General features: G+C 40.2%; 4 protein-coding genes across 4 annotated transcripts; 1 reads left to right on the top strand and 3 right to left on the bottom strand.

Annotated features, from left to right (window-relative positions):
• The first annotated feature begins 4,393 nt into the window (after positions 1-4,393).
• On the top strand, positions 4,394-62,941 carry HSPA12A (heat shock protein family A (Hsp70) member 12A). Its single transcript, XM_075155139.1, has 12 exons — positions 4,394-4,670; positions 19,099-19,184; positions 21,467-21,594; positions 28,103-28,289; positions 29,212-29,316; positions 31,954-32,070; positions 49,419-49,590; positions 52,376-52,462; positions 53,023-53,127; positions 54,218-54,476; positions 56,176-56,279; positions 57,748-62,941. The coding sequence occupies exons 1-12, from the start codon at positions 4,643-4,645 to the stop codon at positions 58,380-58,382; spliced, it is 2,013 nt and encodes a 670-aa protein (XP_075011240.1). The 5' UTR covers positions 4,394-4,642; the 3' UTR covers positions 58,383-62,941.
• A 13,239-nt stretch (positions 62,942-76,180) lies between these two features.
• Positions 76,181-92,014, bottom strand: LOC142084632 (inactive pancreatic lipase-related protein 1-like). The gene is made up of 12 exons (XM_075155480.1): positions 91,966-92,014; positions 91,046-91,200; positions 90,407-90,532; positions 88,089-88,223; positions 86,897-87,005; positions 83,806-83,925; positions 83,457-83,576; positions 81,889-82,007; positions 80,624-80,753; positions 79,371-79,482; positions 77,452-77,619; positions 76,181-76,244 (listed from the first exon to the last, which is right to left on the bottom strand). Exons 1-12 carry the CDS (start codon positions 92,012-92,014, stop codon positions 76,181-76,183), a joined length of 1,407 nt encoding a protein of 468 aa, XP_075011581.1.
• Positions 92,015-95,196: 3,182 nt separating this feature from the next.
• LOC142084424 (pancreatic lipase-related protein 2-like) lies at positions 95,197-114,943 on the bottom strand. The gene is made up of 14 exons (XM_075155137.1): positions 114,849-114,943; positions 110,326-110,422; positions 107,800-107,848; positions 106,848-107,002; positions 104,510-104,635; positions 102,805-102,939; positions 100,888-100,996; positions 100,152-100,268; positions 99,949-100,071; positions 98,958-99,076; positions 98,041-98,170; positions 97,655-97,766; positions 96,460-96,627; positions 95,197-95,365 (listed from the first exon to the last, which is right to left on the bottom strand). Exons 2-14 carry the CDS (start codon positions 110,326-110,328, stop codon positions 95,302-95,304), a joined length of 1,410 nt encoding a protein of 469 aa, XP_075011238.1. The 5' UTR covers positions 110,329-110,422; positions 114,849-114,943; the 3' UTR covers positions 95,197-95,301.
• An 8,530-nt stretch (positions 114,944-123,473) lies between these two features.
• LOC142084425 (pancreatic lipase-related protein 2-like) lies at positions 123,474-140,719 on the bottom strand. The gene is made up of 13 exons (XM_075155138.1): positions 140,662-140,719; positions 140,430-140,480; positions 138,839-138,993; positions 136,635-136,760; positions 135,543-135,677; positions 134,474-134,582; positions 133,202-133,321; positions 132,990-133,112; positions 130,581-130,696; positions 128,907-129,036; positions 127,404-127,515; positions 124,887-125,049; positions 123,474-123,986 (listed from the first exon to the last, which is right to left on the bottom strand). The coding sequence occupies exons 1-13, from the start codon at positions 140,717-140,719 to the stop codon at positions 123,849-123,851; spliced, it is 1,536 nt and encodes a 511-aa protein (XP_075011239.1). The 3' UTR covers positions 123,474-123,848.
• Between the last annotated feature and the right edge of the window lie 3,460 nt (positions 140,720-144,179).

Here is a 144,179-nt window from a genome sequence, read left to right as displayed (position 1 = left end):
TTGGGTTTTTTTGGTTTGGTTTTGGTTTTAATACATCCAGGGTAGAGAAAGGACAATGAATTTAAGGAAAAAAGGCATTCAGGACATACAGTACGAGTGGAAACTTTTTGGGACTGAATCCATCTTGTAGTTTGTGCACACAGCAGCTAGCACAGTCCATTGGGATCCACAAGAAGACTACTGAACATTACTATGATGGGACCGCTGGACACACTGTTCAGTGTTCAATGTATCTACATAGTATAGTTTGTAAAAAAAGTGAAAAAAACCAAATGGTGTAAGCAGTGGTGAGGGCTGCCATATCTGCATTTGAAAGGACTCTCCAAATGAGTAAGTGTGTTGCCAGAGTTTTGTGAGCACCAGAACCACGCTTTCAGTGTCTACAGCTTAGCAGATTTGCTGAAAAATCATAGTGCTGTGAAATGCTGGAGAATTCTATGCAGGCTCTGTTCCCAGAGTGATGCACTTCCAACAGATGCCAGGATACCGGGAATGAGAAATATATAAAAGACAGGTGAAAACTATATAATCTGTTCCTTTTGAAGAAGCCCTTCATATTCCTATGTGCTCAATAAGCTTCTTTATTGAAAGGCTGTGACAGCAATGAATAGTTTTTTGTTCTTCTTGTATTTACAGAGATTTCTTGAGTATTAATATAAAAGGCTGTTTCTAGGAAAGGGGAAGATAAAAACTGCATCTAGGGAAACGGATTGCCAGTTGACTCTGTAATAAAAATAACTTCTATGGTTTTAGTACATGAACCAATAAGCAGAAAAACTATACAGCTGGAATGAAGGAGGAGACTGCAATAAGTTATGCAGGTGACAAATAAAAATCAGGTATTTTATGTTTAATGATGCTCCGGAAAGTACGTAAGAGGAAACTTTGAAGTATGAAACCATTACCCTAGGAATTTTAATTGAGCAGATGGACATAGTACTTGAATCAGTTTGGTTCCTGAGCTGCCAAGATACAAGGCATGCTTACCTGCTTTCTCTTCCTTTGTTTTAGATGTGGTGTGGTTTCTAAAGAAACAACCCTCCCTAGTACCAGTATCGGGCTGGGTGTTGGGCTTCAGTGGTACACTGATCTCCGTGTCTGTAATAATGTCTGTACATCTTGCTGTCAGGTGCGTTGAAAGCAATATTCAAATGCCTGTATTCCTTCCAGGTCTCTGTGCCTAGAGTTTACACTGATTCTCAGGGGTACCCCATCAGTGCCTCACTTACACCCTTATAATCATGTGTGAGAAGCACATAGCTCTTTTCACTGACTAGCCACAGTTTTGTGTAGCTCTCACAACACGTGAATATGGCCCTGAAAGGGCAAAATTTTCTCATGAAATTTTGATTGATGCTAATGGGTAACATATATGCGGTAGCTCTGCTAAAATCACAGCTAGGTTAGACAGCCATTATTCTTGTACTGTCAGTTTACGCCAGTGTATCTGAACCCTTTGTGTGATGAATTGGTTTGAGGCTGCAGCTTTCTGGGGATCACCTAGGATAAGAAGTGCCCTGCAGATGCAAAATACAGTATATAAAATCACTGTTCTTGATTGTGCTTGAGAGGTGTTCAGTCCCAAGTAGATGCTTGAGAGGGAACTTAAGGCAGACATCTGCCCCAAGCTACTGCAGAAATCATGCTTCTCCCCTTAGTCAGAGTAATACCAAAACAACTACTGGGTTTGATGTTTGAATTTAGCACTGATGGGTGCCTTGGTTGTCTGACGGGATAACACTTTGATGTTTCAGGGTCAAAAAAAAGGTTCTTCCTTTCTGCTACTACTCCCCGGCAGTGTACTAAGCCAGCTGATGTCAGTTCACTGAGAAGGAAAAAAATCCTTTCCAGACCCACACTAAAACTGAACCTTGTGTAAGGGACAAGCTAATTAGCTCACCTAGGTGTTCGTAAGAACAGGTATTCAGAGAATGTAGATGACTTTACTTGCGCCATCCTTTTCCAGATCTATCCATCTACGGTATTTTTCCATTTTAATCATTATATTTAGACTCATTTCCTGTTATGTTTATAAAATAACAAACCATTAAAACCACAGATTCCAACAACCTGTCAAAATGACCATAAAAATGACAAACTTTCTATGGAATAAGTAACAAAAATGAAGTCTCTTCAGCCCCAGAGCAGGCTTATTTGATACGGTGACCTTTTCAAAAAGTTTTTTCTTTCATATGAAATGTACTTTTTTATTTGTGTCCAAGGGAGAGAGGCGGCAAGGGAAAAATAACACATTATTTTATTTTTCTATAATTTATTTTTATCTATATAATTAATTTCAATCTATATGAAACAGAACAAAATTTGAGGGACCTCAGTTTTTCATTTTTTATTTCAGATTGAGAATCTAATTTTACTTCAAATACATTTTTTTTTACTTGGTTCCTCTCATTAGATTTTAAAAGGAGATACTAAGCTCTCTGGGAAAGGGTCGTATTTCTGAAACTAGCAGTCACATGCGTTCAAATATTCTCTTCTGCATTATTCAAAACACCTACAACTGAGTGTGTAACTTAGGCAACCTGGCTTGATATTGAATAATGTAGTCACTGCCTTGACATTCGGAAAGATGTCTGTACCCAGCGAATGCTATTTTTATGTGTGTTGTCTTGTTGCTTGAGGGATCATGGAAAATTAGCCTGCATACAATATTTTTTCCTGCAAGTATACGATTTGGATATGTGTTTATGTGTTCCTTGATTGTTTCTTTTCTTTTCCCTCTGCCTTTGTAATTATCTCAATACATTTTTAAAGCCTACGATTAATTGCTATTGAAGTGCCTTTTATTTGAAGCAAAAGTTTCTGCTATTTAAGTCTCTTGTCAGGAAACCAAGTATTAGAGTTGTTTGGTTTCTTGTTTCCGAGGCTGTTTAATGACAGCATAAATATTCAGCCTGACTCTAAATAGGTAATTAAAGCCGACTATTGGCCAGATGTTCCCCTTTGTTGCCTGGCGTGGAGCGGAGGGAAGAACAGGAAGCGGCAATCCCAATGCACGATGTCCCAAGGCACGCAGTCCTCGGGTTTTGGCAGATTGTGTGAGTGATCCCCGTGTTACTCAGTGTCCGCAAGAATATAAGCTTACAGCCGATGTGAATGGTGGAGCGAGCTGCTCTTCCACTGTCCCTGCGTGCTCCTTCCCTCTCTTCTCCTCAACAGTTTAGAAAATCCCTTTGTGCAAATGGTTTTGGGAGGTGGAGAACCGAGTTCAGCTTTTTCCCTGGACAAGACAGTGGATTTCAGGAAGAGGTCGTCTTTTTTGTGTGTACAGGATTGGTGAAGGCCTTTGAGACGAGTCAGGTGTGTAGATGTGAAGCAGTTTACTGCTTTAATTTTAACTTTCGTGCCACACCTTCTGTCCTCAGAGGCAATAAAACTTACAGGGAACAGAGCTAATGCCGTGAGAGGAGGAAATCAGGCAGCAGTCAGAGTGAGGTGCTGAGTAAGCACCTGCAGCGTCTAGGGTTTTGCTTCAAAATTCCCTAGTCCTCGGAGGTTTCACAGGGATCCTGCCTTGTGTGAGCAACAGCTTTGGTGGGAGGACTCAGGAGAAAATTTGGGTGGATTTGTGATGAATGTTAGTGACCTCCTGAGCCTAGGAGTCAGCGAAGAACTGAGGCTTGGAGTTAATGTCCTTATTTATTCCATGTGAACTGCTGGCAGTGCTTTCAAAATGTGAATGGCTGCTAAGGCCGGAAAGTAAAGGAGAATTTTACCATGAAGCATGGCAGGAAAACAGGAAAACATTTTCTCTGGCTCCAGGATTGTTCATGGGAGGATACCAGCCTTATTTTTATTCTCGAATTTGTAATGGCTTCTTACTTAGTTTGGAAAACTCTTAAAACTTAATCATGGATCAAGTGACAATAGGGGTGTTTCTCTCCCAGGTCTTGGAGACAATTTAATTAGCTAAAAATCACTGGAAAAAAGAGATTCTGGCCCTGATGGCACTGCAGAACCACATGGGAGAGTTCACTCTGAAGGCTGTAAAAGTTACCCCGTAATTCATGATTTTGGGGGACCTGTTAATGATTTCTGACTGTTCAGGTTAGCTGTACCTACACACTCCTGACAACCTGATGGCAAAGAGCCAACATAACCTTTGCAAACACCATCATCGCTCTGTCCCCAGCAGGACTCCAGAACCCTCTTCCTAGCACACACGGATGAGGCAGGGTGTCACTGTCGGCCACGGAGGGGGTGCTCTTTTTATAGCTATCACCGTGAGGGTTTTTCTGCTTCAGTAGCCGTGAAATCCGCATCTGGGGCTGGGCTGGGCCGGGCCGGGCTGCCCCTCGGAGCTCGCCCCCCCGCCGAGCGCCCCACCGCCTCCGAGCCGCAGCCGCAGCCCTGGGTCCCTTGTGCGGCTGCGGGGAGCGGGCGGGGAGGGGCTGCGCAGCCCCGCAGCCTGCGCGGGAAGCCTGTCAGCGCCGGGTCAAGCGCGGAGGCTTCCCTTTGGCTCTCTGCACCGTCTGCAGGAAGGCGCAGCGGGGTGGGGACGAGAGGAAGGAGCGGAGCCTCCCCCGGGGTGGGCAGCGCAGCTCCACCGCCGGCCCATGCCTCGGCGGGCGCAGTGAGCGCGGCGCGGGCAGAGAGCCGCGGGGCGGCGGCGGTCGGTCGGGCCATGTCGGAGACGGAGAGCGGTGCTGCAGGTAAGGGGGAGCGGCTGTGCTCCGCGGCCGAGCGCGGCCCCGCTCCCGCCGGGCCCCCGCCGCAATGCAGGAGCGCTGCCTGCGGCGGGCGCGGCGCAGCCCAGGCGCTCCTCCGGCACGGCCCGGCGGAGCGGCCCCGGCTTATCGGGGGAAATGATCTGGAGCCGGAGCCCCGTCCGGAGGAGGGGGAGGCGGCGGACCATGTCGCGGCGGCTGTGCCGGCCCCGCCGCCCCGGCGGTGGCCGCGGCCGCGGCGTGGAGCAGGGCCGCCAGCCCCCTCTCTTCCCCGGCGGGGTGCGGCGCGGCGTGGGGGGGTGTCCCCGCGGGCAGGGACGGCTGCGGCAGCAGGGGGCGGCGGCTGGCTGCGGAGCTCAGCGCCGCGGACCCCCCGCCCGCTGCGGAGCTGCCGCGGCTCATCACGTGCCGTCCCCGGGGGGAGCCGATGCAGCAGAGCGGGAGGGGATCCAGGTGAAAAAACAATGCGGCGGCATCGCCGGGCCGGGGCGGGGGCGGGCGCCCTGCCCGGGCGCCGGTGCTCTGCGGCGGGCGCGGCCCGGCGGGGCGGTGCAGCATCCCTCCCGGCGGGGGAGCCTTTGTGCCTCCGTCCTCCCCGCCGGTCGGGGTCTCAGCAGCGGCCCGAGAGAGAAGGGGGGAGGGCTTGGGCTGGTAAATCAGGGGCTGCTGCTGAAATAAAGGAAGGCACCGTTTTTAGCGAGTAGCCTGATGCGCTGAAAAAGAAAGACCTGGCAGCTCGGTGGGAGTGACGGCGCTGTCTGGGTTGAGAGGCTAGCCTTAGCATCCTGGCGCAGCCTCGGGGACCAGAGAGCTCCCAACGAGGCGTAGGGATGGGATAAAACCCGAGCGGTTCCGTTTTACCACGTTAACGGCTCCGCGGGTCTCTGACTTGGCAAACTTGACATATGAGCTGAGGCGATCTGAATCTTGTTTTGCCTGAAACAAGGATTCTGTGGTTTTGGTCCGTTTGCGATCACACTGCGCCTGATAAAAAAAAAAAAAACACAGCCTTTGCAGGACAAGGGTGGTCTCTCCTTGTGTGGGAAGGGAACTGGGGGAGGGAAGAGGGTTCCTAGGATACAAATGATATGGGTGAATAACCCTAAGGGAAATGCAGACTCAGCCTGATTTCATGTGATGTCTCCATCCCTTCTTCCTCACTGAATGCTGCAAAGATTTGAGGAAACTGTAATGTTGAGCCTAAGGTGCTGCCAGTAATTTATGGGGAAACTTAAAAGGTTGAGTTTATACAGATCATAATGGGATTTGGGGAATATTTTGAATAAAATAGCTTAATTGCAGTGCAAGTGGAGTAAAAGAGTCATAAAGTATCCTTTGTAAAAAACCCAGAAAACAATACTTAGAAACTAGTTGAATCTTCAAGATGACCTGCTCTACTGGATTCCCTGCCTGCCCCCCGCCCCATCTAAGTGTTCTCTCAGCGCTTCCTAAATGAAGTCTGTAATGTCTGTTTGGTTTGAAGTAACCTGTAACAGTTTTCTAGCATGCAGCTGACAAAGGGAAGAACAGACTGACAGATTCATTTGTCTTTTAGAAGACAGGGTATCATGTGTTTTGTTTTCTGCAAAGTTGCAAGGTTAGTGCGATGCAATGCTGAAATTAAGTAACTTGTGACATAGGGAGAATCTATGCAGGAGGCATTTTGTTAGGAGACAGAAGACCATGTAGTAAAGCAATGATTTGTTATGCCAGAAATCTTTATGTTCTTTCCACGCAGTGGAATGCTGAAGCTGTCAGAGGAAAAAAGGCTTCAGGGATAAAATGTGATTTAGTGAGTGGTGTTGTATTGACAGTATTGAAGCTGCAGTCACTTATTGCAGCATAGTACAATGCGTAAAAGAAATGTCTATATGTAAAATAGCCAAGTGTTGTATGCAGTGCCTGCCAATCATTTTTATAGCTTCAGTTAGCACAGCATTGCGGTATCTGCAGCTTGGTTAGTATGAGCCTGGATGAAATTGTTCATACCCAGGAGCTGTTGCATGTAAAGCTTCTAATTTTACTGACTTTTGGCGTTTTTAAACCCATTGGCTCATAACTGGGTGATGCTGATTCAGCTGACAAGTTTTCCTTTATGGTACTGTCACCCTATAAGCTTTCAGTCTGAATGTTTAGTTCATTCCCACTGGGACAGCGGTTGGTGTTCAACAGAGCGGCCCTGCTCTGTACCTGCAAAGTTTCCCCAAAGCTGCAGTCAGCTGTAGTGAGGTCCCAAGAGGTCTGTTCTGTCCAGAGGCTGATTTAGCTGATGCATGTGTGGTGTAAGGGGGCTTTATCCCAGTCTAGAGGGTGTGAGTGGGATGTCTCTCAAACACAACTGTCACCAGGAGCCAGAACAGGCTGCTGCGGCCTCGGATGTCGGCTCAAGTCAGAGCAGCCTTTGGGAGGCCAGTTCTGTGCAGAAAGACCAGAATGCTGCCTCAGCTACAAAAGACCTGATCCCTGCATGTAAATGTCAAGATTTAGGATCTGTTTTGCTTGCTGACAGTGTCACTGGTGGTTGGGGTTATATGCGAGTTGACTGGTGTCTTATCTTGTGCTCTTTTCTGCCAAATGCTTTTTTTTTTCATTGAGTTGATGTGACCTGCTGTGGCCAACTTCTCCCGCTTTCATGGGAACGCTGTTGAAATTTTTGAGTCCCCTTCTGGACACGATATCTGCTGTTGCAATTAAGTCTGGATTTTTTTTCTTTTTTTTTTCTTTTAAAGCTACAGGTCTGGTCAAATATTTTAAAATTTCCAGTTGCTTATTCTTCTAAGCTGTTCTGGGTGATTAGTTCCCTTTTTGCTATCCTCTACTATGATTTCGCTTATTCTATCTATAATTGCACCAACCATCCCTTTCAGAAAAAAAAAATCTTAAAAATATACTTTTTATTTTAAAACAATAACATCCAAAGGATGCCATCACCTCCATTTTCTGTCCCTGAATTGGTTCTGCCTTTTGACGATGTGTCAGATGGGATTTCACAAGTGTTTGACTTCAAAGAGCATGCCATTTATGGTTTTAGAAACTTCTCTCTGTGGCTGTGAAGGAGCAACCTGGCTTTTTTGGGTATTTAAAAAAGCTACACTGGCTTTCAGTAAATGGTAAGGGAAAATGTGAAAGGAATAAAAATGTACTCAAACGATGCTACTTCCAAGTAGAAGAACAAGAACAGTCATGACCTTAATTAGATATGAGGCAACATGACCTTTTGGGGGAGTTTGGTTATATTCCTTTTATTTAGTGTTTTAAGTAAAGTAGATGTTGACATTTTCCATATGCAGCTTAGTGAAATCTTTAGATTAGTTGCTTACTTGTTCAGCTTCTGTATGGCGCTTGTCACTTTTCTATTAAACAGCTTTGCTAGCTGAAAAAAGAAATGAGTGAAACTCTAGGTTGCATCGCTATCACACAGGCATGTTTGACTGTATTTCCCCAATGGGAAAAAGAGAGAGACCAGGAGGACTTGGAATCTGTTTCGGGAATGAGCTCTGAAGTCCGTTGGTCGTGATTGTAAATGGTACACTCACTTCACAGATGTTTTACTGAAGAGTGTGCAGCTGTTTGGTGATGTAAGGTCACAGATGTTGGTGTTGCGCTGAGGGAATTGCTGCTGCCAAGTATGAACTTCAGTGATCTGAAGTGCCTGTGACATACCTACAGACTTCTTCTTCTTCACCTTGACAAATGTCATGGCTCCTGGGTCATTAAACTGAAACTGCCTCCTCTCAGTGACCAGGCACATTTTTGGTCTTAAAAGAACATTCCATAGCTCTCATTACTCAAAATATGTCAACTATGGCCCATGTGCTGTGCTGTTAAGAAACATAGTGATACGCATTTAAAATAAACAAATGCGAGTTTTAAATTTTGCTGTAACTACTACTAAAGCAGTGACTTTGCAGTGTTTTAAAATTGGGATGGCAGTGATGAACTGTGTAAGTAATGGGTATTAAAACAGGAAATTCCTTCAAAGTCTGTCTCGGAGGATTTGAGAAAGGTTTTCATGTAAATGAAAAGGAAAATGCAGTCAGTTCTAATAAAGTAAGCAAATAAATAAACTAAAATAGTCAGAATATGGAGGCCAGCATTCAGGCTAGAAAGCCTTTGTTCTTTACTAAGGACTTGAATAAATGCCCTTACTCAGGACTGCACCAGGGTGTGTCAAGAACATCAGAGAGCGGCTTTATGAACTGCACTGGCGTGCCCCATCATCTGCACGCTGCTGTGCGAGAGTCGCTTGGTGCTCGCTGGCCCAAATCAGTAGCTCTATTGTGATTGATTTGCAGGGCTCTGGGCACACGGATCAGTTCTAAAGGCGTCTTAATTTACAAGAACAGGAGACTTGGAGAGGGTTTTTCTTACATCTGTTGTTTCTTCTGTCAGTAATTCCTCAGTGCCTGAGTCACACTCTCAGACTGTGCTCTGCAGATGCAGTTTCCAAGGAATATTGAGAAATATTTCTAGTAATACTTATCATTTGGAGTCCAGAAAGAAGTGTGTAGGTGAATGGATTTTCACAGTAGCAATCTCATGTTATCTGAGGGAGTTTATTCACTTACTCTTTCTGAAGAAAAACTCTATTGCAGGAGCCTACCGAGCCTGCACTGGTTTCCTTGGGGAAGGAGGCAGAGGTAAATTATTCTCCATATGCTACTTCCTTCTCCCATAGGGAATAATCTGGGAACACTGCTTCGATTTGTCCGTTTCTGGATACATCTTATGTTCTTAGTGCTTTTCAGGACCACTCTCCGGGGTTGAAGCAGTTCTCTCGAAGGGTTTTACAGTGCCGAGTGCTCCGTGTCCACCTGTCCCACGCAGCATTTCCTCGCGAGGCTCTGTGCGTTTTTATTCACACTTTCTTTTTTCCTGTTCCCTGTGAGGTCTGAAGAGTGGGTATTACAGTGATTGGGCTATTTTTCTCTATTAAGAGACGATAACAACATCAAAATCACAGTTTCTTTAGTACGTCCTTGCCACCTCCTAGTCATTGCTTGGGAAATGCATTCCTTTGACAATTTGGTTTTGTGGATTTCATCATCGTCTGAGGACTCTTGATGCTTTCTCCACGCTTAAAGATCAAAATACCTGTGGTTATACTAGGCTGACTGGAAACTAGCCCCATCCCCTGGTGCCAAACAGATCCAACAAATTTAACATCTCTTTCTCAAGTTTCCATGGATACCTTAGTAGAGCACACACTGTAATCAGAACGGCAGGGCATGCCGTTTACAAAAGCTTTCAGTATTGTCATTATAGAACTGCTGCATTCAAAAATCAACCTTTTGTAGTAGCTCTCTTGCTTACTCAGCTATGCTCCTGTTACGGTTTTAGCCATAGGAACTCCTTTGCAGGCCATACCATCTGCTTGTCACCATGACTGTGTAACTTCCCAGCTGGTTATCTGGCTGGTCAGTGTTGGTCTCCGTGTGATGTGTATGCGTAGTCATGGCATTTGAATGTAAGCCTGATGGGTGCTAGTGTAGAAACCTCGGGAAATAGATTTTGGTCGGTGATTGCATGATTTTGTGATCTGCTTTACAAATCCTAAACATGTACTTTCTTCTGTTCACGGTTTTTTTCCTCATAAGGTATTTTCCTTTAAGCCTGATAGATGATCTGTTTTCAAGATTATAAAATAAAAAGTATAAAGAAATACAAACCTACTTTTGATTTACCTATAAAGTGTCACTCAGAAGCTAAATCAATAGCTATAGACTATGGATTCACAGATGACTTCGCTAATGAATTGTCGAATGTGATACAAAATCGGGTTTAATAGCCTTGAAGAATATCAAGGGATTTATATATATAGCGTCACTCATGCTGATTACTATGAGAAGTAATAGTTATTCTAATTTGGCTATTCTTTTTACCCTGTCTCCCTCTTTCTTTTTTTTTTTGGGGGGGTGGGAGGGAGAGAGGTTTGTTTTATCTTGTCAAGACTCTACAAATGCGTGAATCATGTTTGGCATTCCTGAAGTTTGTCAAAATGAAGAAGACAAACATTTTCAAATATTTTTCTCAATTCATGTTTTAAGAAAAAGGAGTCACTGCATTCATCCAGCTTGAGGCATTGCAAGATACTTCGTGAATCTAGGCATGCTTGATAACTAAATAACCTTTTTGCCTTGTAAGTAAACAAGTACCTCCAGAAGTGTTCTTATTCCTGGGTGCTGGACCCATGGTCTGAAAAAGCTGAACAGTAATTCTTGTTCAGTCTTTGAATAATATTCCTTTGAATATCTTGATTTAGAAAGGTAAATCTAGGATTGTGGTGTTTTCAGGATACAATTGTGTCCTGAGGCAGTTCTTAAATAGAAATGTGCAGTAAAATAGGGATTTTTACAACTCTGTTATATGTTGGTCTTGCTTTTTAAAAAGCAAAAACAACCAACCAGCCCAAAGAAAGTGATTAGCATCAAAATGTTCTGTTTTATGAGTGTGGTCCTGGGAATAAGAGCATAATTTTATTAGTGCCATTCCTGACAACCTTGCAGTGAACCAAGTAGATGAGGTAGATAATGACAGACATGATGATGAAGGAGAAGCAGCAGGAAACCTTTTCTAGGAAGGTATCTTCTCACAGAACCTAGGTTCTGTACATCTGTGTTTTGTTTTCTGTTCCTTACGTCTTTCTGTTTGGAAGCAAGGAGGGAAGAGGTGAGAGGTACAGGAAAATAGTGCTTGCACAAAGGCAAACAGTGCAAGGAAGCAAGTTCATAGAAGAGCTTGTTGTAGGAAGAGAAGGTTAGTTAGTATGTATTAAAGATGTCTATTACAGAAGTGTATCCATGGAATATTTAGAAAAATCCTGGAGAGTTGTCTTCTACGATTTTGAGCTGCAAAATCTGTTGTTAATCCATCTTTATGACAAGGTACCCTCTCTGATATGTAAACCAGGATCAGTTTTGTCTCTCCTGGCAGTAGTGCATGGGTGTGGAAGAGCTGGAATCTAGGAAGCGAGCGATCACCGCAGGGCGCCGCTGGTGAGTTCCCCAAACCCCAGGCTCTGAGCAAGTGGGAACCACTTGCCTGGGGGAGAAGAGGAAGCTGACTGATCGCAGAAGCTGGAAAGCTCTCAGGTCATTCAAGATGGAGCTAGATTTAAGACCTCACAGTGTAGGTGGTGAATGGGTTTGAATTTAAGGCAGCTTTAAGGTCAGACTTAGCTATTGGTATGGCCTTGGCTGAGGCTTTACAGACCCAGTTGTGAAGTGTGCACGGGAGTGTGACAGTACTGTTTTAGTCCAGCTAACCAAGCATTAGTGAGGTCAGATCAAATCTAGGTAAAATAGTTTAGCCTATGTTCTGTCAAAAAGAGAAGTGAACATAACCCATGTGGCATTTTCAGAAGGTTATTGCAAGTTCTTGCGTGTTTCTTTCATCTTAAATTAAGTTCACAGAAAATAGATGGTGTCTTTTGGTTTCCTTTTGCTGGTGAGGTGCAGGAAAATGAATATTATCCACAAAGTGAGTGATGGGATGAACCTGGGGTTGTTTTTTGATGGTCTTAACAGTAACATTAAAAACTTAAATTATCTTAGAAAGTAGAAAAGTAATTCCTCCAGTCAAACTGTAACCATGATGGGAGGCAATGTAAAAGCATAAATGAAAAAGATCAAAGTTGTAATGAGGAACATGTCTTATTTTTAGAATTTTATCCAAAGAATTGGAAGATTTTTGACTTAGGAAATCACTGTGCTCTAATTAGTATCAATGCGATGAATACCAGCTCTTTGGGTGACCAATTATTATGAAAGGGTATCAGGAAACTTGGATATGTATCAGAGATTAGCTATGGCTGTATTCATGGAAGGGAAGTGTATTGCAGTCTTCAACAAACCAGCTGGATGCCTACTGGCATTTTAAAACAAAGAAGTCTGATTCCATTGATGGTAATAGCAGTGGTGTCATTGATTTCAGTAGAAACAGAAGGTTCTTAATTCTGATATGAAACATGGGATCTTTTCATTGTACATAAGAATATTTTAAGTGGGTTTTTTTGTATTTGCTTCTCTCTGTCTCTTTTTTTTTGGTTGTTGTTCTATAATTATTTTCAAAGGCCATCTTTGTATTTGCAGTAAAATGCTCTAGGTTGTCATGTTCCATTTGGAAGCTGTGACATTTTGTGCTTAATGCAAAGCAAAATCTTAGCAATAGGAAGAGCTGAATAAGGTTTTCTTCATCAGTGCAGCGGTTGTCAGCTAATAGCAATACGGTAAATCCTTCCTTTCCTGTTGTGCAAACATCATTAGCAAGCTTTGCTTGCAGCAAAATTATTATTGATGCTCAAAATGATATACAATATTTTGAATAAAAAACAATGTTTTTAATTCCATTCTTTTATTGCCTGATGGCTACCTTATACCCATATTTCACTCAGTATGTCCTTTTTTTTTTTTTTAAATCCAGAGATATTGCCTGAACGGAAAATGAAGAATTTGTCCAAGATTTTGGTATGACCAGCAACCTGACTGAGATCATAGCTACATATAGCAATCACTCTTACCAGCTTCTGGAAATTCCAGAAAAATGGGCATCAGATATGTGCAAGTGTTTGATCTGTGAAAATGATCAGTATGCGGTAAATTCAGTTAACTTGGATTTATTGGACCCATAAAGACTGCAATAGTGACATTTTTAGTGGGTCTAACGCATCCTGACTTACCCTGTGCATCTGGTTCATCAGCCTACAAATAATCGAGAGGCTGAACGGATTTGGCATATGGAACAGTGGATATGCATTTTATAAATCAAAAAGCGTTATAGTAGCTTTGCTTTTGAGGCAGGATGGTGTACTGCAGGCGTTCTTGGTTGGGAGTTTGGGAGAGCCTGGAAAAGGGTGTGGTATCTAGGTCTTTCCAGTGGATCCTCATGCTCAGCCAGAGGCTCAAATCTGCGCAATCAATGGAATTCATTGCATTGTACATTATGGATTGAAAAAAATGACTTAGTATTGTGAAAGCACTTCTTAAAATGCTAGAAGTATGATCTGAAATGGGGAATAGTATTGATCCTGTTGTTGATTCAGAAAATCATGGGAAGGGTTTAATTAGCAAGTGTTGGGTTTGTGGCCACTCTGGCAGGATAGAAATAGAAATGAACTTAAGATACGTTGATTGGGATATAACATACACACTAGTGGTCAGGCATGTTCCTACAGAGAGACGGTATCATAGTGATGCTGCCTATTTTCGGGTTTGCAAAACAGCTATAGGAGATCCAGACCATGATGAGTCCCTTTCACCATCACTTGGCACTGAGGTCTGCGAAGGTTTGGAAAGTGCCCTTCTCTCCTGGCCAAGCCTTCTCTTTTGTAGGCATGACTCTAAAGTACTGCAGAATGTGCCTGAAAAGGTCCATGTTGGGGTTTCTGATGGCAGACTTGAGGCTTGATACCTTATTTCTTATTCTTCTTTTTTTTTTAAGTTGTTTCTTTTCCATATGCTAAACTGGTGACATGAGACATATTCAGAAATTTCCTCCCTTCCCTGATCTGACTGCATTTCTGTGCTTTATGCTGTTGAGCAGCATATCCTGCTTCCTGAATTCTTGCTTTTACTTGTTCTGTTAAATTCTTACTTAGAGACAATGCATGCTTGCAAACATGTTAGCTTACCTATTGCCTGTGTTACTTGGGTTGTAGGGAACCTTCTGTTAGCAGAGAATCCACTGCTATGGCACACCGCTTCGCTGTTGAAATGAACCATTTCCCTAGTATGTGAAGCAGGAAATTTTGCTGATGCCTGGTGGAGCTGAATTATATAAAGTTAAATATTTAGTAAAAGCTGAATTTAATAGAAAAGAGAAGATTTTGTGTAGCTGCTGAAATAAATTTTTCTTTTATGAAATCTTTTCTTAATGACTTGTGACTATGAGGTTTAGCAGTCATCTTTCCTAAAGCAGATTTAAGCTTGCTGTCTTAAAACTGATTATCTGGGACCGTAGTGGTCCGTGTTTGACACTTTCAGTGGTTCCCTAAAACTCATTTATCCAGTCCTGAATAACAATACATGGCAGGGGCTCCCGAATGTTCAGAACAGACTGATAGTCTTCCAGAGGAGATCAGCTTCCATTAGCTGACCTTTGTAATTATGTAATGAGCTTGGTCCTTCTCTCTAGATCTATTAGAAAATCAGATTCAGCTGAACATGATATCAGTGAAATGTTCACACTACGTCAGCTAAGTTTTTATAAATGCCGTGGACTTTGCTTTTACTCTGTATTCTGTGACACTTAAAGGTTAATCCTTCATTGCATTTTGCCGTCAGCTAAGTTGGAAATCTAGAATCTGGCTGATCATTTACTGAAAAACAGAAAAAGCTAAACTGATTAGCTATTGCAGGAAACCACAGAAAATACACTCTTGCATGTGTTTAGATGAAAAGAAGAAATAATTTAAATTAAATCTGCTAGACCAGCAATTGTAGCTAATACGATAATGAACATGATTCATTATTAATACAGTATTTGCTGATCTCATAACTTTGCCAGTTTTGTAGTTGTTTGGGGATTTGCAAATCAGATAGGACCCTTTGAATGTTAAAAAAAATGCTGAAAAAGAGAGTCTATTTTCCCTTCCTCTTCTGGTCACCTTGAAAATGCACAAGGTGTTCTTTGGCAATTGATTAGATCAGGACTAAAGTCAGAAAGTATAATGATGTGGTCAAATTCATTCTATACACATTTAGTTAAATTATCCAAACCCCTAATATAGACAGTCATATATCAGGTTAATGTTAATATTAAAGAACTTCTATTCAAGCAGTTTGCATCATGTTTAGAAAAAGATTATTTTAAATATTGGTGTAAGTTTTTGAAGACTTAGTTTAATTTGGATTCTAAATCAGATTCCTCCATTTATTTTGGTGTGCAAATTGTCTAGAATTAAGTGTTTATTTAACACATGCTGTTTAGCTATATGTTTTTTCGTGGTGTGTAGTTTGACACAGATCGAGATCCTTGGTAAACATGGGAGATAAAGCTGGAACTTGAGCTATGTGGGACACTACTTGATTGTTGTTTTCTGTTACAGAAGCCTTAATAAGTCATCCTACTTTTAAGAACTGTTCCAAATACCATGATGCTATCCAGGACATCTTTTAAAATTGTTAAGAAGAGGAATTTACTCACAAAGGCTGGGCATCCTTTCTTTTTGTTGCATAATTGCAAGTTAGGTTCCTTGCAACCCTTTAGCCATTCTTTGACTTGAAACATGTTTTTTTTCTTTTCAGATCAGTCCTTTAGAAATAAGAGATTTTTAAATATCCTGGAATATCCATGCATTTACTGCTCTTTGGCACACAGTTGTAAAAATTGTGACACATGCACGTTTTTTCCCCAAGCAAACACTAACTCAACATAATATTAAAGCTCCCACATGGACAAGTATATTTTAACACCTTTCAGTTTAGATAGGGTAGATAGTATAATGTTACAAATTTCCTAATTTCGTTTGCTTGTAACAACTATTTCACTATTTGTTAGAAGAACTCTTGGCATTGAATCCAGCGTGACTGGCTTGCAGGCCATTTTCTGTAAATGCCAACCACTCTGAAAAATGACTTTTTAACTTCCCAGTATTCTGAACTGCACTCATTCGTTTATTAGCTCTGCAAACTCTCTGGTAATGTCAGGGCCTCTTTTAACAGCTGAGTTTCAAAGTAACAATTATGGCTGCCCCAATTATTGCACATGATAAGTTAGTAGTCTCATGAAATGAGTTGCAATATAATGCAACTGCTGCTTGTGCCAACATGGTAGCAACTCTACAGAATCACTGTAACAGACCGTGTTGGTTAAAATTTTAGTTTGCTACTTTAGAGGTTGTAGCATTGCCTTCCGTGATTTTCCTTTCTTGATCCAAAAAACTAGGCTGGTGGCATGTAGGACTCATTGTTGAATTATTTTGTTTAGCTGGGTATTTGCAGGAGCAGCAGTGAATACAGTGCAGAATGGTCATGGGTTTGGAAGGATTTTTTTCCTCTGGTCAAAAAATACTGATAAATCACCAAGAGCTTAACCTTCCAGCAGAGTTGAGCAGTTGATGAGAATTAGAAAAAGTTAGGCCTTCCACAAATCCAGCTTTTATGCCTAAGTTTCCAAGAGCATTCTGAAACTGAAATGGACAATTTATTTTAAAGATTTTGGATGAAAATATCTGAGTCTGTTTTCTGTTTTAAGTGGTATTTTCTATGGGTAGCTGAGACAGACCTCTGATCTCTGTTTAACATTTTTTATTTGTTAGCAAATATTTTTATACTTGTGGATACAGTGAGTGTCCTTGTATACATTTTGTATCTCTGGATTATCACACGTTAATTGGGTTGAATAAATTCTTGATAGAACACCACCCAAGTTAGCACAGTTTCATTGGATGAATATGAATGTTGCACTGGTTGTATAATCACTGCTCTCTGAGAGGCAAAAAAATGTGTATACTGTCACACAGGATTTTCTGAGTTGCATATAGAGCTATAAATAACTTCTCAAGGTACACCCAGGCTGATAACTGAAGACAAGCTGGAAATAGATTGCTGAAACATGAGTGCTGAAACAGGTAATGAAAAGAATTAGTAACAAAGAGAAACACTGAAAACACATAGACAGTGATTTGACGTCTACATTTTTGTGCTCCAAAGCCAGCGTCCTAAGTGGGGGAAATGTACCAGTTTCCAAAGATGTTGAGTTGGTATTGCGATGTCCTGGTCTGCTCAGGAAGTATTGATTCTGGTCCAGTCAGGTACGACAGCAGGGTGCAAGGAACCTGTTTTGTTACTAATTCCTTTTTTTGCCTGTGCTGAAATATTGTTCTTCAATTCTACGAAAAATGCCATGTTGATGGTGCAAAAATTAATCTGTTTTGAAAAGCGGAAGAAATAGCACAAGGGAGGCTGATAACAGCATCTGAGGCAGATAACAGCATCTGATCCAAATATATCTTAATGAACCGAGCAGACTCTGTGCTTGTCACATTTGGCCTGTGGCTTTTTGTACTTTACCACAAGAGGAGTAACATAATATATTCTTGAAGAACTTGTATAGGAAATGTGAATATTTTCCTTCTGGAAATGCTTCTGAAGATCAGGCTGAACATGCATATTATAACTTGAGCAGAAAGAAATGTTGTTATAAGAGCAATATTAAGATTTGGAGGAAGATTTTTTTCCTGTGGGCAGATTATCCCATAGTTGCCTACTGCAGAGTTTTTGCATCTTCCCTCGGAAACAACACATACTTGTTGACCAGGAACAACAGGATTCTTCATTAAGTAGTTCTAAGGTCTTTTCTTGGAGAGCAGCTCCTGTGTCATCTTAGAATAATGCTCTGACTTGTCAGTCATGTCTAGGAATTACATGCCATACATAAATATGCATTTTATTGTGTGATACATCCAAGTAGGTGACAAAAATATGTTTAAATGTATTATCCAATATTTATTATGGTTATTAATTTTTAGAGACTTATTGAATAATTCTGCTTTACATCTAATTAGCTTGTATTCTACAGAACAGAATTCAGTAAACTCGAGGCTTAAATTTGGGGGCAGACGAGTATGAGCACGGACAGGGTGGTGGCACCTTTTCTACATTCCATTTTGATAAACTATTGCAGTTTTCATAAGAAAATATATTCTATATAAATCCATCTGAGTCATCAATGCTTAATTATTTTAATAAGCCATTTCTTCTTCTATCATCAACAGGGTAAATATAAGAAGGAAAAATACAAATAGTGCATTACAGTATTGCAAAGCATTTGGTATGTTCCTTTAAATGAAATTTCAGTATTGTATGCAGGGTAGAAATATTTCTTTGATGATTTGTTAATAATACTTTCCTTTTTCCCAGCTGGATTCTGTCCTGCAGTAATATTAACAGCTGCAAGATGTTTCAGTGCAGAGTGTATTGAAGAATAAAAACAGAGACAGTATTGGGAAAGTTTCAGAATAAAGGTCCATGATGGAATAATTGCAGCTTATTCTTACTGCGTTGTCAAATTGATATCAACTCCTCTTTTTCTGTCTTTTTTGATCTCACAATTTGTGTTTAGTTTCTGCATTTACACATTTAAATCTTAGGCCATTAATGTGAGTGTATAGTGTTCAAGCTGCTTCTATCAGCTATGACTTCTGAATATATTTAGGATGACTTTTAAAATTATACATGGTAATGTAATAGGCAAAAGAATGAAAGCTAGTCAAACATTTTAAAACCAAAACTGCAGTTGTTGTGTCTTAGCATGTTGTAAGGGCAAAAAATATATTTTATGTGGCGGCTGTGGAATTTGCTTTCTTTTTTAGCAGATTTGTTACGACAGGAAAATAGTGTAGCAGTATGCAGAGCAACTGTCCTATCCTACTCATTCTGCTTACTGACACTGAAGAATTTTTGTTTCCTTTCAGATGCAGTTTCCACATCTGCTTACTCATCACCAGCCAAAAGTTTGGGAGACCCTGGAATAACTCCACTGTCTCCATCACATATTGTGGTAAGAAATGTACTCTTAACATACTGTATGTTGACATTACTTTCTCCTGCCTGTTTGGTGGGATGTAATTTCTTTAGAAAGTTGTCATTTCCTCACATACTGATCCCTTTTTACGCTATCCATAGTCTCAAGTGAAATTTTGGTGGCACTTGGAGTTGGTGACAGAGCTCTCACTCATTTCATTGGGGTCCCGGTTTTGCTTTTTTTTTGTCTACTTGCTGAGCTGATAGATTTTCTCCTGTATATTTTTATATCGAACACAGGGGCTTCTTGATCCTCAGGGTTCCCAAGTTCTGTCCTTGTCTTTATCACTGATTTGTTTAGGCAGCCCCTGAAAAGTCTCATTCTGTTCAGAAAAAAAGGAGGATATATATGACATTCAACAGTAAAATCTGAGTTCTCAGAGAAAAGAATCTCAGAGAGAGAGAGAGAGAAAAGCTCAAAATAGAACGGTTTTAGTTTCTTAAGGAAAATAGACACCGCTGTAAGATTTTAGAAGCAAGCAAATGTCTCATAAAGGTAGTGTGTTTTAATCTCTTATACATCATGTTCATTTTGTTGACAAACTCCCATTAAAACTGTCCCATCTGTTTTTAAGGTCATCTGCATCATTTGTAACACAGCATATGTACAGTGTATTTCTTGATATTCCAAGGGATCATGTTTAGAACACGTTGCTATGCTTGTCAGATTTCTTCCTTAGCTTTCTGAATCAAGTTCAGAGTTGTATGACATCCCTCTTCAGGATTTCCAGAGTTCTCTGTCATGAATTTTTGCTTTTATTCCCTTCTTTCTCTGTATAATCTAGAACTTCCCCCTTTTATTTCTGTCATGCTGATGAATTTATATCCTTTTTCAGTTAGATGTACTCCTGAAACTCTTTGAGGAAGACATATTGCTAACATACTGCTCTAGTTGAAAAGATTTATTAGGAAAATCCAAACAAGTCTTTTATTATTTGAGAACAAACTTTATTACTCTCATTTCTCCATTTTAAGTTGCACACCTATGGGATGATCTTGGAAAATGTAGGGGTACAATAGAAGAGTGCAGGAAGTAGCAGGCATGGAGATAACAGAGATATGTGAGGAATATGGTGGAAGACTGCTCATAGAGTGAGGACATTTGGCAGTTCCTCTGTAAAAGATAATAACAATTCTTTCAAGATGTTATTGAGGGTACAGGCTGAGCAGCAGTGGTGGTGAATTCAGACATGACCTGTATAGTAATAGCTCAACAGGTCTGTTCCATGGTGATTTTGCCAAAATGACATGTGTGCAGATGGGTGTGTTACCCTCCTTCACTGTCTACCTGCCCGTAGCACATAGCCCTGTCACCAGTGTTTCCAGCTTGTTCTCCTCCTGTCTTGCTCAGCTGTTAGCGCTTTAGCCACCATCAGCATGTGAACAGTAGTTCCTTGCTGTTCATTACTTATTGCTCCTTTATATAGGATTTATGATGGGCGACAGCATACTGGGGAGTGGTACAATACCTTGCTTATTCATGTCGTGCTTTATATCACGTCATTATGATTTGGGCCATAACCCTTCCACCTCTTCTAGTTAACATTCCCACGTTGCCCTTGACTGTGCTTTTCAGGGATTGGAGAATTACAGGTAAAAGTCAGGGAGAAGGATTCAAATTCACTATAAGCAGCCGAACAGTTTTCTACATTCTAGCACAGGCAGGAGGAAAGAATGCATATAGTGCTTACAAAGTAAGTGTTATGTGAATTCTTCATACATAAATAATTATCATGGGATATAAAGCTTATTGCTGTATTTTGGGTTGTTCTGTCTCCACTAGTTTTGAATGGTAGTAGTACCTCCTGTTCAAGGTTATGACATAGGTAACTCCTAAAACCACCAAACAGGTCCCAAATATACCACATTGATGGATATAAACATACTCTTCAGTTGATCAGTTTAAGGAAAAAAAAAAAAACAACAGCCCCAAAACCAATAACCTAGTGTTTAGCCATAAGTTTTAATGATAGAGGATAATAGCTATTCCAAGACATGAGTATGAAGAAAACTCTTGATTCAGAAGCTTAGGTATAAAAGGTTCCAGCAAATATATTGAGTTGTATATTGAATTTCCACTTCCATTGGAATGTGCAGTTTTCTGGTATCAACTTTGGTCAGAAATGCAGCTTTAGGGAAGTCCTTATTTCCACTGAAGAGATATGCATGTCTCAGAGAGCAGAAATACTGAAGGGTAAGACAGGTTACAGTTACTCTAATCAGTGACTCAGTGTCTATTTTGCTTCTGCTGTTTAACAGAAGGACTCTGATGCAGATGATGCTGTAGAACAGTTATTTCTTGTTGTTGTGGCTATTGATTTTGGCACAACATCCAGTGGCTACGCCTACAGCTTCACCAAGGAACCCGAATGTATTCATGTAATGAGGTAAGGGCTGCAATGCAGCATTTAGTTTTTGATCGTGATAAGATGGATTGTCTGCAGTAGCTATAGATATTTTCTACAGGAGCCTGCAGTGTCTAGATTTGTCTAGTGTTACCAGAGTGTACACCTTTGTCATGGTTATAGTTTTTTGTTGCATCTTACTGTATTCTAATTTGCTTTAATAATCAATGTGAACATGTCCCCTCTCTGTTATTTTGCTGAGTTTACAAAACGACGTGAGTAAAAGAAGGGATCAGTGAGTATTTAGAATTGTTCAGGGAGCAGTGATAATTATTAAGTCAAGATGCCCTTATCTCAGAGATTGAGAGAAACTACACATTTATTAAAGGTCATGGCATTTCCCAGGAGCTGCCCATCCCCTGGAATCATGCTGGTGTACAGTTGCGTGTACAACGCTTAGTTACTTGCACCTAGAAATTTGGCAGATTTAAGCTTTTTAACAGTAAATGTGAGTCAAATCCCTGATAGTGAACCAGTGATACTGGGAAATAAAGCAATCAAAAGGCATGAATGTGAAAATTGAGGTTTGATGTGAAATCTGTTCTGTGTTATATGTATATGAGGGACAGATTTTAGATGCTGTCATGTAGGACTTTTTTTTGTTTGTTTCTTGATAAATTCAACACAATATAAATTTATGCATATAAAGGTAATGCAATCACAAATGCAAAAGCTATTATGGTAGGTATCTGAAAGGATTGCCCTACAAACCATTTTTATAATGTTTTTGATTTTTTTTTTTTAAAGATTTTTTTAATAACTAAAAGCTTATACAATTCTTATTAAAATATCTTTAAAGTGACTAGATTGTAACAAGACCAAGATAATTTCAGACATAAGCAAGGCAGTGATGAAAAACTTAGCCATAGAAGTTCTTCTAAACAAAGCTGCTATTACAGCGGTAGGTAATCCACTGTTTTAGCACTGTAATACTGAGAAGAAAAGGGCGAAAAGACTAACTTGCTGTAGTCCAGTGTGATATACTGTAATTTTTCTAAGCAAAGATGCTAGCTGAATGCATCTCTCTAAATCTCAGCAGACAGTATTGATTGTGCAATCAGCCTGCATAGTTGGTTTGTATACGGTTGCAATGTATTTCAGAGATCTGACACAACTGGGTGATGTGAAATACTGTCTAAAGGGAGGTAAATTTTGGAATGGTATTAGGCCATCCAGTTACAAAGATACCTACCTTTTTGAGTAAGGACAAGTAATGCTTCATGGCCTTTTCCGCATCCCATCCACCTGTTGTTCTGCAAACAGCACAGGAAGCTGCATCAAAGGACAGGCCGTGTGTGGCTATCTCAGCCAGGTTACAGGGTTGTGGAGTCAGAATCCGTGTATATCAATTCCTATTCTCTATTGACAGCAGATAATTAATCAAATTTCTTGAAGAAGTTGGCTGAAGTGAGGGAAGACATCTCTGAAGCTGTACCTGAGCAAGCCTGAATCCTATATACTGTGTTCTTCCTATAATCTTTGTGGAGATTTTACTATGTGAATTCCCTAGGGATGTCCTTTAAGCCCTTTGGACTCAAAATTTTACCTTAGGACCTGATTTTGCCATTGGGTTCACACTATACTGCAGTAAATTACAGACTAGATTCTCCTTCCAGGGTACCAGGCTTCCTGCTGTCTATCACTGGGACATTGAAATCTAGGTGCTGTGTGGCCAGCGGAGAGTATATTCCAAATCTTAATTGACATTTCACCATTTATGGTTCAAAACACCATATTTTGTTCCTTATGCAATAATGGTAGCATGATTGTGATTTCAGACCTATGTAGATATTATATGAGATACTGATGTAAAAAGAAATGAAATAAATTAATTCATGTATTTCCAATCAGAAGGTAGGAACATATTTTCAGGGGGGAAGTGTATTCAGATTTCCAACAGGCATTTCAAACAATGGAAAATATTTTAATACCAAGAATGATGTTTTAATTTTTTAAAAATAAATATTGCTGACAGGGAAGGATTTTGAGGAAGATATGGCTGAAACTGACTTATGAAATAATGTATATAGTATTTTTATATATATATGTATGTATATATAAATACACATGAAATAATGAAATTCAATGAAAAGAATGGTATATGTATCAAAATAAGGCTTCAGTAGTTCAGAAGGTGTTAAAAGGTTCGAACTCTGTATACAATGAGGCTTACATGTAGGATAATTTACAAATATTTCAGCAGAGTAAATGTAACTTCCCGCCCACACTCGAGAATGTTTACATTAAAATAAAGCATACCAATGATACATGGTCCTCGTTGCTTCCTAACATTTTTTCCACCTTTCCTCCTTAGTGTTGATCCTTTCCAGACATATAGATTTCTGACTGCCTTTTAACAAAGCTCCTTTTCTGTAAATGTCTCAATGAAGGGTAAGATGGGTTTACCTACTTTGGAAAAGAGTGAACACATAAGGCTTTAGTACCAAGTTTGGCTGTAGTGTCAGCAAAGTCATGATTCTAGTTGTGTAACTAGTAGACAAAGTCATGTTTTTGACTGTGTGTGTTTATTTGCTATGATGCCCAGTACTGAAAAAAATGAATTTATAAGCATTGACGTAACAAAGTTGTTTAAGCGTATGCTTAGCTTTAAATGTATGAGTAGCTTCACTGACTTCAGTAGACCGAAGCATGTGTTTGGAGTTGGGAGTGTGTTTTCTATATGATCGATGAATGACTTTACCTTGATCGCATAACATTAGTTACTGTTTTATCATTTTTAGGTAATAACTTCACACCTGTCAACTCTTACTAGTTCCCCATGGCTTCTGTAAAGATAGTTGTGGTTCCCTTCAGGCTCTTGTTCCAGAGTAGAAGTATAAGTTACAAAGAGTGCTATTTTCTGCATACCTTGAGACTGTGAGTAAATGCATATGAACAGCCTTGCCATGAGTTCAGCAAAGCACTTCAGCGGGCAGGGCCAGAGCCGTAATGAAAGACAGTTTGGTGCTGTAGAACGAGTTAATAACGTCTCCTTTGAAGGGAATGCACGAGGTCTTACACAGTTTAGAAAAACTCCTATTGATTGATGTGCACTTACGTGAAGTTATAAATATTTTGGCTGCTGGTGAAATAACAACAAACTGAATGTAACTATTTCACAAATGGAGAAAAAATAAATGGAAAAAAGCATGTGATTATGAAACAAATTGCAGCCTGTCTTTGGAAGGAGGGAAAATGTTGTCTTTTTTCTGTGTAACTTTACTTCAACCTTCAGGTTTTTCCTTTTCCTTCTCTTCCCTGTTTGATTGTAATTTTTGGCAGACACGTGCTTGCCTTTCTTCTGCATACACACTCCTCGCAGCGTTCGGCTACGTTTTGATGACCCCACTGCTTCGTTTCCTTGACTGTTATGCTGCAGCTCTGGATCAAATTCTCATCACTCTGCATGGATCACTCTCCTTGTCTGTTAGCCAGATTCATGTGTAAGGAAGGGCATTTCTCTAACCTTAGTATAACCTTGTGATCCTTTCCACACTAACCTTCGTCTTGTCTCTGTTTTCACTTTTGATATACAGTCACATCTTCTGTGGCTATAAATGGGTCTATGCTGCTCTGTTGAGCTACTCCACTTTATATCAGCCTAGGAACTGGTCTCATATGTCTGATTTTAGGCAGAAATCTACCTCGGGTTCTGCTTGAATAGCTTTTTAACTCTGACCCTGCTTTGAGAAAATATCCACCACATGCATTTAGAATTATTCAGGCTGGAAAAGACCCTTAAGATCATTGAGTCCCACCATTAACCTAACACTACCAGTACCATTTAGAGAGTATTGCTGGCTTGTATTAGACCATGCTCTTAATAGGCATTCCCATTTTTTTTCTCCCTAAGAAGAGCATTATTGCCATCATTTTGCCTGAATTGGGACCATGAAAGAAAATTGCAAACGAAGGTGTTGAAATCCTAGCCCCGCTGACTAAAGGCCTCCACTAACTGGAGTGAGGCTAGGGCTCCCCCTGAGAAAGTGGTCCCAGTCAGGAGTTACCATGCACATACCTTTGTCTGCAGCTGCTTCTCTCTAGAAAAGATGTCACACAGACATATTTTTAAAGTTCTGATTGCAAATAGTAAAGTCAGACTTCCCCCTCTGTTTCCTTATTGCTCTTTCTGTGACTGAACAGTAATACACGCTGAGAACTTTAGAATTTGCTGATCAATTACCATGTCTAGTTTCCATCAGAAACTCATCAGGAAGTGAACATCCAATTCTCTAGGTGGCTTTGAAAATTTCAGCCCATACCACTGAGCATCAATTTGTCTTCATTTAAACTGTACCTTAAGTGTACTTATTCCGGAAAGAGAAAATGTGCCTAGCCGTAATGAAAAATAAAGAAGTATTGTTATTAGCCATATCCTATTTATGGAATTTCCCACCGGTGACTCAGAATGAATCATTAATGATTCCAAGTGAAAACGATACCAGTCTGTCTCCTCTCTGCTTGCAGCGGGTGCGTGGGATTTAACGTTCTGGTGAAATGGGCAGTGTTTTCTGTTCATGGGCTGTGGGATCCCAACTTCTTCACATTGGAACCATATGTTTGCTGTAACACCTACTCAAAGAGTTTGGAGTTGACAAAGTACATGTCTAGCAGCAGGTTAGAAGAAATGACCTGGAGCAGAGCCCTTGCCAGCTGATAATAGCTTAGGGACTGAGCAGGGTGACTAGGGAGATTTAGGAAAGTTTTTTCCGAGTGGATGAAGGTGGAAATCATTCCACTTCTTACCATACTGTTTCTGCTTTCAGAGTAGTGGAATTGCCCTGTATACTGAAGTAAATTCAAACACATGTGGTGATTCCCTGCTATTGCTGTTGCTGGTGCAAAAAGGGGCAGATTTTGCTCCCTTTGATTTAGTTGAATGGTCTGAAGGGTTCCCAACACTTTAGAAGATCCTGTTCCTCGTTACTTTGCCAAGTATTAACCCCTTAGATTGAAACTCTCCATCTCAGTTGTCTGCCTTGGTCTGGAGGTCAATTAATTTTCAGTTGGTTCAACTGTTTCTGCATGTGAAATGGAAAAGAAGATTTTTTTCTACATAATCTTCCTATGTCGCATAAACAAGTACCACAGAACAAGGCAATCTTTTTGTGCTTCAGAACAAGGACTTTGGCAGTCATATATTATGGAAGTGTGTTTTGCTATCTTTAGAAAAATACAATCAACATGTGTTTTAATAATGAATGCAGTTGCCTGTGTGTTCTTAACTTGGCTCCTGTTTGAGCTGCATTATGATTATGGCTGATAGCATAAAGCAGATTTTCCACAGATGCTTTTTTAAGAAAATGTTGTCTCGTAAGTGTTTGTTTTCCATGCTGAAAGTACGTGTATATGGGGCGAGGGGGAACAGTGATGCAAGTTTCTTTTCTTCCATTCTGCTTTTTTTTTGAGAAGTGAGGAAAAGACAAGAATGCTCACAGCTGTCTTTGTGGTACAACTTTCTACTGTCTGACCCTGTTGCCCCCCCTCTTCCCCCCCCCAGCGCCCCAATTCCTGCTGCATTTAATGGTTGTTCCCATATTCTTACTTATTTCCTTATCCATTCTGTGAAAGAAGCCTTGTGTTGCTTTTGCCTCAATACCTTTGTGCTTCTTGGGTCTTCCTGAAGATACCTTCACAATCTTGATAATAGGATAGTTTTATTGACTGTTTCAATGGATGGTGGTGAGGGAAATGTTTTGGTGCCTATAAGATACTTGGGGGTTGGGGGAGTCTGCTTTATTTTTGACAGACTAAAATTTTTACAGCATTTTGGGCATTTAAAACACAAAATCCATCAACCTCAGGTGAGTAGAGAGTGCAGTGCAGAGCATGTCTTCAGAGTTTCAGGTGTTCAGGAAATTAGGCACATGAAGAGGTGTTGGTTGAACTGGCTTGTCTTGCTCCAGAGAGCATTCTGTGACAGAAACAGGGATTTAATCAACTTCTCCGCAGTGGCATTCAGCTGACTTAAGCAGGTCCCTATGTCAAAATGGGGAAAAATATCCCATACAAGTAAGCTTGCGTGAAGTCTGATTGGCAATTAGGTAGGCCATTTTGAGGATTTGGGTTTTCATTTATAGAGTTCTTGCATAATTACTTGATTTTTTTTTTTTTCCCCTTGCAATATTTATTACATATGTATGTTTAGTTTGAAAATGTAAGCGTAATACTAGTTTCCTTGTTAATTGTGTGTGGCTTACTTTAAGGAACCTGTATTCTTATCAAAGACAGAGTATAATTATGTCCTTAAAAATTATACAACTAACTGCAAAATTTATTGAATTGTCTGAAATTAAAATTACAGTCCTCTTTTCTTGGATGTGAATAAAAACACTTGACTTTGGTATTGTAAGGATTGAAGTTCGTATCTTTGGAGGGGAGAGCAGTCTGTGCAATCTGCCACCAGGTTGTTTTTCTTAGGATATACTATTTTTTGTTGCTGCTCTAAACATTAGTATAACTTACTGAAGCTGTTTCATTTGTTGGATAGACGATGGGAAGGTGGAGATCCAGGCGTATCCAATCAGAAGACACCAACTACTATCCTCCTAACCCCAGAGAGAAAGTTTCATAGCTTTGGGTATGCAGCAAGAGATTTCTACCATGACTTGGATCCCACTGAATCAAAGCACTGGTTGTATTTTGAAAAGTTTAAAATGAAGCTACATACCACCGGTGTAAGTAATAACTAACTCTCTTGGATAGTTGTGCATTTGCTACTCAAATCTTCTCCCCGTGGACAGTGCTAGATTTTGGCTAAAGATTGTGAACTAGATGTGAAGCAGCTTTATTTCTAAGTTCAGAGAGTAAATAAAGTAAAGTAAACTTTTCAGTTGGCATTATGATTCACTTTGCTTCTCACTCCATTTGGCAAGCGTATTTTGCCAGCCTTCTAACTAGATCTTAGAAGTTCAATATCTGCTTTACTTAGATCTTCATGTCCTCATTTTCCTGGGTGAAGTTCATAGCTGTCTAGGGAGTCTCCATGAGGTTGGTTTGTTCTATAAATTTACCCAGAACGCAGAAGTAGAATATAAGAGCTGTGCTGAACTCTAGTGCAGAGAAGCAAATTTCCTCAGAGTTCATTGTCAAAACTGCAAGTGCAGTGCAAGTGCAAATCATGCTGTTCATTTGACCTTATTCCTACTGATTATATTTTTGTCATTAAACTAAGTCATTCTAGAGTTTTGGGACTTGGCCAGTACTTTCTGTATTGAGGTGTTTTCTGGTTTCATGTGTTGGTGGGAAGCCGAAAATCTATGCTTTTAACTCTTAACTTGGATTAAATATCTTGCATGTGCAGCTTTGTTGCAATTAATTACAAATACATTTGTTGTAATTATTTAATATTTAGTTCATATTTCTCTCTTTGCCTGTCGTTATTTGTAGACATGATAGGTGTTTAAAAAACAAGTCTAAAATAAGCAGCAAATGTCATGCTCCAGGAAATTCAAGTGATGAGTTAGATCCTCTTCAGAACAATTTTGTCACTTTTTCCTAGCCAGGTGGATAAAGAATTCCCTTTCCTCAAGCAGTGGGAATTAATTTCATGTTTACCTTTTCCTTTTTAATAACTTCCAGTTATTTTCTTTCATGTAGAATCTTACCATGGAGACAGACCTGACAGCTGCAAATGGCAAAAAAGTCAAAGCACTTGAGATATTTGCTTACGCTCTGCAATTCTTTAAGGAACAGGCATTAAAGGTAGGGTAATGCGTCCTTATCTAGATTTTCAGTATTCATAACTGATATAAATGTGAGCTTAACACTGCTAACCTTGCCAAGCTTCGACCTCAGTAGTATTTGATGTAAACAAAGCAAGGCAGCTATAGAAACTCTAGGCAGGCTGTGGACTCTGGGAGCTCACAATAGCCTGAAGTGATTTCCCCTTGCCCAGGATTCAACAATAGTAAGTGTATCACTGCGATGCAGAGTTCTGAATATCTTCTTACTGGCTTAAATATTTTCTACTTCTTTTTTTCATGAAAAAACATTGATTTGAAAAGAAAATTTAAAAGTGCAGGAGCTGAAGCTCAGCAATTAAATTTGAGACTGGGTCTTGTCCTTGTCCCCTACACTTCTGCTGCTGGGATGATGGATTGTTCTGTGTTCACGCAAGGTTCTCTCTTATGTTAAAGAGTTGGCACTGTGAAACGCAATAGGATGAGCACCTGCTGATGCCTCCTGCCTCAGCCTGACTTTGTCTTCACTGATTAAGCAAAGGGAAGTTGGATGAGCTGGATTTATTTTGTAATAGAAAGATTATTAAAAGCTCATTTATAATTTGGTGACTTGAATTTCACTGTAAGTCTGTACAAAGATGACCTGCTGAGGTGTACAAGCTGACTAACCTGGTGGAAATAGTGTAATTTTGCCAGTGCAATGATCTGTAAAGGCCACTTGATTGCACTGAGAATGCGGAATTCTGCACCAGCTATATATAGATATAGCACAGATATATAGCCTCCATTACCCAAACCACAGCACTCCTTTGCACAGCACTCCTTTATTCTGTTTTACACAGTTAAACTGTAGTATGTGTGCCAAAGAGCCACAATTAGGCTATGGTATTTTGGCCCTGTGCTGACCCTTTGCAGGGGTGAATTTCATGTTGTTGTGCTGTGAGATGTTATTTGGTTGCCCTTATCCTGAATGCACGTTTATGCAGAAAATCTAACAAGCATTAGGGAGAACCAAAAAGTAAGACAGGAATCTGTTAGGGGTTTAATTTGTAAATTCATACTGTGTTCTGATGGACAGTCTCCATTTATGTTGCTTTTTTTTTTTTTCTTTTTCTTTTTTCCCTACTGTGGCTGGTGTTGGTAGGGAAAATGCATTTTATTTTCCATTTCCCATTTGAAATGTTGCAATACTAATTTCTTGTAATATTCTTCTTGGGTCACAAGATTGTTTTTAGTATTCTCCTGTGAAATATATGTCCCCAGTAAACAGTTTTTGAGATTTAAAATCTCATGTAAACAGTCAACTGTGAGTTAAGTACACATTGGCTTCAAATGTGCCATTATAATGTCAGCGTATGCATAGTAGTTGCTGGGTCAAATCAGAATATTCATCCGAGCAAGCATTGTTTAAAATAGCCTTGTTGTTAAAAACTAACCTACTTTCTTGAATGGGTTTAATTTATTCTCTGTGAGATCTCAGTCTATTCTTTATGGTTACAGAGAAGCAATCCTACAATTACAACTCAAATTCCTCATCTTGTCAAAGTCTTATGTAACTACTTTGGGGTTGATTTTGGAGTCAGACTTGAACCTGTGCATAGTCTGGGGGAATTCTTAGTGAATATGAATGCTATATGAATCCCATCTATTTGCTGTGCTGCCTGTTCAGGGCTACATCCTTCCTGATGTTAATAAATAAATCCCTGTGGTTTGTGAGTGCATGCTGAAACTAATTAGACAAGCAATGTAAATGAACTGTTACTTTGGACTATAATCTGTTCGTTCCTAGTGCCCTGTGCAGTATAAAGGTACTACTTTTCTAACGTGGATTTTTGAACTGCAGCATAGGTAAACAAACACAACACCTTGGCACAGCATATGCAGAAACATTTTTTTGCATTCTAAAGGCCCGTTGTTCACCTTTCTGAACCTTTCCCTGTTTGGATGGAGATTTAGATAGGACATATGGTAATGACATTTTACTTGGAACCTTTCCCAAAACATGTCATTATATCACCTAATTGGCAAATGCAATACAGACTTTCCTCTTTTTAAGGCAAAAAAAAAAAAAGAAAAATAAAAGAACTAAACTAGTCTTGAACGTTTGCTTAAAGCAAAATTTTCAAGGAGCAATCAGTCTTTTTTTTTTAAAGGATTTAACTGTAACTTCCCCTTGTTAACTGAGTTGTAAAAATTTGATTTAAAGGTAAGTGGTGTATAAAGAAGTCATTGAAAAATCCAGATGGTAAAACATAATGTTCATCAGTGATAACCTCAAATATTTTTCTGTGTATTAATCAAGATGCAAGTGTGAATTCTTCAAACTAACAACAAATCCCACACTGTGACTAAGAATGTACATAAATGTTCTGTAATATTCAGCAGTGCATGAGTTGCTTTTGGAAAAACTAACTTTTCTACTTCATGTTAAGCAGTAAACTTTTCTATAGGCCTCCTTGAGGAGGCATCAACCCTGATCTCTAATGGCACAGTAGAGCATTCTTGACAAGTTGGCAATAATTCTGATTTGTAGCATAGATGTAACAGGAAAAAAATTGAAAAGAGAAAGTTACTGTTACTGGAGCCAGCAGAAAATAATGTTTTCTTATAAAGTTGACACCCATCATTTTGCATTCACCTCTATTTTCCTTTTATTTAGGAGCTCAGTGACCAAGGAGGCTCGGACTTTGAAAACACTGAAGTAAGATGGGTCATTACAGTGCCTGCTATTTGGAAGCAGCCTGCAAAGCAGTTTATGAGACAAGCTGCCTACAAGGTAAGATTACAGGCCGAACACAGAAATGCCCCTGTAAAGCCCTAGTTGATAGGCTAAATGATAAACTGTATTTGGGACGATTAGCTCTATTATAAACTGTATAAAAATGGTCTAGAAAAGAGTCAAACTAGAAACATTGAAAGAGAAGTTAACTCTACAAAGCAGTACCTTTAAGTCATACGTATTAACCTCTCAAATGCCTTTTTCTTTCTATTTACTTTTATATATTGCTGTCCCTCACTGCAGACTGATGTTTTAGTCATGTTGTACACTGTATTCCTGCTGAATTCAGTGCAGATGGAACAGATGCAGTTTTGAGGCCCAAGGGAAAGCTGATTTTAAAATACTGGACAGAGTTTTGTTTTTTTATTTTCTTTAGGTCATCACAGACTTTTAAAGTAAAAAAAAAAAAAAAATAAAAAAAAAAAGGGAAGAGGAGGGAAAGCAAAGAGCCTCCTTGGTGGGACTTTTTTTCCAGTTCCCATTTTCCCACAGTAGGAATGAAAGGACTGTGAACCGGATAGTCTGGATATAAAATTAAATTCAAATGTTATTTTCACCAGTAAGAGGTTTATCTGCATTTAACCCTTTCCCCTCAGCCCCCCCCAAATATGTGCACTTTCCATATGCGTGTCCTTTATTTCAAATTCAGTTTGCGTCTTTGATACACGGGATGTACACAATCTTCTTTTCATCAGGATATTCATTTTCTGTTTTGTTTTATTTATTTTTGGTCAGAGACTTGCGTAACCCATTGGCAGCAGCTATGCGATGCACAGTTTGTAAAATATCTAGTAGTTCATGAGTAATTTGCAGAGTGCTCCTGGGAAGCACCCAGATTTTTCTAACTCTGTTTCTAACTATCTCTAATGTTGAGCAACATTTTTCTTAACAGTCTTTATTGTGGGATTGCTAATGCTAGTGCCAGAAGCAAAACACTCTTAAAGTTCTGATGGAAGGACACGGTTGTAGGTAAATCTGAAACACTAGAGACCCATTCATTATCTTTGTATATTGTTGTCTGCCTGCTGTCTGTGTGCATGTGTGCTTGTGAACCGGGAGCTGTGTAAGGAGCAGGGCAGGGTAAGGTAGATCTCTTGGCATTTCTCATTTGTGGCACAATGGAATGTTGTTAATTAGTGTCTGTGTCTGTGGTTGTGTCTGTGATTGTGTACTTTTATCGGCAAGCTTGATAAATAGCAAGGACTGACAAAGCTTTTAACTTGGGGTGTGTGATCAGCTGCAGGAAAACATAAGGGTTTAGGGAAATAATTGATGTTTACTTGATACACACAGTTGATTTTTTTTTAAAGTAATGGGGATGAAGAAAGAAGTGCAGAAAACTGAGAGTTCTGCATTGCCATTCAGTCTTTCAGATTCTATTGCTGGATCCAACGTGTTCCTCAAACCAATATGTACAGATGGATCAGAAGTTGCAGCCCTTGTTGCTAGCTATTGGAACATCCAACCATCATGACAATGAGAGCTTGTTGTCGTAAGAGCAATCGGGGCATCGAGTAGAGAAAAGTGTGAAAAGGCAGTGGTAGAAACTTTGTTACTGGAAACACACTGAGGTACAACCACTAGTCTAAACTGAGAGTTAACTAGTGGGAAATGTTTATGAGCTGTGGAAATCTGCTTGAGTAATCTGTGGCAAAATATTAATGGCTTCAGTCATTGGATCACAACGTAAAGCCCAGCCTTTCTGGAATGGTTAAGTGGTTGTCTAGGCAAAGCTAAATATTGCATGGAATTTCTAAAATCGAGTAAAAAGTGTTGTAGATTTGCATCTGCACTTAACATCCATCAGCTTTTGTACAGCCTGCAATCTTAATGCCTCTCTGAGATTTCCTCATCTCTGTTTTGCCTTAAAAAAACCATTGCTAACCTGGAAATCTTAATCTGCCCAAGGGCTCCCGCGACTCCCCCTTCCAGCTGCTGTGCTGCTTTCTCATTTGAATGAGTAATCTGGGTGTTCCCTTCATCTCACAGTTCTTCCTCTCTCTTTCAAAATCCTGCTAATTCTGTCTGCATGACAGCTTTTCCTGTCTGTACATACTGCTGAGCTTTCATCAAAGCTGTCACTGATTTTGCATCTCGGTTACTGCAACATCATTTCCTTGGCTTTGGCAACTGTAATCTGACCTGTTTTGTATCCTTTCAGAATACGCCGCTAAAGGGTTTTGTAGCCTTGCATTTGACAGGGAATCAACCTACATTTGACTCCTTCATCTGTGTCATCTCAGACATAAGCTGCATGTCCTGGACATGAACATCTGTAATGCTAACTCATTTTCCTCCTCTGAAACCCTCTCTGTTTTTGTCATGCCTACAAAAACTTGACCATGATTGACCTACTGATACGTGAAAACTGCTCTTCACTGCTTCTTGCTGTTACCCTGCCTGCCCCATTTGTATTGATCTATTGTACTTTTTGTATTCTTAACTCTTTTTATATTTGAGTTGTTAGCTCTTTGAAGCAGGTATTTGTTTATTCTCATTTGCCTTGCTCTCTGGGGCCTCCTGAAGGACTAAGTCTGGTAGACCGTAGAGAGCTGCATGTCCTTATAACCTCACTTTGCTGAACCAAAATTACTTTCTTCTTGAATAACAGTCCACAGATCCTTCTTCCTGTTCCTCATGCTTAATTCCTATCTATCCAGAGAGAGTTTGAAAGCTGTGTGACACCTGTTGAGGTCTGGTCACATTTGGAGAGAGCTCTGTGGCAAGAGCAGAGTGTCATCTCTGTAGGACCCACTTTGACTTAAGTTTCCTTTCCCAAAGCGTATCTGCTGGGATTAGTGTGCATTGCATCTGTGTTCGTTACACAGATGAATAATGACTCTTAGGATGCATCACTCAGGTTTCCCATTGTCCCCTCCAGTGAAATATAAGGCATCATAAATAGCGTTAACTTCTCTTGTTTCTGTGTCTTAGTTGTTCCGCTTAAAATTCTTTGCTTTGGTGTAGTTCTGTCAGAAGTACTGTATTTACCAGTATTAGAAGGAATCCCATTCTCATGAAGAACTCGCATCGTGAGTAATAAATTCAAACTGCTGATATGTTTTCTTATTTTGGAGACTTTGGCAACATGGTCTGGTTGGACAGCATGTGGGAGGACTCCATCCCGCTCATGTGGGTGGGACCTGCCCGTATTCTTGTCCTTGCAGAAGCAGACGAATGCAACTACCTGCACTGAGCCTGAGTTTTAGCCCCCAACATGAAAAGATGGCTTAGGTGTGGAGGCAAGCCACTTCCTGCGCGTGAACATGACCTGGAATTTACAGCCTCGTCAGAAAGGCATGTGAACATGGACACAAAACCAGGATCCCACTCTGTGTCATCTGAGTTTGTACTGACAGAAGAAAACTCAGTGTTTTGTTAGTCTTGTATTACTGATGAAAAAAAAAAAATCGCGTGTCCACTGATGGAAAGGTGAAACTAAAAGTATTCAAAACTATTTGTGTAGAAATCCATTGAATCTAGGTAGGTGTGAATAGTTGCTTCAGTCTTAACAGCACTTTGCTCTTAATATATTACTATGAGCAGCACTTTTTATCCCTTATCCAAATGAAATTCAGGCACTGTAGATTGATTATTAGAGGAAAACAAGATCCAGTATTCTTGGCAGAGTGTTTCTTTTTAGTAAAGGCATTCTTCCAGCTCATCTTCCAATACAAATTCTTTGGGCACAGTAAGAGCAGAGCAGAATCTGCAGGCTGGAATTCCTTGAACATGCCAATAAGAATAAGGTTTTAAGGAAGAAATTGGACTGTGACAGGAGTATGTGAATGCAGAAGCTATAAAATAAGAATGTAAACCATGGCATACCAAATGCACTAAGGGCAGAGCAAAGGAAAGGGAAGGATAGTGCGTTTTCATAAACTTGCTCGAAATATTTTGTAATCTTACAAACATCAGTTAGCTGGTCTACTTAGGGATATTGAGGTTTCTTTTAATGTGAACTGATTTTGAAATGGAGTTCTAGAACTCTGAAGTAGATTTATATTCCAATTACAAGTAGCAAATAAAATTGTTTGCATGGTAAGCTCCTATAAATAAACAGAGGCAATCTAGGTTATAGGATTAAGCATGTGAGCCTGGAATTCCGGAGGCTTTCTTTAACCAGCTCTTAGGCTGAATATTTATTAATGTTTTCACATCAGTTTCATCATGGAATGCGCATGATGAGAATTATTTTAACACATTGTGTTCCAGGGTCACGTTACATTACATTGATCAGTACTACCCTGCTCTGTAGAAACCTTCAGAGAAAAGTAAACAAATTTGGCAAAAGAGTAATGTGATGGCACATAAAATCCCTTGCTAATGAACACGTGACGTGACATATGTTTGATTTTAAAAAGATGACTGGAGAGACTTAACCAGATTGATAGCTGTGAAGCTGAGGTACGTAAGTTGTAAGTATTTTCTTTGGGACGTCAGCCACATGCAATTGAAATTTATTTGTCAAGGCACAGTGTAACAAGACTTCTGCTATTAACTACATAAAAAGGCAATGATGTTCAGGCATAAGCAGCACTGGGAAGCTGGTGATTTGTTTGAAACTTGTTAGTGGAGGCAGACGAGGCAGAAGTGTGTTAATGCATCAACGATCCTGATTATTTGTAGCTTCTGGGGTTCTCTTGAGTCCATGCTTTCACTTTTGTGATATTAAGATCTTTTTAATCATAAGGATTAAAATGTTTATTAAGTGGTATGTTAGGGAGGATTCTACATTTTGTAGCTATGTTTAATTAGGAAAGGATGACTAATTGAGGAGTGAAGATTACAGAGTGGGAACTCAGAACAGTGGGAAATGTGTACTAATTGATCTTGGTTTACACACTTTAATTACCCAGGCAGGTTCACATGAAAGCAGAGGCAGTTGACAAAGCCATCTGCTAATCCAATTCTGTACATTTCTGTTCGTCCGCTTCTGTGGCACAAGTTGGAATATTTGGAGGTTTTCTTTTTATTTTGCTAAGCAAGTAAAACAGGAGGTTTTCGTAGCATTCTAGGTAAGAGTAGGTAGAGGGATCTGTGCCCGTCTTATAAAGCTGTGGAACATGTTTCTCATGGTCTTAGAAATTGCCTGAAAGGGCACTGGAACCAACAGAAATAGCCAAAAATTAGAATCTTCCCTCTGCCTGGAGGAAAGACTGTGCTAGATGGGGTTTTCCAGCCAAAAGAAGAAAATGACAGTCTGAAAGGCTTAAACTACAATCAGGAGGAGTGGGGGAAGTGATTGAAGTCCACAAGCAAATATAAACCAGTGTGCACAAGTTCTAAAAACTAGTGGGTAGGATTGTTTGTAGTAAGTTCATAGAAAGGACAATGGAGGAGGATAATAGATCGCTCTAAAAGATGTCTTAGATGCCAGTATTCAGCTACAAAGACAGAAAAAAAATACAAGCTGAAACTGGAACTATAGTGAAAAATGTTAAGGCAAAATCAGAAAGCCCAAGGTACAAAATAAGATGCAACTGACAGAAAGTAGCAAGCGTATAGTTTTCTTGGCGAAACTGATCTCAGTCGGGGCCACTTGTATCTCTTTAATAAAATCAGCTTGAGTCATAAGGACCTACAATTAGGATATTTTGAAACAAAGGGAAGGGGAGAGCCTGAGACACTAGGAGGGATACTTAAATAGGAAGAGAGTCAGGCATTGCTGTTGTGGTAGCTGGTACGTGCTCATGGTACAAAAAGCATTTCTAAGTAATGTAACATGAAAAATTGAAAAGCTTATGAGAATTTAATGGCTTTGTTTTTCTAATGCACGCTAGTCATAAAACTTGCAACTAATGTCCTCCTGCACCTTGGGGGATAAAATGTAATGCAGCAAAAAATTCTTGGTAATGCTTCAGACTCCCTCTGACTGTGAGAGGAGAGTGACATTTTGGAAGGCTTGACAGAGAGGAGCCCTTTTAGTCAGCATTGGTGTTTTCTGCAAGAAGCCGCGTTTACCTTAGCATTTGGAATAGAAGTATAGTCTTAATCCTTGTAACTTTATATAGTGAATAGTGTATTCTTTCAATATTGTGCAATTGTTAGTGTCTCATATAGGGATTCGGCAATATTTCCTGTTCTCTGTCCTCTCATTGCTCCTACTGCCCAGGAGAGCTTCATGGTTCCCCGAGTAATACTTCATAGAGCTCAGGAGCCCTTGAGATTATCTGCTTCTCTTCCGTCTCTGGGTTTGATTATGCATTTTAGGAGTTTGAAAGGTTTGTATTATATCCTATGTTTAGTAAATTTTATTGTTTTATAAATTAAAAAAGGGAAATTATAATACAAAATCGAGAAGACCTGATGAGTATGGGTTTTAATAATAGAATCAAACAGTGCTTACAGTCCCAAAGAATTCCAAGGTTGAAAATACAAAGAATAGATTATAAAAATAATGTATAAAATATAAAGTATAAAAATGCACAGGTAAAGCAATCTGTACTCTTAGCTGGGTAACAGCAAGCCCAGGAAAAATAAATTGAGGCAGTCTGACCGTGCTTAGCAAAGGCATTTATCTCAATAAGACAGCCTAGCCATCTATAACAAATCGGTTCTTCAAATCAGTGACCACACAAATGCAGCAGTTCTGACTGTATCCAATGCTACTCCTCAAAATTAATTATTCAGAGTGTGCTGAAAGTAAAAGTCACGCTTCATTACAGTTCCAGGTGCCACATTTATCTTCTTGCTTTTCAGAGTGGGATAATGCCATAGTTTCTAAACAACCATTAAGAGGGAGCAATGTTACAGGCTGTACTTTATTTCTTATCATAGGAGTAGCTTTCTTGTTAAGTTAGTAAACAGAAATGAAATATCAATGAAATATCAAATGGGTTCTGCTTTGGTCCGAAACAGCTTGCTAAGTAGCACGATCAGGTATGTGTATGACGGATAGCCAGCTTGAGTATTCAGAGTCCAAGCACCCCCCATTCCAACAAACTTCAGCAATAGCTCCGTTGTAAACCTTGGTATTGAGTTGGATGCTGAGAAATTGATGCATTTGCTTCAGTGGATTGTTTCACAAAGTTTGGTCTTAAGTGACTTGCCAAATGTTATATGGGAAGCTTGTAGCAGAGGTGAACGCAAAAGAATTGAGCTTCAAGTCCAGGTCTGCTATTTGTATTCTCATGCTTTTAAGTACAAGACTATTTTTCTCCCAACACCAAATACAGGGAAGTGAATTAATTGGGAATTGAATTTCCCTCTCTGACAAAACTGAGGCAGATTTTTTTTGGTGCAGATTGTGTTAGTGTTGTAAACTCAACTTGTGCATCCTTGATGCATTAAACTAATTGCTTTCCCTATATTGAATCACTTTTTAAAGTGACTGATGGCTGATGTTTAAGGCTAAAGGACTGCTTAGGACTGTTGTATCTTTGTATTTTCAGATTTCAAGCTTTCAGATTAAAAAAAAAATGTACTGTGACAAATGTTTCCTTTTGATCCCAAGACACTCAAATAAAAGTTCTAATTGCAAAGATGACTGAACTCCATATGGAAGCCTGTGAGGCCCTGAATAACTGCAGGCTTGTTACAGTGAGTCTGGTACTGCTGTCACACTGTCAGACACGATGGGCTCCCTTTCGCTGATACAGGCAAGGATTTGACACGGCATTCACAAAGACAAGGAATGAGAAAGTGTGCAGGTCTTTGACGTTTGGGAAAGATTCCTACCAGCAGTTCTGGTTTTTCTCAGTGTATAATACCTGCACCATTTTAGAATCGTGGAAGCATTCATTGGAAGCGTTTATTGGAGATCATCTAGTCTGACCTTCCGTTTGAAGCAGGGTTATTGCCAACACCAGCTCAGCAGTGGCTTTGTTTAGTCAAGTTTTAAAAATCTCCAAAGACAGAGATGCCTCTCTGGGCAGCTGTTCCAGTGCTGCATCACCTTCGTAGTAAAAAGGTTTTTTTGTAATATCCAATTTGAACTCTACAAGCTACAACAGGTGGCTGTTGCCCCTTGTTATATCTCCTGGCAAGACTGAGAAAAGTTTTGTTCTGCTGTCTTTGTAATTGCCCTTCAGATAGCTGCCCTAGACTGCTATTAGATTGCTCCTTGGCCACCTCTTTACCAGGCTAAACAAAGCCAGCTCCCTCAGTCTCTCCTTACAGAACGTGTTCTCTAGCAGCCCTCCTTCAAACCTCTCCACTTTCTCCATAGCTGTCTTGAACTGAGGGGTGCAAAAGTATTCAGTTGATAACCTTTACAGAGCTCATTCTGTAGCCACTACTCATGGAAATTAGCAGTCATGAATACTTATACTGAGAAATAACAAGGAAGTAAGTGCTGAAGTAGAGGGCTGTAAGTGATTCTGGTGGTTTCTTCGAAATTAACAATAATAATAGTAGTTTATACGATGATTACGTATTTTCATCCCAGCTTTTTGAAGTTGGTATCCAAGAATTTCTTCCACCATAAAACTAAGTCTAATTATAAACAAAATGCTAATCTAAACCTCTTGCCCCTTCAACATATACGTTCATGCACAAACTCTTAAATGAGGAGTAGTGTTGCTATTAACTGGAATTAATTTATATCTTGTCTGGTGAAGTTCACCAAACCAGCTATATGGGTGCAAGTGTGAGGTACCTTATTATAATCTATCCTGATTTCCTGCAGGTTAGAGGATTTCACCTAAAAACTCCCTTCACAGGAGTTCTACCTTTGAAGTGTGAGCAGCAATAAGTTCAGCCTATATGAAGGCAGTAGGAAGGCTTGTGAATTCTTTGTGGGTTAGGTACTTTGTATGAGCTTCTGGTTTGGGCAAGCCCTGGGAATTCAAAAAGCACTGCAAATCCTACGCTCTGGTATTTTAAAAGCAAGGAAAAATTATATAAATATATAGTAACCGTGGCAGAAGGGAAGATATCTGGGGTCTCAAAGAGAGGTCTCAGATAATCCCAAAATCCTAAGGACAATTTAAAGACCGATTTTTACATTGGGGTTCACCCTTCTACGTCTTTCATGTTACTTAATCACTTAGTGCAAAGTGAATAAATGAAAACTATTACAGGGGTCTCTTAACTTCCAGTTTTATGCCCCCTCCATTAAATTGATGTCTTTTCCACTTTTCATCTTTTATAATTTATATTTCCCTTGATGGCAAAATGAAGTAACTACTATTTTACCATAGCCTGAGATTTTGTTTATGCTCTCTCAAGCAGTTTTCTCACAGAGAGATGAGTGTCTTTGTCCTGTCACTTAACTGTACAGATGGGGAAGCGGCCACTGAAGGAATTCTGCAGCTGTGATAATTTTCCACTGTGTTCTTACTTGTGAAATGCAAAATATCAGTGGCACCTGATCAGAACAGTATAAAGGACAGCCTGTGCCACAAACCTAATTTTAGCTCAACAGGTAACAATAGTGTGAAAATGTATGCATTTATGTATATCTATTTTGTATATGCATCTATATATAGCAAATGTTGTTTAAGAGGAAGCACAAAGCTCTTGGTTCTCTAAAGCAAAAAGTGCCTTTACGACATTGTAGATGTCAAATCTTTACAGGGTCAACCACCACCCAAACATTGTGTTGACTGCATTTAAAAAAAAAAAAAAAGAGGACGTTAATTCTCAGTTTTCATCTAGGCTCTTAAATCCTGAGTATGAATTTTTGAAAGGAGGGGAGCACCGAGCAGCTCTTCCTCCTGCCTTTGGCAAACACAGCCTCTTTGCTGTGGTCACTGAGAGGAATTTGGGTGCCTTTGAAAATCCAGTTTGTTTTGTGGCTGTTGAGCAATTTTAAGAATCTGTCTTTGAACAGATAAGTGGACTGAGCTAAATGGGCTGTCTGACCTCACTCTGTTGTATTTATTCACAATACTGCGGTACTCTTCATCACTCTGAAGACTAACAGCAAAGCATTGGTGTATGTGACGGCGTAGTGATTTTCAAACATTTTTTGTGAAGGCTTCGTAAGTCTCAAGGCTGAAGATCTAGCCAAACTGCATGTGCTGTGCTTTTCATGCAGCTTTGTGATATCCACTAGCCCCACTCCTGCCAACCCAGCTCCCCTTTACGTGCCTCTTTGTGATAATGCTGAGAGTCTTTTCCCATGTTGCTCATCTTCTTTCCTGGCATGCTCTGCCTCTGTAATTAGATCTCAGTCGTTTATTTGTGACATCCCGGTTTGATGCCATAGAACTGGAGAAAGTACTAGCTAGTGAAAAAGGAGGAGGATTAGAGAAGAGCTCACTTACCAAGGCACTAAGTGGATGGTGTTATCATGAATCCGTTAACACAATGAACTGATTAGTTTAAACAGTGTAAATTTCACAAGGCACTTAATTTCCAACTGCTGTTTTGTGTTGCCTTGATTCAGTCACACAATACTTTCTTCATGCGGGCTGCGCGGTGCTTGACTTGCAATCATGGCTTTCCTATTGTTACTAATTATAATAAATATCTTGGAAAATAGAAAAATGTTGTTGTTAATTCACAGCTTCTGTTTTTTTTGGCTGAATGATGTTGTCCTGCAGAGCTTCATTTCCTAATGAATCACATTATCTTTACGGAGCTATTTCATGGAATCCAACTTTTAAATTTTATCTCTGGTGCCTACTACTGTGGCTTTAGTGGTAAAACAATTTTAAAAGGTGCTTCCTGCCACCCAGAAGAAGGGATCATTACACTCATCTGGTCTGCAGCATTGCTTCAGAAGTGATTAAAGTAATGCAGTTGGTGGAGGGAGCAAACTGTGAAAGCCGAACGGGGACCCAAGGTTGTGATGGAGCTGTCCCTCCAGCTTCTGTATGTGCTACGTGTCACATGCAGACGTAGAAGCTTGCTGTTTGGTGTAGAGTAGCATTTGGCTGGGACACTGAACTGGAGTTCCGGGGTTGTGGAGCGAATTCGCACCTTATCGTGGGTTCCTGCACAACATTAGCCAAGGCTTTTAGTCTCTGCGCCTTATTTTTCCAACTGCCTAATGAGGGTGGTTCTTCTGTTGCACATGTTTACCCGCTTAGCCTATTTATGCCACATTTTTGTATCTGCAAGTGTTTTATTAATTGTGAATGCAGTGCCTACGGCACTGATGCAGTACTGAATCAGGTCTTAGATGACTACAAAATTTATCAAAGCGGTAAATTAGAATTCATCCAATCAGACCTTATTCTTAGTTTGTTTCTCTTTCTGAAAGATTGAATTTAACTACCATGGAAGTAATATAGTATATTACTCTATACTTAGTTTACAAAATGTTTTCCTTCAGTGGCTTTCAGTGCATAAAGGACAAAGGCACTAGTATACATATTTTACAGATAGGTAATCTGAGCTAGTAAGGACTACAGAGTCTGCCAGGATCATCTCAATGGTTAGTAGCACAACAGAAAGTAAAATTCACTTCTCCTGAGTATAAGCACAGTTCTCATCCAGAGAAAATGCACTTTTTAAAATTTATGAGTATATGTTGGAATAATTTCAAGACCGGGGTCAAGACCGGATTGCCTGCACAGATCTGATTATCCTAAATCTGTGTAGTGCTCCTTTGTACCTCCATTATTTCCAATATGTACTGACTCTTAACCAGAGAGTTTTCTCTTTTACTTTTTGGATCTTTTTCAGAGGCTATGTTAAGATTAATACATATTTTCACCATATTTTTGCCATAAGGAAGATGCTGATTTTACAATAATAAGTACAGCTGCATCTTGACAGGTTGAGGCCTTTCTGCCTATGTTAACATAACACTGAGGTGCAGGAACCATCTGGATTTAATCCTACATAAGTGTGGGGTGAAATGCACCTCGTCCTTTATTTTATTTATTTAATGTTTTCATCTCCCCAACCCCCCATGCTGCAGAACATCATTAAAGCAGATCCCTCTGCTACCGCTCTTCTCAGAGTTTGCCTCCATGGGGCCAGTTTGGTCCCGTGAGCTGCTGCTTTCCCTCCTAGCTTGGCAGGGTAGCACGGCTAGCCTGTGGAGCAGCCGAGGGGCTGGCCCACCGCATCAGTTGGGTTTGTCAGCCGTGCTATAGACTGTTCTTCCTCCACACAACCTCAGGGACATAAAAGTCTAATTATTGTACATACAAACTTAATGCAAATACTTTACTTTTAGACGGAGAAAAGTTCTTGGGAAGTCTGCACAAGACAGGGCAGTGTTTTGCTGTTGTGCTCTGGTGTAGTTTCATTCTGCAGGTTTGGCCCTTTTTAATGGTCTGGTTCCAAAAGTAAGCTAGACCTATGCAGTGATCTTGTGAAAGTGTGTGTGCCTGCCTGTGTTATCACCCAGTGTTGATGGAAGGGCAGAAACTTCAGAAATGATTGAAAATAGGCAGCTGTGTGCAGGAAAGCACAGTTACGTGTTCCCTGACAATGGCAAAAGCTGCAGTGTGAGCTGAGAGCCTCCCAACACTCTCAGCAGCCAGCCGTGAGATTGCAGAAGTTTTAGTATTCAGAAAACAAGTTTGACTTTAAAGTTTTTTGAGTGAAGAGGAAATGTGTGTTCATGAAAGAGAGAGAGAAAGAGAGGATTTCCAGGCAGGTGAAGCTCAAGGAAATAAAGATGAATACAAAATGCATGGGTCTGACTCCAGTTAACATACGATTCTAATAATAAATCAGCGTCTTAAATTCAACAGATGGAGTACTATTTTCTGTGCGTGGGGTTTTTTTTTGCACTATTTAAGACCTTAGTATCAGTTCTTTTAATCAGTTTTATAGCTCAAAGAAATGGGTGCACTCCACGTAAGGCCTGTTCCTTGTGTTACGAGTCAGTAGTGGGGCTTTTTTTTTGTTTGCCTGTAAAAAGATGCCTGATGTATCTCTCTGAAAAAGCAAAAAAGGAGATCTAACTTTTGCTTTCAATAGTTTGAAAGGATAGTAATAGGAAACGTGTACCTTGTCAGTGATGGCGTATTTCCTAATATGCTATTCCTTCCGAGGTCTCTTTTAATCTATAGTAATGATGATTCTGCATATGAAATGAGTGAATATCGTTTAGTTCTCTGGAAGTGCTCAGACTGCTATACTGAGCTTCAGTCCAGACCTCAGTATTTGCTAATGATGAATTAGTCTAACACTTGGCAGCTGATGCTGTTCAGGGAATCAAGAATGTATTTGTGGTCAGCTGTGGCTCTCGTCTGGTGACACGTCTCTGGGTTAGTGTGCCAGGTTGAGAATTCACCTGCCTGTGGATGGTAAAGTTATTTGTGCTCCAGTACGTGAGGCTTTGAAGCACTTTGAGGTTTGCTGTCGATGATGCATCTTGGCGAATGAACAGCAATGCACTGGCACCAGCTCACAGACCTGTTTTACTGGAGTGAGTGAAAATCTGGGAGTTCTCTTGTCAGAGCATGAAATCTTAGTCCTCAGGCATATAAGCAAAGTGAGTTTGGGGGAGTCTTTTAAAGTAGTTCTTTCCATGGTGTTCTTTGCTTCTTCCAGGTGTATAAACGCAGCAATGTCTTGCAAATAAATTAATTTTTAAGAACTTTCTGATGCTCAAAGGATTTTTGTAATTCCATGATGGGTTTTCCACGTTTGCGTTTTTGGGAAAACTGCTGTCTGCTTCCTTCGTGTTTCATAAGTGATGACTGGGTTTATACTGCTAGTGAGTATAATGGGAGAAAGAAAATCTCCTTAGCAGAGTACAGTCAAGACATGACTCTGTTACAAAGTCTGCTATAAGCTGCCCCAGGCAAGAGCAACATGATGCATCTGTCCCACTGCCAGAATGATCTATATAATGTTGAATACCGAGACATTGTTTAGATCTGTTCCGTTCAAGCCTGTTAACTTGTGAATCTCTGTTCTTAGTTACAGCAGTACTTCGGCAGCAGTGGGCGAGGGCATGGAGTGAGGCAGATAGAAAGGAACAAATGTAAAATATAGCAAATTCCCAAACTTCTACAGTTAATATTTTTAACGAATGCATCACTGTTTCTTTGTGTTGACCGCCTGCTGTTTTCACTCCTCTTTCTCTGCATGCTCGATAATTTTCTCCCATCTGTCCCTTTCTCCTCGGCTGTAATGGTGGGACAGAGGTACCGCCTCCTAAGTCTTCATCTTCTCAGAGCTTGTATTAAAGCGACCTCATTGCTCCATTCCTTCCCAGCAATATGTATGTGTTCGTGTTTCTTTCCCATCTCCCCTTCCCCCATTCTCTCTGTGCTGTCTGTAGATACATATATGTACAGTAATGTGCTATCTCTGGTGATCTAAGTAGAAATACTGCGTACACAAGGTATGAAATAGAGTCAATATTGATCCATACATATATATGTACATAGATATGTATATGTACAGATAAAAATATATATATGTGGGATGCCTAGTACCTTTCATTGTACAAGATGCCTGTATGGTCTTTTTATGGTGTGAAATAACACATTGTTCATTGTAATTGGCCCTTCAAACTCTGCAAGGAAAGCTTTTTAACAGAAAACCCCAACATTTTCTTCATGAAATTCTGTTAGGATCAGCTGTGCTTTGAACTGTTATAAACTGTCATTTCTGTTGAATGTTTTGCTCAGGGCCTATTTTAAGTATGTTAAAATAATATCTAGAGAGAAAAAGTAGCAAGAATAGCATCTGCTATACTTGGAGGGTCTGAGAACATGGATCTGAGTCCATCCGCTGCAGGTCACTGCCTTCCTCTTCTGATATGCAGGCTGCAATGTGAAAAGTACAGACTGCTGCTGGAGGAGGGGAGGAAGCAAGTGTTATTGTTAATGGTTTACTATTTTCTTTTTGCAGAACCAGACTTGGAAATTTGTACTAAAATCCCCCCTGGAACAGATGACTTTGCAATTAATACAATCTTTTTTTTTCCCCCTTTCAAGTTAGGAAATAGCAGTGCATTGCCTGTGTGTGCAACTCAGTTCTTGTCACCTCTGCAAATACTTTATGATGTAGCCTTTGGATTTTAATATCCTTAGCAACAAACTGTTTTTTCCCTAAAATACAATTTTCTCTTTAGTGTGTAGGTTAGACACAAGACTAAGAATTGCTTTGTCTGTGCTTCTAACGTACGCCCAGTACGTGGAGTAGACTAAGCACGCCAAGTTCATCCACATTGCTGGATATTAAAAAAAAGGCTTGCTGCTCAGATTCAGAGCTCTCATAGGACATGATAACGGACTGAATATATGTGAAAACTGCAGCAGGGTGGTAGGGAGCTATTTGTTCTGTGCCCTTACTGGATAGGGCAAGAAGTGCTGGCCTTGAAGTTGCAGCAAGGAAGATTCAGATTAGGCTTTTAGCAAAACTTTCCAAAGGCAAAGACGGGAAAGGGCTGAGAGAGTTTGTGTGCAGAGACCGTACATTTTTGGAATTCTTTAGCAGATTAGATAAATATCTGTGAGGGACCAAGTATTGATTCATATCTTTTGCCCTTTCCAATGCAACAAATTAGAGCTTTGTGTGTAGAAGAGCTCAGCTGGAGATAAGTGATGTTGAAGTAGCTGGTGTGAAGCCAGCCCTGCCTGTGCCTAGTACATCCAGACCGGTTGGAGGAAGGATTGGGTTTATACTAAGGCACAATGTAAGAACTTCATCTTCATCCCCAGTACCGCTCCAGAGCTTTACCTAAGCCTGCACCTGCCAACATGCTTGCATGCAAGTGGTATGATGGCAGGAGAGTCTGGCTTGGACCTGTGCTTGATTTATACCTTTTAGGGTTACTCTGGCTGCTGTAAATCTGTGTTTTCCAAATTTTGAAAGTTTGGTTGCAAACATTCTTTTCAGTACAATATTTTTTCAATACGTGTTGCCACGTAGCTGGGAAGGTTTGATATTCTGTGACATTTGCACAGTATTCTCCTTCCCGGACAGTTCCATTAATTTCAGATCATGCTGTTGAGTCCAGTGGATGTAACCGAAGCACAAGGTTTTGCCCAACAACAATAAAGGATGTAAAGTGGCCATAATCCCAATCATGAGGTGTGCTTTTAAAATAATGAGCAACCATGATTAGTTTAACCCTTACTTTCTTATTTTGGAATTTATTTGTTGTTGTTTTTCCTTTTTTGTTATCAACAATGAGGAAGATGCTTTCTATAAAAATCTATGTACCTTATTTATTAAGATGGAGAGGATAAAATGAGTCAGTAAATGTGAAGGACAATTTTATGTCTCCAAGTTTTACCCCAGTATTGCTTTTTGAACAAGCTTTACTTTGAGTTTCTAGCTGCAGGTGTAAACTAGCCAGCAATTCCCACAGCCCACAGCGTGGCTATATGAAGGAAGCCAAATTCCAGTCCAGGTCCACAGTCTTTCCATGTGAGTCTGCCTTCTTTTGGGGATGCTCTGGAGCCACCACATGTGTATGAGTTGAAGTGAAGGTTTGCTGGAAGACTGACCGTGGAAGCAGTCAGTCAATTTGTTTGCTAGCATGTTTAGTACTCAGGCACTTAACTGAAAAACAACAGCAAGTAAACCAAAAGTTGAGCAGAAAGAATTGAAAGATGTTTTTATCTGTTTTAACAGAAAATCGTACAGTAGGGAGAAGTACAGGAGAAAAGAAATGAAAACACAATTTTGTCAACTGCTCTTTGATATTATTCTCTAAGCCCAGCTCTGAGAGTGATGCAGTTACATGAGAACTTGTGACTTCTTGAAAATCTGTGTGTCTGGAGGCTGAAAATCCAGAGAGAAAATAGAAAGAATGGCAAATGTTGATTTTTTAATGTGGGGTTATTTTTAGGCTTGTTCCCATTACATTTTTGGGAACTTGCCCTATTGTATTTTGAGTCCTTGAACAAACTGAGCATTTTGAAGATGTTATAAAAGTGAATGTGCTTAAAAGCAGTGGATTTTGAAATGGAAAATACTGGTTTTAAGTCAAAAGATGCATTACTGGCAAAGTGTATTGTATATTCCTAGTAAGCTACACAGTGCGGAGAGGGTCCATTTCAGCAAGGACTAAATATACCTGGGATATAAAGAAAGAGATACTTAAAATATCATTGTGGGGAGGAGAGGCCAAAGGTATTCCTTCATTTTTTAAAGCAGACTGGGGCCCCTCTTAGCATGCAGATTCACAGGTTAATTAGGAGTTCAGGTTTTAGGCCATTCATCACAGGTTTCAAAACGACTTTCCTCCTTTCTCCACCTGTCATGTACACAGCTGCTTGGTTAGACACTTAGCATGGTAAGTGCATGCGTACTTCCCTGTTACAGCCTGTGAAGTTGTGCCATACATTGTGGGCAGGACGATTCCCAGATCAAGACCTTTAGCCGATGGCAGCAGCTCCTTCGCGCGTTGAACTCGGAGGGCTGACCTGTCTGAAACGGCGAGCTGGGGAAAAGCTTGTTCAATTGCTGAAAAGGGTCTGATAGGTTGCGGTATTTCCCACCCCACTTCTCTGATCGATTCTCTCTCGCAGGCAGGAATGGCATCTCCTGAAAATCCCGAGCAGTTGATCATTGCCCTGGAACCCGAGGCTGCCTCTATCTACTGCCGAAAGCTCCGCCTGCACCAGATGATAGACCTGAGTAGTAGGGCGCCTGTCAATGGTTATAGCCCAAGTGACACTATTGGAACTGGATTTACACAGGGTACTACTTCTATTAACTCACTTCTTTAGATTCTTATGCCCAAGTTTGCTTTGTCCATGAGGGCTGTTTTCTTACCAATTCTTGTTGTCTTTGCTCTCGTGAAACGTTTCAGGCTAGCATCAGTTTGCTTTTATAAACTGTTTCGCTGTTTACTGTAATTAGGCTAGTTTAGGCATTGATCCAGCAGGCATGTTTGCACACACTTGAATTTTAGAACACAGGTAGCTTCATTGCCTTGCCTTTATTGGGATATTGTGGGAGTCTTTTAGTATTTTCACAACAGGTTTTTTTTTGCCTTAATTAAAATCAATACTTCATGTTGGATCATTTTTTAAATTTAATTTCTTGGAAACAATTATGTGTTCGATTAGCTGCATTATTGAAGCAGTGTTAAATAACTGGATCTGCAATGAGACATTTAGTCTGAGGTGTTCCAGAGTTTTGGCAGGTGCTTTTTGATGTCATCTTTATGAAATACCATTAATTACTGTCAACACTCAGGGGAACACACAGTATTGGAATATAGCAATGAATTTATCTGCTCGTAGAAGAGCAACTAGATACGGCACTTCTGATTTATTGACCTGAGATCTGTTGCTAATATCCATGTTTGAAGACTGACTTACAATGAGGGACAGAGATTGGACCACAGTGTAAGTCACTTGCCAAAAGATCCTTCCTCACCAAAGATTTTTGAGCTTGGGTATCTTACCTGAGATTGGAGGAAAATAGGAGAGAAAAAACAAAAGGAAAACGAAGCAGCAGTAAGATGTGATTGCTGCATAATGTACAGATTTCCTGTCTGTGTGAACTGTAACTGTTGCACTGATATTGGTGGTAGTGTGCCAATCTATCCCAGACGGAATTTTTCAGAAGAATTTGTATTTTATCACATTTACTAGGTCAAAACAGTACAGGCAAATGGAAGATTAAGCTAGTAAAGCTATTCCTGTACTTACCGGAGGGTATTTTTTTTTTTAGTTAGGTGGAGTCACTACATCATTCTCTCATATCCGTGCCTCTCCTAGCCAGCACTTGTCAGATGTGTTCAGTGTTACGAAGGCTCACACAGAGCACAGGACACAATCCCTTTTCAGGACACAGTCCCTTCAGGGGCCCCTCGCCTTCTGTCCCCCTCGTTTGTGTCCTGAACCATTCCAGTTCCATGCGATTTTACATGAACTCTCTTTCAGGCTACACAGGGATTTGCCTCTGGGAAAATAATAAAAGAAAAGCGTTTCTCTGGTTAAGGTTTTAAAGCTAGGCAGGATCTGGCAGATCATGGATTTCTGCTAATGGGCTTTTTTTTGGATAGGGGGTACCATTCTCGTTCTTGACCTTGTATGGTAAAAGCTGTTGGGGATGAGAAAGGTTTCATGTCAAAATTAATGAAAACAAAGTTTGGAGTGAATTAATTTGGGGTTAGAATTAAAATTTCATAAAGGCATGGCAGGCACCCAAGACAAGCTGAGAACAGATTAAGGAGAAAAATCCTTTAAATATAAACAGAGAAAAGCACTCCAAGGACCATATTATTGCTGTGAAGTCAAAACAAAAATTTCACTGTTCATAGTAGCCAGGATAACCTTACTTCAGTTATAGTTAAGACTGGCTCTTGCGTTCACTTCTAGCCCACAGGAGTGAATGAAAGGACTCCCATTGACTTGTGTGGGCCCTGTGTCAGGCCCTTGCTTGGACCTAGTGCTTGTTCTGTCATTGAATGCTTCGTCGTTGAAGCTCTCACTGTGTGCTGCGAAGTCAGCACAGCGAGGCTGACATGGCTTGTCTGCATCATAGGGTCTTTATGGGGAGAGTACGGGTGCAAGTGGAGCCGCTGGTCTTTTTCTGATGATAGGCACTGTAGAAACAAGAAGCAAAAGGCATTCAGTGATTTGCATGCTGACGTTTTCAGAAAGAATGATATTTTCATGCATGACAGGATGCCTCTCTTCTTCTGTAGCGTTTCATGGAAGTGCCTTTGAAGGTGAGTGAAGGTTACACAGGGAATGATTTTTTGATCATGCAGTTGTAGGGGTTGATTAAGAAGCATAATAGCAAAGGCTTTCACTACTCTGCTCTCTCTTCAGACTGTTCTGCATCTTTTAAATGTCTAAATAGCAATTAAGTCTTTAAGTTAACTTATTGTTACAATATTGCTAGATTATGCTTAATTTTTAATTGGTGTATATTTAAAATATTATGAGGGTCAGACTTGGTGATCACTGTGGCCTTAAGAAGTTATAAATCTGAGAAGCAGTGCTTTTGGCTGCTTGTTTTGAGACAGACCGACATCCTGAAAGGCTCAGGAGGCGTCTTTGCCTGAGCACCCAAAATGAGCAGTGGCTTTTGGAAATGTGGGGATTGTCTCCCCGGCCCCGGGCGTGCAGGTGGGTCTGGCAGCGGGCCGGGGCTGCCGCCTGGCGGCAGGGGCTGCACCGAGCACAGTTGGCTGCAAGCCCGCCTGGTTCCAGGTAGTGCTTTAAAAACCAGAATATAAAAAAAAAAAAAACAAACCAGACCTGTTTATAGCTTTTATGTTAGGCTATTGGTTTTAATCCAGTTAGTATCAAGGAAGATCAGTGTGGCTGAAAAACATTTTTCCTTCTTTCTAGGAACAACGTTATAATATTCCTGATTCTAATGCAATAATTTTTGTTCATTTGTTCTGTTAAGAAGTGATACAGACAGATCTGTCAGCCTGCTTGCACTTGTTTCCTGCAGCTTATGATATCAACTTCTTCATGCTTTCTCATACTCAGTAATTTTTTTCTCTGTCAATGACTAGCTAAGGAACACATCCGTCGTAATCGACAGAGTCGTACCTTTTTGGTGGAAAATGTCATAGGAGAGATCTGGTCCGAACTGGAGGAAGGTAATGTCCTTTCTTGAATAAACTTTGCTCTCACTGGTTTTATACTGCAGGCAAACATTTTGATTCCCACAAATGTGCTGTGCACTGCATTGTTCTCACAGTGATTATAAATAGGAAAATAAAAAAATACAAGTTCATGTGCTGCTCTTAGTTACTAAGGCTGAACTGCTATTCTATACGCTCTCGCAAAATACAGTTTATTAAGGAGATGGTAGAAAGGAATCCAGGTGTTAAAATACAAACAGAATATTTTCCTTAGAATAGGCCTTGTAAATATGCCATAGTATTAATTTGATAACCTGCTAGAATGTACACTAGCAGCACGAGCAAGTCTACTAAACCAATTTTCATCTATGCTAAATCAATAGCTATTGACATCTGATTTTCATATTTATTGTCTATCATTGCATTATAATTACCAAAAAAGATCAAGTCTTCAGCATAGACATTCATGACTTTCTGTATGTCATTAACTCTCACGGTGATATGCCCCTGAGAAGTTTTCATTGCAGTACACTGTTGTGATAATGTTAATGTAAATATCATTTGCATATTCTTAGGTGACCGTTACATCGTTGTTGACAGTGGAGGAGGCACAGTGGATATGACTGTCCATCAGATAAGGCTCCCTGAAGGACATCTTAAGGAGCTATACAAAGCAACAGGTAATGTCACTTCCACTGCTTGCTTTATTTATGTAGTATTTTTACTTGTCAGTGAAGGAAATGTATGCCTTTATTATTCACTACATTTCACTAACAGTTCTTCCGGAAATAAGACCAGCATTCAAAATTAGTGTAACGTAGCTGCTGGTCAGCAGACAAAGGTAAATCACTTAATGCTTCTGACGCTTTGGGATAGTAAACCTTACGTTGGAAGGGTAAGCAACTGCCATCTCCTGTGTTATTCACTCCTGTTCAGGCCATGACCTCCTGCTGTGGTCCTGGTCTGACTTCTGCTAGTAGAGTCGTCATTTTCCTGTCCTTTGAGAGGTCACCTGTGTATTGCTGCTCTGTCCAGGTATTTAGAGATGTACTGTGGAGATATGTATAGCTGAGTGTCATAACAAGATCCTTGTAAAGTGGCTGTTGGCAGAACAGAATTTTCCCTAGATTTAAGGGGAAGCATATATATGTTCCAGTAATTTTACACACAGTGTAACAAGGAGGGTCTACAATCCCCTGGTAAAAATGCACAATGACTGGTCTGCATCAAAGATATAAAGTGCAATTCCTTGAATGGTATTCCCTTCCTGAACTCCAGATGCCCTTTGAGTTTGTCCCGTGACTAAGCTGTTACCCACATGAGACAGCCTATTATTTGTTCCTGTGTCTCCATACTGAGTTAGTCTTCATCTGTATGGTTCATCACTGAGCATTCTCAGTCTTGGTGGCTGTAAGACTAGCTCAGGAAACAACCTAGTAAGAGCAAAAGGGACACTGTACATCAAGTCTATCTACTCCTGAATACGAGTCCAGCTCACACCTTCTCATGTGTGGGTAAGGAGGCAGTTTCCTTTGCTTCTAATAAAAATGTGTCTGTTTTATAGTGGTAGTGTTACAGTGGCTATGATGGTATAGGAGTAAAAGTGAAGCAAAGATGAGATTATGTTCTGTATTAGACCAACTGTTATATTTAGAAAAGATACCTCTTTCTGTAGACCTTCTCCTATGGCAGTCCTAGTAGTGTCAATCTGATGTGTATTTGGTCAACTTGAAATCAGAATATTAAAGCTGTGTTTTGTTTGTAATACAGGTGGACCATATGGTTCTCTAGGTGTGGACTATGAATTTGAAAAGCTCCTGTGTAAAATATTTGGAGAAGATTTTATTGAGCAATTTAAAATCAAGCGTCCTGCTGCCTGGGTAGATCTGATGATAGCGTTTGAGTCCCGTAAACGGGCAGCAGCTCCAGACAGGACCAATCCACTAAACATCACTCTGCCTTTCTCCTTCATTGACTATTACAAGAAGTTTCGAGGTCATAGTGTAGAACATGCCTTGAGGAAAAGCAAGTGAGTAGACGATTGAACCCAAATGGATGCAGAATTAACTACTGATAGCAAAGACAAATAATTAAAATATCCTAATTACATGTAGACTGAAAGATAATAATGTAAAAATGTAATGTAAGGATGAACTGCAAATGGGATTGCCTGAAGTGCAGTTTCCAGAATGAAAAGTTCTTATCAATCTCTTGCAAAAGCTTTTCTATGCAAGACTTGCGCTCTCCTGGTATTGCTTTCTATGGCTTTCACTAGGCCACCATTGCGTCACTTTCCTGAATTTGACCATGTATTTTGGGTCTCTTACGTCTTGATTAGGAAGGTCAGATCAAATACAGAATTTGATGTCTAAAAGTTAGTTACCTAGAACCTTAATTTTTAAAGGCCTGGGTCCTGGAACAAATCCAAGATCTTGAGTGAGATGTGTAAGTATATTCATGACTTGAGGAAAATTATAAACAATACAAGATCACCTGTGAAAACATATACTATTGCATAGAGCTCTGCAAGAGGAAAATATTGTCCTTTTGAAGTGATGGCAAGCTTTCTTTACTCCTAGTATGTTACAGTTAGATCATTTGCTTAGTAGATGGGGAGAGATAATTCCCTGCAGAGATTTTAATTGCTGATTGTAAGTATCAAGAAAGCACCCTAAATGACAAGGCCACAGGTTGCTACACAAAAGGAAGTGAGGAGAAAGTAGAAGTGGGCATTTTGCATCTTTTGAAGTTATGTACTACAGGAGACCTGGAGATTAATGGTATCAAAGAGAATGAACAAGAGAGCCTGCGAATCTGGGGCAGAATGCTTGGGACCTGAGAGCAGAAGACGTGATATTTAGTACCTGTACCTTGGCTTCTTTCTGCATTTTTTTAATCTGGTGAATGTTGAATGTAGCACGCAGGCTACTCCTGCATCTCTTCCTAAAGTTATTGGTAAATGTACTTTAAGCCTAAATGACTTGGCATCCAGCTTGGAGTCACTTCCTAAATGAGACTGAGGTCCTGAAATCATTAAAAATTTCTGGAAATATTCCCCCTCACAAGACCATCTTCTTCTTATTAATAGTCTCAATGGTGAATCTTAGAGGGAATGCTAAATGTTCCCTTCAAGTAAAATGAAATTAATTGGATAGCGGGTTAGAAAGAGTATGAAGGTGACGTATAATGTGTGTGAATGAAAAGGAGATTACTGAGCGATATGGATGTGCATCAGTGATGGAATAACATAATGCCTGTATTCACTTAACAAATGTTATGCCTCATTAAAAATGCTGTGCTCCCTTCTGCCTCCTGAGGCTTCCCATACTTGCTTGTTTTCCTTGTGTGTTTCCAGTGGCTTTGGCCTGCTACTGCTATAATCTAAATGTTGCCCTTCTGGGGATGAATCAATGCTGTTTCAGATGAGCGAGCACTGGATTGACTGCCAGCTGTTTCAGGAAGCAACTGAGCATTGGTAATGCTACAGAAGGCAATCAGGCAAAGAAAACAACAATTAGACAAGGAAAAATAGCAATTCTCCCTTGAAATTTTACATTGCTGCAGTTGGTATGGGGCTAGGGTGAGGTGAGGCACTTTCTTCCAAGCAAAATGCATGCAGATTCTGTAAACTCATTCACTTATTTATTTAGTGTGTCTTGTGAGTGCTTGTTTTTTTCTTACAGCTCAGCTGTAATGTTTTAATGTCCTGTCTAACTGTTCTTTTCCAGTGTGGACTTTGTGAAGTGGTCCTCCCAGGGAATGCTGAGGATGAGCCCGGATGCAATGAATGCTCTTTTCAAACCTACAATTGACCAGATTGTTCAGCACCTTAGTACGTATCTGTGTGTAATTCCACTTTCCAGCTGAGCTGAAACTGAAGCTTTGGTTACCTGTTTCAAACCAGTAACTGGAATTAAAGTCAAACAACCCCCCCTAGTACCCACCAAATGTGGGCAAGGAATTTAGTTCTGAAACTTGTAGTTCTCTACAAAGTAGTTAGGAAAATAATAAAAGTAAGGGACATCACCTTAACACATATTCCTACCTAGTTCCTAGGACTAGTTATTGAGAGTGATTCAGTCCTATTACTGCTTAAGCTTCAATTATTCTGTACTTCCAGGGCTGCAAGCATTCAGAAGGCTGAAAAGCACTGACTAACCCAGATCCTGCTTTTCTTTTTCCTGTTTCAGGCAACAACTAAATAAGGCCAGAGACGTAACTAGTTTCTGATTATTCCTGTTATTAAGACCTCTAGTTCATTTCTGCTCAGTGGAAGGACTTAGAAAGCCACATTTGTTCATGACGGTCCAAATCACTGACATCTCTAAAACACAAATAATAAATGATTCATCGTGGTAAAAGTACTTCCAAGCGTGTCTTAAGCAGCACTGAATTTATTTATCCAGTAATGGGAAGTGACATAGGCTTATTGGGAAATTTATTATTTAAAATCTTCCTCGTGGAAGATTGGATTTGTATCAAGTAGAGTATAATATATGTACTGAGCAAAGTGTTGCTGTTCTACACATTACAAAGCACTAATTGAATTGTATTTGGAGTGGAATATCCAGCTTTACTCACTATATGTGAGGAATTATTAGATAAATTTTGAGAGGCCACAAATTGGACAGCTAGTACAGAACAGCTTATATGTGAGCAGGGAGGTGGAGGTCTAGAATTACAGTAGTGACAGATACCTCAGTCATGCTACTTCGGTTAATAAGGGTGAGCCTACAACTGAACTGTATGATTCTCTTGAAAGTAGGACATGTGGGCTTAAGCTAAGGAGGAAGCTAAAAATGTAAGGTGGTATCATTTTGCAGATGGTACATATTGCGGTTAAGATGTTAGGGTCAGAAATAATAAGTGAATTTAAAATGGGGTGACTTATCTGGAATGCAATAAAGGGTATGTGAATCAGTTAGGTTTGGGAATATCTCACTGGTACCTGAAGTGGCAAGATGATGTCTGTTTCCCTACCACCCATAGTGTGACTGGCAGGATTTCTTTGCAAGAAATCCGTGTCTCCCTTTACCGGTAGAAGCTAAATAAAAATTCTGTTTTACAGAAATATTGTATGCTTTGAGGTAAGTTTCCATTCACAGTGAAATAGAGTATAGAAGAGATTGCAGAAGTGGAACTAGTGCATGCTGAGAGTGGCAGTGTGGGCATAGATGTGGCAGTTTCAGATCTTGTGCATGTGCATGGGACGTTCAGTGCACTCAGACATTAGGAGTTTCACCTGCGTTGCCTTGTCACAGTGGATTTTTCCCTATTGAATGGGCTCTGTTTCTGTTTAGGTGATGTGTTTGATAAGCCAGAAGTGACCAATGTCAAGTTTCTGTTCCTGGTGGGTGGCTTCGCTGAATCCCCCTTACTCCAACAAGCTGTCCAGAGCGCTTTTGGTTCGAGGTGTCGAGTCATCATTCCTCAGGATGTGGGGCTCACTATCCTCAAAGGAGCTGTTCTCTTTGGTCTAGACCCTGCTGTCATCAAAGTGCGGCGTTCACCTCTCACCTATGGTGTGGGTGTACTCAATCGGTTTGTGGAAGGGAAGCATCCACCAGAGAAGCTTCTAATCAAAGATGGCACACGCTGGTGCACTGATGTCTTTGACAAATTTATCTCAGCCGACCAATCTGTAGCTCTTGGAGAAACTGTGACACGCAGTTACACACCTGCCAAACCTTCTCAGTTAGTAATAGTGATCAATATCTATAGCTCAGAACAAGATAATGTCAGCTTCATCACCGAATCTGGAGTGAAAAAGTGTGGCACCCTTCGCTTGGATCTCACAGGAACTGATGCTTCAGTGCCAAACCGGCGGGAGATCAAAACACTTATGCAGTTTGGGGACACTGAAATCAAAGCCATGGCCGTTGATGTTGCCACCTCTAAAAGTGTCAAAGTTGGTATTGATTTCTTAAACTACTAAGAGCCCATTTTTCCCACCACAGCCTGTTTGTGAGACTGATCTTCCACTATTCCATTTTTTGACTTTCATTATCACGTAATCAACTTGAATTTCAGCAGGCTATATGAGAACAGCTAGTAAGGTGGGGTATTTCATGTTTTGATGACCAAAGACTGAATTTTGAAAGACTCTTAAGAAGTTTTGGGAGCAAAAGTTGCAGAGGTAGTAAAAGTTCCCAAGTTACTCAAGCATGCTTAAAAATCTACCTTGATTAAGTAAATACTGATTATTGTTGGGTCCTGAAGGTTAGTTAAAAAGATATAAAATCGTAATCTCTTTGCCTTGTTCTTCTTCCTTTTCCTTCCAAGAAAAACTCACTAACCCACGTGGTTGTTGTAGGGGGCATATCTGTGTGGGCTATCTGTTTAAACAGCACCATCCTCTGGCAATGGGAACAAATTAGTAGTCTAGTATTCTTTTGTTCTTTTGATTTTGCCCTGTGCTTTCAGAATTTTAGGTACTGAAAATCAATGACTTAAAGAAATGGGAACTGAGTTTCTTAAATTCTGAGGTCCCACTGAAAAGAAAATCCTCAGAAATCCTTAAAATTAGATTTAGGAAATAAATATATATATTTTTGGAGCCTAATATTGATTGCTGCAGTTTGAAAACAAGTTCTTTATTGTCAAAGCTCTCAGAACTAGCTGCTGGATTAAATAGCTAGCATTACCCTCAATATACTTTGGAAAATTAAGAACAAAGCTACTTCCCTTTTTGGGTCTTCTAAACTTATTTTTATTAGGCTCCATCTGAAATCATAGAATCACAGAATAGTTGAGGTTGGAGGCGACATCGTTGACTATCTGGTCAAACCTCTCAGCTCTAAGCAGTGTCAGCTAGAGCAGGATACTCTGTCCAGTTTTGAATATCTCCAAAGATGGAGATGCCTGAACTTCTCTGGGCAACCTGTTCCAGTATTTGACAAACCTCACTGCAAAAAAGTTTTTTCTTACTTTCAAAAGGAATTTCTTGAGTTTCAATTTGTGACCATTGCCTCTTGTTCCTTCACTGGATACCTCTGAGAAGTCTGGCTCCGTCGTCTTTACTGTCTTCTATCAGGCATTTATACACATTCCTAGCATGCCCTGAGCCTTCTCGAGTCTAAGCAGTCTCAGCTCTCTCAGCCTCTCCTCACATGACAGATACTCCAATCCCTTAATCATCCTCATGACCCTTTGCTGGACTCAGTCCAGTATGTCCATGTCTCTCTTGTACTGAGAAGCACAGGACTGGACCCAGCACTCCAGATGTAGTCTCACCAGGGCTGAATAAAGGGGAACAATCACTTTCCTTGACCTGCTGGCAATACTCTTCCTAATGCACCCCAGGAGGCTATTGGCTTTCTTTGTTGCAAGGGCACATTGCTGGCTCACGCTTAATGTTGTGTTAAGACCAAAAAGAGCCCGAGGACTTTTTCTGCCAACCTGCTTCCCAGCCAGTTGGCCCACAGCATATACTGGTGCACAGGGCTATTCCTCCCCAGGTTCAGGGCTTTGCACTTCGCTTTGTTGAACTTCATGAGGTTCCTGTCTGCACATTTCTCCAGCCTGTCAAGGTCCCTCTGACCCATGTGGTTTATCAAGCACTTCTCCAAGTGATTATATTTCTTTTCTTGTTAATCCCTGTGTTAAGATTTGGAAGTACAATTAGATGATGGCTGTCCAGGAAGATTCAAACAGCTTAAAAGAGAAAATGTCCAGATCAGAAGTACTGTAATATATTTTGAGTAGCAAACATTTCAATTGAGTAAAATATATTTCTGGGTTGAGTTTAAAGGCCAGTAAAGTGGAAGGCAGAAGCCAAGAGAATGAAACTACAAACAGCATTAAATAAAGCATTCCTTACATGGCTATGAGCACACAGCTCTAACACAGGTGAAATACAATGATGGTCATGGTAGCATCTTGTTTTCCAAATAATAACTTTCTGGAAATGTTTTCTTAAGCATGTTCACCTGGAAAATCTCTTCTGCAACTGGAACAGTTTTTATTTTGCAAAATGCTACAGGTGGATAACTTCTGAAACTACAATCTGTGTCTGCCATGAATAGACAGCTTCAGATTCAAATCCAAATCCCACTCCAAACTGGCAGACTGATACTAACCTGTAGAATCATCCTAAAATGCTGACACTTCCAGAGCATTTATACAGAGCTGCCTGATTACCTGCTGGAATTCATTACATTTTTGAAACTTTGCAATGTTAATTGTTAAACTAAACCTTCATTTCTACTGAGTTGAGCATGAGTTAAATCCATTAGTGACACTTGGCAAATGAAAGCTTTATCAATTATTTCACTAATTTATGTTCCAATCCTGCACTTAAGCTTTCTGTGTTTATCCTGGAGTTTTGCCACAGTAAAGAGCTGCAGAACTGGTCTACTGTATTTTGCCATTGAGTTTTCTGTGTCTCCTGCAGAATTCCCTCGTTGAATGTGAAATCTGTTCTGAATTCAGCTTTAAAAAAAAAAGAAGAAAAAAGGTCTATGAAGAATACTAGTCACAGTATCCGGCTGGATACTTTCTATAATTACAAAGTGTGCTTGCTAGCATTCAGTTTCCTGCTGCCTGCAAAATGCTTTAAAAGCTAAATACTGGGATTTTTTGTGTGTTGCTTTCCATGGTTTACAAACAAGAGAAACTTTAAGATGAGTTATGAACAATATAATTTTATGTATATACAATATTTAAATATTGTACAGACTCTTTCTTTCTACAGTGCTATTTTCTTGTATAAAAATGCTCTTTGCCTCTGTTGATTTCATTCAGCTGTTAATTTTAAATAACATAGTTTCTCAATCAGCTTCTGTAATTATAGGCTTTTAAAGATGGTAAGATATGAAATGTAAAAGGCTGATATTATAATAATAGGAAAGAAATGTTGGTGTGTCAGAGAATACAACATTCTTCCTGCAATGCAAGTCATACCAGTTAAGCATATTACACTGATGCACTAGTATGTTGCTGGGATTTTCATTTCTTTGTTTCAGATGGTGACCATTCTATCTCCAGCAGTTTCATCATAATAATGGATGAATCCTCCTGTAAATCCAAGTTAAAAATTAGATTGTATGATCTGGATATACAGCTTCTTCACTAGGTTTTGGGGTTTTATTAAGGATCTTCTCTAGTTTAAAAGAAAACAAACACAAAACTACTTTCCAAAGACAGGCAACACTGATGTAGCTGCAGGTAAGACCCAGTCTCTGTCTACCACTATCACCTACCAAAAGACAAAATTCTTAAAGAAAAGTAGGCTTCAGTGCCTTTGCATCCTATGTTAAACTGAATCAGTCCAATTCTGCACAGATTTGTTTCCGGTGGCCTTAGGTTAACACAGAATTTGGTCTAATAAATGGCTGCAACCACCCCCTCCCTCCCCCGAAGAGGAGGCGAACTGCAAGATCAGGTGGCCCATGATTTTTGTGTTGTTTTCAGCCTGTCTGCAGGGAATGCTAAGTGTAGTTTCTGCAGCTCTTCTGAAGCATAGTTTCCTGCACAGTAGCGATTCTCTGCCCTTTCTTATTCACCTTTTGTAAGATTCCATCTGGATCCAAGCAGGGGTTTGTTGCTGAAATGACTCTACTGTAACTGTAAAATGTGGTTTGCATATTTTTGCACTTCCTCATTCAGTCTGATGAGAGCACTATCAAGCTTATCTTTGCAGAGCACTGAACTACTGAACAAACTCCCGTCTTTCCTCGTTGCCCTCTTTAAATCTAAGAATGGAAAATTAGCTTGTCTCTCTAAGGAGTTAGAATTGTAAGTAGAATATTATGCTGTGGTCTGTAGTCTATAACCCAGTTAAACAACTTCACATTGTAAGTGGCATGTGGATGCCCATTTTGATAAAGGATGTTAGGCTGTAAAATTAATATGAAATTTGTTAGGAAACGAGTCGTTTTTAGAATAGTAGTTCTGATACTTTTGCAGGAGATTCCCCGCAGAGCATTTTTTGGAAGGGGTTTCAGATGACATTGTGCAACTTAATGTTGAAAAGACAAGGCCTGCTACCCTTAGGGAAAGCAGAAGGCCTTGACAGAAGTTCTGCTCTAAGCAGCAACTTGCAAATTTGGGTCCAAGTTGCTTAACTCTAGGCTGAAAGTTAGAAGCGAATTGCGGTAGAATGATTAATTGTGCTAGAATATGATAAATGTGCAGTGATGGTTAGGACAGTTTACATTGGTATGAATATTTACATACAGGAGTTTTAATGCATTATTATGAGAAGGCTAATTATATATCGCAGAGATTTAATTGCCAAGATAAGCTGCATATTTATGATATGAAGTGGCTTAAGCGGATGAATAGTATAAAAGTTGTTGGGCATAATGTCACAGTACTCACCTGCTTGAAATAGTCTTAAACTATATTATAAAACCAACCATTGTGGTCTTGTTCACCTCTGTGCAAGATAAATTCAGATTTCACTTATGTTTGGAGCTGTTCACAACTTGTCTGGATTGTATCTTGAGTGTTCTTGTGTCTTCAACCATGTCAAATAAAATACATTAAAACTAATTTTTCTTTTTGGGTGTTACTATTTTTATGAATATGACTATAAAAAGAAACCTAATTTATTTTGAAAGTGAGAAAGGCCAAGTGGTTATACTTGTGTTTGGATACTCCTTCATACATGTAATGGAGCAAAAGTGACATCAACCGTATGTGCTGCTTTTCAGATTTCTTCAACCTTTTAGATCTGTGGACACCTAGAGCCTTTGCCAAGGGCTTGCAGGCCCCTGTGCAGCACACACAACTCTTCGACAAGAGGCTGCTGCATTTTTCGTTCACTTGTGTACTTTCTAGGGGCACTCCATATGTGCCCGAGGTAGAAGTCCACTGCTGGGGATTACTCAACTTCCACCAAAGTTAGTGTAGCTCTGAGTAAGACATCTGTTGGAGTTAAGACAGAAAGACTTCGGGCAATACCAAAAGCAGATTAGGTATTTTCTGTAATGATGCTTTGAGAGAGCTGGGAAATTGAGTACAAAAATTGATATATCAGAGAGGACTGTAGTCTCTCAGGCCGTGTCAGAGGCTGGTTTCTTGCTAAAATTGCATTATTAGGCCAATAAGCTGGCCAATAACCAGGTATATTTGCATGAGAGTGTACATCTTTACTGTGTGTTTCCAGATCTAGGAATGTTTAGTAAGGAACAGCTGCACTGAAAAAAACTTGTATAACAGTTTGTGCAGTATTCTATTTTTCTGCTAACTGTTGCAGGCCGTGTCGCGCTCAAATTCGGCAGTGTTGGCAGTGGCTATGGAGACAATTCAGTGGTTTGTGTGACTCAGTCTACAATGCTGCTCAGACACAAAGATGCAGAGAATGAACTGAGGTGCATAGCAGCCACTACACCCCAACTTCCACCTATTTGCTGCAATGAAGATGTTTTACAAGTGCTTTATGACTATAATTATAAACACCATCCTAATAGGCTAGGTACTGTATTTAACTTGCAATGAACTTGATTTCAGCTAAACATTCAATTAATGTTACTAGTACAATGGGAAATATAATTACAGTCTTCAGGGACACATTAAGAACCAAATTTTGCTTTCAGTGTTCTAGCGCATTGCTCTGGTTTCCAGGAGAGTTTCATGTATGTGTATTCACTGGCAGAATTTGGCCGTTTTGCTGGACTTTTCTAAATCTTAAGTTTTTTTCATATGAGTGTGTTTATATTTAAAGTTACAGCCCCATCTTGATAGGAAGGAGTTTGTATAAATCATTGGTTCTACCAAGATCACATAAATCCTTACTGAAATTTGAATGGTGTTTTCATGTTAATAGCCATGGAATAAAACAACTTACAAAACAACCTCCATGACACAGTGTCCAACATCCCCAAAGAGATTCTCTCCTTTCGGTTTTCTAAGCAGCTACATTAACACCACCCAGACATCTGTCTTAAGGACAATGGATTCAGAATCCCCTTACTCAGTGCAAGAGCTGCCTGACTTTCAAGAGACGCAGCTCAGATAAATCAGTGAGAACTGCGGATGCTTTGTGTAACGGATTCAGGCCTGTTATTTGCCAATCTCATTAGGTACTGATGTTGGAAAACTTGTACTTACTTTTTTAGGAATAAATTCTTATTAGTTCTCATTCACCCTTTGCTGTGTTCTAACACACAGAAACACTTTTGTGGTGGGACTGCTGAGTGTCACACCAAAGTATTGGGGGGGGCCAGAATTTTGTGCTTTTGTTCCTTCAAATTAGAGATCTGAAAGTGAATATTCAAACAAAGGAAGAAGTTTGCACTACAACCTGTGCAGTTCCACAGATGCAAAGAGCAATTTCTTGCAGCAAAAACTGTCTTGTGTCGTCTTGAAAATGCATCACAGCAAATGTCAAAAGTGCTGAGTAGCCTCTGGGCAGGTGATGTATTTGTGATGTATTTGTGATTATGAGTTCGTGACAATTCTGTTTTCATACCTGTGCCTTAATATGTGGATGTTCTTACGGATATGCCTTGTTTAAACACAGAAATGGCATCACTGACTTCGTTAGTCACATGCTGAGAAATCTGGCACAAATTTTGCTGCACTACTGGATTCAGGTACACAGGCAATGCAGCAAGCATATTCCTCAAATCTTGGAGAAACTAAATAGAGCAGCTCTAAAACAACTATAGCAGCACCAGCTTTTCTAATGTATAAGACAGCTTTAAAAAGTGAGTCTATATTTGAGATTTTTGTTGTAGAATTTCATGAATCTAAATTTTGAGTTCTTACGAAATAAACTAATCATTCAAAAGAAACCTTGAAGTCTAAATTCCCAGAGAACATGCTTTTCATCTCTTCTGAATTTACTGCACTAAACATTCATGTCTAATAATTGTCCAGAATGTGAAATCACATTCTAATAGTAAAGACAGTATTAGCAGTAAATTGAGCCATTACTATTACATGGCAATTTAACTTCTACCTTTACAACAAATTTCACTGCAACCTTAATTGCTTGCTACTGATGAACAGATGATGTCCCTCATGTTTTAATTTATATTACATTGTAATTCTTCTATAGCTTTCCTCCCAGTTCTTTGGACTCCTACAGAAGCCGAGATCCTGGTTTACCTATTTGAAGTTCATTCTTTCCAAACATTTTCTCAGACTCCACTACTGAAAGAAATTCAAACCCTTGACTATCTTCTCTTGCGAACATAATGTCCAGATTCAAACACGGCTTGGCTCTTAAATTCATCAACTCAAGCTGAACTGCAATCCAGGCTTTTTTTCTCCCTCCATCTTAACCAAAGGTTGTCTCGTATTGGCATTTTTCATTGTATTGCAGTCTTACAAAGGATGGCCCAGAAACCCATTTTGCCTTGATAGCCTTTCACTGCTATAAAACATCCCTTAGTTACCACTCTTAATTTTGTCACTATTCCTTTTCTTCCTAGATTGCTTCATGCACTCCTTCCCAGCAGCCAGCACCAATGCCTGAACACAACAGCTATTTTAACAGCACCCAGCTTACAAATTGGCAGTCTGAAACAAGATGTCACCTGTGTCCTGTTGAAACCTTTGTTTGGCAGCCAGGAGGCAATTTCCTATGTGCAAATTTTGACGGTGCAGTGGAAATGACACGAACACTTACGCGAGAGAGCCTTTCCACTGTTCAGGGACTGTTTCGGGTCTCATTAAATTCAATAGAAAGGTTCATACTGACTTCAGGGGAGCTTTGAGTCTGGCTGTTAGCCAAGCCCTCAAATCCTTTGTAGCTAGAGAAATACACATTCAAAAGTAAATAGATTTTGAGGAGCTAGCTGAATAAAAAAAAAAAAGTAAGATTATCTCAGCATCACTAAGGGGTATATCAAAAGCAGCTGAGCACATACCTCACTGATATAAAGGGACTAAGTGCAGTACATTAAGTTAGTTAACTGCAAACATTTTTCTGCAAACCAAGAAATTCTGAATCTTCTTTGTTTAACATACAGTTGTGTAGGTACTGGCTATAATTTGGAAGTAGTATTTATTTTCTTATGTTTCAGGGACTGTAATAACAGGGAAAAGTTTACTAGATGCTACTATCCCAGAAGCACTGGCTTTGTGCCCAGAGGAGAAGTCATCAAACTAGGACATAGTGTTCACTGCCACGTGATGGCAAAAAATTGTTTTAAGAACTTGGTAGATTGCAACCGCTCTGATCTTTCTATCGGTGTCCACAGGTGAGCTTAAATAAACATGGAGGAATGAAAAATTCAATGTAAGCTTACTCTGGGAATATTGTGTGCTGCAGCAGGGCCAACAAGTGAAAGAAGGATGATACTGGATTGAGTATAAGGAAACCAAAGGAATCATCTGAAGAGGTGTGTAACAAGCGTTTGGACGTAGGAGGACAGAGGCATTGGTGTGCTCCAGCAGTAACTGAAGATCAGGGAAGGTTTCAGTAGAAGGGAGTGGTGAGACTGACAGCTGTGAATGCCAAAATTTGCTAAAACGTAGTAATCTACAGAGTTAGAAAGGTGACTCTCCCTTTCCTAAGGATAACAAGGAGTATTTCCTTCCCTCTGAGGAATAAGCTCTGCACCTCTAGTAGGAACTTCCGTCTGCCGTCAGCTGATAAGAGCGGACACCGGACTGAACATATCCTCTTCCTCTGTAGTACAAAGAACAACCTCAACGCTGACCTGATGCTTCCCCCACCCAAGCACACTGCATACCCTACATCTGCCATCACTGCGCATTTGCTAACACGTACCGAGGTCGCAGTGAAAGCCCTGCAGTGCTATGTATCACTCACAGAGCTTTTACTTTTCATCTAGTGACAATCATAATGGATCTATTTTCTCAGCCCATTCCCCCCCTGACATTCACACACTTTATCTAGATGACTATCGACTCCTCAAAACGAGTGGAGCTGAAGGAAGTTAACTGTGAGAAGATGCTGGTCCTGCATGACATCTGCAAGGGTTCCTGTATTTAACTGTTTTTCCACAAACAACATTACAGCATCCTCCCTCAGATTATTTTCTCCCTGTGTGGCCTGTGTGAGGTCCCAGATGGCAGTCCTATCTGCAGGGTGTTGGGAACACACAGCTAGCTGCCTCGTCCATGAACAAGTCCTTAGCAAGTAGTACATAGGTGGGCAGGAGGATCGGCATTTTGTCAGCTCAGGGCAACAAAGTCAGCGTTTAAGTCTGATAATTGTGTAAGGCATTTGAAGAATCAGGTAACATGACTGAGGGTGTACCAAAACACATTTAAATTATTTCGGTAGTTATTTTATTTTGGCTTAGGGATGAGACAGATGAGACCGAAGTTCAAAAAGTGCCACACACTTATCAAAGATTCTACAGGACTGAGGGGATGCCAAAATATACTGATCACATCCCACAGAAGCATTTACCATTTCTCTCCTTCAGAGTCAGGTAGTATATAGCATTAATTGTGGCTTTAGATTTTTTCCCTTTTTTTTTTTCTCTCCATCCACTGACTGCAATTGCAGCTCTGTCAGAGCATCACAGGAGATGCATGTACCTGGAAAGGACCTCAGACATCAACTTACTGCAGCAAAACAGTATTAGTTCTGCCTAAGTATTAGTTCTGCCTAAGATACTCACGACTTAGGAGGAGCGGCTGAGGGAACTGGGGTTGTTTAGCCTGGAGAAGAGGAGGCTGAGGGGAGACCTCATCGTGCTCTACAACTACCTGAAAGGAGGTTGTAGCGAGGTGGGTGTTGGTCTCTTCTGCCAAGTAACAAGCGATAGGACAAGAGGAAATGGCCTCAAGTTGCGCCAAGGGAGGTTTAGATTGAACATTAGGAAAAATTTCTTTACTGAAAGAGTGGTCAGGCCTTGGAACAGGCTGCCCAGGGAAGTGGTGGAATCACCATCCCTGGAGGTATTTAAAAGACGTGTAGATGAGGCCCTTAGGGACATGGTGTAGTGGGCATGGTGTGTTGGGTTGACAGTTGGACTCGATGATCTTAGAGGTCTTTTCCAACCTGTATGATTCTATGATGATTCTATGACTTCTGTTTTTTTAAACTTTCTGATGCTGCAATGGTGCTACCTAGCCAGGCAGTTTATTTGTGTTTTGCTGTCCTCACCTTTCTGGTTTTACATAATATCAACTCTGGCTCTCTGTGGCTGTCGTACCCCTAGAGAACACGGGAACATTTCACCCCATTCCTGCTTTTGACAGCTTTTGACGTATCTGAAGACCAGTCTCATGCTTGCCCTGAATCTAATTCTCTAATTAAACCCCAGGTCTTTCAATCGCGTTTTGTAGACCTGTGATCTTTTTTTAAAGCTCTGTTGGCAGCTTTGAGGATTAGAGAGTGGGTGGTGGTTTCTTGCAGATAAACATCTTGTTGCTGGAAGGACATTTGGAAACCGATGCCGAAGTCGTTCTGTGTGCACAGACACGGAGGACTTGGTTATGCACATCCTACCATGAGACAGAAAGCCCTGGTGAAGCATCAACAAACAATGAAATGGGATGGGAGTAGTTGAGGCACGTTGTGTTTTTGACTTTTGCAAACATTGATTAAAGGCTTTCTTGCATGCAATCTGAGGGGTGCGTGTTTAAACCTTAGGAATTTGTTGCAGTAGTTAATATTATATTAGCTGGGTGTGTTTTTGATAAATTGCACTTATGAGGTAACCATAAATCATGGTTATGAAACATACTGCGAGTTTTGCACTCATTTTGCTTTTAGCATTTGCACTGTTAAAGCATTTTCCTTGAACTCTTATACTGTTGAAGTTCTGATAAACTACTTGTGCTTTACTGACCTGAAGTGCGTTGAGCTTTTCAGCTGCATGAAAAATGCTGCAATGAAAAACTTCAAGGAGGGTAAGAAATCTTTAACTTCCTGAACGACTTGCTGGGAAGTTTAAGCAGGATACATTGGGCTTTTAACCGTGAATTTAAAATGCAATAAAATACTCCAACTGCAGAAAACCCGGCTCCACTCTGAGGTTAAAAACTAATTTCATAGTAGTCACCCCTACTTTTGACTAGGTGTCAGTATCTCTGGTCTTTAAGTCTCCCTTACGCACCTCCTGTCATTAAAATCCCTGGCTCTTCTTACGTGGCTGTTACGGGACATACTGTGCTTTGGCAAATGAGGATCTAAATGAAGAGTGTTGGAAGACAGTGCTTTAAACTCGGTCACTTAATTGCTATTTTACTCAGAATTGGGTGTGGAAGAATCACATGATCTCTTGGTAGATTCCCAATGCTCCATCACCTAAACCTATATGACTGTTATGATGCCAACAATGTATGGTAAAGTGTAGCACTACTTTCTGCTCTGCTTAACCGATGGAGAAAGCAGAATTGCTGTAAATAATAAAACAGCTCGCTGTAGTGCAAGCTCTGTCATACAAGATTTATTTCATCTGCCCTATTCTACTCCGCCACAAAGGTGAAATGAAACATTTTTCACATTGTCTCCGTACCCAAAAGCCCTCAAATGAACAAAGAAGATTATGGGATTTGTATGAGCATCTTGGTGTGCCTGGAGAACCCCAAAAGATCTGCCCTACAGGTATGCATGGTCTGCAGAGGGCCTGGTTGGGAATGACAGAACAGCTGGACCTGTTTCGGGTGCCAAAGCAGAGCAAAAACAACTGGTGAAACTGCCCAAATTTATGGAACCCTTCTGGGGGCTTTTTGTGTGTTAAGATGTATTCATCTTCCCAGAGTACTATTAGCATATTCACCTACATTTAAATAATTAATTTTCTTGTTATACGCCAACTCTTAATTTTTTGTTCTTTCAAAATTATTGAAATTTGTGACAAGAGGTAGTGATACGAGGAAACGTTTGGTTTCTGGTTTGTTAATCAATTCCATAATATCTCATTCTTCACAATTGCTTTATTTAATAGCACCAATTTCTGCTTTCAGGTCTTGACTTCCCTGTTAAGCATTTAAGTTTCAGAATTTTTTTTAATCTTTTAACCTTTATCCCTTTGAATTTTTTTTTTCCTCAGCCTATAATTTATTATACAGTCTCCTGTCAGAGGAGGAGGTAGACTAGGTGATTTTTACTGTATTGCAAATTATAATTATTATCGTTATTTGCATTAGTAATGGATTCATTCTTATCACTGAAAACAATTCCATTATCTGATCAGACAGTTATCTTCACACTGTCCGTGATCATATATTTTCATTAGGCACCTCTTTCTCTGAGGGTCAAAAGGAGAATTATTCTTTAGTGCAGTCACTTTTCACTTTTAACATTTTCCTCGGTTAAAAGGAAGTTGTTAAGCCCTGACAATCGTCCTTTGCAGCAAAAATACGCCCCTTTCTGCTGCCGTGTCGCTGTCCCTTCAGACCCAGGGAGGAATGGCACATCGCTGCGATGAACTGCCCTCAGTGCCCTTTCTGTCGCTGCCGCCGGAGAGGGTTTGGAATTCAGGTTCAGCGGGAGGAACCGAGAGGCTGATTTTCATGACCCGGTGAAGACATTTTGACTCCTTTTTGAATTAAAGCAAAGGCTTAAGGATCTACAGTCTCTCTTTAATGAAGTGGAGAAACCTCCTTTCCCAAACCCTCTCTCCCCGCGTCCTGTGGGAGATGCGGGTTTGGAGGTGGACGGCTGCAGACTGAGGGTGCAGGGGGAGCAAGCGTGTCCTCCTCTCTGACTCCCCGCTGAACTTACTGTGCCTCTGCTGGGGTGTAAAACGGTCAGGTGGCACCGGTTTCCAAACTGCAAGCAAAGGGGAGATGAGAAAGGTTGGAGAGAGACATGAGGCCGGGCCGCAGACCCCCCCAAGGGACTGACAGCAGCTTTGGGGAGAGCTGAAGGTGGTGGAGAACCTTTTGCATGCTTCCTTCCTCTTGATTTTTATTCCCTCATCAAATGAGAGATGGTTGGTGTTTGAGTAAGGAATTAAGGAAAAGATTGGCAATCTAAAACAAGAGTTTGGGTTTATTTTTAAGCAACTCCTTCGGAAGTTTCTGTAGCCTGACTCAGGCTGCGGTCAGCAAACACATTGCTTCAGAGAAGGAGGGGATGGCTTCTGCTCTTCCATCATCTCAGGCAAGACACGCACATGCTCATTGTGTGTTTCATGTCCGACGTCATTAAGGTGATGACTATATTCCTCCTCCATGAAGAACCTCTTCTGAGTGAGAAATGGTACCGCTCTCACAGGAGACCTCGCTTTCCGAAGAGGATAATCAGCACTCCCAGGGGAATCCAAACTCTGAAACTGCACTCCCCAAGCTGAGGCACCCAAGTCACCAGTATTGTTCATTGTTGTTATTTTTAATGAGATCAAGTGAGACTTATGTTTATCTAAAATCATATGCAAAGTTACAACAATGTGAATTATTATGCAGAAAAGTGCATTGCTTTGGAGGTTTAGATCCTCTTTTTTTTTCCCCTTCACCTCCCCAATTGGTTTGATGTGAAGCAATTATCCACTTAATGCAATTAAAGGTGAGATTTTTCATAGGATATGTACTGGAACAATAATTACATGGGCCATAGCACAAAGAGGGACTTGAATGCAACTTTTGTCTTTGGGTCTCACATTATATGTCTTTGATATGCTAGCAAGTGTAGTAGCCACTCAGTTGTCATTGTGTAATCGGATACAACATTTAGACTGATTTAAAAAGTACTTTGCTTCTTGTTTCTGTTTGTACACAGGCACCGTTTAGAAGTAATGGGCAGGTAGGCCACTGTTAGTATTTTCTCATTTAGGGCTGTGGGAGCATCACATCGACCTTCTCCTTTCTTCCTCTGCCCCCTACTGAAGCTTTCTGTTTTGACCGATTAAAAATGTTGATACATTTTACCCTTTCATTGTCTTCAAATCTGAGAGTGTTTGCAGAGGAAAAAATGGGTATCTGAACTTATTATAGATTTTTTTTGGCAAAAGGCAGTATTTCCTTCACGTAAATATCTCTTTAGTCAAAGAAATCGTTTTCAATTTTTAAAAGTAATGAGTTTTTAACAAGTTTAGCCTTGTTTTTTTCACAATTAAATACAACCATACAGACTATATGTTTCTGAAGTATGAGGGTGTGGCAAAATAGCTTGTGATTTACACTCAAATTAAGAACAAAATAGCCTTCAGGCATAACATCGTAAAATTTGTATTTGCAACCTCTGAGGACACATCCCAGAAAGATATGGAAATAAATATGCATACATAAACACTGTCAGCTGTGGCTAGGTGATGAAAGCTCTAATATGACAAACTAGATTAAAAAAAAACCTCAAGAGGTTCAGAAAGGAGAATTCATCAACGCCAAATTAAGATATGCTCAAATATTTCTTGAAAGATAGAACCTCATTATCCTACTGATTTATGGAGCAAAGTAATGACTATAGACAGCATTGTCTAAAGACAACAATGAGCACGCTATATCTCAGCAATAATTAGTCACATGAAATCTTCAATTTTTTTTGATTGTTCTCAGATGATTTGTAATATAGGAGAGAAATACATTACACATGGCATTCTAAAATGTAATGAAAATATGTGGCCCAAGTTGCTCCCATATTTAAAATCCTGATTGCAATGCTGCCCACCAACAAAATAATAGTAATTTCTGGCAATAATTATAAAACCTAAACTACAGCACAAAGTGTTGTTCACCAAATTACTCATTCCATATCCACAATTATAGCCCATTTGTTTTCTTATGCTGATAACAAAAGATACATTTTAAGATCTGCGCTGTGCTACTCTTCCTTTAATAAATAAAGTGGGCTTTTCAAAAGCTACAAAATGATGCAGATAAAAATCAAAACATTTCTACATTTAAAGATTCAATCAAAGACTTGCCATGAATGGTGTGATATTAAAGTTTAAAAAAATAATCAATTTAGCCTGTATTTTTGAACATGATTTGTCACAAATAGCATTCCCAATAGATAAGAATGATTATATGGTAAAGAGCGTAATTTATATATCTCAAGCACTATGCTTTTGTCACCGACATCGTTAAGGAATTTGACACGTTTGCAGGAGAACAATATATGTCAACTGAAATATATACCAATTAGCCATAAATGGGACACTGAAATGAATGATGCATGTGCATGCTATACTTACAACTAATAACATGTGGTTTAAAGTCGCTTGCGTTTTCAAACAAGAATTCTTTTTATGTTGTCATTTAAAAAATCTAATATTTCAAAAGGTCAGGAATAAATAGCACCATTAGCATTAAAAGCTAGCTAAAGGGAAAATAATTTGTTGTTCATTTAACATTGCATTTTATGTAATAGCTTTGTAAAGTGTTCGGGAGGGGGGGAGAGATTTTACTCTGCTAAAACAAGATGATGGCAGCTCCAGTTCATTATTAAAAGGAGATTTTTTATTATGCTATTGTCAACTTTAACGTCTTGATTCTGTTAGGTGTTTGTTAAAATTACATGGGCTGCTGAAGTGGCTATGGCAAAGGATAATGCAGAGAATCATGACTGTCAAAACAATTGTGTAGGCAAGAATCTGCTTATACTAAGGTAAAGGAACAAAAGACAAAGGAGAAACTCTTCTGCAGTGTTAGGAAGTCAATGGCCCTGTTGAGGTTTGCTCTGCAGGAGGTACTGAGATCAGGAAGCCAAATTCTAGAAGAGACAAACAGCCAAGGCAGAAGGAAGCAGATCATGTCAAACGGACGCGGGGTACATGGAAACCCAGCATCAGATGCCGGCTCCCACATCTACGGTTATGCGTGCTCTGAGTAAACCCGTAGCTATTTATCTCCCTGGAGAGGGGATATGTGTTCCTCCTTGGACTGGATGACACAAATGAAGCGTGAAAGTGTGTAAAGTCCTGGATCCTCTGCCTCCCGCACAGCTGCGGCCGTGCAGCTGCGGAGAGCTGAGAAAGGCTTTGCAGGAGCAACCCAAAACTGGACTTACTGCAGCCTGATGCAGGACAAACAATTCACATCCTTGAACTTATTAGGCCTTACTCTCTTATTCTGCCACTGTAAGGTTGACCATGGATGGGAAAAACTGGAGCCAAAATAAGCGTTAGCCTGTACCCCTCACGGACAGCATAGGCTGGGAAGAAAACACACAAAGCAAACTCCTCCGCTGTGCACTTGCTGCTGCCATGAGGAGCTGCACAGGGAGGGAAGCAATTCAATGAGGGGAAGGCACGAGCAGTATCATCGTTGTTTTAGTATCATTTGATTTTCCCTCGAGAGAAGCTGGATAAGACGTTGGCTTAGCATTTCAATACCCCACACATCTGTAACAGCGTAGCAAGGCGTCTCCCATTTACTAATTCATATATTTATTCCCTATTAGCCTCCCTAGGGCAAGGTTTCAGGGACTCAGGAAACAGTCATTATCCAGGTGAAAATTTGGTTCATACTGTGCTCCTGGGGCAGCACAATTGGGTAGTGCCTTTTAATCTGGGCAAGAAGCACAAATGCAATTTAGGTTTTTAAACATAAAAGCAAGCCTGCGCATCTCTGACTAAAACTGGAATTGCTGGGCAATATTCTCTTCAGTTGGGTTAAACCAAGGAACAGTTCGGTTTTCACATAAGGAACTTATTCCAGCTCTGAGCATGCCCATAGGTTGCCAATCTTCAGTGCTGATGGTTCTTTTCCTACTCTTTACAGCCCCCTCTCCCTCCCGTCACCCTGCGAGACCTGGCGGAATGCACTGAATTAATTAAACTGCTTTTTCTTCTGTATTAGAAGAGCAATGCTCTAACACAGAATAAATTGGTTTCAACCTCCACCACTGCAAGGGGAATCTGAAGCCTTGCAAAGGAGTTGATATCCTTCAGGACAAGACATTCTGAGGGAGGAAAGGTCACGCAGAGAGGCAGAAAGAGCAGAGTGCCCCAGTCTGGGGAACCTCAAGAGAAACTGCTGAAGAGAAAAGGTCCCAAGGAGCGGTAGATCTTCAGGCCCCAGCAGTTCTGTAGGTTTTTCAGGGAGGATGGAGTTCCTCTGGGAGCAGAGAAGAAGCAGCCCGCTTCTCCAGCAGCAGACTGAGGGACTGGACAGGATTACGTAGGGACAGAAGTGAATCTATGAACTATCCACACTTCAGCTGAATGTCTTTATCAAAAAGCAGGGGAAGAAGTGACTCCCTCACCACCTCTTTTGACCACATCATCTGGCAGTTTTGTTCAAGGCTGAGGGCCAGCGTATGGGATTTCAGGACACTTTGGTGGTTGTTTTGATTATAAGCATTTTAGTGAAACTTCACTAACATTTGAAATTTGCTACGCAGCTTTCTCAGAGTAATTCTGTCCAGATCATATGGTACAAGCTTAGTTCAGCGTTAACACACCAAAACACATTCCCAGTTCTCCATCATGTTCACTGTTCCATCTCTCACAGCTAATTACAATTAAACTTCTGTCCTCATTTTGTAACTACTCGCCCTCCTATCTCTGTTTCATCTTTATCTCACACTAATTCTGGGTTTAGCCTTCAGTTTGATTAACACCAGCTTCTTTAATTCTTTCCTCTCCTACTCACAAACAGGTCTGCTTTCTCTTGGTACTGCCCAGGAGCCACTATCCAGATTCTGTTACCTGCCCCCTTTCCTCCTCTTGTCTGAAATTATTTTGAAACAGGCTGAAATCAGGGGAATTTTTCAACAGGTTTTGGCTCATTCAATCCTAAAATTTCTGTCTACAGAGAGGTATCCACAGACTTAACCCTCCCCACCCTCCAAACCAGCAAAAAAACCCCAACACACATCACAGTATTACAACTGCCATGACTGCAGACTCCAGTGTTTTATGCATGACTATCTTTTATTGGTAGCAGGGTTTGGGGCATCTCTATGTGCTGTTAGCAAGCGGTCAGAGTTTGCAGAACATCCTCCCTCACCTTCTCGGAACCACAGAAACGGAATCTGAAGGGAAAAAAAAAATACAAGCACCTTGAGTTGTCAACATTTGTTGAGGTTATACAAGTGGATTTTTTTAATATAAGTCAATCTGGTTTGTCATTTGACACGACTGAACACAACATACTTCGAGCTCCTAAGTTTGAAATATTACTGCTGGGGAAAGTATTGATGGACTGTATTCATTCTGGTTCACTGCCTGCCTTCCTTTCATTTTACAGTTTCTTTTTTTCCGGATTTTGTGCTACCGTCACTATGTAGGTGGTCACAACTCTTGTGCAAAGGGCACGAGTCAATAGAAGGCTGAGTGCATATCTACAGAAACAAGCTTCATCAGCAACGTCCTTTGGTGAATAGGAACTACAGCGGGACTTCAGAGCTCTGCTTAAAGGTGATGCTGTTGAGCTGTAATCATTTTGCTTTGCTTGAAACTGTTTCCATCTCCCATGTTGTCTTTTAAGTGATGGCATTTTAACTATGAATTTCGATATGGATTTATATCCTGTACCTCCTCTTCTAGATACCTAATCATGGGATGGGTGAAATGACATAACTGACCAAGCAAATGAGTCAAAAGTCCAAGAAAATGAGTAAAACTGGATCAGTAAATCACATTTCTACAATCTGAGCATATAAGCCATATGCCATGAAGTCTACAGAAGTCAGTTTTAGCCTGTTTCCCTCAACTTTAGATTTAGCTTTTTAAGTGCAGCTTCAAAGTATTCGTCTTGCTCATTGGGAGAGTAGGCTTATTATCACCGTTCTCTCTTGTCAATGATGATCTCAGGGACCATCAATATCAATGGAAAACTTCCACTGGTTCCAGCTGACAGTGAATCAGACATCCTAAAGCAAGCTCAGACACAGATAACCATTTCTTGTGGACAGTGAGTGGGAACTTGGCAAGACTGATGCTGATAATCCAAGCTGGTGCTAATTTTTCTCACCCAAAGGGTTATACTGGAAGTTTGCTCTTCTGAAGCCTGGAAATATTTTAAGTTTTTCTTTGAAGCTATTTAAGGCAAAGGATTGACATAGTAGTGAACTGAGCTATGGATGAACAGTGTCTTGAAAGGAAGGAAATGAAAAGTTTTCTTGAGAGTCTTTGATTCCTTTAAATAGCTTTTCTTGTGAAAATGCATTCACCCCACGTATAATTTTGTCACCTATCTTCCCAAGTAACTTTCAAGATTTTCACAATGGGTATACTTACTGTTTTCCATTTTCTCCAGATTGTACTATGATAGTCGCAGCTCCTAGTTTAGGAAAAGTTGGATTTAACCTATTGTTGTTCCAAAGAAATTTAACTTTCGTAACTGTTCCAACGTTAACTTCTGCATCAATGAAGCTTGTGTAAGTGTTGTCTGGTTGGAGCGTTCCCCTGTGAAAAATAACATTTTATGGATGTGAGGCATGCTGGCATTTAATATTAATTACCAGTCCAGTCAACCGATTGGCTGTGGTAGCAAGTGAGTAGAAATTTAGCAGAGAGACAATATTTAGCTTATAGTATGGTAACAACATTATTGCCAATTTTCCAGTGTAATACATCCCAAATCAGTGTTTGTCAGAAGAAGCAAAGGCAGGTAGGCCTGATGTGCTGCAGTCACACCCCACAATGAAGACCCAGTTACAGGACAAACCCTGTGGAGATGGTAGAGCTTGCTCCCTGTTGCTTATGTAGGCAGGGTTTTTTTGCACATAAGTGACATTTTCATTTCATGTTAATTAATTTATATGATACAGATGTTGGATTTGTTTGGGATGGCCAAAAGGATTATGCACCAGCTGCTCAGCCTGGCTCTCTAGCAGCGATTCCCACACTTGAAGCACCGTGGTCAAGTCAAATGTGCATCCGGCTCTTGGGTCAACATAGTTTATAATCTGGCTACTTATTTCATGTTGTATCAATATAGCAAGCTCCAAATAGCAGCAGTTTGAGACTGGTAATGGCTTCAGCTACTACATCTCAGTGAATACGAGCCAAAGTTTCTTCAATCCTCTTCCTTTCCCCCTCCTACCCCCATGCTCTGAAGGTCAAGGGCTACTTTCTAAAATTTACCCCTGCTGTATGAAGTCAAGAGACATTTGAATGTGTGATGCCTTTATCACTGTATTGTAGACATGATGTGAGAGATACAGGAGGGGGCAAAAAGCAGAGGACCCAGCAGAACCACCCAGAAAAAAACCTCTATAATTTCAATAAGCTTCATGGGAAAGACAGGATTTTTATTCCTTTCCCTAGCTTTGCACGTTCTCATTCATCTGCCTTCAGAGGACTCTGTTTACTCTCCTCTGTATTATAAGGCTTATGGGAGTGGAAGTAATGAGAGACAAGACAAAATCCTTTTGCCTTTTTGTTTCTTTGCTGAATCCACAGTGGTGCCTGGTAGGTTACAGCAAGATTTGCCGGGGGAAAAAAAATGTTCACTTCCAGCAACTGAATTGACACAGGCCCTGCAAATAGCAGCTAGAGAGTGCTGGAGTGCATTCAGTGCTGGCAGACTGGGCTCAGGTGAATGCACGGATGCCTGCAAACAGGGGTCAGCTCAGAGCAAACGCCTGCTGCCAAGTGTGAAGATGTGAAGTCCTCCTTGGAAAAGGGGAAGTGACAGTTGTCAATAAACAAAAACCCAAACCAAAAAATAAAACCCAAACCCCACATCAAAATTCTTTCTCCCTGTTTTCCATCGTTTCAGATATTTTAGTTGAAACAAACAAGAAAAATGCAAATAAACAAAACCCCGTGAGGCAAGCAAGCAGCTTCAGTGTAAGCAGGCGAAGTTATGAGCCACAAAAAGTGGTAGTAAATCATGAGGCAGCTTCAGCAGCAACATTTTACAAGCCTGTGAAAGACGAAGAGATCAGATCTCTGCTAGTGTAGGTCCAGCAAGACCTTGGTGGTATAGCAAACAAGTGACACCAAATTCTAACGTTTTAAAATCCTGCGCTCTAAACTTCTGCCTTCAAATCCAGAGTGAGTGAATTGTCACTGCATTTACATCAGGGAGCTGTACTGGGGGGTAGAATGTGATCTGTAAAATAGGGCCAGTTTAATCAGAAACATTAATTGAAAGTATTAATCAAACATTCTAAAACTGAAGTTTCTTTTCTATTGAATTTTGAACTTACTGGACGATCTGATGCTGCCTGGTGTTCCCACCACTTCCATACAGGGCAATATTTACATATCCTTTAACTTTTCTCTTTCCAGAGAGGGTGACGGTTACTTTGTACCTCCAAACTACACAGAAGGAATACAGTAAGTCAGATTGTACTCAGGGAGAAAGAGTCTCCAAAATATCAAGTGTTGGTTTTTTTGGTTTGTACAGTGCATTTGAAAGCAAAAAAAAGTTATCCCTGCCTTTCACTTTCAGCTCAAGGCTACAGCCCAGGCTGTCTGGACTGAAAGGGGTTAACACCGTGCTCTCTCACACCTGAATCTGAATCTTGGTGCTCCCTGCTCTTCCTTGGGTTAGGACTATGCAAAATAAATACAAAACATCAGTGAGTCAGATCTGTCATTATGTCCTAATGAGATCAACCTGAGAAATGGGTAGATATTTGCGTTACCTTCAGGGAGGGGAAAAAAAAAAAAAAAGCTAGTCCATAACATGGTAAACACAATATAGATCTCAGCATTTTGACCACAAAGTTTTTCATATACAGTGAAGTTGAAAAGAAGGCGGTGTTAGGAATAAATACTGATACATACCAGAATATAAGCAGTGTAAAAGGAGTGTAAAAAAAATCTGAAGCTCAAGGAAAATAATTTTTGTGGGTGGGAACTTTTTTTTAGCACATCATTTGCAAAAGCAGCTCTTCTCCCTCTGATTCTTGTTTACAAAGGCAAAGGAAGAACCATCTTGTGAGAGCTGACATTTAGGATAACCTAGGTTGTAGAGGAGGTCATCTGGTCCATCCGCTTCTCCAAGCAGGGCCAGCTGCGATCAGTGTGCTCTTGGCCTTTGTCAAACGGAGTTTTGAACATCTCCAAAGATGGCGATTTCCCAGCTTCTCTGGGCCCCTCTTCCTGCATTTAACCACTGTCATTGTGGCAGTAATTTTCATACTATTTAATAAGAAATTCCCTTGCTGCAACGTCTGTGCATTGCCTATCCTCCTTTCTCCTTGCACCTTGGAGTGCAGCCCACTAAACACCTCGGTGGCCTCCGCTGGACTCTATAGTTTGTCAACGCCTTTCTTGTACTGGAGGCCCCAAAACTGGGCACTAGCGTTGGAGCAACAGAGGAAAAGGCACGAAGGAGTGAAAAGCCATTGCACTGCTATGAGGTCTGTTCATCTGTTAGAATTAAGGGTAAAACAGGAAAATAAAAAGGTTTGGTTACATGCAGTAGGTAGCAATGGAAGCAATCGAAACTCACGAGCAAAATCCTTGGCCTCTCCAGTATTCAGGTAAAGTTTCAGGAAATCATTTTTAATTTTCCCTTTGAATTTATCTGCAAAGTGACCCATATTTGGGCATCCCTCTCGCGGGCATGGGAAACACCTTTCCTAGTAAAAACAAATGTATCTATTAATAAAATTATCCGCCCGGCCAAGAAAAGTAAAATTAGTCATAGAACTTATTTTTACCATACCCACCTAACTGGCCCTGTATCACAGCAACAACAAATTTCAAGTAACCCTTTCTGTGACCTGAGGAAGATCATATAAGCTAAGCAGCTTTCTTGAAGGCTCTGATTTTTCAGGGCTTTATGTTTTATCTCATGCCGTTTAGCTCAATCCAGCCACATCAGTGACATCCTTGAGTAGTGTTGAACTGGAGCAGGGAGGAGGAGCTGTCCTTCCAGCAACTGATGAGAAAGAATGATGTCTCCTTATACCTTCAGATTGGGTCAAGAAAGGCTTTGTCTGGAAAACAAAGCTCATTTTTGTTGTGAAAGCAGCTTTCTACTGTGGTGACAGAATCAGGTAGTCACCTCCTCCCAAAGTGATCCAAGAAGTGTGATCTCTATCACCTGCCCAGAACGTATAAAGGTCAATCTAAGCACTACATAAGTTGATACCTCTGTGCTGCCTGGAGGATATGGCAAACCCGTTACCTCCCCGCTACTCTTAGGCTCTAGTTCCCTATCTCCCAGTCTGGGACTGGGAAGGGCTTCCTGACCAAGTCTGTAAACCATTGTGCTTTGTCCCTGAGGCCATCTTAAGCGACCAAAGTACTTGACCATGGGCTGACCCCATCAGGCCATCACATATTATTTTAATTCTTGTTGTTTTGAAAAGAAAATATTTAAGCTGTGTTTGAAAGCTCACCTGCTACAGTATGGGGTTCCACTCATTGCTGTTTGATAAATACATTTGGTGACTACGAGGGCAGGCTCTCCTCCTCACCTCTTCCCCAGTTGGATGCAGCAGAGCAGGCCTGGGGGAGCCACACCAGCTCCAGTAGCACCTCAGGGCCGTCACATCAGCACAGGACCAGGGGCGTCCCTGTTTTGTTGTTGCCTTTTCCTACTTTGACCCACGTCAGCTGCATGAGCTGTAATACCTTAGGATGTCTGACACTCCTCTCACACATGCACTCGTTGGGTGCAAGCTAGCATAAATAAGTTGAAATTCAGATGTATAGATAAGAGCCACTATTCTTGCTATGGTCCATCCTGAGGCTCTGTGAAATACTTACTGTTTCAAAAACATCATATGAAGCACAAGGATAGCCTAGAAATCCATCAGCGTAGATAATACTGTCAGAGTAATACTTGTAACTCCGCAAATGATTGCAAGCCACAAAGTCCCGAGTTCCTGTGAAAAGATGCTCCCGGGTGAGTTCTTCCTTTCTGGTACCATTCGAGGAAAGATACTGGCCCAGCCCTTGCCATGTCATTGAGATGCGTCATTCCTCCTCAAAAGCCTCGTCACAATTCTTGGAGTATCAAACGTAAGGTTTGAAGCTTGTTTTGGCAATGCATTGATGCTCTAAGGAATGTCACTGACTCAACAGGTATAAAATGCAAACTTGAAATGCTTTGTGGAGACCCAGTGCGCAGCTCAGCTCAGCCCCTGCCCTCCCCTCCCCTCCCCAACACTTATTCAAGTAGTCTGACCGAGTTTCACAATAGAAATGAGAACTGCATGAAGCAGGTCTTTTGTAGGCTACAGTTGCATTACCATAACAAAAGAAAACCAAATGAAAAGTATTTAACAGTGAAGTTCCTAGGGCAATGCTGATTTGCTCCAGCTGAGGACTTCAAAACAAAATTATTATTATTTGGGGGGTGCTTAAGGAAGGGAGACTCTTAAAATTAAAATAATGAATATATTATTTTCCTTTGTGATGCCTTTATTTTCCTGACTTTAAGTTAAAAAGAAGATCATATACGACACAGTTATTTCTTTGTGCTTTAATTCCCCATTATTGATAACAAGTTTACTCTATGGGTAAAAAAAAAAGTTTAAAAAAAAAAAAGTAATGCCTCCAGCTGCATTGAATAAAACCTGGAGAAAAAGGCTAGTTATCACAAATAAGTTCATGGATTCCTGGAGTTTAAGGTGTTTGCAGTAATGTAAGAAAGAACTCGGATCATATACTGAAAAATCTCTACAACAGAAATCTTTGTTTGTTTTTTTAATGTTGTGTGCAACTTAACTTTATAGAGACATGGGATTTTTCTAATAATTAGAGCTTTTCTTGGAACCAGGCAAAACAACAAAGAAAAATGTATTTGAGCAGCTACATGCCTATCTTTTTTTAGCTGACTAAAAGTAGACACAATGATATTGCTTTAATGCAACCCAGATTTGTAATAGGTAATTTTAAAAAAAAAAAAAATTAAATTAATTGCTCTATCTCAGAAGAATTGCAGCTGAAGGTCCCTAACAGGAGTGGCTGTGAGCATCATTGCCGTCCTCCACCCAGTACCGCTGCTGGGCAACTCAATAGAAACAAAGGGAAATGTGTTGTTACAGGGCTGTCAAAATTTTTGGCACAGTTTAGGTAACTTTTGTTTCTGCTATTAGATATTTTAGAGGAGGCGTATTTTCCAGAGGTAAGCCCTTTGTCTTATTTATTTTTTGAATAAGCTCTGGAAAATGGTGTGTTTGAGCATATTAACAGTTTCACTGCCCTCTGCAGCTGCCGTTGCTGATGGACACACCAAAAGCTAACACAAAACACCTGAATTAAGAGAAGTTAAGCGGTTACATGGTGAGGGTGACCTTCCCCTGAATCTGTAATGTAATCAACATACTTACCTTCCCAGATGCCGTCGAGATCTACGATCTGTGAAACAGGGTTCTTCCCACACCCTGGCATTTGTTTTCCTCCGTTTGGGTAAAAGTCAAGATGTCCTATAGCTGGGCTCATGCCAAAACCTGAAGCATTTAAAGCAGGGGTAAGCATGTTTTAAATTAATATTTTCTTATGGCTATAACTTCTGGCTTGAAGTTTGTCTGTGCTTGGTATTTTAGGACATGAGTGATCAGTATGGTATATTTGTTCTGTGTCTATGCACCAAAACTGAGTCTTGAGGAACAATTAGGGTACTCAAGTACCACAGGGCATAAATATTTTGGTATTAATACAGTAGAGCTGAATACTCACCTAGGTAGGGGATTGTGGGAGCTGAATCTGTGTGGATAACATCGACAAACTCTGCATCAGATTTATCCAGTCTGACTTCAATGGGAGTGCCTTGAAAATAAGGTTGAGCAGGGTCCAGTCCTGAAAGAAAAAGACTGGTGTTAGGTATGAAGAGTTATAGACATATCATTTTACATAACACTATGATTGTATAAAATTAATATCCCATATATAGTTGCCTATGGTTCCTTATACCTAGGTGGAATACGCATTAGTAAAAAGATGATGTGTGCTCTCACTTGCCAAGTGGCTTTGCTCCCAGGCAGGAGAAAAGGTTACCTGTGTGAAGCCTACTGAATTTTACTGATTCACATCAGTATTGAATCCCAACAGTTGGATATAACTTTTTTTTTTTTTTAATTGAACTTCCCTTTAATAACGTTGTTCAAATTGAGGTTCCTGTGTCTGCAACCCATGTAACTGGTCTGCATGGTTTGAGTGTACTCAAACAGAAATGGATCCCGATAGCACCCCATCTGCTTGGAAGGGTTGAAACCAGCCTGCCTACTTCTGGCCCCAGACAGCTTTTGGAAAAGCATCTAGTTTTGAAGTGACGATCTTTGCTTTTGATCCTAGCAAAAAGCAGAATTCATTTGTTTCCCAAATTGTTGCAGCAATTTCAGGAGCTTGTAAAGTCTTGCAGATTGCACGATTTTTGCTATCTTATACTTGCATCTCTTGTTGTCCCTGGGCAGCAGAGTTGGTTTTGCTTTTAGACTGAATTTTGCAGACTCTTAGTGCAAGGTTCACCAAGCCTGAAATCCCTGAGGAAAAGTAACAATTGAAAAGGGCTGTGTTAATAACATCTAAAATTGTCTTTTGTGTGTGAAAGGTCACTCTGCTTAATGCACACTGCCCTTGGCGCTGCCTGCGTGATGAATAAGGAGATCAAGCTCATAGCTTTAAACTCTGAAAGTGCTGAGCATGTTAAAAAATTGCTAAAGAATGCAGACTGCAGCGCGATTTACCTGTATTTTGTGGAAAGAGTGGTTTGATCACAAGTTTAGCTGATAATCCCTCTTTTCAGTTTTGTTTTCTGGGAGAGTACTGGATGTTTTAAAATACTCAAAATGGCATCTCTGTTTTGTGAGGTCTCTGGAATATCTTTTTAAAAAATGAATACATATTGCAATAAATATGCCTATTTGATTGCCATTTGCTTTTTTAAAGAGTCAGTTAAACAATTTAAGAAAGATGAGGGCCATCCCTTGAAGACCAGTGCAGGGATATGGCAAATGGCTACGCGGTGGCTACCTTGCACTGATGCTCCTGCTGCGGGCAGGGGGCTGAGACAGCCTGCGCTGCCACGGAGCTTCGCTTTGCCTCTTGGCCATAGGCATTTTCATCATTTAAGTCTTGTAGTGTTGCAAAATGGTTCCTTCAAGAGTCATTTGCTCTCAGCTAGTGTGGATGCTGAAAAATGAAAACGTGCTGTTGGGTCAAAGGGAAGATGAAAACGCTTCTGGCCCACAGTCGCAGAGGCTTGATCTGTTATAACTTGCAAGACACAGACATTTTTTATGGGACCAGTGGAAGATGTCCAGAGTCTGTGTATTCAGGGCGACATGTGGACAACTATAAACCAAACCAGAACTAAAAAAAGCCTGCTTTGACAGGATTGAACGGGAAAACCCGGCTCAGCAGTAGCGAGAGGCTCCCTCGCTTTCTCCGAGCGCAGAGTGCGTAACTCGCGACAGGGCAAGGCAGTAGAGCAATGCAGCGCTGGGGAGGCGAAAACTGAATCAGTGTAGTGGACCGAAAATTAAGAGAACAATGTCGTATTCCTTAAAAATGTCTAAACTCAGAAATGTGGGAACGCTTAAAAGGGACAGGCTAGTACTTTTTGGAACATAGTGAAAATGCGGGGGGGCTTTCTGATCAGTCAGCTCCCACGTTATCGGGAAAGTAAGAGTGAGCTCATGTAGCTCAAACTAATACAGGTTGTATAAACATAATGCCTGTGATCTCTCTCTCTCTCTCTCTCAAAAAAAAGGGGATTCGGTTGAAATCTGACTGTTTCTTTAAGTATGAGTGCACTTTCTTAGTAAGTCTACTTGAAGCTGGACAGACAATATAATCCTATGTGACTCAATTTTTGCTGCCAAGGAAATACAGAGATTTAGTGTATCAACAGTTAAGTGAAGAAACGAAACTTTAGAAAGTTTGCTGGAAATAAAAAAAAAAAAGATAATTTAATTACTGTTAGTATACTCTACTAGGTGAAGAGTTTATGTAGACATAGCAAAGCAAGGTGATAATGGTGATACGCCAGGAAGGTTGGCATACTGCTTCTGAAACATCAGGCTTAATCCAGCCTTTTCTGGAAAATGATAGTTGTTAGCAAAACTACAGTACAAAATAACTAACGGCTCACTGTTGTGCTGCTTCTAGCATGCTTTGGAGAGACCTGCAAGCAGTAGCTGATGTGCATCAGATATGCTGCTATACAGATTAATGAAAGATGAAAATGGCAGGAGAAAAGCTGCTAGGACAAGGAAGGTAGGGATTACTCTCCTGGTTTGTTTTATTACGTTAGTGTTGGACAAGTCATTATGAAAAACAATCATGGCAGCCAAATCTGGTTCTGGTTGTACGTTAGTTATTGTGAGTTTGTTTTTAGCAGTGACAGTGGAATGTTGTTATGTTCGAGCATCGCTCCTGTCCTGCTCCAAACTAGCGCTGGTCTGTGACACTGCTAGGTTGAAGCACCAGAAAGCAAGCTCTGTAGAGATTGCTGCAACCATTAATGTGTATCAGCAAGTCAGCTGATGTATTGCAGGGGGCCTTCTGGCTCTGTTAGCTCTATGGAGCTTTTCCTTTGCTGTGTAAACATATGCAAGCAAAATAATCATCAGGCTGACTGTTTTCCCACACTTCCCAGGGCACCGCTCCTCCGTGTACTGTGAGAAAAGGCTAAGGTCTGTAATGTCCGTATTGCCCTTGACTAAACTACAGCCCACAATCAAATACAATCGTAAGAGAAAATGAACAGCAACATTTGGTGAAGCAGTGGTGTCTTTATCATAAGCTGTGACTTAATTCACTGACTTACCAGTTATTCTTCCGATCCCCGGCCGCCTCTTGCCAGCCTCCCCTGCTGCATGTGCTCCAAGGCTGTGGCCAATTATGTGAACATCAGCTGGAGAGTATTCGTATTTTTCCTGAGAAAATAGCAATATGAAAAATTACTACATCTGTTTTCATCAGCAACAGGGAAGAGTAAAAAGGGGCTGAAAAACTACTTTTAATTTGACTACAGACTCAGGAACTCTCTAGGATTTCAGCATCTGTTTGCCAGTTTAGGTACTTATGTCCAATACATAGATTTTTTTTTCAGGTCTCCTTTTTCAGGTGCTGCCCTTATTTGGAGGCTGTTAAAACTCTAGACAGCTCTGTCAACAGAGCCCTGAGAGTCCTGAATTAAGATTCGCAGGATGCTTATCCAGCTTGCAAGAGTCAGCCGGGCAGGAACTCTGAGTTACACCTGGCAGGTCAGGAACCACGTGCAGCTGGAGGAGGACATGAGAGGAGAGATGCCTTCAGCCTTTTTGGACAGTAATTCAGTGGTTGCAATGCAGATGTAGAGAGTGAGACATGGGTCAGAGCACTCCTAGACCCAGCGTACTATCTATTTAAGTAATTTATAGTTCTTTTATTGGAAATGTGTGTTGAAAGCACTTAGATTAAAAGAAGGCTTCAAACCAAGCATTGCTTCCTGTGTGACGCTGGCCAAGAAAGGGGGGACACGGCACCTTCTGTAGATTTAGTCACTGTACACAATGGCTTTCCCCTGAGGCAGCTGGGAGGGTCCTGTTTGTCCCCAGGTGTCGTGACCCACCGGAGAGCAGTTGTCCTCCAGCCGCTGCTGGCTGCCAGCTGGTTTTCTGGCATTCTTAAGAGCTGTTTGGTGGGGTCTCTGTGAAAAGGCAGTGCTGTGTCCGTCATCTCTGCGTATTTAAAGCTACACAACACTTCACATCTGTTAACATCTATGGAATAACTGGCTGTACCATGGGGATGTCTTGTAGCACTTCATATCCCGAAGTTGGCTAACCCTGCTGTTATGACAGTTCTTTAAAAAAAAAAAAAAAGAAAAGAGTCTGTTTTCAGCACACCTTCTAAAATGATCACTGAGTAGAAGAAAATGTTTTCTGCTGGTTAGATTCACATTCATGAAAGTTCCTGAATCGTATTTCTTTCAGATCAGCATTATAACTATAGCTTTATAACCAGAAGATTCTTACCATAAGAACATTTACAAAATAAGCTATTTCAGCGCCCACAACTCGGACGTTGTTTGATGCCTGGGTGTACTGACATCTTGCGCCTTTTTTCCAGTCTATGCAGATGCAGTTCACATCTTCCACAGTAAGCATCCTCTGTTTTGTAAAACAAAAGTAAAAACCAAAGAGCTCCACAGTAAATAAAATCTGGAATTGATTCATGTTGCTTATTACAGCTCAACTCCTAAAAGTTGCATGAATTTGTACGAGAACATTTTAAGAACCAAAACCTTAGCGTATATATGTGGTCATGCCTGCTCCCAGGCGTACGTGTGCTCGCACAATGCTGAAATAGGGGCACAACACCGAAAAAGGGTGGTTTGCCATAGTAATGGCTGCACCATCATTTCAAATACCCATAGCAGTATTTTTTGCGTAAGGGAAAACAATATAAATACTGATGCTTTAAAATTTTTAATTTCAATCAAACTTTGTATGTAACACTAAATAAGAGCTCTACTCATGTACTGATTCACTTAAGTGATTTAAAAATACTTTTAAAATTCAAATTCAATTAGAACTTATATTTTTGATGATAAAGATCAAGAGTGTTTTTCTGATAGAGATTTGTAAGAAGGAGAGTGTCTGTTTTTATAAGAGGGTGGATAAATTGCAGTGTCATTGAATATTCATTTCAGATTTATGGCTTTATTTGGGAATACGTATATATAGACAGATACTTTATTGTCTGCCACAGAATCTGAAGCTTTGCTTTTCTCCTCTGAGCGGGATTTGCTTTAGCAGATTTGGTATATTTATTCTTCTTTGCTTTATGAACAAACATTATAAAGCATCCAAAACAAGTTACAACTGGCAAAGGATAAAAAAGGCAATAGAAGTGTCTGTGGCCATGTTAGAAATGGTAAAAATAAATGTGCAGATAGGATTATTACTTAATGGGAAGGAAAGTAAATAACAGATACACATAGGAGGGCTGATGTATTCACAACCCCATTTGCTCCACTCTTTACTGAAAAGATTCAGAGACCAATTTTTTTTTTTTATTTAAATAAATTGGAGTATTGTGATAAAACATAGGCCACTGTAATAGGGAAAGAATTTAAAGATTTATCTCCTGCCCCTACATCCTCATGAAAATTGATCAAAAGGATTTAAGGGAATAGCTGAAGAAAAATGTGAGCTATCTTGCTGATTGTGAGGTTCTAGAAAAAAATCTCTATTTTAAGAGTGGAAAATGGGAGACTGAGAATTATAAAAACATCTGTCTGCTTCTAATACTTTGAACAAATTATTAACTAACAAATCCAACAATCATTCCTCAATGTTCATAAAGTGATTATCAACGTAGGGTTTTTTTTTTCAACAAGAAACTGTCAAGCAAATTTAATTTATTTTCTTTTGACTTAGTATCAAAGAGAAGCGGGTAACGGGGATGCAATAAATGTGAAATACCTTGATTTTAGTGGACTTTCACATTGTTTCTCATAGTGTTCTCATAAGTAAAATAGGAATACAGAATTTAAACAAAATTGTAGTTGTGTGAATAGTTAGTTGAAAAACCTTACCCTAAAATGCCATCAACTGGTATTTTGCTCTATGCTGTCTAACTAGGAGCTTTCATTAGCTGCAGCTGCCACAGAAAGCATGTTTATAGGATTTGAGAAGACCACAAGCTGGAGTTGCAACTTTGTTTGGGGACAGGATTAAGAAATATCTTGGGGAATTAGCACAAAAATCAATAAAGCAGAGTGCTTTACTTCATTCACTGTTCAAAGCAAGTCCTAGATTGAAAGCTTTGTTCGAAATGAGGTCCCTTCTGGATGTACATTTCTACAGCTTTATTGCTTCTGTTGATGGTCAGCCCATGCCCTCAGCCTCCAACACCCACGTGGCAGCCCATACCTTTGTGATGGACTTTCCACATCCAGAAGCCTGTCTCTTGACTGGAGAAATATGATGCAATAATTATGAGTCTGCAGTTATTTCTGGAATCGCCCTAGTTCCTAAGCAGTATCTTGCTCCAGGGTTTGTGTTGTTTTTACCAAGAAAAAAGACACTTATTGAGCCAAATCCTGTTGTAACTCACATCACTAAAGAGAAGAATTGAATGCATTTTACCTCATGCTTTTCCTCAAGGTGCAGAGCTACATATTTAAGTTGCTAACAATTTGAAAATGTGGCCTCTTTCCCTTTCTTATCACTACAAGTACCATGAGAGAAATTGGTTAGAAATAGAGAAAACAGACAATTTATAGGAATGTGGTTATAAATGCAAACTAAGGAACTTCGCAGGGACAGGATTTCCCTGTGGTACCTACCTTGCACATGTCTGACAGCCAGTTTTCTTCTCCATTATCTATAAATCCGTGTACGATAAATCGGGTTATCCTACTTGCATTAAAATTTGAGTACTCAATTGTTGAGGCATCAATTGCAGAGATCTCCTGTTGTAGATATTAAATTAATAAACATTTAAATCTGCTTTCTGTAAATAGTTTATCAAAATTGCAAAGACCTGAACTATGCTTATCTGTACAGGCTTTTAAAAGTTATGCAATGTTAAACTCATCTGCAAGTGTTCACATGACTATGGCTTAAGGTCTGTATCTCCACTCAAAGCAAGCTTTGACACCTATCTTAGAGCAGCCAAGACTTTACTTTTAATGTGTTTTCATCTTATCGGTGGAAAAAAATAACCCAATGATTTTAAAAATGCACAGTTTCCCAGTCCTTCTCGGTGGCCATACAGAAAACACGGGGGAGTGCTGCTTTGTGAGGGCTGGAGGAGGGTGGGAGTTCTGCCCCAGAGACCCTGCCAAGGAGCTGGAAGAGGTTGTCTCTTGAATACAGTGGAGATTTGGCTGTTTCTAACACTTTCCAGGAACACAGATGGAATCTGTGTTTATTTACTCTTTTTGCATGCGATTTACTAATGTTTAAACTGCAATAGTTCTTACTTGAAAGTCAGTAGGATTTTCTCTTGTGTACAGGAGGAAGTGAATGTCTATCTTTTGTGGATTCCAGGGTAACTTGTGGACCGGTCTTTCTGTAGTCCCAGACCATGGTATATCATCTGAGAAACATCCAAGCCTTTCATAGCAAACTTCTTTGCCTGTAGCACACAGATTGGATCAATAATATGTGAATGAGTAAAGAAGTGGAGCGGGCTAGTCATAACTCATAGCGTCTCTTCTCTGGAGGTCTCTTGGTCTCTTGAAAATCCTATGGTTTACAGAAAGCAAAGACCAGCAGTTGCCCTCTCTCAGATCTTCAGGCTACAGTTCGCCCCAAAGAAAGAAACCACTCTATTGCTCATCAACAAAGTATTCAGTGGAGTTCCTCCCTGGGTGTCCTGTACCATACCTTGGGTATCTTTCCCCAGCTGTGTTTTGCCTAAGGCAAAGACAGCTGATGAGTTTCTCCTAATACCAAGCCAAGATATTGCAAATAATCAGTAATAACTTGAGACTGCGCTGAGCAGCTGACTACACCGTACATGAGAAGTCCAATACTACACAAGCCAGTGGCTTCTGCTGAATATGAAGCTATACTCTCATTAGATTGCAGCTGCCCCCGGCTTTTTCTCCATTTCCATCACTAAAGAAGAGTAAAGCAAATAATTTCCTAGCTTTGGTAGAGCAATAGCTTTGCTCTGAGATAGAAAACACCAGCATTTCTTGCACAGTCCTAGGGCGGGATTCCCAGAGTGGAGAAGAGGAAAGACAATACGCACACACACTCGTCTCATCATTCTTGTATAGGAAAGTGAACCACATAACCTCAATCAATAAGTTTTAAGGCACCATAGTGTAGAATAATATCTCGCAAAATATAGCAGCATAGAAAGGCTATGTAAGTACTAACCCCATATGCTTACCTTCTGCTGTGCTGAGCAGAAATAGTGCAAGTATCCAAACTCCAAGCATCTAGAACAGTAGAAAAAGAAGCAGCTAGGATTTGCTAACCCGCTTAATTAACAAGCGCACTTAAGTTTCTGGTGCTGAATTTTCTCAAGGTGAAAAGGGTGCAGCATCTGTCTTCTCTGCATTATGTACCTATGACCGCCATATATATGAGACGTGTATGAGTCAGCTTCACGTTTGCTTGCTCCACTAGAGATTGTGGGGCTCCTAAATCTACTAAAGCATAGCTTAAATCCAGAGTGATTTTTGTCCTGTTGAGGCTACACTTCTAATTGGATGTATAGTAGCTACTTTAGAACTAGCACATGTGAGCTGCCATTCCCCTTTATACTGCCGTGTCTTGGGAAGCCACATTCCTAACGAGGTAAAAGAAAAACCCCCAAACCTGAACTACTTACAATGCAGCCTTGAAGCTCCACGCACTAATGTGCAAACTTTGCATGTACTTTTATAGTCCGCTTTTTCTGGGAACAGTTCCAAGGATAGATAGGAAAATTTATTTCAGATTATAGTTTATAGCTAAGCTGGAAAACAACTTTAATGGTTGGTTTCTATGAAAACTCAAAAATCCATGGACATAGATTTTGTGAATTGGTGTGCTGGAGCCCAGAATAGGATTGGAGCTCCAGAGGTTGGGTAATTCCCAGGCAGCGACACATCAGGAGTGCGACATTAAAAAGAATTAGGTGGGTCTGTGTGGCAGCGCATTTTGGGGCTTGTCTTGGCTGGGAAGGCTTTTGTTTTTAGTGTTGTGTAACTGGAACATAGGGGTCTACTGGGAGAGTGAGTTAGACATAATCTTTAAGTCCACCCCCTTGCCCTGCATCAAGTGACTTTGGATGTGGAACGCTCCTGTGATTCTGGGTCTTTGTGCCCGTTTCCTGATAGCAGCTCAATTTGGCGAAGCCTTATCCCTTTAGGAAAATTTCTTTGTGGGCCTGGTAGGTCTTTTCATAGTGAAAGAGTCTGACCTTCTCCTGGTGTCCCTTTCATTTCCTCGTTGAAATAAGTAGATGTAGAAGGACAGTTGTCTACCCCTTTGGATCCTTTCTATACTACCCATGTAATCCAAGTTTTGAAAAAGCCCTTCTCCTCTGAGTGATGAACTGAGAGCAAACATGCTGGAAATATATATCAATAACACCCAAAATTCCCCCAGAAATAGCGACATGGCCGCTTTGTGTAGCGATGTTACAGAACTAAGTAGTCATTCTACTAGAGACATCAACTAAAAAGTGAAAACCAGCTTGTGCAAATGAACAGGACTAAGTCTGGGAACCCCTTGGTCCTGTTCATCTCTAGGAGAAGACTGTAAGTGAACTCAAGATGAAATGAGACCTCAGCTCTTTACCTAGAAAGCTTTGTCGGCTTGGCTATGCTTTTTGGCTGTGGCCACATATCTTTGCAGAGCTGACATTCCCTAATCTCCACCTCTGGGAATGACCAAATGGATACCAGCTGTGTGCATAGGTATCACACTGCTATCATCCATGCTAGTGGGGTTTATTTCTTTAAATAAGAGGGAATTTTTTCATTTTTTCTAAAATATCACCTTTGATACTAATTTAGGGCTCAGTGCTCCTGTTCTTAATTGAAATAGCATTTTAGTTTGTAAACGGAAGAATCAGTACATGCCCTAGTACACTGATAAGTTTTAACACTTGTTCAAAATGCGGGGGGAACAGTCTTTCCCATTTAATTTAAAAGCTGGTGGAAAAGATTTGAGTTAGGATTTTATCATAGTTAGTCTGCTGCTCTTATTCAACAGAGTAATACCACAGGGCAAACTGAATAACTAGACAATTCTTAGGCTGTGATCGGATGGGTTTCAGCTGCTTGCTTCTCCTTCGGGAAGAAGGAGTAGGGCTGGGGTGCATGTCCTTCAGTACGATGCAGGATGCTTGCTATGCCTGGAGGAGCCGGTCTGGTCCTTGTGGTCTCACAGTCAGGGGCTGTTGGAAGAAAGATGGCTTTCAAGAAAGAAAGCAACAAATAAGGGCCTCGCTATGTTCCTGCGGTCCTGAAGAAGCTGTAGGCTGGAATAGGAAGCAGGCAGAGGAGAGGACTGGATTTCCCGCGCTGCAGGACGCCGTGGCTCTCTCCTGGGACACAGCGCGGCGCTTCCCGGCATTGTTCACGCTTCCCTGGCCACCTGTCAGGTCCCCGGGGGACTTGCAGTACCCGAGACTGCAGATCTCTCTTGGCTGAAACTCAGACTTGTGTTTAATTATGCTTCTAATTTCATACGGGCTTTGTTAGTGTTTAGTCAAGGATGCAAGAGTGACTACTGTTCTTTTTTTAAAAAAATATTTCATTCACATATACTCATTATAAATATGTTCTTAATATTGTATTTCTAGTCCTATTTCTTAGAAGTTTATCAGCCCCAGTGCTCGTACATTGTTTAGCAAACATGGCGAAATGGGAGTGAATAAATGATGAAATCTTTCTTCCTGTTCATTAACTTAGAGTTTGGTTTTTATACTTAGAAAAATATCTGCTGCCTTGGTCTCTTAAAGCTTCAGGTGGCTCACTCTTGCCATGCTTTGCAGACCAGTAGTGTTAGTTTTAATGCGAAATAGTCAATCCCAGGTTTTGCAAAGCCTGGAGTTATTCAAAGTCAGAGTTTCTCTTCAGGATTGTCGGTGGCCACAGCAAAGGTATGTGTTTGAAATTAAACAGGAGCCAGGTGTTGTGATTTAGCTGTTTAGTTTCTTCCAAAGTGGGGAACACTTGAGGTTTGGCTTTGCTCGTTGCTTCCCTGAAGATGCAGTGTCCAAAGGGCTGTTCTGACCTGCTGAAGAAATATCCTGGTCTTGTTCTGTTCCTGCCTTGTCCCACAGCACCTACAGAGGGCTGTGCTCTCGTGTGGGGTCGGAAAGTTTTAAGCAATAGCAGAAGCTGTGGAAAGGAGATGTTTGGGACCGTTCCCAGCCCCAGGGGTGTGCTGAGGTAACGTGCTGCCTCGAGAGCGTTTGATAGACCGAAAATCTGACAAATTATCAGTGTGGTGGGAAACAGTTGTTACCTGCTTTTCTTGAGGCACTGTGCAGTGTTATAAATGGATTTTAGCATATATGATTTCCAGTTGCTTCCATAGTTACGAGCCCAATAAACTTGGTTCAAATGTGAGAAAACATTGACAAGTGTGTTTGCAAAGAACCGAAAAAATAAAGGAAGCAACAGGCAGTTTGAGTTTTGCTTTAATAGCCTTGCGTACCAACATTCCCATGTACAGGACTGGTTGTTTGCTCAGCTGCCCTGTACAGAACAGTTGTACTCAGTGACCTCTAGCAAGGTGTAAGTAACTGGGGAACTCCATATGTCACAGTTCCATGGCCACAGAAAGTTGACCTGGGAAGAAAAAAATACTTGAATCAAGATTTATTTATCTATTTTCCACCAAAGAAAAATGAAAGGTTGTCAGCTGTCACCTTGAGGGTTGTTAGTTCGACCCATAATCCCACTTAAGCCTTCCTAAAAGCCTGCTGTACGGAATGCTAGCATCTGCCTATTAGCAGTAACAAGGTGAATTCCCTTCTTTTGGGGACCAGCTGTAAAATTTGAGTTTTAATACATGAATAAAATCAATCTCTAGATTCACAAATATAAAGCTCTAGATAAAAAGTCGGAAAGGCACCTTGTTAAACTCCCTTTATTTAGACTAGGTGCTTAACTAAATTGCCCCAATGAAAGCTTTGCAGCTTTTTTTTTTTTTTAGGAGCTCACACTGAAAGGGATTTCATCAGCTTCTCTAAATAATCCATGCCAATGTTAAACTATAAGGAAGTTTTTTTCCTAGTATCTAACCAATATTTTTTCTGTTCTAAAATACATCAATCAGACCCTGACTTAAACCCAGTGGATATGTGGAATAGTTGACTGTGACCCTTCACAGACAACTTATGCATATGTTTTTATGCTCCTCTCCAAGCTTTTCTTCATTGAGAAACACATTTCCTTCAGCTGCTCTACACAGATCAAGTTTTCCAAATCTCTTTTGCTATTTTTCCAGATTTCAGTCTGTGTGCATTGTTCCTGAGGTATACTCTCCAAACCTGAAAATGACCCTGCTTCTGGTTACAATCTTACCCCAATTATTCAAATGAGAATAATTACTCCCTGGATCTCCTATACAATAGTCCTGGTAATGCACCTGGGAATGAGACTTGCTTTATCTTGGTTTTTAATTGTTTTGCTGTGGCAAAACAGTATATATTCCAAATTATTCACTGCTGTATTCCTTTCCAGAAAGCTAATCCCTGGTTTGTACTTGAACATTTGATTTTCTGTCCAAAGTGTAATATCTTGTCCTTGTCATTACCGAAAATCACATTGTTGATTGCAAACCATGTGTCCAGTTTATTAAGACCATTTTTCAATCCTGTCTCCCAGAGTTTTTGCACTCCTTTCCCATTCCTTCTGACCTGTAAAAGGGATCTACTCACCTACGTCCATCTTCTCCGTGAATTATATTGACTGTTTCTGCTCCCATTCTTGCCCAGAGCAGAGTAAATATGGTTTTATTCCAGAGAAATTCAATTTTTTTAGTATTTTTTGGGTTAATTTCAACATCAAGGTATTTTGTATAAACTTGGTCTTGAGAGAGGACTCCACTGCAAATAGAATGAAGACAGCAATACTAAGTTTAATGCTAAGTTTAGAGATTACTAAACGAAATCACATTCTCCACGAGATTTGGGTTTTCCTCTTTCTTACAACAGAAATTTGCACTTTTGCTGTTCTTTGCAACAGCACAGGGTACTGGACCAGGACTCTGGGCTGTTATGTTCTGAACAGGGAGAGGATGAAAACCGATACTGGTAACTTCAAATGTGCACGTGGCAGGAGACCACCGGGAGATGATAAGGGTGAGGCTGGGGCTGCCTCCAGCGCCCAAGTGTGCTGAGTTTTGTGGGTATCGCTGCAGGGAGAGCTCCAGGCAAGGTTTTTAGGGAGGATTTCCCAGATGAGCTGGGAACTTCTGTGGGCTTTGGTCTGCACGTGCACAGAGGATGGTGGGAGAACGTGTGGAAGCGCTTGTTTCGGAGCAGGTACGAAGACTGTGGGAGCTGCTATTTTGGTAGTCAGTGAGAGATGTTATGAGCTGTGAATGAAGCTCCCTGGCCAGACTATATAAATGTGCCATGTATACAGTAGTGATGGCTTTTAACATATCCTAGGGAAGAAGGAGGTATCCACTTTGCAAATTTGATATGTTCAGGCATAGGATTGCCTTGCGTGAGATCGTACAGCAAGTCACCAGCAGAGCAGAGTCATGTCCGTGGGGTGGATATGCCGACGTGTGTTGCCACGCTAGTGTGGGAGCGCTTGTGCTAAAGTGCGTATGAAACGGGTGAGCACCGTATGAATTACGTGCATTCCAGAGGTATACGTGTATTTTTCTTAAGAGCAACTCAGAGAAACACAGAGCTTGTGGGAAAAGGAAGCGACTTCCATTTCCTTGTTACAGCCATCCATCTGCCCTCATGCGTCTTATCTATGTGATAATTTTTCTCATATCTGATGTTAAGCGAACGTCTGCGTCACAGAATAAGTGTTTGCACTCCTTAATTATGTGAAAAATGTGTAGATTAATGTTAGCAGCATTAAATGCTATAGGGAGATATTAATTTATCTTACCTGGCAATTTCATATTCTTTTGTGTTCCCCTCTGTGTCATGGAAAACTAGGTTTATGTCCCCCCTCATTTTCTTTACACCAGACAGTTTGATAAATACTTTTTGTCTCCAAGCTGCATAAAGAAAAGCAAAATAAAACTATATTATCTTTGATATGAGAGATCTAAAAATGCTAGTATACTGGAAAGTTCTTCTTTTCCTAACTGGAATTCATTCGTGTTAGCAAGCGAGAGACTCGGTGTGCTTGAATTTTGATAGCTAATGTAACGTTTTTTGTCAGAGTTGTTAGCAGTTGTTTATAGAAGAAACACAGGTGCATGGCTGTAAATCACATCAAGGCAATCACTTTTCAAACGTGAACAACTGTAACAAACCTTCTCCACTTACTAGCAAAAGGTGGGTCTGCTGCTGTATTTAAAAAATACTTTTGGTTTACCCTCTCCAATTTAGCTGGGAATCTGTCAGCATAGTGCCCCATCACTGGACATCCCTCCTGTGGACAAGGGAAACAGTCTCCCTAGGGAAAATAAGAGCATCAGTTAATGAGGAATATTGGGTGTTTTTTTTTTTTTTTCATCCTAGCTCTGACAAAATTAAGGCTCAAGATGCTGTTTGGATCTTGCAAAGCTGTGGCAGTGCTGCATGTTGTCATACCTTACCACCAAAACCTGATAAACTTGTTTCAGGTAACGGCTCCTGCACCCATGCGTATACCAAAAGGGTGTAGAATGAGCAGGTTTGATACCTGTGTGGATGATGGTCTAAAACTCCCTAGCTCAAAAACTTTTCAGCTAGAGTCTAGGACAAAATATAAGCCAGTTTTACCCTCCTAGTGGAAGGAAGCTTGCCTGCATTCACATTGCAACACCATATGGGGGGGGGAAAAGGGAGCATCATTCATAAGTGCATTTATTTATAAGTGCTCTAATCACTGCCCAGTGTAAATTAGAGAACAGTCAAGGATTCTGGAGGCTCCAAATGTCTCTTCTTCCAGCCAGGAATTAGTAAGATAGATATATCTAACCTACGTGCTCTTTGCATAAAGGTTTAGGGTGAGAATTTCATGGGGTTTAATTTTTTTGCCCTATTTTGGTGATATCATCTGTGCTTCAGGATTTATTTTCCAGAGTGGAATAGTTGATGGAGCCACTGTGCCTCACTGCGCGCTTCCTCCTCCCAACCACACCACGAGAGCACAGCCACCAGCATCCGAGTGCTCCGCGCACATAGCGGGACCTATCGGGAGTGCAGAGACCTGGATTATTTTCTTTACAGCTCACCCATTCCTGGGCTGATATACTTACTGACTCAAAGGATTTGTACGTTTCACAGGGATATCCAAGGTAGCCGGTGGGATAGAGGATACTTTCAAAATAAAACTCATGGCTGCGCGAGTGATGGCAACCCCCAACAATTGTAGCGTCTGTTGGAACAAAATTTATGAGCATCTGTGAAATAACCTCCTGTTATCCTGCACAAGAGTTGCACTTGCCTCACCGTGGAAACAGCTGAGGCATGGAACAGAACAGCAGCATGGTCTTGTAATAATTTTTTTGTCTGAATTTACACATTTCTAGTTGCAGTAGAAGTTACTGTTTTGTCTGTGTCTTATCCGGAGAACTGTGTGTTGGTTACCCCAAGATTTCAAGTGAGATGCATTGGTCTGCTATGGTGTAATAGTCCCTTTTAAGAACACAGCCATGTATATATGTATGGGATGTCACAGCAAGATGACATTAATTACAGTTTTAAAAGGCTTAATAGAGCAAAGAGAATCCACCAGCTTTCTGTCAACCTTTCCAAAGCCTGCGAAGAGAGAGAAGTCTCAGGTGGAGAGGTGAGGCATGTACAGTCCCTGGAAACACTGGGTGCTTTTGCCTAATTCATGCCTTATAAGTGTCGGATGCTCTTTGTAGCATCTGCAAGAAACCAAAGGTGGTGGTGTCATGCTGCTGGTTTGGTCATGACACTGGCCTGTCTCAGCCTGGAAAAACTCCTGCTGAGGTTGTTGGACTTGCAGACTCCCTGTTCCCAGACTTTTTGTGTTCTGCAGGTCCAATTTCAAATTACAGAAGCAAAGTTTAGGCCTGTATTATATCTGCCTTCCCTACAGTGTTCCCTGGGGAACTGTTCTGATCCAGTCTTTATTGTTTCTTATTTTCTTTTCTTATGAGTAAATAGGCAAAAGCCAATTTTGTTTTGCTGTTTTCTCCCAAACGGACAGTTACGTTCACAGTTCACGTTTCAGGATTGAACAAAAATAAAGTACTATGCATGTTGGGAATGTATGTTTACCTGCAATGATAACTTCAAAATCGTTTTGTTTCATCTCTGGAATTAAATCAGTGCATCCAGGCATCACAGTTCCTCCGTTTGGGTAAAAGTCCAGGTGACCGGTGGTGTTATACATGCCAAGCCCTGCGATACGCATGTGGTGATGTCAGTGTCTCGGTGACATACCCACACCTGCAGATATTTACTTGCACATGAATACTTACCTATGGCAGGAAAGTGAGCGGCATTACTGTGAATAACGTCAACAAAGTTTGCGTCTGAAGGATCCAGTCTCACCTCAGGAGGAGTACCTTCGAAATAGGGCCCAGCAGGGTCTAAGCCTAAAAAAACCCCACATTTATTGGTTGAGGGAGGCAGAGAAGTGTTACACGTTAATACATCTTTTGCCAACGTACAACATCAGATACTCAGTATTGCACCAGGCATGTTGAATAATAATGATGTGAATTCTAAGCTAAACTAAAAAAAAGTGCAATCTTATGGTTTTGTGAACCTTTCTGCCAACTTGTTCCAACAGAAGTAAAATATTTTCCAATAGACTATATAATGGCATCGTAATACTATGAAGGAGGCATTTTATTACCTGTGAGCTTATTACTGGCCTGTAAAGCTTTGCGAATAGGAAAACCTAAGGATTCTTGGTATGTTGTTTGTCTTTGTGTAGGGCTTGATGTAACCCAGTGAATGACAGTAATGCTACAAACATATTAACAGTGTTTGTCCTTCTACTAGGGTCTTCCACTAAAGAGTTTTTAACCTAACTAGAGGAAGAAGATGCAATAATTACCCTTGTTTCTGAGAAGCATAAAGTTTGCCTGCTCTTATGCAAGGTGTCCAGCACTGCCAATAATTTAATTCCAGTCCACAGACCAGTGTGTTGCAAGTTTCTTTCCTTTAGAAACGTGCTGTGTTAGCTCTGCACCTCGGTGAACAGCCTACCTGTTATCCGTCTGATGCCTCGGAGCCTTCTTCCCGCCTCTCCTGCAGTATGTGCTCCCAGACTGTGGCCAATTAAATGGATTTCGCAAGGGGAGTATCGGAAGATTTTCTGATCATTAAGGTGGTGGTGGTGGGAGACAAGAACACAGGCTTTAAATAGCAAGCAAAGAGGGTGTCTTACATTATGGACCTTTGGGAACATCTAGACTGACTTCCTGCATAGCGAACAGGGTGTGAGTTCCTTGAGTTAATTATTGTTTAAATTACGCTAAGACTTGATAGAAAATGATCCAATCTAGAATTTTAAATGCCTAGTGATGATGGATTCACTGTTGTAGTGTTGGCATACGGTTACCATATTCAGTTACCCTTGGTGACAAAATATGAACCTCCTTTCTCATTTGGATCATTTAATCTAATTCATCTTCATCTAATTTCGTCTTCCGTCAAAATGATCTTATTTTTTCTTTATTTAGTCTACTATGGAGCTCTTTTTTATCACATGTCTGTTCTTCATGTGGCTGCTTAGAATATGTGAGCATATCACTCAATCATATTTTGACTGACAAGCTTAGGTGGGGCAACATTCATTCTCCTCTTTGCCAAGTGTCACCTGTACCAGACTTGCACTGCTGAGACACTACACGTGCGTGGAGGGTGGAAGTGGAGATTAATCAGCATGTAGGCTGCAGGGTCACATTTCATCCAGGGATTTGCTGGGTTTTGTAAGATCAAAGACAGGAAGGATTGGTTGCTAATTGCTTGAGGTTTATACACTAATTTTGGTTTTGTTTTGTAATGCGTGTACCAAAATAAAAGCAGATCTGTGGTATCAGCCTGTCTACCTTTATTGTTAGACAGCAGATTCCTCTGGATTCGTTTTACTGCAGTACTTCCATTTGCAATGCAGCTTAACTTTTCCTAAAGTCAAACTCCAGAAGTTTGTAAATTGGGGAAAAGAAAAGGAAGTCTAAGGATCATTTATGCATTTTTGTAACGGAGGAAAGAGCAGCCTAGGCTGCAAATAGTGCAGTAATAGAGATATTAAATGAGAAACTGAACCCATCCTCAAGTGACCTGGGATTTGTACACAAAGAAGGAGGATACAGAAGCAAACATGTGAGGCTAGATAGGAGTTTCCAAGGTAGAAACAGCAGACTGTACCCCAGCAGATTCTGGGGAAGTGTTCTTTGATACTCAGGTGCTCGCAAAGTTGGCGCTTTGCCTTGTGGGCTCTGAGCTATCTCTTGCAGCACTTCAGGATGAACACCTCCTGACCAGGATCAGGTCTGTAGCCAGGCAGGGTTCTGATTTTCAGCAGTTCTAAGTACTCATGAGTCTTCCTGAAGTCAGCAGGAAATTCTGATACTCTTAAACTTCGCAGCCGAGCAGTTCTGCGCTGTATGTGTAAACGTGAACGCTTGCCTTCAGGAACATGAAGTTCACAACTAGAAGGCAACTGGACAGTTTATCATGCCTGTAGACAGCAGATATGGCATTATCAAATGAGCCAGCTCCTGCTCGTTTCAGCGGTGCTAAGCTAAGATACTAATTTACTTCTAGCACACATATATAATGATGGCAAAACTCAGTTCTAAGCACCGAACTCGTAGGCCTTACCTCATTCCCATTGAATGCCTTCTTGCCTGTATCATCATATGAAAATGTTGCCACCTACTGGTCTTTAATTAATTGGCACCTCTTTTCAACTGCATTAGCTTAATTTGCGTCTTTTGTGGCTGTGAGAAGTCCTTACAGAGTTGATAATTAGTATAATTAGCTGGATCTCAACTGCAGGCATTGTACAGCTCTTCCTGAAGCACTGGCTGACCAGACTGGACAAGGTTCAAAATTAAAGCAGCAGAATCATAACCCCACTACATCCACTTAATAATTGTCGATGGTAAAGTCTTTTACCTGTAAAGTTTTTATGAAAAAAGCAACCTCAGCCCCAATCACGCGGATGTTGTTCACTGCACTGATGTAGGTGCCTTTTGCACCTTTTTGCCAATCGACAGCAATGCAGTTGATATTTTCCACTTCCAGTAACAGCTGATGTGGGAACACATAAAAAGCAAAGTATTTAAGGAAACAAAATAACCAACAGAGATTCAACTTAAATCAGAATAAACAAATTATTATGCAAAGGTAATATAATAATGGAATTTCTCATTCTTTACTAAACAGGACTCTTCGCTGTAGCCTGTACCACACCGAAACACACATCTTCTTACAAAACAGAATATAACAAGCCATTAATCCAAAAAGTATCAATTATGAAAAACTGTAATAAAAATATTTTACTTCATAAGCCATTTGTATACATATTTGAAATAATTTGGAAAAGCCACACAACTGCACAGTAGCTGCTATGTGCAGTATGTGACTTTATTTGAGGGATGTTGGTAGTTTAACCAAATAGTATCGGAAGTAGACTTATTTACCAAGTGTCTTTAAAACTGAGAAAGACTGGAAAGGTTTGGAGCAGAGTAGAAAGTTTCTATTTCAGCAAAGAAAGCTCATGCATTAGTCACTTCGGTACTGGTCACTGTCTTGCAGAGATCAGTGATGTTTCCACTGGAAGAATCACGTATCGAAGTCTGCAGCTATAGCTTTCTGTGACTAAGGCTAGTTGAGGTTTGAGAAAGAACAAGGAGTGGAAACAAAAATTAATCCATGGTAAACAGCTGAAAGTGAATGACAAGGAAAACAGAAGCTTGAAGGGATAGTGCATTGACCCCTGGATTCCCCCCTCTCCTGTAGGCACCATAAATGCAGTTTGTAATCTGAAGAGGCAGATAGAATTGCTGTTTCTTTTCAGCTGAAAAAATTGGAATTTTAATATTCTAGATTAAAAGATTTCATATATTTATCATGAAAAATAATGATGCAGATCTGTGACTTAGTATTCAGCGGTCATCTTTTGCTAGCTTGTCCTTTTCCCTGCCAGTGTGGAAGAAACAGAAACTAGAGTAGATTTTGCCTTTCTATCAAAGCCAAGGATGCCATTGACACAGTACGCTGCTGGCCAGAGTGCACCAGCTCTGTTTTGTGGTAGCTTGCACTTTGCATATTTGAAATCTTTTTTTCATTGCACTCTGTAATAATAAAAAAAAGGTTTTTTTTTTGTTTTGGGTTGTTGTTGTTGTTGTGGGTTTGTTTTTTTGTTTGGTTGGTTTTTTTTAAGAACTGAATGGTGGTGACCCAGGATAGTGTTTGTAGGTTGAAACTTGAGCTTTACAACTCAGGAAGTGCTCTTGGCTGAAGGACGGTTCAATTGCTCCTAATGGGAGAAGCGGTGAATTGGCATGTCTAATGCGATATTCTGACACTGGTGTAGAGGCTGGGGACACCTGTGTTCAGTTTATTGCTTTGATTTGATCTGTAGGGTTTGGGGATGGAAACTCTCTAGAGAAACATAATGTCAGAGATGACCAAGAAGCCTTGACTATGCTGCGTCTTCCAGAGTGGGAACATTTTGGCTTTTGTGAAATTTACTTCTTGGTTGGTGTCTGCTACTGTGCGATGAATTGCAAAATAGAAGGTGAACATTAGCGCCTAAAGGATACCGACAGATTGTAGTTACAACTGCTGATGGAAATCAGAGGATACTCTCTCATACCAAGCACATTTCTACCACCCAGCCTTTTTTTCCGGTGCTGCCAAATCCATGAATGATGAAGGAGGTTTTCCTACTTGATGAAAAATGTGAGTTTTGGATGGTTGAGGAGTTTATCGCTGAGATCACCTGTGGGGGAAAAAAAAAATTAAGATGTTTTATCTATTTATACTTTCAAACATTTAAAAAAAGTCAGCTAGGTCATCCCCTCTGTAGGATTCAAGGGAGTACTGTGAATGGGCAGTCTGTGATTTTTGGAACCCAGGGACCCTTGTATCTCGCCTTTCTCAGTTCTGCAATGGTTTCCTAAGAAGTTGTGCCCATGTGATTTCTGCCCCTCCTATCTATTTCGCTTAATGCAGGAAGAATCCCCTGCATTTAGGTGGAATATGCAACCACCTAAAAGGGCCACAGTGTCACACGATGCCTGTTGGCCTGACTTGGACAAGTTCCTCCAGGGAGCAGCCCACCAGCTCCACATCTGGTTCAGCTTGCCCTTTTATTGACCTCACCTTTGGCTTCAATGTGCCGCTCTGCATCCAAGCAACAGCTTTTTTTTTTTTTTTTTTTCTGGATAGGTGTTGTTTCTATGCCTGTTTTTGTCATTAGCTACTCTAGAAAGGCCGAAAGAATTTCAGGCAAGAACTGCGTGCAATTGGGGTGAAGCTGATCTTCACACATTGCTGCAAGTTGCTTAATTATATATTTTCCTTTTACTTTGAGAAAGTGTGCTGGTTTGGGCTGGAATAGAGTTAGTTTTCTTCATAGTAGCTAATATGGGGCTATGGCTTAGATTTGTGCTAAAAACAGTGTTGATAACACAGAGATGTTTTAGTCACTGCTGAGCAGTGCTTACACAGAGTCAAGGCCTTTTCTGCTCCTCAGCCCACCCCACCAGCGAGCAGGCTAGGGGGGCACAAGGAGTTGGGAGGGGACACAGCTGGGACAGCTGACCCCAACCGACCAAAGGGATATTCCACACCATGTGACATCATACTCAGCATATAAAACTGGGGGAAGAGGAAGGAAGGGAGGTACGTTCGGCGTGATGGCTTTTGTCTTCCCAAGTAACCGTTATGTGTGATGGAGCCCTGCTTTCCTGGGGATGGCTGAACACCTGCCTGCCGATGGGAAGGAGTGAATGAATTCCTTGTTTTGCTTTGCTGGTGTGCGCAGCTTTTGCTTCACCTATTAAACTGTCTTTATCTCAACCCCCGAGTTTTCTCACTTTTACCCCTCCAATTCTCTCCCCCATCCCTCTGGGGGGGGAATGAGCGAGCGGCTGGGTGGGGCTGAGTTGCTGGCTGGGGTTAAACCAGGACAGAATGATCTCTGACCGTCTGTATTGTTTTCAGACAAATACAGGGTCTGTGATGTGAGCTCAGGGAGTTTGGGTGTGGAAGGGCTGTGCCCTAGATCACAGATACATTGAAGTTTAGTGGCTGGGAAGTAGTGCAAGTTGTATTTTGACTTATTTTATCAATGACAGAAGTGCTGAGTAACCTGCTGCTGAATGTATCTCATGTGCTTACATGTCCCTGCTCTGTAGATCATAAAAGTTTATTACAGCTATAACTTCTCATTCTTAGAGAGCCTGAGTTGGATTCTTAGCATGGCAACCAGGATTGCTGTAAGCAATGATGTCTGCAATGGCAGTGATGGCATCAGAATTCATGCCAGAGGAATCCTAAACATCCCTGTACAGCTCAGGGGACACCAGCCCTGGGAGTCTGAAAGGGATTTAGCAGCTTCATAAGCATTTGCTGAAGCGATGCGGTCCCAGCCCCTATCTTACAGGTTCCTCCGCATTGCTCTGCTCAGTATTTCAGAGCATAAGCAACTTGAATAGTTCTGTCTTATTTTCAGAGTGCACAGAGGCAGCTAAGAATGTAAAATCACTCAGATTTTTTGGTGGAATGTGGGTTTGGAAATTGCATAAAATCAATCGTCTTCAGATTTTTATTTTTAAAAGTCACAATATCTTCCTAGCTCAGCTTCCCTGTAAAACAGCAATATTTGCTCTCGTATCTGAATACTCAGAAGGCTGTTTATTTGAACAAGACTTCAACTTTCCTCAGAGTCCTAAATGCATACAAAAGGTAGTCTGCCATAACCCATACCCTCGTGCAGGAAAATGCCAGGAAAGCTGTTGTGTCCTACAGTTCATTCACAACATTTTTTTTCCATGCTTTACCCCAAATAGCTTCGATGTACATTCCTTACTGTACCTTCAAACTATCTTCGTACTCTGACTTGTTTGCCTATGATAAGTGATGTAGACTTTTTAACAAGTAAACATTTATAGGTTTAGTCCATTCTTGACGTTAAAAATAAATGTCACCTGTGAGTTATTTCCTGTTTCTCTGGTGTAGAGTATGAAGCTGATGTTCATATGTTCTGGAGAGTCAGGCAAACCTGTCAGAAGTCTCCCGGGTACCCCAGACCAGGGTGGGTCATCTGTAAAACAGCCAAGCCTGGGGTAGCAAACTTCTTTACCTAGAGCAGAAGAAACAACTTGTTTCTATTTTGGACTCTTTTATGCTTGATGATGGATTTGAGACTACAACAGTCTGAAGAACAGAAAACTGAAGATTTCATTTTATGATTAATTTTGAAACTGAGATTCATTCTTGTTTACTTTATGGATATTGCCTAAAGCAGGCAACACGAGGGGAGATAAACAATTTAAGGATAAACCAAATAAAGACCCAGACCCTGTTTTGACACCATTTTCTAGGCTTGTGAAGGATTAATTCAATTTCTTTTAAAAAAATCTTTTAAGAAGTGCTTCTTAGAATTGCTCCTGCATGCTTCCTACTCCAAAGCAGTGTGTCTCTGCTCGTAGGAATGAAGGATATCGACGCAGTAACCTTGTACTGTGCATGAAACAATCATTTCTTTCAATACAGTAGCTTTTTCTAGATCAAACGGATCTTTTGCTCACTTATGCTCTACTTTTATATTTTAGCACTGTCTGTTGTGCTAAGCACCCTGTTGCTGAGCAGTTCTTTGTGTACAGCCATCATGTAAAGACGACTCGTGCACTGTCTTGATAGAAGTAGGACACGTGACTGAATTTCTCTGTGTTGTCTCTTGTATTCTTAATAATAAAATTTAAACAGAGCAGAGCCTTTTAACATTAGTGCTATGCACGGTAATAGACATTGTCATACAATGACACACAAATCATACTATAACTTCAATATAAAGGAAAATACCAGTCATCATCTCCTATATATTATTTCACCTGAATTCACCTTCTAGTGGTAGTTTTTATAGATATAGTGTCTCACCTGCTACTGCGCCAAGGAGATAAAATGCAATAATCCACATTCCAACCACCTAAAGCAAATTGAATATACAGTACAGGTTAAGCATTTTATTCTTTTTGTAATTTGTCCTTTTTAAAAGAGAGTAATACAAAGAGAAATGCAAAGACTTGCACCTGAAGAGGAATAACCTCATACACTGGTCGGTACACCCTGGGGACCCATCGGCTGGAAAGCAGCTTTGCAAAAAAGAGCTGGAGGTCCTGACGGACACAAACTTGACCACAAGCCAGCAACACGCCCTTGCAGCAACGGCAGCCAGTGGCATCCTGGGCTGCGTTAGGAGGAGCGTTGCCAGCAGGATGAGATAGGTGGGAGATGTGGTAGAACAAAGTCAGTGATGCCTGTCATTGGTAAAAGTCTGCATGCTTGACAGCTTCTTTAGCCAGTTTGTGCTGCTCTTAACCAGGACTGCTTGCATTTCTGCACCTTCGTATCTCCTGCTTTATTCAGATTCCTTTCCTCTGCACTTTCCTCACTTGGCTGTCCCATGGCAGGGGTTCCATGTATTTCACCATTCTCCTCCCCTCCCGTTTGCCTCATTCACTGCTCTCAATTTCCTCTTCTTGTAGGTGTTTCTTGTGGCACCCACTTCCCATTTTCCACATACTGCTTTTCTTGTAAAGCAAAAATTTTGAACTGTCACTCCTGGCCACTGAGGTAGATCATTAGAAATAATTAAAAAAAAATGGTAAATTTAGTAGGTATAAATCTTGCCATGTGGGAAACTGTCTCCAAAGGATATTTTTAGAGATTTGGCAATGTGAAAAAGCTAGAAAACCAATGCTCCAAAGGTCACTGATGCTACCAAATGCTCTCAGAAACAAGCAAGAAACAATTGGGAATTTCACAGAATTTGTCCTTGAAGTTTGTGTCAAATGTCAGAGAGGAGGTATATGTGATCCACCTATGTGCTTTTTTTTGGTGAAGTTGGATTACTTGGCTGTAATGACGTGGCTTCCTAACCAAGCCAAATGGGATAGGTCAGAGTGCAGAGAGGGTGTCTCTCAGCACTCTCTAATCAACTCTGAAGTCCCCGTGTGGTAATAGCTCGTTGTTGATGTGGTAGGGCAGAGGAGCAAGGCTGAATGTCTAAGCAGTGAGCTGGAGTCGCAAAGGACAGAGCTGAGAGGAATCACAAAATTTCCTTGGAAATACAATTCTATTTCCAGTTCTAATATATCCACTGATTAAGTCGATAGAGAAGAAAACTATCTGCTCAGGGAGAGTAGAAAGTGGAGAGGAAGTCTGGCAGTCAGTAAGATTAGAAGGGAAAAGGATCAGGAGCTATTCTAAGCAGCTGGTGGCAGTCAAGAACACCTCTGTTCAGCTGGAATATCTGTCAAGAAGTACCCATCATTGTGATGAGAAACTGATGACAGTGCAGGAAAATCACAGAAGGTGTGGCTCATCAAAGGAATTGGAGAGCTCAGTGGGATTTGTTTATATTTAATGGAGAGCTCTCATACTCAGGAGATGTATAGTCCATGTCGGGAACACTACAGCAGGAAGGGTAGTATAAGTTCTTTTCAGACCCAAAATCTGAAAGGCAGCTAAGTAATGAGTTTAGAAAATGTGGGAGATTGTTGCCAAATAAAAGTGATCAGCAGTTTCCTTTCAGAGGTTCTTCCTTTGAAGGCAGAAAATAGAAATGAGCGTGTAGCTAGGTGAGCAATGGAAGATCAGATTTTTTTTTTTTTTGTGGAATGTTGATTCATTCTCTTATTAAGAGAGGTGTAGCTGTCGTTTGGATAGGAGACAATTTTTTAATGGGTAGGTTTTCTATATTGGTCTATGTTAATGACAAAAAGATTGCAGAGTTTAAGAAATTACAAATTTTTACAAAGAGTTGAGGCAGCATACAATTTGATGGGGGAAAATTCTTTCCCTGAGCATTTAAGAGGCTTAGTGCTGAACAAGAGGAACTGGAATGACTTGTTTGTGAATGTGATCTCAGCCCAGCCATTACTGCTAGCAGGACAGCTGCTGAACCCTGAGCTCAATTGTCATACTCAATGGACAGAGGACGTGTGCTTCTGAAGCAAAATCAGCACTAAATATTTCCAAATTGCTGTTCAGCTCAGAAAACAAAAAAAAATTGCAAATATTCATAGACTGACATCCTAATGTATAAAACCTACACTGGAGCAGTAGCTGTCCTTCACAACAGGCCGTCAAGTCACCTTCTGGACACTGTTGCTCAACCTGTGATTCATGGGCCACTAGTGGATGGTTTGTGAGATATGAGAAAGACTGCATAACGACTGTCAACAGTGTATTTTTAAGTCCCACACATGTACCCACACACTTTCCTCAGGACATGAGCACAAACACACACACACTGTCTATTCAAGAGAAGAAAGCCCAAATCTCAGGGTTTTTAACTATCAGCATTTTTAACCTAATAATCTCACTGTAGTAAATAGATTTCTTTTTTTTTAATTTAAAACAAGATATGTTATTTTTCTAATTGCTCAGAATTTTACTCACCATTCTCTTATCACCCTTCTTATCTCTTTCCCTGGTGAGCAGTAACAGGATACAAAATGACCACTGTTTTCTTTAATGAAGATTGGATAGCTTTACACTGAAAAAAAAGTAATAGAAAAGAGATTAAAAACCTACAGGACAACTTGGTAAAATGAAAGAAACTGGAAGAATACAAAAGGACGAAAAAGGGGAATATTGGTAACTGGGAATTAATAGCTAGAAGTCACACAGTGCCAACATGTACATTTATGGCCAGTAGAATTAAGACATGAATTAAGAAGGAATGTTACATGCATGGAGGAATTATAAAGCTGCAATGTTTTTGGTCTATTACTAAACAAAATGGAACAAAAAGCAATGATGCAACTGAAGTGAAATGTTTACATTTTTCTTTTTCTCCCTTTACCAAAACCAGCTGATGTTGTTCACACCAGAAAAAAAGTATTCATGGTGATACCCTGTTCAGACAATAATTCTAGATCTGCTGTAGAACAGCTGCTGGAACTACCTATTTTAAAATCATTGGTCTTTGGTAACTCATAGTTGAGATCCTTAAAAAAAAAAGCTAACAAAAAAATCCTATTGACAATTTTTTGTTATTGATTAGTAAGAAAATTCCAGAGACATAGTTTGAAGAAAACTGATATGCTAATAGGTAAAAAAAAATAGGATGAATCACCTGAGGAATTTCAGACCTGTGGAGTTTCAGTCTGATATCAGCCTGAGGCAGAATAATGAAACTCTCCACGGGATACTCAGTCATGAAAGAAAAATTGTGAAAAACTGTTAAAAGATTAAGTTGTGTAATTGAATTCAGTTACATGACATGAAGAACTAACATGACAGTCTTATAAGATCAACATTATAAGTCTCATGTTACTTGGATTTTAATAAGATCTGCTCTGCTACTTGATATTTTGGTTAAGAAATTAAAATTATATACATGCACTCTTACAACAGTTAAGTAGATTAAAAATTAAATGCATGGATTAAGTAGATTAAAAATTGAGTAATTATTACATCTCAGACTATAACGGCAAAGAACTAGAAGGTAACTCCTGGATTTACAAATACAGTTCTTGTTACTGTGCACCATCACATCACATCACGATCAAGCTGTGGTCATGGTTTTTTAGCTGTGTTTTTTGACCCTATAGTTACTCACTGCCCATGATGGATCATCACTGATTAGGGTTTTAGAGGAATCAGTTCCCGGCATTACACTGCATGCCAACTTTCAACACTGGTTTTGCTGGACATGAGCTCGTACTGAAAAAATACTGACATCTATACTAAGGGATTAGTAAATAAAAAGTCAGTCATGAAAGTTGGATTATTTTTTATTGTTTGGGAAAGTAAATTCTGTCACACTGCATATCATACTCACAGAATGGAGGTGAACATCTGAGGAAGCAATAACTGAAAAGGCCTTTGAAGGCTTGCTAATGTATTAGTAGTGACTTTTGAAGTGCCAAGGAACTTGTTAGTCTTTGTTTCCACATGTAAAGATGGGAGAATAGTATTTTCAGTATATATATTGTATTCAATATGTAGGTGGGGGTGTTATTTAAAGAGTACAGAGGTTTTCATTGGTGCTGCATGCAGAGTTCAAGAGGGATATTGAGAAAACGGATCATCATGAGAATGGAAAAGAGGGAATGCAGAGCAAGAAGTGAAGAGAGGACTTTTTAGCCTAGGAGCATGAAGTGTACATGGTTGTTCCCCAAGCATATAACCTGAGACCAGAAGAGGAGAAGTGATACTTAAACAAAGCTGTAGTGGTAGAACAAGAACTAGCCATGAAAAAAAAGAAGTCTAGTGTGTTGCCCTGAAATAGCCATCCAGCTGGAGTCACAGGGCAAACACCACAGCTAGTTTTAAGTCGGAATTTTATCACATTTTAATGTGACAGTGAGAAGTAGAATGGATGAGGGTCGGTGACCTAGATGGTGCCTTCCACTTCTTCATCCTGTATTTCAAAGAGGGCAAATGGGAAATTAAAGGGTCACCTCAGCAGCCTATGCCGAGGTGGGGAACAGCCTTTGTTAATATCATTATGTTTAAAACAAGCAGTGGTAGAGCAGGAACAGCTCATTCTGCAGTAACAATGTGCAGTGCTAGCTCATTTTCATCTCTTGACAGAGCTAAGCATGGCATCTTCTGTCCCTTCAGTCTTATGCGGTCTTTCCAATTTTCAGGTCTGCTTTTCCCCCTTCTATACCAAAGTTTAAGTTCTTTATCTTCTTTCAAGTCTTTTTATTTTTCACCATTTATGTTTTTTTTTCATCTTTTCCTGCCTCCTTACCACTCCAAACATCTTCCTCTATTTCCTGCACTGGCACTGTCCTTAAACATAGAATATTTTTGTCAATTCTGTCTTTCCAGTGTTTTATTTTAGCCTTTCACATTTTTCAGTAGTTTGGCACAGCACTCAGTTAACAGTGTAAAGGCAACAAAAAGGAGAAGAAGCCATCCAGAGTTTAGTCTATAAACCTTAGCTATAGAAGTTACAGGTTAAATTTCCTGTTCTCTCAGTAAATTCTTGCACGGCTTTGAGCCTGAGGCATTTAGAGAACACTTGCTAATTGCACATCCAAGCATTGTAACATTACCCAAAATGGTAAAAGAAACTAAGGAAAAAAAAATTACAATAGTATCTTTAGGCCTCATAAAGGGGAGGATCACGTACGTATTTACTGATATACCTGAAAGTACAGTATAATTTTTTTTGTTTTATTTGAATGTAATTTTGCAGAGGTTGTCCAGCCCATTCTTTACAAGTATAGAAAGAATACCATCTTTTCCAGGCATGGTCCCCGTTCCGTAGCTCAGACACAGTATTTGTCCAGACTATCAAATGCTGAAAACTGGTAGCACAGTACTGGACAAAGTGTTGGTGACATGGTGTACTAATTCAGGTAGCAGAGTAATTGGCATAATTGATAAAAGACTTAATTTCATCTCCAGCTCCTCCCCACAAATAGCCCATAATAGGGTCCTGATTCTGGATGAAGGCTCTTCAGCACCGCTTCAATACAGATAAGTATTAACAAGTAAAGGAGCATCTTGGCATTAGCCAGTCTCCTTTGCTGCTGGCTCACCAGCTTTTAGGTACAGTTAAGTTCTCCAGAGGAAACTGATCTTAACTGAATAGCTCTGAATCTAATTTAACATTAGATAAATCAACTTTTTAGTAGAGTGAAGATGTCCAGAACCTTTTGTAGATTTCTTTCTCCAAACCACCCAATATGAAGTAATAATCAAGGCAAGGCAGGGCTCACATATGTTGTCTGGTCCGGGTAACCGAGTTTTCTGAGTATCTGCTGACCTCATTAACCTGAAATAATGACTCAGAATAGTGATGCAAATTCTTTTCTTGAGGCTTTTAATGTGGGAAATGCTCCAATAAAAGGTTAGTAAGTATGCAAAGTTGTACATGTATTTGTTCATCATTGGAGGATGCAGTAAGATTTGGGCTTTCAAGGTGATTAGGTCAGTTGCCTAGAAATGGTGAACAACCTAAAGAAATGGCAGGATAATAGTATAGAAGACCCATTAAATACCAAGTCCTTGGCTTCCCACTTCAGGACTTTGTGCAGTATCTGCTCTGATTTCCTAAATAATAGAGTTCTCGTCTTGACCCTACACTGGTATTCATACATTTAAGTTTACAGAGACAGTTATGATCATTTAATCTGACTACAAACATTATAAAAACCCAACAAACGTGATTCAGTTTTGGGAGGTGGCTGTGCCAATTCTATGCTAACTAGGGAGCCTTCAGCTGACTTGCAGCCACCATCTGGCCACTTGTCTGTCTTTCCAGGAGGACCTTCACTGTTCCTTTTCATGATTAGGCTACTGTCAAATTTAGTGAATTCTAAGACCAACACGATTTTCCTTCTGCCATTTCTGAAGTGCAGAATAACCCTTGCTGATGACTAGTTCAAGTTTCTCTGTATATGGTAGTCTACCAAAATACATCTCTCTTGCCACACTCTTCCATATAACAGCTCTGTAATTCTTCTCTGCTTCCATTCTCCCTTTAAATTTGCAGTACTCCTAATAATGCTTATTTTTGTAACCTAATTTATTCTCTTTTTTCATTTCAGCTGTTATTTGTATTCTCATGCATTTCCCCTTTAAAAAAAAAAGTCCAGATTCTACGTGCAAATATTGTCATTTTGTTCTTCCTTTAAAAACATAGGGATGAACTCAGTCTTAAATTACCTTAGCCTCACTGAGTCCACCCAGTTTTCCTAGCTGCATTACATTATCACAGCCCAGAAATTCTCCTTTCCTACTGGGATTTCCTGGAATTGAAAAGTTTTAAACCTTGCAGCTGCTGCCAGGGTCTCCTCAGGATCACTCTGAGTACTGCTGTTTGCTTTACGCCTGTTGACTCAGACCATACCATTCAACCTGCGTTTATTTTAAGCAGGAGTCCTTACGGTCCTCCAGCCCCAACCAGCAGTTAGTAAGGACACTTGCCCAAAAACCCTACCAAGTTTTCAGCCACTTACCACTCTGAACGCAGAAAGGGTTGCTGCTTTGCAAGCTCCGTTCAGCCAGCTCCCTGTCAAATCCTGGTTGCTACCGGCTCTTTTCACTTGGAATCAGTCCCACGACGGTGGGTGCGGACCTGCCCACACGGCGTCTAATTATAGGCTTCATGTGGGTGAGTGAGAACCTTTGTAAGAATGATACCCTTATTGCTGGATAGAACAGATGTTGCCTTTTCTTGTCTCTTGTCATATCTAATTCATCAAAATTTTCACCTCTTAAAGTTCTGTTAGGGGTTTGAAGAAAAGGAAGATGAGGCCATTTTAACCCTCGAAGGGATTACTGTATGCAACATTCACGCAGCCAACAAGAAATGCTGACCCGTAAGCTCTTGTTACAGGCAATGGGCTGAGCCTCCTCTGCGGGACAGTTCAGAACAGGAGCTTAATTTTGCCGCTCTGTGTCACCCGCTGGAAGTCACCAGTTATCTGTTTGTTATCTGTCTGACGTACATGCCCTGTGAAGCAAACCCTTGTACATTTTCATATAGTCAAGCCTGTTTATCTTTTTTACAGAGAGCGGGCTAGTTTCTTGTAAAAAGGGGGGAGTAAGAAAAATTGTGTTACAACTTAGGGATAATATAGGTGCCTGAGCATTTATTAGCTTTTCCTAGTGAAGTTACTAAAGTTCTGGCTACCCACTACCATTTTGACTAATCTATGTCCTCTTAGGCCATGTGGAATTCACAGATTAGGTATCTCTATACCAAGATCTGTCATTGGTTGGCGTGGTCTGAATGTAACTGGCATCTACTGACAATATTGTGATCAGCTTAGAGCAGAGAAACCACAGCTGTTCAAATTCAAAATTGTGTCAGGAGGAGAAGGATAGGATGATGATAATCATGTCATTCATCTTTTTCTCTGTAATGGCTTCGTGACTTGTCCATCATGTGAGTCCCAAGTTCTCTTCTGTGCTCTGGAAGTTGTGGGTCACAACTATGTCACAACCCAGGTCTTTCAGATCCTGAGCAAGACCTCAAGTTACTACACTGCTATCTACAGGATGGGTGCTGCCATAATCACCTGTTCAGGCAACTGTATAAGAGCAACTGTCATTGTTATACAAAGAGTGATTCAAGTGCCTAAGGGCAGGAAGTAAATTGGGTTGAATCTACGGTTCATGTAAGAAGCCAATTTGTGGTCTTGAGATACGTGCATTGCCTGAGAGAAGATATAATTTCAGAAATAACACCAAAAATATGTTTTTCCATATGCTGGGCGGGACATAACGCACTCAGCCTGTTAGCCATTTTAAAAACCAAGTCAAGAGCGTCTGTCATTCCTTGTAGCACATGGCATTGACATGAATGTTTGGACCTCGGTTTGATTCTTGTTGGTAAAGTGGTGCAAGCCAGTGCCATATATGATGATAATCATTAGAAAGAGGTCTCAGAGGAATCTGGAGGAAGCAGTGGCTAGTCAGTGACTATATCTCATATTTAATTACTGCTTACACTGAAGACACGTATGTAATTTCAGATAAGACAGAACAGATCTAGCTAATAAGAAATTATCTACAGTCTAGTGTATGTTCATTGACTGGAAGATGGAAATTTGGCAGCAGTTATGGGACCCGTATCTCCTCAGATGATGTAGCTCATTAGATAGGTCTGGGGAGGAGTGAGGTTGGGCAGCCATGGAAAAGAGATAAGGAATGTCATGTGCCCCATTTGTCAAAATATTGGCATGTAAGTTGAATGGAAAGCAGCCAGTGAAACTGGTGCCTCTATTAATGACGAAACATCTTCAGAAATTGCTGAATATCTTTGTGTGAAAATCAGACCGCTCTGAAATGTTCTTTTAGGGGAGCAGGATCGCTGGATATGCTCAAATATTTTGCTGTACTTTCCACAGAGTTAGTTCTTTGTGTGTGAGTGTTAAAACAGTGCCACCAAGCCCCCGCCCCAGTTACAAATTGAAGCAGAAGTACACGCTTGCAAGAATACCTCCATGGACAAATGTACACAAATTGCTGAAAACTGCATTTGGCAAGAATATAAGTTTGCTAACTTCTTTAGTTTGCTTTTTGATCTGCTCTGTGTGTTGATAAGTGACAGCCTGGTCGTTACAGGGGGACCATATACATTTTCAATACAGTGTTTCACTGTCGGTGTATTTCAGAGGGAACACCCAGTGGTGCAGATTAAATTAATGTAGGCCAGTATGACAAGTCGGAATTAATAGTAAAAAGAATTTCTAGCCCATGTTGTAGGGTTTTCAGGTCTAGCTTCTTTTTGGAATGGTCAATTTTTCTGGGTCTGGTTTTATGTCTCAAGAGGAACAGTAGGTTTTTATGGACAATAAGAAAAGGCTGGCTTTTGCAGTTGCCTCTGACAATAGTGGTGGTTTTATAAATGTCAGCTTAAGAATTATCAAGGACATAAATGCATTCTGATAGTAGTGGCCTTCACATAGGTAGGAAAAAGAGGATCAAAACACTCACTGAGAATCATGTTCTCCAAAGGAATCACAGCAACTGTGTTTCAAGTGCAGCAATATATAAATTACCAAGGCTTTCATAGAAAGATAAGTGAATAAAATTGTAAAAGCAATATTTTTCTCTCTCATTTCAATTTTAAATTGAAGATGGTTAACAAATTTCCTAGCTTGGGTGGAGGTCATCTTTGTGTATTCCATCCCCTAGAGAATTGCTAATATGTATAGACAAAGACCACTCACCTTCTTGGAGAATCTTACCTTTAGTCTCTGAGTGGCAGAGCCATGAAAAAAAGACTTTCTTGATATTTCTGTTGTCTAACTCCAATGTGTTCATTCTGGTCAAGTGAAAAAATCTTATATTGAATAGAGGCAAACCCAGTTTGCCTCAGTGTATCCTTTCCAGTATTGCACAACAGCAATAAAAGGAATATTTTGGAAATGATAAATTTTTATGACCTTCCATAATACATGCTAATTAACTCAGTCAAAACAAGCAAAGATAACGTTAACTTCTGGTTTTGTGAGCTGGAGACTTGCAGAGCATAGTATCATTTTAAGGAAATAACACTAGGGCAGAATTTTAGAGCAGATGATGACAATAACCAAAGACAGAGAGGAGTCAGTAGGGACAGCCAGGCTTTCTTTACAAGCAATGGGCAGGATTAAAGGGAATAGGGTTAAGTCCGTTATTCTGAATGCTTGATCTCCTATTAAAGCTAGAATATTAAACTTACTTGAAAGAAGCAGCTGAAATAAAAGGGAATAACTGTAGATTTTTCCTTGGAGATTGAGAGGCAAATGCAAATCTTCTTGAATGTTTAGATTGATAAAAGAATGGCTCTGAACAGCTCAGATACAGACCAGTGGCTCAGAACAAAGTTAGCTGTCTAGGGCTCTGGACATCTCCTACATTAGATCCCAAGCTTTCCTAGTGTCAAAAAAAGGAAAAATTCTGGGATGTAAAGAGGACTGACACCAATGCCAGCCTGTATTTTCACATATTGCTTATGCTTCCGGTGTTGCAAGACACTTGCCCCATCCAACCTTGCGGTAACTGGGAGGAGAGGCATGTTTTTCTGCAGCACAGCAATGTAGGCGTGCTCTGTTTGTGTGAAGGTTGATGATGATGCATGTTCTTTCCGGAAGTTTTTAGATCCTTGATAATTAAAGATAAAGAACAGATTCTTGGCTCTGTTTTATCTTGGAAATATGCCATAAAAATAGATTTGGGCATGCTATCAACTTCTGCTTCCTAATTATTGGAAACAGAATAACTTAAAGCAGCTTGGAGACTATTTGAAATTACAATGTTTGTAGAAAAGAAGAAGAGAGCCACGAGTTTTGTAGACAGTCCATGTAGATAGATTTGCTGATAGGTCAGTGAGCAATGGTTTACACTCCCAGTGGCAACTCCAACCCCAGTCAGCTTTGGTTTTGGAAGAATAACTCAAATAAATTTTGGGAATGCACATAGATTTTCATTTTTGCTTCTGTCCCAGGAGCCTGCCAAACATAACTGTTAGAGCCAGGGGTTACACAGAATACCCTGACTGCATTAAAGTCTCAGCACAATCACTTTCCAAAGACTTTGTTTTACCTTCTATATAACAGACACGTTTGAGAATTGAGGCATGCTGTAGGAAAAATCAGTAATTTTCACTGAGGGAAGGGAGTGGGGGAACTGTAGGTAAATAATATCTCTATAAAAATATCCAGGAGGAAATGCAAGAGAAGGGAGTGAGGCGATGCCCCTGCAAGAATGCTAACTGGGAAAAGAGACTTGCTCCCAGCAATGTGATCTTACAGGTAGGTTGGTAACTGGTATGACACAACTATGGGCTGAAAAAAATTAAAACCACATCTCAGATCTACCAGAAGTACCTTCAGGATGCGCCTTCTCAGGCGCTGAGCCACTGTAATCACTCACTCACTTCTGGTGTGCCAAAGATAAAGACTCTAACCTAAATTAAATGTAAAGGGAGAAGTCAGAAGAACTAATCAAAATGCAACTATGAGGAAAAGAATTAGCTTTTGTTGAGGAAACAGAAGCCTGAAGAGAGAAATAAAACCTGATAAAAAGTCATGTAGAAACACGTGAAATACAGATTATCTAGAGAAGAAAAAAAAACCTGATGTATTTTTACCTGGAGAAAATTATGGAGTTTTCCATGGAGTTTCTATAAGGAAGATGCTGGCAAGTGGCTGGGCTATAAGATTATAAAATGAGAAAGGAGATAGTCTTAAAGGCAGAATGAAGGCACTGGGGAGGCTTTCTGTATAGGAGCCTTGTCAAGCTTCATCTCTGACAAAGATGAAAGACCAAAATGACTTGGTAGGCTTATTCCTGCAAATTTGTGGTTCATTTACAATGATTTTATCAATATATTCTAGGCTATTAAGTAGCATGGAAAAATCTGAAATAAAATACATAGGATCAACAGTGGGAAGAGAGATGACTGCATAAACTTGAACGTTGAGGTCTCTGCCTATTAGTTCTATTTAATTAATTTTAATTATTCTTATGCTTTTGGTTCTGGGCTCACAAATATTTATGAGGGACATTTTGATAGGCTGTGCTTTTTGGAAAGAAGAGTCTGCTGTGCTCTGCAATAGAGTGTTTTATTCATGTTAATGGAGAACTCTGACAAAAATGGTCCTTGTTTTCTCATTAGCATACCTGCATATATCACTTTATGACAAGCATACTGTTTCTCCTAAAATTATTTTTCTGATATTACATATAATGATGTAAGTGGAGCAGAAAGTTAGTGTTTTGAATTACTTATTATTGCTGTTCCTTCTTCTATCAAAGATTTAAGAGGTTTGTTTGTATGTGTGTTTGTTTTACCTTACCCCATTGCCAAAAGAGTGTCATGAGAGAGAAAAGGGACTGAGGTTGAATGCTTTATAATGGCTTTGTTAGTAATTTACCTTTAGCATAATTTTTGTAGTGAACAAATGCTTAAGGAGTATTAAATGAAATTTGTATTGTAATTCTGAAGCACTCAGTCTTGTGGAATATTTAAATGACATAAAAGACTGAATGCAAATCATAATATGTCCTTAAAAACTCTAGACAAATGAAGTACATTTGATTAGAAAAAAAAAGCTACCTTTCAACATGGCAGCCAAACGTATCAAATGGTGTATCTCACTTGACATTTTAAAGATGCAATTTAAATTGTTCTAAAATTACCTTGCTATGAAAATATGAAAGAATTACCTGTTCCAGTCTTTGTCAAAGGCAGATTGTCTTGTGAAATACCAAACCCTTGCATTTTTTGGACGGGCTCCATTAATATAAGTGATAGTATCCAAAGGTTTCATACAAGTAACAATTTTCACTTTTAAATACAGAAGGAAACAGGAGGAAGACTATTTGCTACCAGCAACACAGAGCTGCTGTCAATGGTTTTTTTCATCTTTACCTCATAAAAATAAATCTCTCTTGCTCTGTCTATAGATGTATTAGCAAAGAAGTGCAGTGTTGATGTTTACTATACAAAAGAATGAAAATTAACTCAAGAAACAATATATGACAAAAATGCAAAACAACACAAGGGGAAGAAATTAATGCAATATTTTATTTTTAGCTGAACAGATGGGGTGAGAAAATGCATATTTTTAAGTGGTCTAATCAGCTGGACCACATTTGTAGCAGAAGTCATCAGCCCATATGAGCTGTTATGTTTTGTCAGAACACTGTTGAAAATAATAGCTTAAAATTAAAACAAAAACTTGTATTTTTGAAAGTAAGAATATGATTTATTATTCATAAAAACATCAAATTAATTTTTAGAATTGCAGAAGTGGCACAGCCAAGTATGAAGGCAAGAGGGGATGGGCTTTATAGAAATCTTGAGTTCAACTGGACACTGCTTCCTTCTTGTGAGAAGCAGTGGCCTATAATGCACTGCTCACACTGCTGTCTCGTGTCATTAAATCTGATGACCCAATCCAGTCCCTGGACCTGCTGCACACTTTTTCGTGATCCCCAGGGAAATATTTACATTTCTTTTGCTTCAGTTCCTGACTGTAAGAAAGAGAACATAAGTCTTCCTTTTTCCCTCCCTGAGTCTCTATTTGTGCAACTCTAGGGCAGACAGCCATGCCTGATTTATGAAAGATGTTAAAGATGGTGTAATTACTAGCTACAGATATTTCCCAACTGCGTAGAAGTACCTGGGGGGTTGTTTTGTACTTCTCAGGGGAGCGCAGAAGAGGGGAGTCCCTACTTGCGCAAGAAGGGGGTCTTGCCAAAGGAGTTTCCCTAAGGGGAAGAGGAAGATGCTCCGGATGGTTTCTGGATCCTGCTCTGCAAGGGTGGAGATGGTACTGAAGCAGTGAGTCTGAGAAGGTAGACAGCTGATTTGTGAACTTTGCTGCAAACCTCTTAAGCAAACTCATTTGGGAAACTTCATAGGACGTGACTGGATTCTGACATCTCAAAATTATTGCTGTATGATTTGAAACACACCTGTTCATCACTCACTGTTAGCCTTGTGTAACGCATCTCTGGTAAACCTCACTGGAAGTATTCTGGAATAGCTAGTTGTTAGGATGGGACAGAACAAAATAGCCCAACGTGATTCACACACAGGATTTCTGCACCCAAATGATAAACTCACATTAGATTTAAAAATTAGCTGTATGTCTTAGACCACAGTAGGCAATTAAAAACCGAAAGGATTTTTGTGGGTAGCTTGTATTGAAACAGAAACATTCCTAGCTTATTTTGGCTGATGCTGATAACTCTTAGTAGTCTGTTTTTATAGAATCATAGAATCATTAAGGTTGGAAAAGACCTCTAAGATCATCGAGTCCAACCGTCAACCCAACACCACCGTGCCCACTAACCCATGTCCCTAAGCGCCTCATCTACACGTCTTTTAAATACCTCCAGGGATGGTCACTCCACTGCTTCCCTGGGCAGCCTGTTCCAATGCTTGACCACTCTTTCAGTGAAGAAATTTCTCCTAATATCCAATCTAAACCTCCCTTGGCGCAACTTGAGGCCATTTCCTCTTGTCCTATCGCTTGTTACTTGGGAGAAGAGACCAACCCCCACCTCGCTACAACCTCCTTTCAGGTAGTTGTAGAGCATGATAAGGTCTCCCCTCAACCTCCTCTTCTCCAGACTAAACAACTCCAGTTCCCTCAGCCGCTCCCCATCAGACTTGTGCTCCAGGCCCTTCACCAGCTTCGTTGCCCTCCTCTGGACACGCTCCAGCACCTCCATGTCCTTCTTGTTGTGAGGGGCCCAAAACTGAACACAGTAGTCGAGGTGCGGCCTCACCAGTGCCGAGTACAGGGGCACGATCACCTCCCTTCTCCTGCTTGCCACACTATTCCTGATACAGGCCAGGATGCCGTTGGCCTTCTTGGCCACCTGGGCACACTCCTGGCTCATGTTCAGCCGGCTGTTTTTGTTAACAAGTATAATTAAAATGCTGCCAAATTTGGGGGGGCAATGCTATATAGTAATGCAAATAATGCAGAGCAGGCCCGACTTCAACGGCTTCAGAAAGGGAAGGTAGAGGTGGAAAATTCAGCTTCACTGCTAAAGAGAAAATAGTTACTTTGCAGGCTGCCAGAAAATCGAAGATCCTCAATAGTACAACATAGTTTTGATAAACAAGATGCCTGTTTCAGGTATAGAGAAAGAGTCCCAGCTCACCCACTGCTCAGAAGAGCTGAATAGAGCACATCAATGACGTCTTCCCCAGAAAAAAGACAACAATCAAATATTTTGCTGTATGTTGAGCTATCCTGCTTGACACATGGTGAACTTTGATGGTAGAGTTTCTTAAAGTCTACTGTACAACTTGGTATGCAGTCCCAGCTCCTAAGCAGTCTTTTGGATAAGCTGCTAAAATGTTGTTTAACTGTGTTCTTCAGGAAGGAAAGACATGAGCCATTCAGGCAATGCCATTCAAACTCTGATTATTTTTATATTTAAAATTATTCCTCAGACTCCCGACAGAAGCAATCAGATGCTTCTGAAAGCATGCAAGTGTCCTTCTCCTGAACAAGTAAGTAGGCACTATTAGAGAATTTGACTGTCTATGCTCCTTTTTTCTTTTCTTCTCTCCCCCCCGCCCCTTTTTTTATTTTCTCTTTTTTTCATCTTTTTTTTCTTTCTTCTTTCTTTTTTCTTTTTTTTTTTATCTTCCTCATATCTTTCTTTTTTTCTTTTTTTTTCCCCTTCTTTTTTTTTTAAATTTGTTGCTTCTTTTTGGATTCTTCTCCTAAGATAATTAAGTGTACTTCAAAGGGGAATTGGCTAGGACTTTTTTTTCCTATTTTATTGTTTTCCTCCTTGACTCTGAAATATAATCACACTGCATGTGTGTGTTACTAGTAAAATACCTGTTAGCTGTCGTTGTAACTGGAGTTCACGGAAGTGTCACTCCCCTGTATGGATAAAAATTGACAACACTAATTTGGAAATAGAGCTTTTGTAGTGGGCTGGGCAAATTTTTCATAATCTATTGAAGGAGCCTTGTTAATAGTTTGCCGCTAACTGAAGAAGTGTGCTCTTCCAGATGGTGAGGATTGCCATGGTGGACAACCACAGCATTCCTTGCCGAACCTCAGCAAAGCGACAGGGCTTGCCACGTGCTCGGCCGCACGGTTCCACAGCCGCAGAACACAGACCTGGTGAGGGAGGAAGAGTCTAAGGAAATATTTTTCAGCACAATAGGACATTTTCTGAGCAGCAGCCCAAAATAATCAATATAAATCCTATTTTTATTTCGTGTTTATTTTTATTTCATGTTAGGTCAAAGCATGAATTCTAGTAGACTGAGAACATAAAGTGTTATCAAATGATTTTTTTAAAGAATTACTAGTTAGTGACTGGTTATTAAATTTTAAGACGTGTTTGCCTTTATGCTCAGATTCCATTAATATTTTAATTTGGACCAGGAGTGCGCTTTTGAAGGGAATCTCTCACTCCATTTTCCCCACTTACCACGCTTCGGTTTACATGACAGAATGGTGTCGGGACACATCAGCTGGATTAATTTTGGTTAAAACTAAACCGAGAGGTGTGCTCCAGAAGTGTACCTAACGTACTGCAGGTGCCAGTGGGTGCCCGGTCCCTGGGATTAGCCTAAAGTACCCCGCCAAGGCAAGTGTAGTGTTGCACTCTGCAGAGCTGTTTCTGATGTGCTGTCCTACGTGCTAATGGAGATGGAAGCACACGAAACTGCAATTTAGGAGAAAAACTTGTACCTGTCTTACAAGTGCAGGGCTACACCCCCCCAGAATTTCAGATTTGATACCTCTGTTCTTTGGTGAAGTCTGGCTGCAGTGCTGAGCTGGTGGGAGTAGCTGTAGTCAGCCAAACACCCAGTGTTGCCATGGAATTTGGATTAGGTTCTTACTTTCAGTATTTAAACCCACTTGCTTTAAGGGGCATGATACCATGCAAAGGTGTTTTGGGTATTTTTTCCCTTTTTCTGTTATTTTTTTTTCTTTTGTTTGTTTTGTTTGTTGTTTCGCCCCCCTCCCCAGACCCACAGAATGGAACAGCGTTAGACTGTGTACTCACACGTTTCCGTTTTCCCCGGATATTATTGTGACTTCTCCAGCTCCCATGCAGCCTCTGTGTACATGATCTAGATGCTTTTTCCAAAGAAACTCAACTTTTGAAATGTTCCCAGAAATTTCTGTATCAATATAGTTCAAGTATGTGTTGCCTGGTTTGAAAGTTCCCCTGCCAAAAGAAAAGGACTGTCCTGGTTTCGGCTGGGATACAGTTAAATTTCTTCCTAGTGCTGTGTTTTGGATTTAGTATGAGAAGAATGTTGGTAACACACTGACGTTTTAGTTGTTGCTAAGTAGTGCTTACATAGTCAAGGACTTTTCAGCTTCCCATGCTCTGCCAGGTGCACAAGAAGCTGGTAGGGAGCACAGCCAGAATACTGACCCAGCTGGCCAATGGGGTATTCCATACCATATGATGTCATGCTCAGAATATAAATAGGGGGCGTGGTCCAGGAAGTAGCAATCGCTGATTGGATATTGGTCAGTGCGTGGTGAGCAATTGCATTGTCCATCATTCATTTTGTATATTCTACTGTTGTTGTTGTTGTTGTTGTTGTTATTATTGTTATTATTATTATTATTATTTTCCCTTCCTTTTCTATTAAACTGTCTTTATCTCAATCCACAAATTTTACTTTTTTGGTCGATTCTCTCCCCCATCCCACTGCGGGGGGCGGGGAGTGAACGAGCGGCTGTGAGGTGTTTGGCTGCCTTCTGGGTTAAACCACAACAAGCACAGAAGTGATACTCTGTGTTCTTTACAAACGAGGGAAAAAAAAATGCTATTGTTTAGGCAGAAAGGGAGATGAGTTGTGGGATGCTATGAGAGTTGAAGCTTTGAATACTATCGTTATAATTTTATTAATTTTTTTTTTCAAGAATTACCAAACAGGGATGTTAGGCAAAATTTTAGCTTAGAACATGTTCTTAGAGAATATGTTCCTTGGGGAACGTGCAGGGCTCTTGATGCAGAGCCTCACCCAGATCCGAGGCTTTCAGCTCAGGCAGTAGGGGATCATGTCTCAGGTCCAGAAACACCAAGGTCTGTCTTCTCTGCTGACTAGTCATTCAAGCCACGTAGCAAAGTCTTTTATAAAGTCCTTGGACCTTAGATTTTTTGTACATAAAATATGTCAAATACTTTTTTGGACAAACATTGTAACAGAGCTAAACTTAAGGGAAGATCAAAAAAACCCACAAAAAAAAATATATTGCACTTTTCATTTAACCTTTTTTGTAAGGATTAGGAAGGAATGTCTCGTTGACATTTTGGTTATTTCTTCCTCCAAATTAGTATTACAACTCTTTGCCTTCCCTGAAGCTATTGTGGCGGTGCTGAGGCTACCTCATCTCTCCCAACATGATTTATCCTGAATATCTGGAGGAAGTTCTGAGGACTAAATGTCACTTTTTTCCCACTTTGGCTGGAGTCTGTAGTGCAGATATCAGCTAGGCAAATTGGTGAAGGCCACAAAGTCTCTGCATTAACCTTGCTTTATCAAAGCAGAGAAAACACTATTCCCACTTATATAGGGAGGTTATTGTGGATCCCACTACAGGCTTTCAGCCTATCAACCTAACGTAGAGGTTTGTTGGTACCTAAGGAGGAGATGGCTACTCAGAAGGATCTACAGAAGTATGCAAATGACTTAGTTGCTTAAATTCCTGTGCCTTTCAGGGTGAAAACACTAGATTAGTTAGCCCAGCCTTTGTCAGTATTGTCGTGGGGTTTATTCTAGACGTTATTTCTGGAAAATGAGATCTGTCTTCAAATAAGTCCAAGTCAGAAAGTTCTCTCAGTGTTTCTGCTTGCTCTCAACCATGAAGAAAACTGAAAATTATAGTTTACATTCATGCCTTCTACGGTATTAGTGTTCATTATAATGGAATGCACGTTACAGTGTGACATTAATGTAGAAATTACCTGTAGGTATATCGCTGCAGTAGTGTATTTGCAACCAAAGCTACTCCTGGTACAGACCAGTAACAGGGCTACATTCAAACACAGAGGAGGCTGGTTTTACAATATTTAAACTGTGCACTTGGCAAGGATCAGTTTATGAGATTTAAATTCACATTTACTGGAAAAAAACAGGCTGAGTGGACAGGAATCCCAGACTCCAGTACAGTTCATAAGCAAGCTGCAACATTCTTACTCATGTATTCCCTAGAGGAGGGAATGATTAAATGACTGTGCATCATGCAGGTCTTTGTCTTCTCAGAGAAGATCACCAAATGATATTTGAGTCCAGCAGTAGCCACAGAGCTCTTTGCCCTTGCCCACTTTGCTATGCTAACTGTCATCCTCAGAAAAGAAAAGAAAATAAGAGCAAGAGAGACCAGCAAACAGATTTGGACTACAATCTGTAGCAGGGGGAACTTCAACCCCTTATCAGCTACTTTTGTTACCAGTGTAAATCTCAGATCACATAGAACAAGATGAGACATGTAAAAATAGCTATGTATAAATTCAATATGATAACAATGATAGAGCCGTTTTTTCAAAAGTCATGTTAAACTTACTTGTCAATTGTATATTTTTTCCTGATCCCATTAGTTCCAGTCAAGGCTACATCTATATTTCCCTTCATGCTTTCTGTTCCAGATACTCTGACACGTATCTCTCTTCGCCAGCCTTTGAAAGCAAAATGAAATAGATTATGGTTGTAAGGTAAAACTTTACATATGTTTCAATGTCTTTCAGGGAGAGGAAAGGATTGCACAAATGTGCCTGTAAGCAAACGAAATGTCACCCTTTATTAAGGCAAATGTTAGTTCTGCATGATTCTGGTAGTATTAATTTCCTTGACAATGGTCTAAATCACAGATGCAATCTTTGCTGGCCTACTGGCCACGCCGAGTATTTGATCTGCCATGGCCAATAGTGTAACTTGCTCTTCCACTTGGCATCACTTTTAATTTTGTACTTTCTTACACTTGCAAGCAATTTGTGGGGTCTCGTGGGTAGCCTGTTAGCTCTCAACTATGAAGTGAGGTCCGCTGGACTGCTGTGTTGTTAAAGATATATTAAACAAAACCGGCAGCTTTCCCAGGATGATCCTGATATACAGAGTGTTTAGGGTTTTTCTTACGCCTGTGCACAGCCCACGAGCTGTCAGGAGATCCTGTCATCTCACATGTCTTTCTACAGCCGAAGCAGGGCCTCAGATGCGATAGCACGTATTGATTTCAAGCAACCAGGTTTGGGATGTTTTTGTACTGGTTTTAACTTGGGCTATTAAAAGGAGAATCTCTTCACCCACTTCATAAGGTTATATTTGGTTTCAGGTTATAATTTCTATAAACTCAACAGTTTGTAAATGTTGAGGTTAATGTATTCATTCAGATTTGAGAAATGGCTAGTTTCTCTACACTCAAATTAATTTTTTTACTTTTTGCTCTTATGGAGATGTGATATAAGATTTTTTTTTGTTCTTAATTTTGCTTTCGTATTTTAGTGCCTAGTGAATAAGGACCTCAAAGACCCTCTCTCATTTATTGCCCTTGCAATTAATCACCTGTGATGGATTACTATTTATTTACAATTTTTTTTGTTTCCCAGTTCTGTGGCTGCTTCTACATTAATCAAAATTAAAACTATGCTTCTTATAATTCCCTGCCATTTTGACTTGACAAACTTTGCAAAAATATCCTGAAATGATCCAGTTTTATAATTCTTTGTCAATAAAAACAATGTAACTTTTTTTGATTTGAAATTTTGCACTTTCAGCATAACATTCCTTCTGCCTTCAGCTTTATAGAACTTTTGAAGCCATCATCTAATTAACAAAATTTAGCAGGGTTTCTAGGTCAGAGATCAGCATCAGTTGACCTGTATCTATAATTATCTCAGCCTTTCCCAAATAGTGCTGGTACTGCATGTTCCTAACACACCTGAAACTCTAGATTTTGTACTAAGTGCCACTCGTTAACTCGTTAACTCCAGCAGCTCTCTGTAGAAGAAGATATTTGTTCACACATAATTCATTGCCACTTTAGAATTCACCACCCAAAAGAAGCACTTACGAGCATATGGAGGGGAGGGTCCTGTGTTTAAATAAACCTTTTGCTGTTCTTTTTCAGTTTTATGTGAAAACTTATCAGCATAATGACCCATCAGTGGGCATCCTTCCTTCGGACATGGGAAGCAGTGTCCCTGGGGGAAAATAACAATGTGTGTTACAAGACACTGTCTGTTTTAATCCCACTTCTTAAAGTATAAGAAATTAGGGCATTTCAGATTTTTTCCAGCTTTTTTGAAAAGGTACTTGCTTCTGAGTTCAGATCATATCTTCAGTATTTATTGGTGTGGTGAGAAAAGGAGCTGAGATGATCAGTCAGCTTATTTCATCTGGTTGAAAATCAGAGAGAAACAGTTTGAAAATCTGGCCTAATTCCTTATGCTCTTGCAGAGACCATAAGTAAATACCTTAATGCATGTTGTGCCTTACTATCTGGTCTGTAAAATGTAGGTAATATATTCATCTTTCATAGGGTCCATTGAAAGGTTGCCTGCTAATCATTGTAGGGTGGCTAACTATATTTGCAAACAGGTCTGGCTGGATATATCACTCGTATGGTAAAGGTATTTAAGTCTAGGAATACTGAAGCTTGGAGTCTTGCTTTGGAATGTGTTCTGTCTGCTTTTCAGTCTTTATTCCCATGCACAGCCTTAATGAAATTAATCTACCTACATAGATCAAATATTCAGATCAAGACCTTGCTGTCCATTAAAATTAAAAAAACAGATAAGCGTGTATATTTTCAATGATAGTGATTTAATTGCAGTTGGAAAAAACAACATTGTTATATTTAGATAGTTCAATTCTGATATTTGGGAGGTTCTGTAGGAACTGGTATTTGTGGCTTTTTGGCTAGTTGGGCATTAGATGAATAAAAGGCTAAATGATCATCGTCACTTGTTTATTCTGAAAAAAACGTTTCCCTCACATCACTAAATTGCAGGGTTCAGGTTTTCAAGTCCTGAATTACATCAAACTTTCAAGTTACATGGCAGCATTGCTACAAATATTGACAACTTTTCTGCAGTATTGTAATCATTCCTTTTGGGAGTAGATGGAAATAAATTCAGACTTGTCTTCCTTCTTGACCAGTCCTCAGTCGCATTGCCAGAATTGGTCCACCAAAATCCCAGTTATATCAGGTATGAAAGACCAGCACATTATGCTGCCTTCTTTCTTGTGCCACCTGAGGGTTGTGTGAGCAATGCTGTGCTGTGTAAATACCTCCCCTGCCCGATATACTGTGGATGTTTATTGTTTATACAGATGTTTAAACATTTCGGAAATCCAGAGGCTGTCCTCTTGATGATGGGTTCCACCAGGTTTAGATGGACTTCCTTCAACCAGGCTGAGTGTCCCTTACTGCTGACCTATGCAAAAGGTGAACTCAGCCACTGCCTCTCATTGCCCTCTTACTCTGCTCTTCATATCTCCCTTTGTAACTGGTTTTGGTGTTTATGTTTACTGCCTTGTTTTCTTCTGGATCTTTTTTTTTTTTTGGAGTTTGCTGTGTTTACATTTTGCCTGGTTTTTGCGTATGGTCTGGATGAGGGTGGTCAGTGGCTCTGCATAACCCCCCTGTATCCCATGATCCAGAGTGTAGAAGTTGTCCCAGAAATTATTAAGGGAAGAAGGGCAGGGCTATAACCCCTCAGATAAATATGTACCTGGTACTTACCAATACAAAAGCTCGGTATGTTTCACACTGATACCCAACAAATCCTTTGGGAGTGATAATACTCTCAGCATAATACCGGAGACTTCTTTTATGTCCACATCCAATAGACCTATACGCTGGGAAGAAGCCCAAGTAAAAAAGATTAAAGCTATACATTAACATAAAGTCCATGGCAAAACAACACTTGTGGGTCTTTTTTCCTCAAAAGCATTTGTACATAGAGTGAAGTCTCAGATTAAAAAAAAGTAATAATTAAAAGATGTTTAAAGTGTGAATTATTTGGTTTTATAGTACAAAGTGTACTTATGGCTACACATATTTTTTCAATGGGGAAGAGCTAGGTTCTAATTTGCGTGTCCCTGTGCTCATGCTGAAGTTAACCGAGGTGGAGATGCACCAAGGCGGACCTTGTGCAGCCTCCCGTCCTGCTATGTGTACTTAACTGCTTTTACTTTAGCATGAGAACTGAGGAGGATTTAGGAGAATTTCCTTTTGATATTTCAAAGACTGGAATAATTCATAGCTACAGAGTTTGTAAAGCATATAGCAGTTACTATGACGTAGTGTTCATTGGTTTACCATTTACAACATGGTATTTTGTAAAACCACAGTTTCCACTCATTTCTAGAATTAAAGGTAATTGTAGTAATTATTTTAACTTCAGTGGTGATTCTGTGAAATGCTCTGAAAAGCAAGATGTTTGGCAGCGTGTCCTTGATTTTGTCAGAATTATTTGAAACAAGTACATTTTCCCATCAGAGTGAAATTCATAAGCAGTCGGTGCAGGAAAGAAGAAAGTGCTATTTGGGTTATATTTACAGGTCCCTTGTAACAAGTATTGTCTTCATTGGCTCTGAAGTCTCTCCTTTATCAAAGCACAATATACTAAAGCTAGGTTGTATAAAAATAGGCTCTACTCTGCTTCAGCATGTGTGTGCTCACCTAATCACAGGGTGAAGCCTTGGAGGCACTGAAGTAATTGCAAGCTGGCACAGTTTATAGTGAAATCAGAATTTCACCTACTGTCAATATTTATGCATCTTAAAGGCAGACCAGTTGGTATGGACCAGTTGACACACATTGTTCTTTACATAAGGAAAAAAAAAACACACCAAAACCCATCTAAAAAGTATTTTTATCTGTTTTTCTTGAAAATAATCTGCATCATCAAGGCTTCCTGAGTACATTTTCTTTATAGTTCCTTCTTTAAATCTAATTCAGAAAGGTCTGTGCTTTTAACTTTAAAAACTTCAGCTCTTGCTGTTGGCTTACTTTGTGCTAGTGCCAAATTCACTTAACATCTATACAATGGGAACATAATACTCCTCTCCCTACTGCATCAAAAGCTGTAGAAAGAAGTTACTAAATAGCATTTCTAAAGCACTTCATACATAAAAGCACTACAGAAATCTAAATATCAAACAGAAGAAATATGCACAAAGTAAGGTTTAACCAAGAGGCAGGAGTTAAGGCTGTCTCTATTTTTAGGAGCTGCATGAACAACCAACTCCATCTGCTCGTGTTCAGTAGAGCTGAGCTTCTCCTTAACCACAAAACATTGCAAACAGCCTTGTGAAATGTTTCTGGGAAATATTTAATTTTTTTGCTGAAAATGCAGACATTCTTATGCAGTCCGATTGGAAAGTGTTTTGGTTCCAAGTGACTTTGTGCACAGCCAGCTTTCAGCCCTCTTTGTTACTGAGTTCTCCAACCAGTTCTAAGACAGAGCATTTTTGAAAGGCAATTACTGAACTAGCGGTAGGGATTTCAAAATGTTTAGCTGTGAATAACAATGTTCTCATTTCTGTAGGTTAGGATCAGAAGACAGGATTTGGGGGATCTATTGTACTGAATCCCAGGGTAATTTTGATTAACTGCCCAGCTTTCTTTGAAGAACATGAACTATCAATGGAGCAGTCATTTTATCATCTTCTATATTTTTAACCTTGTGCTGTTCCCTTTGAAGACACTAAAGCTGTTAACGGTATGGATGAGTATGTCTAACCCCAGTAATATTGGGACTGATGTCTTTCTAGGGAGAAGGGAAGCTCAGATTTTAAAATACTCATTTTTGGATTATCCTTGAATGAAATTTTACTGGTCCTTCATGTGTGGAATTCCCACTGAGGTCAGTCTGTCAGCACAGTGGCAGGCTCTTACAAAGGTTGTGATGAACCAATCTGCATGCTTTAACTGAAGTTTCCATCTGGAATTTGCCTTGGTTAGTATAAAAGAAAATTGGAGAGTATTTCACAGGCAGCTGTAAATCTTCCATTTTTGAGCATTCTCTCCCTACTCCAAATCTGAGCTATATAAATAATCTATACATTCAAAAGGCTTTACCTTACCCTAGCCTTTATTTCTAACTGTAGCTTATAATAAGGCATTACTTCTTTAAAATATATTTACCTCTCATAAGGTCATTAATATTCCTAGTTGCAGGAGGTACACGAAGCTGCTTGCATCCTGGCATCTTCTTCCCACCATTTGGGTAAAAATCCAGGTGACCGCAAGTCTGAAGAATCCCTGGAGCTGAAATGCACAATGAATGGAGGCTGATCACTCTCAGGTACGCTGTGGCCAACCTCTGTGTTGGTGTCAGCCTTTGCGTGAAAACTTACCAAAGTCAAAGAAAAGATGACCAGCGTGAGTATGAATTATATCAACAAATTTTGCGTCTGAAGGATCCAGCCTAACCGTTGTGGGAGTATACTGGAAAAGGGGCCCAGCTGGATCCAAACCTAAATAAACGGAGATATGTCTGATTGAGTAAATAATACTATATGTATGTCATCACATACGGTGTGTGTATACTGTATGTCATTACATTTCTGCCTTACCCCACATGCAAAAATCCATTTTGTGGTCCACAGCAAAACAAGCAGGGTTTTAATAGAAAGGTGGCTGGAGGCATTTCAGCACAGTAAAATGCTGATGGGTGCTTGGCTTGCTTTTGGGGAACAATGTTATAAGAAGAGGTTTGGGGTTTTTTTTGCACATTAGTGAAAAATATGAAATCTTGATGTGTTACTCTGAGCATGTAGATTTGTTTGAGAATTTTTATTTGGTCAAAAATCTATTTTTATTTCTGAAAGCTTGGTTGAAAATGTTACCCCTTCACTTCAGTGTCAGTGACCTCTCTTTGGGGCTAAAGCAACACAGTTCTGATCCCAGTTTCCCTGAATTGCTTATGTGACTGCTTACTGTGTACACACCTTAGTCAAAGCGCTGTCTATGCAGGGAAAAGAACTGACTGGAGCACAAGGGAAAGCAGAAAATAGTGAGCCGTTAAAAAAAATGGTGTATGAGTTTGTCGTGACACTGTGTCTCTCTGTGGAGCTATGCGACTAACAGCTTTCTAGCCTTTCCATGGCTATTTGCTGTCTCATCCTGACATATTAGATCTAGGGTTTTTAATTTTTCATTTCAGATTTTCAATCTTTTGAACTGCTGAACAGTCATGTTAGAGTGGGCTTTTAAAACCAAATATAACGATGAGTTGCCACTGTGTTTTACAAGTCTGTTATTCCACGTATAATACAGTATTTTGTTCCTGTTCTTTTATATCATTAAAAATCAAAACCAAGTGTTTCCTGGGACTTGTTGTGACCTGTGAAAAGTCAGGACAGTTAAGCCACGGTCGGGACAGTTAAGCCTTTCCGATCTGTTGCAGTCGAGCCTTTCTCAGAGTTGTGAACGTTGACATGTGAAATGCATGGCATGTGATGGGACATGGCTTCGTTTGTGTGCCGTCATGCTAACTGTATACTGCTAATTATGAGAAACCAGCACATTGCGGTCTGTATTGTGTGTTTATAACACAGCAGTGATTCTTCAGTTCTCTTAAGTCGCGTGAAAATATAAAGCTTCATCAGCTGAAATAGCTTCAGTACCCGTTATTCTTCCAATGCCAGGTTTCCTTCTCCCTGCCTCCCCTGCGGCGTGTGCTCCAAGACTGTGGCCGATGAAATGAATGTTGGCAGGAGAGTAGCCATAGTCTTTCTGTGAAGATGTATGGAAAGGAAAAAACAAGCGTGTTAAGCAGGGGATACAAGCCTGTGGCACTGCATCATGGCCCCACGCTGTGCCAGGACATGGCCAGACCAGCGGGCGATGGAGAGGAGTGTCTTGGGTGGGAAGTTACTGTTGCGGTGGTGGGGTCTGTACCTAAAGAGCAGCTGTTCCCAACTCATCCCATCCCCTTTTATATCACGCTTCTGGAAGGGAGTAATCTCTGTCAGGAATTGGCCCTTATGACAGAAAAGAAGGAAAAGGGAATTTTTGCACATAAGTCCCCTACATTTGCCCTGATTGCTTATCCAAAAGGTGAATGATTCCACTGCCTCACCCCTGAACCTGTCTGTCCAGCCAGGATAGTGGTCTGTGGCGGAGGAGATTTCGGTGCCTTTGTCTGTGGCCTACCCTCTGTGTGAATCAAGCGGCTGTCCTGCTATGGAGATGCTCCACCTCACAGGTCCTGCGGGATGGGGAGGACCATGCTAGGAGTGCTGCTGGTGTGCCAGGCTCAGCTGAGCTGCTGCACGGGAAGCCTGGCATTGGTGGTTGCAGGAGAGTCGCTTCTCTGCGCTGCAATTCCGTTCTTGCAGGAGGCAGCGTGTGTGACCCACAGAGGGATGTTTTAAAAATATTGGTCCTCTAGTACCACTCCTCACCCTGCCAGTTTTGCTAGACAGTCTCCAATCTGATGTCTTATGTCATCATGAGCAAAACTTTCAGAAACTATGGCCTGTAAGTCTTTAGGGACGTGCTTATCTGTGGTCTGACACTGAAGTAGGTATTTCCATTTGTGCAGGATTAGAGACTTTTAATGCCATTTTCAGCTGTGTTACTGAGTACCTCTGTACTTCCTGACTATTGCATCAAACGTAAAGGTGCCACCCTGAACACAGCCTTTACCATACAGACTACACACCAGCTTTCATGTTCCACGGATACTTTTACCTCAAGAAGGTTCACCAGATATACCAGCTCAGCCCCCACAATGCGGACGTTGTTAACTGCTTCGGTGTACAGACCGCTAGAGCCACCTCGCCAGTCGGTCAAAATGCAGTTCACGTCTTCAGTGTGAAACATGAACTGGTGGAAAACATGAAAACAGGAGAACAGAAGCAAACGGGCATGAATTACAATTGTAGCACGGTATCTGTAAACAATATTTTGTTTTGCTATAGCCAGGGACTCGCTTTGTTTATGTGACTAGTAAAGACACATCTTCAGTATGTTAATTCCTACTAATACTGAAGAGTCAACACAAGGAGGCAGAGTGGAGGCAGTGATTTGAAGACTGTATAAAGACACGCAGAAGCTTGCTTCAGTTCTGTTTTCCATTCCAGATGCTTTGGTTGGCTTTAGGGTATCAACTTCTCTTAATGACAGTACCCCAGTTAGAAAAAGAGGAGAGTATGACTTCTTTTTTTATTGTCCAAGCTTTACTCTTCAAAATTCATATGCTTGGATCATGTAAAAGGATTCACAAATTTGTGTTCATGTGCTTGAATTGTTCAGCCCCAAAATTCATATATTTTAACCAAAATATTGTATTTATACCTTCTGGCAATGGAACATTCTAATTTTTCATTCTGAAGCAATTTCATTTTTGAAATGTGCCTAAATAAAATGAAACCAAGCTGCTGAACAAAGCATTTTGTTTTTATTAGATCAAATGCCTCACTCAAATTGAAATGTTTATTTTGACCTTTTGCTGAGGTGAGAAATGTGACTTTTTTTCCCCCTTTATTATTGGCAAGGAATTGAAAAATCAATTAATTATAGCTTTCCCTGTGGAGGTGAGTGCAACAAAAGGGCATTTAGCAGAAGGCTGAAGTGCACTATACTCATAGCTAGGAACAAGAGGGCACTCATGTGGAACTGAGCTTCATTCTGAATTTTTTCCCCCTCATATATTCCCTGAATTAACAGGAGAACAGAGGTGTAAATTTTATGTGGGAATTTTAAGCCAGTTAATGGGGTGATGTGTATATTTGCACTTTCAAATACAAGTAAAACGACTGTCGGACAATAGTCATACCATACCCTGCAGATATTTGTTATCCAGGGGAGGTCCGCTCCAGCAAGATGGCCATGTATAATGAAGCGAGTTTTCCTGTGTGTTCGGAAATTTGAAGCTTTGATAGTTGAAGGATTTGTAGCAGAAATTTTCTGTGTCAAGAAAAACCAACCAACAAACAACACAACAAGGATGTGATGGCTCCATCCCAGCGTACATTTTGATACAGGGCAGAGTACCCCAATGGTTAAGGCATAGTTCTGGACTCTGAAGAGATGGGTTTTGTTCCTCACTCGTAAACTGCCTTGCTGGGGGACATCCATTAATCATTTCAACAAATGATTCACTTTCTCTAGTTAATTGAACTAATGATACTGGCATCCTTTGCACAATGTTTTGAGATTTACTGGTACAACATGCCCTGTAAATACAAGATTTTATCAAACTTGGACATAGAAATACAACGATAGCATCTTCTGCAAGGTATTATGCGGTTGACTTTGAATCTCTACCTATTTTTCTTTCTTTTTTCTTTGAAGATAAGAGCTTCATCACTTAAGTTTTTAAGCCCACCAGGCTTACAACATCAGAAGTGAATAGGTATTTTGGTGTTTATTGAGAAGAAAGGCATTATTTTCTTTTAAAGAAATTCTGAATACTGGGTTGTTTTAAAACTTGGCTCTTACTTATTTTTTGTTATGGTTTTGTAAGCTTAAAAGGGGATGTCATGCTCTAATTAGCACACATCTCACCTTCAGTGAAAGACTGATTAAGGTTAAAACCTCATAGGCCCTCTCAGCTGGAGATGTTGGACTTGTTCTGAGGTGACTCAAACAGGAGAAATCATTAAACACCTCCACTGTTTGTGACTGCCATTTATAAAAAAAAAAGAAAACAATTATGAAGCCTTTTTCATGTAATGGAAGCCAACAGCAGCAACAAATTGCCCCCCCTTTCATGTTAATTTACTTCATTTTTCTTGCTCTTTGAGCAAGTAATATTCACACTCTCTGACGGTCATATCTCTTTTTTCACCAGATTAGAGTGTAGCTCCACAAAACTGCTTCATGCTATGGACAAGCCCAGCCCAGACACCTCCGACGCCTCAAGCATCCTGCTGTGAGCTTTTCCCAGTACTGCTGATCTTCAGAGAAAAGGGCTGACGCACTGCTGGCGTCTTTCAGTACCTTCCCATTTGATCCATCCTAAACAGTCCTGCAGGCTCCTTTTAGCTACTTCCATTTGTCACTCTGTCACAGTCCAGAGCTTCCTCTCGCTGCCGCTAGTTTGCAGATGTTGTAGATAAGCTCACCTTTTTACTTTTTTCCCTTCCATACAGCTCCAGTCTGCTGTCTCTGTGCTTCTCTACCTGATGTGTTTTCATGAGGGGTTTGACTCTCTGTAAGAGAAACCTCCAAGCTCTCTCTAAGGTACATCTTGCCAAGTCTTTTTCTTTAGATCTTTAGTCTTCATTTTCCCTCAGTCCCATTCTTCCAAAAAATGTTTAATATTTGTTTATTTTCTTTATCCATTGCCATTTCATTCTCTTTTTGGTTGTTTCCTTCTTTTTCCACATACGATTTCATTTTCTCCTTCATTTTTTTCTTTAGCCTCCTGTTTTCCTTTCTAAGCTTTCCTTTAATTTTTCGTCCTAATTTCCTTCTCCTCTCTGGTGAATACGGATGCTTTCTCTTCTGATCTTAACTCTTAACTCTTTACCTGCTCTTAGGGCTCAATGTTGGCCACCACATAAGCAGAGCCGCTGAGACCAATCGTATGTAGTTCAGAGGACCTAGTAATCATGTGTATGAACCACATACCTGAGCCGTGTGTATGGGCCTGAAATATGGTTTTAAGCTGGAGACACACAGCAGCCAAAATTGAGCTTTGCTTTTGTACTGCCTTCCCTACCTCTGGCTTTATAATGCTAAACCTGAAACTGGATTTGGGCCATTAGCTTACTGTACAGAAGTATCCAAAATATTTCAGATGACTTGTGTTAGAAGGCTGCAATTAATATGTTGTAAATACACCTGGCCTGTCAGCTGAAATGAGAAAAAAGAAATGAAATGAAAGAAAATTGGGATGGACCATTCACAGAGTGTGTAATGTAGAATTGGGCCTTCTCCTGGGAGACATTTGAGCAAAAATATGGGAGAAAAGAAACTGTCTGTAGAATTTGTTGAACGTGTAGTATACTATCAGTTATTAAAACAAAGCAGTTTCTTACTTGATATTTCATGATGTTGTCTCTAGTGTAAAGGAGGAAATTGGTGTTCACTGCTTCTGGAGCGCTGGGCAAGCCTGCCAGTTGTCTCCCTGGGATCCCAGACCAAGGGGGGCTATCTGTGAAGCATCCAAGCCTTTTGTAGCAAACTTCCCTTCCTGGGGTACGCAAAGAAAAATGTTAGTGTTCTGGGAACGTAGCAGGTTAGGCTGCCACCACTTTACAAGAAGCTGGCAGGATAGTGTTTATACCAGGGAAGCAGAAAATGGCTGATTCAGATGAGGATGGCGCCTGTGATCATTTTTCATTAAGGGGCTCGACTGTGCTCCCGTGCCTTGTGCATGTAGCAGGACTTGAACTTCAAGGCTGATTCCTGTTGCAAATATAGCGTAGAGCTCAGTTTGGTGAAGTCATGACTTATTTTGTCAGACATATTGTTAACACAGCCATCGGAAAAGGACGATAAAATCTTGATCCTTTATGGATCCAGCGAACAAACCAGCTTTTGCTGTCAGCATAGAGCAGTCCTTCAAATTTAGTGCTAATGCTCCAGGGATTATCTAAATTGTTATTTCTTGTGCAACAATTCATGGAGTAAAACGAAACCAAAACATTAAAATAGATACCTCTGGTTGCTCCATAATGTACATTAAACACCTCCCTTATTTTTTTATCACCAAAAGATTTTAGTGGAAGCAATGAAGTGGAATTTGAGTGGAAGTCGAGAACAAAGGACAGCCTTGGGAAGTGTGGCCTGTGCCTGAAGGACTAGGGTTTCCCAATTTCTATTGTGGCTTTAATACAGTAATGATGCAAATATAACATACAGGTGTTGCCATTAAATGTCATCCTTACCCACTATTATAGCACAACAGCTGTGAAATCAGAATAATTTTAATTGCTATTAAAAAGATACTGAAAACAATGAGAAACTATTGTTCTCTAGGATAGGTGACAGATTCATACTATATCAGGCCGTAACTTACTCTATTCGTTACTCTGTAGAAACACAGGGGTGGAGGGATATATATTGGAAATACATCTAGAGAAAGAGAAGATTTAATTGTGAAGCTGCAGCTAGAGACTTCACAAGTGATCCAGTCATTTTCATAGGGATCTTTCCTCTCATGCCAGTGAACTTTTGGACTGTTTCTTTCTGTTTCTGTCTGTCCCTGTTGAACTATTCTTTCCTCTCGGTAAAGAGGAGTTTTGGAGTGGGACTGTTTTCTTGTTCTCTGCATAGCGCTGTGAAGAGTAAGTGCCTAGGCTGGCATTACAAGTGTTGTAGCTACCATAAATGCTGGTGTGGGTTGAGGGTGGGTAGGCGAAACTGTTCTGGAAGAATTTTAGTATCAATTCTCATATAAAAATACCTTTCTAATTCTCATTGTCTTTGCTAGCTGCAAAAACCTTTACAGGATTAAAAAGTAACAGGTTAAATGTGGGAAAGACATGATGTAACTCAATGCTCCTGATGAAGAAGTCTGTTAAATCTATTCCAAAACACATCCTTTTTCTAAAATATAGTTATTCTGGTGTAAGTTATACACAACAATTTTTACTGTTTGTAGATTTTATCAACTATGTGTCTTACCTCTGGCTACATCAAGAAGAAAAAGAGTAGTGATCCATGCCGCAAACATCTAAAGCAAATAAGAACACAGTTCAAACCTAATTAAAAATAGAACCTGGAATTCACCTAAGGGGTTCCTTGACCCATTAAAAAAAAGTCATAGCTGACCATAGGAGTACTTCATGCATTTAATGAGTTGGATCCAAAAGAATCAACACTTCCTTAAAGATAGCAAGGTTTCAGGAAAATATCTTTGGGATTCTTTCAGTTTGCTGTGGAAATTTTGCATACGCAGGACATTCTCTAAGCATCTCTTAAAGATTGTCTACCTGACCTTGACAAACAGAAGCTTTTTTTTTTTCTCTAGATCTGCAATTTATGGGCAAGCAAATGAAATTCTTAAAGGATTTGCAACAACATTTTTTTACAGAGTGAAGTTTCTTCTAGCATTTAGTAGAAAAGCTGCTCATAGAACTGCTATTCTGTGATTGTATTTAAAAGAACCCAGGAACAAACTTAATTTGTGTTTCTAAATCATATGGATGGTCTTGAAAACTCATTTTGATCATTGCTATCATCCATGTACACTTATCAGCCCTGATCTGCTTGCTCACTTAATCACCAGCTGATAGGTAAGCATCGGAGTAAATGGAACCAGTCATTTACTTCAAGGTGAAGTAGGGAAAGCCTTTTAAGTGTAGTCTTACTACTACTAGTAACCTATCTTCAAAGGAAAGATCATTCTTAGAAAACTCTAATATCAGGCCCTGATCCTCCAACGAGTCCTGCACAGGCAGAGTCCTGCATCCCCTTCCTCCCTCCCCACCCCTAATCTCCCCAGTCCCCTGAAGTCAGTAATACGCTGTTAGGAGCAAAAAGTCCATCCCTGTGAAACCCACTGCAGGTTCAAGCATGTCCTTCTTCCATCTCCTCTCCTCCAGCCACTCACCAAATACCCCATACCTTAACACGATGCACCTAGTTTAAGTTCCTTAGATGCTCTGGTCTCCAATGTATCCCATTTTACCTTGGCAAGGCTCAGAGCAAGTTCTCTGGTCCACCTCTCAGTTGATTGTGGCAAGCCTTGCAGAAGCCCTTTGAGGAGCCTGGGACGAAGCAGGACAGCACCGTGCCTGCCCAATGAGGGCAGGCGGCGGAGGGACGCTCACCCTGCTGCTGCACAAGGCTTGGGTTCCCAGCTGCATCTGTGACTTTGTTGGGTTGTGCCAAAAGAGATCTCCTTGTTCAGGCATTCTTCATCTGAGATAATGCGAACCAGGTCAGACCAGTTGCTGTGTGACTCCACCTGTTTAATGCAAAGTTTCAAATAGGGTGTTATTGTCACTCATCGGTAATTATTTTTAAAGCTAAAAAGTACTGGGAAGTGTGATGTAAACACTGAACAAACACACAGCCTTTCAGGATCAGGAACAAGGCTCTCGCCACTGGCTGAGCTGCTCGTCTCGGTGTGATGCTGAGTTGGGATTCAAGCGACTTGGTATCACATCAGAAGGCTGTAGCAGAGCCCCAGTCTTTTGGGTCTTACTCCAGAGTTTTAATAGCAAAACCATCCTTCCTGGACCTGATCCCTGACTTAAATAACTTACAGTCTTAAGCAAAATTTTCAAATTTATATTTGATATTTAAGTCTACCGTTACAATATCAAGACACAAAGAAGGTTATGGGATCAGCTAGCATATATGTCCACATGGTTTAAGCTGTTACCTGAGAAAAGACAGAAGGAAGAGACAAGGATGAAAAATGATAAAAAAATTAAATTGCTCAGTCTGTCATCTGTTATTTGTTTGTCTTGTAGTTCTCTCATCTATAATTTTGCTAGTGGAATGAATTACCTGACTTTCCATTGAAAAGATGACAGAAATGCTTTTAAACAGGGGAAAATAGTTCCTTGGGCAGATTGTCACCGCATCCAATCACCTTGAATCTTCAAAATTAACTTGTATTAATTGCAGTAATTTTAGTTTTTAGTGTGTTGATAATAATGTCTTTTCACATAGTACTATATTGTTGTCATACTATTATGTTAACATTTCTGATCAGGCTTTCCTAGAAATCTTTTTTCCTGTATGTAGACACAAATGAGAAACTCGCGACTCAACATTTTAATGTTAAACCCTTTAAGTAGATTGGGTCACTACTGGCACCTCCTAAGCCAAGTGTGTACAGAAAGGGGAGACTCCCTTTTGGTATAATCCTTTTCACTGACTGATGACTTATGACATATCTAGCACATAGAAATATGAACTGGGTTAAAGTTATTCTTAAGAGTGCTAGGTACAAAAACATTTTCAGCCTTTTTTTTTTTTTTTTTTTTTTCTTAGCTAGCCTTGAGAGGTTGATTACTTCAGATACAGATTGTAGAAGCAAATAGATCCTCCATCTCTGTGCTCCGTAACCCTAGCAGAAAATTTCTTCAACAGTAAGTTAGTCCAGTAAAGTGTTGAATTATTCACATTAAAATTCATTTGAGTTATCTGCTGCTCACATAATTAAAGACTGTTGTTAGGGTGCAAATTGGTCAGTTATCCAGTCACCAATAGAATTCAGCGAGCAAAAATCATTACCAGGTGTTCGGAAGAAATTGTTGAAAGAAACACTCAAAAAAAAAATCTGCTTCCAAGTTATCCTTGGTCATCCTGGCCAAAACTGGATTCAGTGATAGTTACAGGTTCTGGAACCTGGTATTATAGTCCCAAACCATACCTCAACCCTCTGCTGCAACATGGACTTCAACAGCAGTCTGGTGGTGAAGACTTCAGATCACTTACAAAATTCAGTGACTTTGCCAAGTTAAAATTAGAATGACAAGATATTTAAGGGCTTTTGATTGTACCCATGATGAGAGCGTCATTGTTTCACATCCTAGATGCAAATGTGCTTATTCCATTTGGCTGGAGTAGATGAACATTAGTCTTTTGCCCTCCATTACCAAAACCAATAAGGAAAATTCCTTCTGTCCTGAAATTTTGTCAATGAATGAGTGTTTTCTTGAAGGATGAAGTGGTCAAAGGTGGAAGAAGGTTCTTTCTGCAGCTCAAATACAGCTTTGTGCAGTCTCTCCTAAAAGCTCTCTTCTATAGCAACATCTGTAAGAGGGGAACTTAGATGATGAGATACGGTGCATATAATATGTTATGATAAAGAATAGGAATAATTCATTTAAGTTATTGTGCAGGGCTGTTTATGCTATTTTTTTTTTCTTTTTGTCCTTTAATTGTCATTGCACCCACTTGTCATGTCTTAACCTGGAGAAGAAACTTTCTGGGCAGGGACTTACCTACCTACCTCTGCACGTTGTGGGGTGTGTAACTGAGTTTTGGCTAGTGTATGAATCATTTTTATTGTAAATGATAACAGTAATGTAAAGGTCACCTTTTCCAGCACATCAGTTTTAAGGCTCTCCCTAAAGAAGTAACACTTTTGAATAAAAAACCTTGAATACCAGCAAGTATTTTTCTATCCTTTCCAGTTTGCTTGGCGCTGAAATAGATACGAAGGGATTATTATTCTTTTTATTTCCTGCTCCTTCATTATGATCCAGCTTCTAATACTTTTATTGATGCCAGTCCCAATGGAATCACTCATAGAATATAATATTTCTTAGATAAAGAAAGAACACGAAATGTTAAGTTCTACTTGCTTTGTATTTTAATACCATTTAAACTAACTGTTGTGTGACTTATTTGCACCTCTCATGGTACTTTTCTTGTTCTTCTTGAGGTGAGCCTGGAGCTACCATGAGTTTTGGT

This window comes from Calonectris borealis, chromosome 7 (assembly GCF_964195595.1).
Source record: "Calonectris borealis chromosome 7, bCalBor7.hap1.2, whole genome shotgun sequence".
NCBI classification, from domain to species: domain Eukaryota; kingdom Metazoa; phylum Chordata; class Aves; order Procellariiformes; family Procellariidae; genus Calonectris; species Calonectris borealis.
The sequence above is the reverse complement of the archived record's forward strand: the minus strand, read 5'-3'. Positions and strand labels throughout refer to the sequence as shown.

What these genes read in the sequence shown, in the direction of transcription:
- HSPA12A (XM_075155139.1), top strand. Translation starts at nt 4,643, where the DNA reads ATGTCGGAGACGGAGAGCGGTGCTGCAG. An exon ending in TTAAGGAACAGGCATTAAAG is followed by an intron (nt 29,317 to 31,953) that starts GTAGGGTAATGC and finishes CCTTTTATTTAG; the next exon opens with GAGCTCAGTGACCAAGGAGG. An exon ending in TGAGACAAGCTGCCTACAAG is followed by an intron (nt 32,071 to 49,418) that starts GTAAGATTACAG and finishes TCTCTCTCGCAG; the next exon opens with GCAGGAATGGCATCTCCTGA.
- LOC142084632 (XM_075155480.1), bottom strand. Translation starts at nt 92,014, where the DNA reads ATGCTTGGAGTTTGGATACTTGCACTATTTCTGCTCAGCACAGCAGAA. An exon ending in ATTTTGTAAATGTTCTTATG is followed by an intron (nt 87,006 to 88,088) that starts GTAAGAATCTTC and finishes CTATTTTCTCAG; the next exon opens with GAAAAATACGAATACTCTCC. An exon ending in TCCCACAATCCCCTACCTAG is followed by an intron (nt 83,577 to 83,805) that starts GTGAGTATTCAG and finishes TAAATGCTTCAG; the next exon opens with GTTTTGGCATGAGCCCAGCT.
- LOC142084424 (XM_075155137.1), bottom strand. An exon ending in TCTCCTTGGCGCAGTAGCAG is followed by an intron (nt 107,003 to 107,799) that starts GTGAGACACTAT and finishes CTTCTGCTCTAG; the next exon opens with GTAAAGAAGTTTGCTACCCC. An exon ending in TTTTCATAAAAACTTTACAG is followed by an intron (nt 100,997 to 102,804) that starts GTAAAAGACTTT and finishes CTTAATGATCAG; the next exon opens with AAAATCTTCCGATACTCCCC.
- LOC142084425 (XM_075155138.1), bottom strand. Translation starts at nt 140,719, where the DNA reads ATGCTTAGAGAATGTCCTGCGTATGCAAAATTTCCACAGCAAACTGAA. An exon ending in GCAAACTGAAAGAATCCCAA is followed by an intron (nt 140,481 to 140,661) that starts AGATATTTTCCT and finishes CTTATTTGCTTT; the next exon opens with AGATGTTTGCGGCATGGATC. An exon ending in ACAACATCATGAAATATCAA is followed by an intron (nt 136,761 to 138,838) that starts GTAAGAAACTGC and finishes TTCTTGACACAG; the next exon opens with AAAATTTCTGCTACAAATCC.